Source organism: Aulonocara sp. 'chitande type north' Nkhata Bay, linkage group LG16, assembly GCF_057382095.1.
Source record: "Aulonocara sp. 'chitande type north' Nkhata Bay isolate Kocher_YH1m ecotype deep benthic linkage group LG16, A_spYH_male_GT1.1, whole genome shotgun sequence".
NCBI classification, from domain to species: domain Eukaryota; kingdom Metazoa; phylum Chordata; class Actinopteri; order Cichliformes; family Cichlidae; genus Aulonocara; species Aulonocara sp. 'chitande type north' Nkhata Bay.
The window spans coordinates 9,933,605-10,077,783 of record NC_141359.1 but is presented as its reverse complement, the minus strand read 5'-3'; the positions used below and the strand labels follow the sequence as shown (position 1 = coordinate 10,077,783).

At 40.6% G+C, this 144,179-nt stretch overlaps 4 protein-coding genes and 1 pseudogene across 10 annotated transcripts; 2 read left to right on the top strand and 3 right to left on the bottom strand.

Annotated features, from left to right (window-relative positions):
• Positions 1–13,370: 13,370 nt before the first annotated feature.
• On the bottom strand, positions 13,371–14,637 carry LOC147310992 (uncharacterized). The gene has a single exon (XM_086267372.1). It carries the CDS (start codon positions 14,514–14,516, stop codon positions 13,824–13,826), a length of 693 nt encoding a protein of 230 aa, XP_086123498.1. The 5' UTR covers positions 14,517–14,637; the 3' UTR covers positions 13,371–13,823.
• Positions 14,638–29,205: 14,568 nt separating this feature from the next.
• Positions 29,206–62,504, bottom strand: gdap2 (ganglioside induced differentiation associated protein 2). Of its 4 annotated transcripts, none has more exons than XM_086266783.1 (14): positions 62,278–62,504; positions 60,333–60,557; positions 57,352–57,491; positions 56,448–56,601; positions 54,747–54,835; positions 54,085–54,161; positions 53,782–53,941; positions 52,163–52,313; positions 51,618–51,694; positions 50,680–50,756; positions 50,193–50,332; positions 46,137–46,191; positions 43,790–43,933; positions 29,206–31,582 (listed from the first exon to the last, which is right to left on the bottom strand). In XM_086266783.1, the coding sequence occupies exons 2-14, from the start codon at positions 60,515–60,517 to the stop codon at positions 31,541–31,543; spliced, it is 1,491 nt and encodes a 496-aa protein (XP_086122909.1). In that variant the 5' UTR covers positions 60,518–60,557; positions 62,278–62,504; the 3' UTR covers positions 29,206–31,540. The 4 variants fall into 4 exon arrangements, with proteins under 4 accessions (XP_086122909.1, XP_086122911.1, XP_086122910.1 ...); XM_086266785.1 differs by lacking the exon at positions 62,278–62,504 and adding an exon at positions 62,152–62,206; XM_086266784.1 differs by lacking the exon at positions 62,278–62,504 and adding an exon at positions 62,006–62,108.
• A 971-nt stretch (positions 62,505–63,475) lies between these two features.
• On the top strand, positions 63,476–77,887 carry wdr3 (WD repeat domain 3). 3 transcript variants are annotated; one of them, XM_086267324.1, is made up of 27 exons: positions 63,476–63,712; positions 65,018–65,218; positions 65,326–65,535; positions 65,766–65,884; positions 65,983–66,061; positions 67,245–67,340; positions 67,698–67,799; positions 68,075–68,176; positions 68,719–68,819; positions 69,170–69,274; positions 70,455–70,685; positions 70,812–70,905; positions 71,136–71,237; positions 71,379–71,461; positions 72,605–72,743; positions 72,848–72,904; positions 72,997–73,097; positions 73,496–73,607; positions 74,869–75,003; positions 75,089–75,139; positions 75,220–75,285; positions 75,658–75,750; positions 76,307–76,357; positions 76,466–76,509; positions 76,619–76,747; positions 77,351–77,444; positions 77,543–77,887. In XM_086267324.1, the coding sequence occupies exons 2-27, from the start codon at positions 65,045–65,047 to the stop codon at positions 77,696–77,698; spliced, it is 2,826 nt and encodes a 941-aa protein (XP_086123450.1). In that variant the 5' UTR covers positions 63,476–63,712; positions 65,018–65,044; the 3' UTR covers positions 77,699–77,887. The 3 variants fall into 3 exon arrangements, with proteins under 3 accessions (XP_086123450.1, XP_086123451.1, XP_086123453.1); XM_086267325.1 differs by having other exon boundaries at positions 63,642–63,712; positions 64,975–65,218; XM_086267327.1 differs by lacking the exon at positions 63,476–63,712 and adding an exon at positions 63,866–64,047.
• Positions 77,888–96,614: 18,727 nt separating this feature from the next.
• Positions 96,615–99,365, bottom strand: LOC147310989 (uncharacterized). 2 transcript variants are annotated; one of them, XM_086266467.1, is made up of 5 exons: positions 99,246–99,365; positions 98,296–99,060; positions 97,713–97,887; positions 97,403–97,568; positions 96,616–97,250 (listed from the first exon to the last, which is right to left on the bottom strand). In XM_086266467.1, exons 2-4 carry the CDS (start codon positions 98,348–98,350, stop codon positions 97,403–97,405), a joined length of 396 nt encoding a protein of 131 aa, XP_086122593.1. In that variant the 5' UTR covers positions 98,351–99,060; positions 99,246–99,365; the 3' UTR covers positions 96,616–97,250. The 2 variants fall into 2 exon arrangements, with proteins under 2 accessions (XP_086122594.1, XP_086122593.1); XM_086266468.1 differs by lacking the exon at positions 99,246–99,365 and having other exon boundaries at positions 96,615–97,250; positions 98,296–98,385.
• Positions 99,366–131,729: 32,364 nt separating this feature from the next.
• LOC147310988 (zona pellucida-like domain-containing protein 1 pseudogene) lies at positions 131,730–132,877 on the top strand (annotated as a pseudogene).
• The last annotated feature ends 11,302 nt before the right edge of the window (positions 132,878–144,179 follow it).

Genomic DNA, 144,179 nt, shown 5'->3' with positions numbered 1-144,179 from the left:
CACCTTTCTAATTCAGTTTTCCCAAGTTTGCATCCAGGCATTATGGTGCACATGTGTTTCTCTCTTCTCTTATTTTCTGTCTTCTATTATGACAGCATTGGAGAAGCCTGCAGGGCAAGATAATAAACTTACATTTCCTAAAATGTGCTTTGTTTCTCTTTCTGTCAACTGACATTTTTTATTTCCTCGGCCTTTAGGAATGCAAGAATCCAGGGACGGGAGGGAATAGGTGCGAAGCCTGCTGCAGATACTTGGCCTTAGTTTGCCCTTATTGATTTGGTGTTAGGACAGAGGCCTGCAACTTCAGGGCCAAGTGCAGCAGTGGGTGATCAAGAGGAGGAGAACAAGGAAGAGAAAAGGTAAAAGAGGGACAGAGAGAATAAACTTTTGGAGCTAATCAGAGAAGACATGAGGCTACAGAGAAAGGCAGAGAGAGCACAAGAGAGCAGGAAGAGAATGGAGACAATATGTCATAGTCTTGCTTCATGCTAATAAGCTAACTAGCGTTAGCTGGTCACTTAGCACTGCAGCTACTTGTGTAATGGTCACTAAATTCAATGTAGTTTTATTTATATGGCATCAAATAAAAATCTCAAGACACTTTATATTGTAAGATACAGACACTACAATATTACAGAGAAAACCACAACAACCAGACGATCCCTATGAGCAAACACTTGGAGACTGTGGGAAGGAAAAACTCCCTTTTGATTGGATGAAACCTCTGGCAGAACCAGGCTCAGGGCAGCCATCTGTTATGACCAGCTGTGGGTGAGGAAAGGGAGACAGGGCAAAAACCCCCCACCACACTATATTGAGCTAATTTGACAACTTCTGTTTCAAGAAACCAAGGTGCTGAAACCGAGAACAGGACCTTACAAAATTATGGTTAGCTTCTCGGCGTGTTCTCTTTTTTTGGAAGCGTTCTACTAATTAATGTTTTTTTTCTGTCTTTTAACCCTCAGCCTTGAAAAATAGAAACATGTTTCTTGCTCAGTGCTGCTTTGCATGTTATTCATCCCTGTTTGAGATCTTTGCCTTCAGTTCACTCCCGATCTTTCCATGAGTGTGCCTCCGTACTGTGTAGCCACATAAACTTCCTGAATTTGTAACTTAAACGCTGTCCGAACTTTCATTCATGATTCACAAAGCAGTCCTCCAGAACAGAAAGAGGTAAGAAAGTGACTGACATCACAGAGATGTGATAGAAGAAGAGAGTCTCACATGGTTAATATTATCACAGAAACTCTGTGTTTGGCAGAGTGCGGTAGGTGATGTACTGTGGCATCTTATTCCAAATTCCAGACGTGGTAGATTTGGATGATTATGATGGCAGATGACCTTCATGATTGTTACAAATTACTAGAGGTTCTCAGGTTAATACAAGTCCTGAGCAAATAGGGCTTTTAACTCTGCTTAACTGCTTAAGTAAAGTACATTTTATTAGGTGGCTTTTCAATTTGTGTTTAGTAATCTTGCAATTATTGTTATTTTAGTTTTCTTGGTTTCGTTTATTTATTGTGGAACAAAGCGGCATTCTTACTGTTTCTGTGAAGTCTTTAACTAAAACTGTTTTGTGTTAACTGGTTACTAGAGAAACTTAGCTCTTCGATGGATCAAGTGCATGTACAGACGAAGCTTATCTATTATATTTTTTTAACGGAGATTTATTAAAAGAATAAGATCAACTTTTTTTTATCTCCCAAAGGTCAAAAGTGACATTTAGCTACTCTATGGCAAACAGCATTATTTACAGAAGAGGGTTTTTTTTGTTCTTTCACAACGCCCACCACTGTTTGACTGTGGGCAGAATAAAGTTAGCATGATTAGTCATTACCAGAATCAACAATGTTGCAGGAATCATCAGACTGTGAGACAATTGTAAGATGACAGAAAGGGCGGGGAGTAGTTCAGCAGGGTGCTTTGTTTAGAGTCACTTGAACCGTCTAAATGTTTTACAGCTGCTTCCCGCACATGTGGCACGTTTGTGGCACATCAGAACTCGTTTGGTGGTAATTAATCCTAAAAATGTTTTCGCATCCCCTCTGTGCCTTCCTGTTTTCAGTGCTTGGTCCTTGGGGTCAGCGTGGATTAATTAATGCCTGGCTGACACGCTGTAGATCTCTCATCAGAAACCTCATCAGCATCCATGCAAAAGAGGTGCAAGTAATGAGCTGTGGAAGTGATAGCATCTGTTTTCTGGGATGATGGTTTTGCTGATTACTGTGTGTGTTTTGCTTGTTCGTGATGGATTTGAGTGCAGGAGAGACTTAATGTTGTCAAACCTGACTCCTCATGTCTGCTTCTGCTGGCGTAGGATGAGCTGCTGTAATGTCAGGCGTGCTTTTGGCTTAGCAGGAACGGGCTCGTGCACTCAGATCGGTAAGCACAGCTGTTTCTGCCCACAACATCCATGGTATCCATTTGTGCTTTTGGCAGCTTTGATCTATTCAACGACTAATGACTTCATGATATTTAAATATACATGAAACAACACAAAGCGTCTGGAAGGCTTAGCTTTTCTGGGGCTATGAACAGCTTTTTAACAAAATATATCCCTTTACTGGATGTTTTTCACTTCATATTTTTAATTGGATTGGGTCATAGGATCATATTTCTTCTCAATGAACCATTCAAAAAATCCAATGTTCAGGGTAACTGCATTTGTTCTGCATATTCGCTTGTGTATTTATATATTTGTTGTGTTGTAAGCAATCAAGTCCTTACAGAATCTTTCAAACCCTATAAAGTTTTTTATTGAGTGGATTTATCGAGAGTGTGGTGTTGACCTTGTACAACCACATTTATTTCTACCATTTTCTAGAGGCGACTCTTTTAATCACTTTTTATCAAGATCTTTTTCTTTCAGGTAGACACAGGCCTGGTTATGCAGTCCTATAGAATGTGTGAAGCAAATGAGTAGTAGTAGTGGCAGCTGTGTGTGATATTGTGACTACTTATGACCACATTTATAGTGGTGTTTACATATTGCTCAATATGGGGAGGTGGAGCAGCTTCTCTGCTGATCAGAAAGTTAGTGGTTCAAACCACTTTGGCGTTTGGACTGGCCGCTCTAGTCCAAGATATGTAGGAAAAGGAACCATATGCACCAGAGATCACACCATCTGTTGGTTTGGGAAGTACCACATTAAGGTCTAAATGACCTCACTAACACTGATCTAGAGACCAGACAGTGACCATTTGGCAGCCGCTGGTTGAAAGGGAAAAATGTAAATTCCATAACTGGTTGCAAGTGGTTGCTGACAGTTACTGTGAAATTCACTGATGCAGGTCTAAAGACAAATCACTGACCCCCTGGCAACCAGTGGTTGCTAGGTAAATGTATATATTCCAACAGTTGGCAACTGGTTGTTGGGGATCGCTTGTTGTTGGAAGCAACAAAGAGGTTTAAAGTGCTGCAACGAAAACAACTTTGCAATTGTTTTGGTAGCTACTAGGTTGCCATGGTCACCAGCTGTTTGTGTGGAATATGCTGATTTCTCCCCAAACACTCGTCAGCTGCTCACCAACCAGTAGGGAAACTCGGATAAGTGGGATGCAAACCAGAAATGAAGACCATGTGCTTCCAAAGTAAAAGCTTTGCCTTCGGCATGTGTTGGCTGAACTGGTGAGACTGAACTTTTAGTTTGAAGGAGAGCCGTTTCCTGTGTGTCTCACTTTTTTAGGTTGTACTGCAGCTCAGAGAGGCTGGTGTGCTCAGGTGTCCAATGGGGGAAATGCAGTTTTTGGCACTTTGTTTTTGTTTTTTGCAGTTTTTAGTTCATTCTTGAGCCCCTGAGGCTGCAGCTCAGTGCGCTCTATGATGATGATGATGATGATCAGATGGTTGTTTGGGAGGGATTCAGCTCTCAGTGTTGAAATGTAGATGTTTATTCTTGTTTTAGTTTATTTTATTATCAGGTGGAAGTATTTATGGTGTGAACCTGAACTCTTGACATCCTGTTTTAGCACAGAAAATATCATCATGCTTCAGTTTACCCAGCTGTTGCTGAAAAAGTGACGTTATTGCTAAGGTGCCAGACCATTTTAATCCTTTTTTTAATCTGAAAAACAAAAACTATCTTTGGCTCCACTCCAGTTTTTGGTTTCCCCAGATCACAAACCCCTACAAGATGCGGAAATTGCCCAAGCTCACCTTATAACAATTATCTCATGGTTTTTTGTTTCACTCCCAGTAGAGCAGACACATTAAGTACAGAGTGCACTTGCTCACGCTGATTCTCTCTCAGCCAGATACTCACTGTAATTTTTTTTTATTTAACCTCAACATTTATGGCAATTTAATGATGATCCAGGGTATAATCTGCTAAGATGAATGCAATGACTCTTAATGGAGCAAAGCCTGCAGGCTAGCTCAAGCAGTTAACTCAAATTGCACATTTGCATTCATACATGACATGCCCTCCAGCTCTGGCTCTCCTCTGTCGGTGCTGTCATCACTCTGATCAACCTTAAACTCTTACTCTTACTGCAGGCTGTAAGAAGAAGTTATTCACCATCGGTGCTGCTCGTTTGGCTGGAATGGTGCTGAAAAGAAGCCCATCATGAACATTTAAATCTAATAATACTAGTAATATTATTAGATTTAATTTATGGCAGAATTTTTCACATTTTGTTTGGAACAAACATGCTGATTTAACCTTGTTGCAATTAAATGAAATGATATATGATAAATCTATGATAAATCTGGTGTTACAAGGTTAAGGAAGAAAAGTTTCTGTGGCACATCAAAATACAGCATCACAGAGTTGCATAAACACTGTAACAAAACAGCCCCTCTAAGCACTGCACATCCCAGTGTAACCAAGCATCCATGGCTGTCGTGTTTAATGTTGAAAAGGCTCTATAACATCCTACAGTTTCCTATAGTCTTTGAACAGTGGTGTCCTGCACTCAAAGCTGCAAACCTTGCTCTCTCTCTCTCTCTCTATCTATATATGTATGTATGTATGTATGTATGTATGTATGTATATAAATATATATACATACATACATACATACATACATACATATATATATTGCAAGGTTTGCAGTTTTTGATCTGTGTTGTAAGATCCAGTTCACCTGTGTAATCTCTTGCAGTGGTGTCCAACTAGAAATATTCTTCTTTGATTTCTTCTTTGCAAACTTCAAGGATTTAAAATCCTCCCCCGGCTAATAATTATTTGTCAGCCTGCAGGTCTATTAACGCTGTTAAACTTCCTCTCCATGTATGGTGGCTGTCTGGACTCTGGACCTGTGAAATAAACACATGAACATAAAAAAAACAAGTGTGTGAAGTTTGGCAGCTTGTGTAAACTGTCCATGATTCTTCAGGAATCATGCAAGCTGCACAAACACCATGAACCACTGCCCCATCACGCAGAGCCCCTGAGGAGCGCCATATATAGGAGGACGTCAAGGTCCTGAGAAACAGGTGATAGAGGGGGGGAGCAACCTGTGGCTGAAACAGAAAGAGACAGAGGCTACAGAGCGTTCTCATGTACCTTTCCACGCATTGATGGTTTCTTTCCCAGAAATACAATCAACCCCTTCAGCACACACACCCCACCAGCATGCTATGTAAAATATAGCCCCGCAGATCTCGCATCATGAGGCAGCTCACATATCATATGTGAGCACTGCTTAACCCCCAACTTCCTCCACACCGCCCCCAAATGAATTCAAAAAGATGAGTTTGCAGTGCCAGTTAATCCGTGTTGGAAGATAAATCCAACTAATAAAATCACCAGATGCGCACTTGAATTCTACATATTTTCAGCGTAGCGAGGAGAGTGCAGCATGAGGCCGGCTGTAAATCCTGAAGAACGTCAGGCTGAATGTGCGTCCACGTGTGTGAGGTGATTTGGATCCTTCCTAGGAACCCTAATGCACGCTGACACACTGTTCTTATTAAAGCTTTGTGTTTTCAAGGCGTCTGTTCTTCTTCCAGCTTTAGTCTGTTTAACAGTATATTTCTAACTTTGAGCACAGACTTAAGACAGAAGAGCAGATGTGAACCAAGCCGATGACTGCCTTTAATGAGTGGTCAGAGCTCGTGTTTGAAACAAACGTCTAAAATTTCGTGTCAGTCAACTCCGAGAAGTGGATTTGAAAACCTACTAAATAAGCAGGGGTTAGTAGTGAAGTAGACCGCTGTACCTTCATGGGATGATAACTATTTACTTACCATACAATGTCAACTTTATTTATAAAACACCTAAAAAAAAACTGCCACAGCAGATATAAAGTGCGGTACATTTTTTTTTTTTTTATTAATCCTTTATTTATCCAGGTAAAAAAAATCTCATTGAGATTAAAAATCTCATTTCCAAGAGAGACCTGGCATCATGGCAACAATATGATTGTTCAATCAGTGCCTGATGTTGAAGCAAAGGCCAAGGAGTATAAATGTAATTATACTTTTCATTGTAATTATTCTAAGTAAAATAATATCTGAGTTCTGATTTATGCTAATGAGTATTAAATTGTTCAAAAAGAGAGAAAGAAAGATTCAAAAGTAAAGCGGCGCCTTGTAACAGTAAAATCTTGACATTATTAGATGGTTAATGCACTGATGCACCAACTGAGTGTAACTGTTGTAGCTGGTCATGATTCGTTTTAACTACTGAGTAAACTTTCAAACAGCTGCTGATAACAGAGAAGTTCAGAAGAGACTTTGTAACAGCTAATGTCAAACACAGTGAGGAGAGAACATTTATAAAAATGTGAAATGTAAAACTATGAAGTAACTGTTTGCAATTGTTGTCTGCTGTGAAAGAAAAAAAAATCTTTTTGTAATATAAGTATATATCATAAAAAATAAAAGCTAATACCTTTGTGCAAGTAACTCCAAGCTGCACTTAAGCACAGTACTTGAGTGACTGTATCCTTTCTACACTGGTGATGATAAGCGTCTGGGCAACTGAGCAAAACATTTTCCCAAACTCTTATTTGGTTAAAGATCCAGATGCTTTGTGTCCTCTTGATTTCACAGCTGCATCTGCCGAGCGCAGGTTCAGTACCAGGCACACAGGAAACCTCGCGCGCCAGCTGCTGTTCACAGTTTCTGTCCGTCACTGATTAGTTGCTTGTTGCTAAACTTAAAACTGAACTGCAATGACAGGCATGTTTCTCTGTTTGGGAGTTTCTTTTCATCTTTCCTCTGCTTGTTTGTGGTTGTCGACAGTTACATGTGAAAAACCACTGAAGTAAAACGACTGTCTTAACAAAGCTCAGATGTTTGTTTTTTCTTTCTTTCTTTCTTCTTCTGTTTTTTAAAAAGAAAAGCTAGGGTTGAAATAGAGCCACTGTGTTTTTTGTGGACTGTAAACACACTTTATTCCACCCTCCACAGCACAACATGGTTTATAATTCCTGTCATATGTTAGCAGGAGGAAGCTGAAACCGTTTTTCTCCCTGTGACCTATGTCTCAGTTAAGTCACAGTGACCATTCATGCAAGCATAGGATATGAAGCAATGAAACTTAAGCCAGGGGTGTCAAACATAAGGCCCGGGGACCAGAATCGGCCCGACAAAGACTCCAATCTGGCTCATTGGACAACTTGGAGGGCAAAAACTTTGGACTTAAAAGTAAGAGTTTAAAGCAGCCTGGGATATCATGACTTAAGTGAGCAAAAACCACATGGACCAAAACTTAAGTACAGTTAAAGCATTTGGGAGGAGGGCTGTGAGAAATGTGTGACCAAAGTAGAAGCAAAAACAGAGCAGTCAAGCTCCCGAAACACAAAGTTTCCCACATTCCCCAGGTTAGCCGCTGTTTTCCATCAAACTGCCTGACAAAAACACACCATTACCTTAAACTCCCCACCTCTGGAGACTGTAAATAATAGATTTCGCAATAACTTTTCAACCTAAATTACCCAAAATAAGTACAGCTTTTTGTTTTCAAGGGCTGAAATGAGCAAACTGAGCTCAGTATGTGCAAATATATGGATTATTAGAATGCAATTTTTCTCAGTTTCAAGCCTGAAAGTGAGATGCACAAAGAGCACAGTCTGTAACTGTGTGACATGCCATTTGGCACTTTTTCTGTACTGTAAGAACAGGCTGCATTCATTTAGCAGAGAAATTATCACACCATAAACTGCGATCTTTTTGAACTGCTCGGTCGTTCAGCACGCAGCAGGACTCACTGTCCAACAGCTGGTGCTGTTAATATCTGCTAGATCAGTCACTTATGGGAAGAAGCAGCGCATCACCATTGTCCCTGCTACCAGTCTCAACTGTTTAAGCCCTATAAAACAACAGTTGGGAACAGAGCTTGCTCCAATCAATGTTTTTGCAAACATAAAAATGTAATGTTTTCCATTTCAAACACGAGATACTCTTTCCTGATGTTACTGCAATAAAGACATATGACACAAATAATGAAATGTGGCACCAATGGCAAATTTTCATCATGCTTTGAGTTGTTTTGTGATGGCACTGGAGTTCTGAAAACCTTCTCTTGCTAAAGCCACACTGTTTTAATCCTAGATTTGAGTTCCTGCTTTTTGGTCTTCTGAGGAAGGACGGATTGAAATGAAAACAGGACTTTAGAAGGGCACTTCTATGGCGCTGTCGTCTGCCAAGGTCAATGCTCAAACAACTTGAGCAAGTGATGAGGATCGGCACCAAAATGTCTTTCCCCAGCCGCCCCTGTTTCTCCTGCTCAGCGTCCGCTCGTCAGGGGAACAGCGTCTGTGCGCCTGTGCTCCTATAATTGCAGTTGTCATCTTTCAGATATGCAGATTATAATTTTAGAGGAATGTGTCCTTTAAATCATGTTTATGTTTTTTTTTGTTGGCCATGACTTAAACAACTATTGAGGCTATTTAGAGCATGTCTGTCTGTGGTCTTTTTTAAGATTCTCATGTTACAATCAACAAATGCTGGGTGTCCTGATCTGACATCCACACACAAATGTAGCGATTCATTGCCTTTTATATGAGAACATCTGTAACCCGAGAAACTTTAAAGTCGCTGCTGGAGGCTCACCTCTTTTTATTGGCATTCATTTCGAGTGGTGTTTTAAATGTGTCTTTAAATTTTGAGAGTGCGTTAAAGCTAAAGAACCATCTGTTTCAGGAATGGAACAAGGAACGGACCCACCAAAGACTAGACCCGATCATAGCGTTGAATATAGACACATTTTTAGCCCAAGCTGTTTAATTCTATGCGACAGATTTTATAAATCACACAAATAACTGCAAACATGTAACACGCAAACCGAAGGTCTATAGACTGTATTGAAGTTAACATAACTTTATTTGATCTCACATTAGGTCCCAGAAATTTACCTGTTACATGAGCACAGGGGTCAAAATGAAAACGTGAATCTGTGTATAATTGTACTATATACACTCAAATACATATAAGACACATTACTTTATGTTTTAAAGTTCACTGGGAATGGTAATATCCAGCACAAAAAAGCAGGATGCAAGATGCTAGCAGGCAGGGCATACATGGAGTGTCATAACCAAATGGCTGGCTTGGTATGGCCCCGAAGTCCCAAGGTCAAAGTGGGCTACAACGCCAAGAGTGGTTGAGAACAACCAAGCTGAGATCCTGTTGGATCTTCCAGATACAGACGGATAAACTGGTGATGGCTAACAGTGTTGGGGAGTAACGGAATACATGTACCGCCGTTACGTATTTAAAATACAAAAAAAGAGTAACTGTATTCCATTACAGTTACTGTTTAAAAGGGTGGTATTTAGAATACAGTTACTTTGTTGAAATAAACGGATTACACGGCGGTCTTTTCCTGTTTCACATGTTAGGCTATGCCCTCTCTATTTTTGGTAATTCCACGCCGGTGGAAACCAAAACAAAACACGCACTAAGAGGCTCTAATGTCTGTCTCAATCTCGCGTCTCATAATGACGTGAAGAAATATTTTTAAAAATGATTTAATATGAAGTGTGGAGATACAGAAATTCTTTTATTGCTGCCATATAATCTGCATCATTATAACTGCATTAATAACATTCTTTACAGCATTATTCCATCTAACAATATTTCTCACAGTATTGATATTGCATTAAAGTTGTCTATTGAAGATGTTCATTTGAGGATCCTTCCATTATGTTAACTTTTATTACAGGTACAGCCAGAAGTATTTCATACACATTGCATATTTGTGCTTATTTCAAGTTGATGTTCGGTTCATTAAGGGTCTTAAGCTTCGCTGGCGTGACTGTCCAGGTGATACATGCTGAGGGAAACTAGAACATAGAAGGATAACCGCAATGCATGCTTACAATACATATAACACATATTTATTTTATTTATTTTTATTTATTTATTTATTTATTCATTTTCAGGCACAACAAATACCTATATTGAACATAAAATACACAAAACAAAAAACAAAACTTGCCTGAAAAAGGAGTGGGACGAAGAAAACTTATTAAATCCCACCCCTATACTCACTCATCAACAAAAAAAACCAATAAACTTCCCGCAGCTACGCCCATCATTGCATACAGACCCATCAACAGCCCCGGGCAGATACAAGCATCTAAGCGGCAGCTCGCAACCAACAATTAGAGCCTTCATAACTGAATACAGAATATATAAATTATAAATTGCATTACCACAGGTAACAGGCAGTAATAACTACAAGTAACAGACACACATACATATACATACATATATATCTACACACACAAGTACATATATGTACATACATACGCACACTTTATTTTTTATTTTTTATTTTGGAATCCATACCAGCAATGGTAAGAGGACAGACATTACAGAGCACACTAAAACCCATCATTGAGTATACTGTGACCAGACCAACTGTTTGTAGAGAAATTTAAATCTATGAATATTTTTGCATTGTTTCAATTGTAAACTCAGACTGTTCCAGATTTTCACACCACATACACACACACAAAAGCCTTTACGGGTTGTTCGAGTTCTGGGTAATTTGAATTCTCCAAAGCCTCTCACATTATAAACCTTTTCTCGAATTTCAAATCTAGTTTGTAAATTTGCCGGTAAAAGTTTAGTAAAAGCTTTATACAAAATTATGGATGTATTGTAATTAACCAGATCCTGGAATTTAAGTAACTTTGCCTGAAGAAAGAATTTGTGAGTATGATCTAGATAACCAGCCTTGTGAATAATACGCAGTGCTCGTTTCTGTACTGTGACTAATGGATTAGTTGTATTTTTATATGTATTTCCCCACACTTCCACACAATATGTAAGATATGGAAGAACCAGGGTACAGTACAGAGTACGAAGTGCATCTTTATCAAGGAATTGTTTCACTTTGTTCAAAACTGCGAGGCTTCTGGAAATTTTGGTTTTTATGTGTCTGACGTGGGGTTTCCATGAAATTTTGTTATCAATTATAACTCCCAAAAATTTGTTTTCACTCACATTATCAATTGGTACACCTTCAATGATAATTGGTAATTCTATATTATATTTTAAATTACCAAAAAACATTGCTTTAGTTTTATTTATATTTAATGATAATTTATTTATGTCCATCCATTTTTTTATTAATTTTAGCTCCCTGTTTACGGTCATTACAAGATCAGTATAATCATCGCTACTGAAAAATATGTTGGTGTCATCTGCGAACAGTATGAGTTTAAGTACTTGAGAAACATCAAAAATATCATTTATGTATACATTGAAAAGTTTTGGTCCCAACACTGACCCTTGGGGAACACCACATGTAATACCAAGTTTCTCTGAATGGTAATGCCCTATGCTAACATATTGTTCCCGACCTGTTAGGTAACTTTTTAACCAGTTACCAGCTTTCCCTCGAATACCATATCTTTCCAATTTATCCAGTAAAATTGAGTGATTGATTGTGTCGAAGGCCTTTTTGAGGTCAACAAAAATACCAACTGCATATTTATTTTTATCCAGTGTATCAGTAATTTCTTCTACTGCCTCGATTATCGCCATTGAAGTGGTTCTTTGCGTTCTGAAACCATACTGACCAACATTTATTATTTGATGTTTTTCAAGGAATTTTTCTAATCTTGAATTAAAAAGTTTTTCTAGAATTTTTGAGAATTGAGGCAGTAGAGAAATAGGCCTATAATTGGTAAAACTGTGTTTGTCATTACTTTTATATAGTGGTATTACTTTCGCAATTTTCATTTTTTTTGGAAAACAACCGGACTGAAATGATAAATTACAGATATATGTTAAGGGACTAGCAATATTCAGAATAACCTGTTTAACTACAGACATATTTATGTCATGATAATCCATTGAAGACTTACTTTTACATTTTAATGTGATATTTATTACTTCTTGCTCATTTGTAGCTGAGAGGAACAGTGAAAAGGGATTTGATTTTATATTGCTGATATTTTCATTTTTATGACACGGGATGTCTGCTGCTAGTTCAGGGCCAACATTTATGAAGAATTTATTGAACCCATCGACAATATTACTCATGTTGTGATTTTCACCATTTGCATCAGTAAAATATTCAGGATATGATGTTCCAGAAGATCCTTGTTTAATTAAGTTGTTTAACACATCCCAAGTTCCTTTTATATTGTTTTTATTTTCATATAATCTTCTTCTATAATAAAGTTGTTTGCTCGTTCTTATAATATCAGTCAATTTATTTCTATATGCTTTATATCTTTGTTCCACTTCTTTTGTTTTTACTTTGATAAACTGTTTATACAGATTGTTTTTCTTTTTGCAAGCATTGATAATTCCTTTTGTGAGCCAAGGACTTTTTATCTTTTTTTTCTTTGTCATGTGTTCGTTTACAGGACAATGTTTATTGTACCACATAGTAAAAATATCTAGAAAATTATCATAAGCCTTGTCCACATCTGACTCTTCATACACCGAACTCCAATCTTGTTGTGCTAAATCGAAATTGAAGGCATGAATTGCTTCTTCATTTATTGTTCGCTTTGCTATCATGATCTTGGTATCTATTTTTTTTAAATCACAGTCACACAAAGTAAAAACTGGTAAGTGGTCAGTTATATCACAGACAAGCAGGCCACTATTAATTTGGAAATCCATGACATTAGTAAAAATGTTGTCAATAATAGTGGCGCTATGTGAAGTTATTCTGCTTGGCTTTGTTATTGTTGGATATAGTGATAAGCTGTACATTGTGTCAGTAAAGTCATCAATGGCTTTTAACCTTGTTGGATTTAGCAAATCAATATTAAAGTCACCACAGATAAATAGTAATTTTTGGTTCACCGAAGCAAACGTTTTTTCTATCCATTCATTAAAAGTGTCAATACTTGAACTGGGTGTCCGATATATACAACTTATTATAACATTTCTCTTTTTTTCATTCATAATCTCAATAGTCAAACATTCCAAAATTCCATCAATAGACATAGTTGTTACAACATTATATTTTATAGAGTTATGAACATATATAGCAACCCCGCCGCCCGCCTTATTTAATCTATTCATGTATTTTAAATCATATCCATTCAAACAAAAATCTATTCCTTTATCGACATTGAACCAAGTTTCAGTGATGGCTATAATACTAAAGGGGCGAGAAAATTGTTGCAAATAGTCCTTAATGAAATCAAAATTAGAGTACATACTTCTGCTGTTAAAGTGAATTAATGAGAGCTTCCCGTCTAGGTTAATTTCTTTTTCATATTGTTCCTGAGTGAAATAATTACAATTTTTAACAAAAGAAGAGAGAAAGTTACTTTCAGAATCTATTTCTGGATCTATTATATTATGCTCCTTATATTCACAATCTAGATCAATTACTTTCTGTTGAAGAACTAATTTCAACGTGTCCATGTCATTTCCTGGTGTAATTGATACATTGGTGTCAGTTATACTTGTCCAGATCCTCCATGTTCCTCACTATCAGTACTTTTGCCTCTTCTGGTGTCCCGTTTAGCTTAATGAAAATCTTACAGTTTGTTACCCATGTATGTTGTATTTTACCGTTCTTCTTCAGTTGCCTTGCCTTCCTTGCGATGTCTGCGTTTTTTCGTGTCAGATGCTCATTAATGAAAACGTCCGTGCCTTTCAGTTTGCGTCCTTGTTTCAGCAGTGCGACCTTGTTCTTCCGATTGACAAATCTCATAATGATGGCCGGCAGTCTGTCACTCCTCCTGGGCAGTGAGTGACATGCTTCTATGTGCTCCAGGTCCATCTCTATCCCCTTGCTTTGGAGGAAGGACGCCACCTGTTGCTCCACCGAGCGGGTCTCCTCGTCGCTGGGCTCCCCGACGTTCCCGGCCACCGCGCGCGCGTACGAGCGCGGCTTGATTTTAATACCGCTGATGACCACGTCGTTCGTACGGGTGTACTGCTCCAGCTCATCCACCCGCCGCTCGAGATCCATGATCCGTCTGTCCTTCTCGGCATTTTGGAGGCGTAGCTGTTTTACCTCCTCCAGAAGCCCCAGAAGCAGCTCCTGCTGTGCCCTGACTGCGGCCACGTCTCCGCACAGCGCTCCGAGGGAGGTTTTAATGTCCTCAACCTCCTCTGGTGTTGGGCCTTTCTTGGGTGGCATACTGAAGCGAGAGCACGAGGCGGCCACCACGAGGGACCCGGAAGCGGAATTTCTGATGATGGCGCCTGGCTAGGCCTGCTGGCTGATGGTGGAGCCTGGCTGTGGCCTGCTGGCTGATGGTGGAGCCTGGCTGGGTCTGCTGGATGTGGCCTGCTGGCTGATGGTGGAGCCTGGCTGTGGCCTAGTATAATCTAGGAATGTGTCAGGCCTGAGGCCTTAACTCATTTGGTGTCTTACTATGTTTTACTCTACTTGGCAACAGATGACCAATAATTAGCCCCAGAGACTCTGAGGGCTTGAAGTTTATTACCTTGTATGGAAGGTGTTATAGAAAAGAGAAGTTCTATGTCTGCTTATAGCCATTAAAAATGTACAAGATGTACCATTAACTGTGACTAATGTCTGGAACGTATTTTAATCTGTAATTGACGCCATGGGGGGGCGTGTACCCCACTGCTTTATAAGTGTCCACAACATGTATTTTGGTCAGAGGACATATGCTGATGTTTTCTCCTGTGTGTTAATAAACTCATCGTTTGATTGCACTTTTCTGGGGCCTCCGTGGTTTGTCTCACTGCTCTACATTGATCGATTTCGCAACAGAAGGCAATAGCATATTGTTAGAGGCATAGCCCTAAAGAATGTAGCCTCATGGGCAGTGTAGTCCGTTCTGCAGGGAGAATGGACTGCCATACCCGTTATGTGTCTGTGAGCGCGAGGAGGGAGAAAAAGGAGAGTGGAAAAGTACGAGCTGTCATCGAGTAGAAACGGGAGCTGGAAGCATGTAAATATAATAATAACCACTGCAGCCAAGAAGAGTGCCTGACGAGCCCAGTTGTAAGTAAGATATTAAGACTCGACTGTACACCGTGTTCGTGTTTTCCTCCGAAACAATAAGTTCCGTTGGAGCAGCCTTTCAACGCCTCTCTCTGTCTCTCGCTAGCAAACTTGACCCAGACAACAAAGTAAAGCTATTTTTCAGCTACGAGCCCAACACGAATCCGACGTATTAGCCAGAGGTCCCTTTACTACGGTTCGGAGCCGCGGACATGTTTTATATACGCGCAGAATAGTTTTCTATACGAGATCACTGCAAAAAGTGCAGCCTTGCCTAATGTCCACCTACTGTTACTCATTTTATATTAAGATTTAAAAATGTAGTTGCTATTGATATGGTGAGTAACCTTCAGTAATAGTAATGAATCACACAGCAATAGTACATTCACGTAGTTGTAAACAGCTTGATAATATATTAAGTAATCCAAAGTATTCAGAATACGTTACTGTCATTGAGTAACGTAACGGAATATGTTACAGAATACATTTTGGGGCATGTAATCTGTAATCTGTAGTGGAATACATTTCAAAAATAACCTTCCCAACACTGATAGCTAACCAACCGGACGTAGTTGTGTTGGACAAGCAGAGCAAGATGGCCGTAGTGATCAGTGTGGCGATACCAAGTGACGGCAACATCAGGAAGAAGCGACACAAGTAGCTTGAGAAATACCAATGACTGAGAGAGGCGTTCGAAAACACGTGGAAGCTGAAAGTAACAATGATCCCCCTGGTAGCTGAAGCACTCAAAGTGGGCGAGTGGCTCCAGCAGATACAAGGACAACAGACAAGAGCTCTGTTCAGAAGAGCGCAGTCCTAGGAACAGCAAAGGACCCCAAAAAGACTGGACCTAAGCTTGGTGCGCCTGGGCACACATGGACATTTAAATTTTTTAAGCAGGTATTTAACCTGTGCACAGTCAAGAGTTTGACTGCTCTTGGGATGAAGGACCTGCCATTGCACTTCTCCTGCTGAAGGAGCTCAGGGTCTCCACAGTCTAATGCACGTCGCCAGGCTAACACAGAGAGGCAGACAGCAATTCACACTCACATTCTCACCTATGGGCAAATAAGAATTACCAATTAACCTAACCCTGCAACTGTGTATTTCTGGGAGGAAGCTGGAGTACCCAGGGATAACCCACGTAAACACGGGAAGAACATGCAAACTCCACACAGACTGTACTTCTGGTGAAAAGTACAGAGTATTTCACACAAACATACTAAATCGTAAAGTGAAAAAAGTATGATTGTTATGTAGTAAAACGTACTATACTTCCCATTTAAATGTTGTAAAGCTGAGGTATGAAGAAGCATCAAATGGAAATGACCAAAATCAGTTTGGATAAAAATGCAAAGGAGAGACAGAATAAAATAAAAAATAAAAAATAAATAAATAAATGTAAAAAAGAAAATACATTCAGAAATTAAAAAAAATGTGCATCTTGTTGTATTTGTAATTCTTGTATTTGAAATTGGTTTTAAATGTGTTTTATTTTTTAAATTTTGACATTCTTTGTCTTCCATAATGCGTGGGCTGCAATACGACAACATTAAGAAGACCCGTGACTTTGGGCCACAGACAGACTGTTTACAGTCTGAACCTCTGTTTGTGAAGGTTGTGCCTGTTAGATGGAACAAGCTGTGTTTCCTCCCTGAGAAACATGCAAGCGCTAAACAAATGCATCATTTAAATGTTCCAAATATAACTGCGAGGAGTTACTTTCTTAACACCAGGGTGCATTAACTGGGATAATGTGTTTACATAACTCAGTGTCCCAGCTAGTATCAATACACCCCAGATGTTGGACCGAGTTTCATATAACCAACACAAGAGCTTATCTGCACCACTGATACTGTTACTGTATGTGTGCTGCATCCTGATAGAGCATGCCTGGGTATCCTGACACAACAAATGCTACATAAAAGCAAAGCAAACACAATAAATAGGCTAATAATGACACTTTAAAGTGGTAGGCATAATGCTTAGAAATGACACTAACTTAGTGGAATATACAAAGTTAGACAAGGCAAAATGAAGCAGGGGTTAGTAAACATCCTTTTCCCTGATCTGAAGCTCAAACCAGCCCTTCTCACAGTACCTCAGCCTGACTTGTCCCCCCTAGTGGCCTAATCCCTTCACTGCACTCTGTCCTCCTCTTGCCCCCTCGTCCCAGAGAATTGAGAAAGGCAGACCCAAGGACCCGCGTACAGTTTTAATCAAGTGAGCACATGCTCATTTTGAAACATCGCCACAAGTCTGGGTCGTGGGTCTATGGACTGAAGCGCTGACAAATGCAGCTGAAAAACAGCCATCTGGTTTACTTTATTTTGCCATGATTGATATATGAGATGATATGAGTTGTGCAGTATATTGTGCCTTTGGAGGCTGAACTGAGATGTAAAGGCACGTTGGACGTGCTGTTTCTGCTATGTCACTGTTTTCCTGCCATGGAAGTGCAGCCAGCTTATCAGCTCCTCTGTTTTAGTCTAGACTGAAACGTCTCAACGAGTTGTGGATGAATTATCGCAAAAGCTGGCAAACACATTTATGGTCTGTCTGTGGTTTTGTGGTTTAGGATGAAGTACTGTATCTCACCAGCTTTTTGATGCATCCACATTAAAAATTCTATGCAGATATTCATGTGCTCGAAAGAATCCTTCTGTTTCTGGTTTTCCCCGGACTTTTCTACTCCTCGATGTGCACGATGGGGACGTGTTTGTTTCTGTTGAAAACTCTTCAAAGGTCAATTATCTTTTGCAGCATCAATAACAGGTCTTTCATCCAGTTCTTATTTTGGGGATCAAACATATAAAAATCAAACAAGATCCTTATCTGCCACGTTGTGTTTAGCACTAATTAACAAAGGCTTGCGTGAAAAAAAAAGTGTTATCATGTTGTTATTGAAACAACATGATGCTAATTTTCTGGACTTTAATACTCATTAGAATCAAAAAAGGGATGATATACAGGTTCAGTGCATGCTCTAGTTAGCAGGACGCCACACACACCGAGCCGACAGGCTAGCAGATGACTCCGGCAAGACCAGAGGTGGAGGTTTGTGCATTTATATTAACAATGCTTGGTGCATGAACTCCACTACTACTGAGAGTCACTGCTCACCTAATGCGGAGTTTTTAATGGTCAAATGCAGACCTTATTATCTCCCCAGAGAATTCACTTCGATCATACTCACTGCCGTGTATATACCCCCCGACGCTAATGCTAGGTTGGCCATGAAAGAACTTTCTGCAGCCATTAACAAACACCAGAATAAACACCCCGAGGCTGCTTTTATTGTTGCTGGCGACTTCAACCACACCAGCTTAAAGACAGTCCTCCCCAGATTCCACCAACATGTCTCCTGCCACACCAGAGGAGACAAGACTTTAGACCATGTGTATTCCAACCTGGCTGGAGCCTACAAAGCCACACCCCTCCCCCACATTGGACAATCGGACCATCTCTCCCTGTTCCTCACACCTCGGTATTCACCACTCATCCAACGTGTGAAACCTGCTGTGAGGACAATTAAAGTGTGGCCAGAGGGGACAGACGCAGTGCTCCAGGACAGATTTAAAAACACAGACTGGAATATGTTCACCCACACAGACCTGGACCAGTACGCCTCATCTGTACTGGATTACATCTCCAAAACCACAGACAGTGTCACCACCCAGAAACGGATTACCATGTACCCCAACCAGAAGCCTTGGATGAACCGGGATGTTCGTCTCCTCCTGAAGGCCCGCAACACCGCCTTTAGGTCAGGAGATGCACACGCCTACAGTACAGCCAGGGCTAATCTAAAGAAGGGCATCAAAAAAGCCAAACACCATTACAAAAAGAAGGTAGAAGAACACTTCTCCAACTCCAACCCCCGACGCATGTGGCAAGGACTCCAGACCATTACAGACTACAGGACCACCAAACCCTCCCCCGCATCCTCTGATGTCTCCTTCCTCAACGAGCTCAACAACTTTTATGCTCGTTTTGAGCGAGGGAACCCCACAACCACAACCAAAGCAGACATGACGCCAGACCACCAACCTATGACTCTCTCCCCCACCGATGTAGGAGCGGTGCTGAGCAGGATCAATGTCCACAAGGCTGCAGGCCCTGATGGCATCCCCGGGCGTGTTCTCAGAGCGTGTTCTGGGGAGCTTGCAGGAGTGCTCACAGACATATTCAATCTGTCCTTGGCCCACGCTGTGGTACCGGCCTGCTTCAAATCCACCTCCATCGTCCCGATACCCAAAAACTCCAACCCATCTTGCCTCAATGACTACCGCCCAGTAGCACTCACCCCCATCATCACTAAGTGCTTAGAGCGACTGGTCCTAGCACACTTCAAATCCTGTCTCCCCCCCACCCTGGACCCCCACCAATTCGCATACCGCCGGAACAGGAGCACAGAGGATGCAGTCTCCATCGCAATGCACTCTGTCCTCTCACACCTGGACAACAACAACACCTACGCCAGAATGCTGTTTATAGACTTCAGTTCAGCATTCAATACAATCCACCCCTCACAACTCATCAGGAAACTGACAGACCTGGGTATCAGTTCCCTCATCTGCAAATGGTTACTGGACTTCCTGACCAACCGCCCCCAACATGTCCGGCTGGATAACCGCTGCTCATCTACAATCACAATGAACACCGGTGTACCACAAGGCTGTGTGATGAGCCCTTTCCTCTACTCCCTCTTCACCCACGACTGCAGACCTGCTGATGGTTCCAACACCATCATTAAGTTTGCAGATGACACCACAGTGATTGGCCTCATCAGTGACAACGATGAGGCCGCCTACAGGGAGGAGGTGGATCGTCTGGCTGAGTGGTGCGACAGAAACAACCTGCTGCTTAACACCGAGAAGACCAAGGAGCTCATCGTGGACTACAGGAGGAATGCTGACCCACATCCACCCATCCACATTAAGGGGACGGCTGTGGAGCGTGTGAGCAGCTTCAAGTTCCTGGGAGTCCACATCTCCGAGGATCTCACCTGGACGACCAACTGCTCCAAGCTGGTCAAGAAGGCTCACCAGCGCCTCTTCTTCTTGAGGACTCTGAGGAAGAACCACCTGTCCTCAGACATCCTGGTGAACTTCTATCGCTGCACCATTGAGAGCATCCTGACCAACTGTATAACAGTCTGGTACGGGAACTGCTCTGCCTCGGACCGGAAGGCGTTGCAGAGGGTTGTGAAAACTGCCCAGCGCATCGCCGGAGCACCACTTCCTGCCATAAAAGACATCTACAGGAAGCGGTGTCTGAAAAGGGCTGGGAAAATCATCAAAGACCCCAGTCACCCATCACATGGACTCTTCACCCTCCTGCCCTCTGGGAGGCGCTACAGGAGCCTCCGGACTAAGACCACCAGGTACCGGAACAGCTTCTTCCCCACAGCTGTCAGACTCCTGAACTCTGCCTCCTGACATCTGACCCACGTTAACACATGGACTGAACATACACACACACACAATGGACAACTGTACCCTCAAACACAATAATAACATGGACTGAACCACCACTCACAACCACTAGCACTTTATATAGCCTCTGTAGAAACTATCTACACCCTCACTTATCTTAACTGCACTACTGTATAGCTCTGTGTAAATAATCATTCTGTACATTCGATAATCTTTAATCCTACAACTGTTTACAACTTGCATAGTTCCCATTTCTGTATAGCTGTATATCCCAGATTCTGTAAAGTTATTTATTTCATATTCTGTATAGTTTTTCATATTTATATCCTGTTCATATCCTGTACATAGCTTGTGCTCACTACAGCCTGTACATACTTATAGTTATAGAATATTCACAACATACTTCATACCGTGTACATTATAACATACCATAATAGACCCATTTCTGTAATATACTCACATATCTATATTATTGCTAATATATATTGTAATATATCTATATCACTAAAGCACTTCTGGATGGATGCAAACTGCATTTCGTTGCCCTGTACCTGTGCATGTGCAATGACAATAAAGTTGAATTCTATTCTATTCTATTCTATTCTATCAGCTCAGTGGATCACAAAGAAACTCATTAGCCAGCCGGTGATAACACGGTGGCTACATCCATCTTTATATACAGTCTGTGAGACCTTAAGGACATTAAGGAAAAAGCAAAATTAGATGTGCAGCTATCATCCTCGTTTACTGTCCAATGAAAAAGATGGATCCACGTACCACAACTGAGTTTGATCTCCTGTCCTGATTAGACATACACGCATCATCCCCCAATCGGTCGGGGCAGATGGCCGCCCCTCCCTAGGCTGGACAAAATTTTACTTTACTGGGTTTTTTTATTTTACTTTTTTTTTACCATGCTATGGATGTTTTCAAAGATTTTCGAAGCCCTTGAATGGGATGAGTGAAAATTTTGAAATGTGTAATTTCAGCTGAACGACATGTGTGGTAACTAATCCAGGAACCCTTTTTCACATTTGACTCATTCAGCATCTGTTCTGTTTAGCGCTGCCTCACAGAGCCACTAACATGGCTGCAGACCCGACGGCTTGTTGTTTTGTTTTCGTGCACTCCGGTATCATGTCAGCGTTCCGTGCATCAGATTTTCCTTTGGTTTTCATGCCTCTGTGAACATGTTGTGCTTTTTCTGTTTTTTCTTCTAACTTTGCATTCTTCTTCCCTTTTATTATACTGAGGACCAGACATGTTCCAGCAAGCAGACTCAACTTGGGGTCAGAAATGTTTGCAGTGTGGTTGTAAGTAGTTAAAAGGGACAAACCACACTGGCCTGGGGATAGAAAATAAAATCCACAATCTAAGAAAATGCTCCTTGATCAAATCTTATCATAAAGCAGGGAAATCTATCAGCATGACCGGAGGTAATAACACTGGAAACGAGTTAAAATATTCAGTTTTCTCTATTTAGCATTCCACTGCCTTCACACTCTCTGGTAGTCTGGCTGTGATTCTGATCAAACACATATTTGATAAACACGTTGCACAGCTTCCACATGCACTTAAAGCCTCCATTTGTTCTGTGAAATGCTAACAATTACTAGTATGGACAAGACGGGAAATCGGTCCTGTGTTTTATTGATTGAGGATTCACACAGCACTGCTTCAAAGGAAATGCTGAGGCTTACAGTCTAAACCTCATTTAATTCTGCAGGTTTAGCTCGTCTGTCAATAGTTTGTCTTTTTTGGGTACCTGCATGTATCTTCCAAACCTGAAGACAAGTCCTTCTGATTCACAGCTTTTTATTTTCTGTCATATTCCCCTGGTGTGAGAAGTAACAGTGGATTTTAATAATGGGTTTCACTTGTTGTCATGTAAAACAGATTCACACCAATCTGTGCTACAGTTGGCCTCAAAGCTGAGATGAGTCATCAGGTTGTGTGGTGGCATCTGCATTAAGCGTGCTTGGTGAGATTTTAATAAAATGGGTAGAAAAGTTCAGCATAGCCCCAATCAGAAATAATGGCTGTCACAACTTAACTTGTCATCTTGCTTTGTTAACACAGGCGTTCTGCTTTAAGTGCACTCATACAATGGACTGAGTGCAGAGACATTATCATAAAAACATAAGATCCATCCTCTTCTGCTTGTCAGGGTCGCAGGGTGCTGGAACCTATTTCAGCTACCATGGGGCGAGAGGTAGGGCACACCCTGGACAGGTCGCCAGCCTAACACAGGGCTGACAAAGGAAGACAGACAACCACTCGCACCTATGGGCAATTACATTCTCCAATTAACCCAACCCCACTAACTGCATGTGTTTGGACTGTGGGAGGAAGCCACCGTGCAGTGAAAAACAAATTCCATCACAAATTTTTGTTACAGTTTTTTTGAAATTGTGATTTCATCTATTAAATCTAAAAACTTATCCAAACTACCTGGACCTGTGTGAAAAAGTAATTGTCCCCTAAACTTAGCAAGAACTGCAAATGTGAGTGAAGGTTCTCAGCCATTCAGGTCATCGTAGTCTATGGAGCTTGGAAAGAAAAGCATCTGGACTTCTTTGAGTTACCTCGAGGACGTTTCACCTCCTAACCCTAAGAGAAATTGGTGGAGTCCCAGATTTTAAGCCCTATAGGAGTGCCCCCAAGAGGGTCATGGACCCCTTGTTGATCCTCTACCTAATCACATGAGCCAAGGTGTGAAAACGGGTGTGGGTCACAATCAGCCAGGGTTTTGGGTGAGCTCATTGTGAAGCCTAGCCCCACCCTATCACGAGGTCGAGAGGTGAAACATCAGGTCCAGCTAGGCTTGTATAACTTTTCCCCCTAATAAACGAAATCATTTAAAACATTTTGTATGTACGCTGCTTATACTTGTGCAATATTAAAATTTGTTTGATGACTTGAAATGTGACAAATATGCAAAAGCGATGTTTTTTCATTCTTTGCAATTTCAAACAGACTTGGCAGCAAAATCATGACCAAGCATAAAAATGTGTTCAATTATATATTTTCTGAATTGCCTACTGAATGCAAAAGTCCCCCCACACACACAGCTTGGCTGTGACTTTATAAAAGAGCTTAATTTGTGGGGTTAGCAAGGCTCAACAGGTTGTGAGAATAAAATATTTTCTGTAGAGCAAGTTGTTGTTATTCTATTGTTAGAATTAATAAAAATATGGCAGTTAAAGTCACCTTTAAACCCAAACTGTGTATATACGTTGGAGCAGAAATTACACATAGTTATCTAGCCTGTGAGCAAGAGTACCACCTTCATGACAATCAACACTCTGACTTTAGGCTAAACATATATCACATATTGGACACCCCTCAGGAAGTCTCTTTGTCTTCCCTGGAATGAAACTCAAGTTAAAACCACAGAGGTGCTGGTACACATATGATTACTTGCTGCTGTTAAAGTCTATGTGACAAACTGCTTTCTCATCTCAGTAAAAACTTAGATGAGAAAGCAGTAAGCAAATATTTTCAAATGAAAACGACTATTTTTTTTATAATGAGTAATAACAGCGCTCAAACCTGTTGAGCTTCACTTTTTTCACACACTTTATAAACACTAGACTTTGACAGTGACAGGATGACATGAAACTCAACTAGTGAAATCAAAAGCAGCCTAATGTCTCACAGCAGTTGAGGTGAAATAGCACCTTTAAATAGTGCTTTATTCACTCTGTGTGTCAATGACAGGCTAAATTGCCAGGTAAACTGTGATATCTCTTTGAATTGCAGTTAAAGTAACACGTTTTAGTCGTTGGTGTGCTGTGAGAAGCAACTGATGCTTTCCTGTGTTTTCCTGCTCTTCTCTTTGTCTGTGTTTTGGCCGGCTAATCCCCAGCTTGTCACGGAGAGAGGCCTACAAAAGATAGATTTGGTCCTGTGCTCTCCGCAGCTCTTCATTTACAGAATAGACAGCAACATCCTTCCACCCCCCCCCCCTCCCCCAGCACTTTAATCCAGAACGAATAGAGAGACTTTAAAAAAAACTGAAAAAGAGATGAAAGAGGGTCAACGTGGTCAGCAGGATGTTGGCAGGTGAGGGGATGGGAGGTGCTGAGGGCAACGTGCAGGTTGGATGTGCGGTGGGGGTTGTGTATGTGTGTGTGTGTGTGTGTGTGGGGGGGGGGTAATCAGGAAAGGGGCCACTTCTTCTTCACTTCCTGGAAAATGATGCTGTTTTCTGCAAAGGGAAGATGAGACGGTGGAAAAAGCCACACTGACTGCAACACCTGCTGTTTAGCCATCTTATTCAGCCACTTATGCGTCTCCATCTTTCCTGTTTTCTTAAAGAGAAACACACCAGAGGGCTTTGACATCTCCTGCGGGTCAGTCACTCGCAGCAGTATGTACACATGAGCTACGAAATAATACTAAAATATATTTGACTATACAAACACATGGCTGACATGTTGGTCCAGTTTCCTTCTCCATTCCTCAAAAAAACAGAACTGTGTGCAAGACAGTATCCTGGTTATTACACGACACGGAAAAAAGGAAGGGGGAAAATATCCTCATGATAAGCATCGCCTCGTCCCGTCTGCCTTATGCTGACAGCTCTCTATAAAACGACTTTTGTTTGATGTAATGTTTATTTGTTTATTTGTTTATTTATAAGGAACCCCATTAGCTTCCACAACAGTGCTTGCTCCTCCTGGGGCCCAAACCATCAAATACAATCAAATAGAATATTACACAATAAAGTGGATGCAAAATATCCGCATAATTTGGCTCTTCCATCCACAGTAAGGTTTTACAATATTTTGTGAAAATATAAGCATATAAATATCAATAACACTAAGACAAAATACACAAATTTCCATTACAAATGACATTGCCCTCTTACAATATTTACAATAAATTAAAAGCTGCCTAAATAGGCTTTTAAGTGATTTTTAAAATTATGAATAGAAGCCAGTTCTGTAATTGCACAAGGCAACTTATTCCGCTGAAAAGATGCTCTAAATATAACAGAGTTTTTCAAAAAGTTGCTTTTAACTCGAGGAGTTACTAAATTACGGTTTGCTGAAAACAGTGTAGCATGATTATGTTTTTCATCTGGATGCTGCGACTGAGCAGAAAAAAATATGGTGTGTTTAACAGTATTGCTTTCTTTAAAAATACAAGTAAGCCATAGTATAATCCAGCTTGTACAGAAAGCCAAGAAAGTTTATTGTGCATTTTATCGATATTTGTATAATATGAACACCTTAACACTAATCTGGCCGCTTTGTTCTGGACTAACTGAAGTCTGTCCAGATCTGTCTTATTAGCTGCTGACCAAATGATTGAGCAGTACTCTAGACGAGATAATACTAGTGCATTAATGACACCTTTCATAATTGAAGAAGTAATATAATAGGAGCCTTTCCTAGCCATAGCTATGTCCTGTCCCATTTCCTTAATAACATAGTCGATATGCTGAGACCATGAAAGGTGGTGGTTTATGCTAACACCAAGTAATTTAATCTGGCAGACCTGTTCTAATCCAGCTATCAAATCAAATGCAGCACTAAAGTCCAAGAATACCACCCCGACCAAATTCCCATCATCTAGATGTTTATACCAGTTATCGGTCATATGAATGGCTCTCATTCATATGACCGATAACTGGTAGCTGGTGGAGTGACCCGGTTTGTAAGCATGTTGAAACTGAGTGAGTAGATGATTTTCTGTTAAGCAATGTTGAATTTGTTCATAGACAATCCTCTCCATAATTTTACTCAGAACAGGGAGTAGACTAATAGGTCTGCTATTGACACCATTAAAAATGTCATTCTTGTTTTTAGGAATAGGAATTATTTTCGATTCTTTCCACTGCAATGGAAATAAGCTGGATGCCAGAGATCTATTAAATATGTGACATATAGGAAGGGACACAAACTTGGCTGCAACTTTGAGCAGTTTACTGTCTATGTTATCAGAGCCGGAGCATGTATCATCAGGAAGTGATATTAATAAACGCTCCACCATCTCAACATTTACTGTCTCAAACTTAAACTGGCATTGCTTATTATTCATGATAACATCCTGTATAAGGTGGCGTGACAGGGTGGTGATAGGGTATATCCTTAGCTTAATATCCTTTCTTCTTGCATCTATTCAATTTAGTTACTTGATTTCTTAACTCACGATATGTTGCCCACTCTTGTGGACTGACAGACTTATGTGCTTTTACTTTTGCTATATCCTTTTCTGAGATTGCAGCCTTAAGTTCATTATCTAGCCAAGGTGCGTAGTTCTTTTTAACAGTACATCTTCTTTGATGATGTGACTTCTCTAACTACAAATGCCAGTTAGGCTCCACAGCACTGTGCAGTGAGTACAGGACCCACAAGCCCATGTGGGGCCCTCAGGCCACCATCATGAAATCTGTTTCTGATTGTTTGGTCAGAGACATTCACACCAGTGGCCTGCTGGAGGTCAATTTGTAACTCTGGCAGTGCTTACACTGTTCCTCCTCAGACATAGGAGTAGATACCGGTTCTGCTGATTGCTTAAGGACCTTCTGTGGTCCTCGTCAGCTCTCCTAGAGCAACTGCTGTCTCCTGGAATCTCCTCAATGCTTTTGAGACCGAGCTGAGAGACACAGCAAACCTTTTAATGTGTCGCCCTGGAGGATCTAAGCCATGGACTGGGATTTAATCATGAATCCCTTTATTTTAAGATAATTATTTTACACTATACGATCTTTACACTGTGTTAAAATATAAATGAGCCAAATTACAGTGCCATCTGTGTGGCTGTTACTCCCTTTGTGTCCTGACATTTCTTATGCAGATAGACTCACAAGCCTCTAAAACGCCCCGTTGATCCCAGCAGTCTTTTGTTCTTCTGCTACACCAGAACTTAAGCACAGTATTCCTCTCTGTCATCAAGGCTGTAGTGCTGTCCCAAAAACACAGTCACAGAGTGGGCCTTGTGGACATGTTCCTCCATTATCACAAACATGCCCACAAGAGTTTATTTTCCGGCTGCCACTAGAGTACTAAATCTGTATTAGCGCACATATCTGGAAACAGCCTCTGAAAATGAGACTTCTTTCTTGTTTGTGCAAACAGCCGTTTCAGCTGATTACCTAAAACTCAAAATTCAAGAGTTGTTTACTGGACAATTTGAAATAAATAAACACAAGACAGACATCTCATTTATCTTTTTATTACAAAGAGTACAAGAATATAAGAGCCAAAATCAAATCAAATCTCTGCAACCAGGAAAAGTTGTTGGTTTACTGGTGATAGTTTTTTTTTTTCTGCTGCTGGAGACTGATTGTAAGCGTTTACAGCAACTAGCTTGCCAGCAAGAGGTTGAAGGTGTTGCACATCCATGCAAACGCCCACAGATTGGCTAAGGTTAGCAAACAATTGCCATCTAATTTATACACAGAGACAGACGCCTAACAGTCTGTGCTGATGAGTACAAATCACCTGCGGTGCGTCTCTCTGTAATAGGGGACACGACTCAACTGGTTCTATTTGTGGTTCTATTCCTATATGAAAGCAGGGTTGCTGAGCGCTTACGTCATTTTGTGAAAGAATTTCTATTTTTAAGCAACGCAGCTCTGGCTGGACTCTGAATGTAAGTATAATGGATGGGAATTTCCGTTTGTGGAGATGTCAACAGACTTGCAATTTTCTCCGATTTCTCACAGTTCAATTCAACTTAATTTAAATAGCGTCAAATTAAAACAGCTGCATCAAAGTGCTTTATATTGTAAGGTTAAGACCCGACAATAATACAGAGAAACCTGAGAAAACCCCAACAATCACACGACCCCGTTTAAACAACAGTGGAAGGAAAAACTGTGGCAGAGCCACAAAAAGAATGAATTATCTTACTTTTATTTAGTGTCACGTTCTGCTTTATGTTAAACACAAGCACGAAGAATTTTCAATTTTGTAAAATGTATAAAAATAAATGTATCACAGTGTTGTAACATTAATACTTACTGTATGGACTTTTTCAGTCTGAAAGGTAAGAAGTTAAAAAGCCGTCCTTCGTTCAGCCGTACCTCACTGTTTAGTCAAGCCAAACCACATGTGTTGGAATGTGGGTTTAAACTGCTTGAACTCAAAGCAACATGGAGTTCTCCGAAATGCTAAGAGTTGCATAAATACCCTTCATGTAAACCGTGTGAGGAATTTTCATTTCACAGAACTAAGTTGCTGCAGAGCACACATCACAAGCTTAGCACCAAATCTCTCCTCATCCATTAGCTGCGAGGTAAATGGAATATTATGATGCACCTGAATAATAATAATGATGATTGTAAGAATTCAGAGTTGTGTTAGAAATTAAACTTTACACTTTTTTTCCAAATTGGAGCAAAACCTTGAGGCGCTATTAAGAAAACTGAGACTAAGCAGAAAAGTCACTTTGAAAACATAAACGTTTCTACAGCACCAAAATCAATCTTTATTCTTCATCAGGTATTAAATACTTTCCACAATACAACCAGCTCTTTTCTAAAAGGATAGTCTAAGCCCGTTATTATCAAGAAAAAAAACTTCTTGTGATCAAAGTGTTTAAAAAAAAAAAAAAAGAACAGGAAATTTAAACATGAATGACATCATTTCCTGTAAAGCTCAGAGGATGTCAAACAGCAGGCCCTCCACATATCACTTTAAAATGATAAAAAACTCCCCCAAACAGGACACATCTACACACAGATATTTTGGCTCATTGATGCACATTCTGATATAATCACAGTTCTAACAGCAAGTCTGTGCTGACCGATTCAGCTGAAGGTAAAACAGTGACAGCACATTTCATTTTGTCAAAGGAGGGAACACTAACCTCATTTCACTGGATGGAACTCAAAGCACTGAGGAAAACAACAAAAGACATTAAATAGCTCAATCTGACTGCGCATGCTTTCCTCACGAGGGCATTTATTATTGATTTTAGAAGGAGCCCTACAAACACAGTAAACAGAAGCTCCTGGAGTAAGTGACACGAGATATATACCCCCCACCAGTGTGCACATCACATTATCTGAAACCTCAAAAGTTAGAAGCTGAACTCTGTGTGCTAGTGTTAAATAACATCCCCGCTTTCATTTCAAGGTTAAAGAGTTTCCATGCAGCCAACACAGTTCAAATGCAATCATGCAGAGTTCCTGATGTTTGGCCTGGATGAACGCAGAACTACACACAGGTGAACCCCCCGATTTATGGTGATAGTGTCAGTGTTGGGCTACCACACATGCGGGGGTCCTGCTACATCATGACTGATCGAAGGTTCAGACAATCAGAAATGCTTTCAGAGTTTACTTCACTCCATTTGACCTGGACACCCACACATGTGGCAGTCCAAGATAAATCAAACTACAGACGACAACGTAAAGTGAAGCGAGCTGTGCAAACAAAGGAGTTAGTGACTGAGTAACAGAGCGATTTGACACAAAAGCACAAAAAATAGTTAATCACTTTCCTTCACGGCGCTTGTGAGAGTGAGGACTCCTCATGACTTGACTTGTGTAATTTAGGTTCACTTGTACATCATGTTTCCACTGTTGTGGGTTACAGAGGCACTGCCTTATTAGAACTGTATCACTGTTTAGTGGCCAATTTCTTTTAATGATTCCAGTTACTGCTTCAAGAAACAGTTACAAATGTTCCATCTCCAGAAACAGGAAAATTAACGTGTTTTATAGTATTTAAGTTAGAACTGTCAAAGATTGGAAGCAGTTAATGTTAGGCATATGTTGTTAAATGTGTGAGGTTAAATATGCGTTTCAGTGACACGGTGTTAACAAGTTTGGTAGAGGCACACATGCCCTGCTTCCTTTCAGGCCCACCATAAAGCTACTGGAAAACAAACAGGGCTTTTTACATTGTTAATGCTAAGCAGAAGTACTTCAGCACTGCCTCTAGTAACAGATCTACATATCTGGGAAATGGTGACGATAAGAGGCATCTCCCTGTAATATTTGTGAATTTAACTTAATGTATGATGCTACAGCTGAAGTGACTCTGACACCTTAAGCTGAGCCTTTCTGCTTCCTCTTTCAGTCTCTGTGCCAAGCTAAGCTAACTTCACATGTTCACACAATATGAAGATGACCTTGTGATGTAAATTGAATGTTAGCCAGCTGACGTGTGCTTTTAATCAAAGAAAATCTCCCCGGCATTAATGTTTGTCTGGAATTTTCCGGTTTGGACTGCTGGCGCTCACGGTCTCATATTACGCTGAAACAGGTGGAGAAAAACTTCCGGCTGAGCAAAACCCAATGTTTGTCTTTACTGCAGACTTTCTGCTGCTCCGTGTGGTGTAGAAATCCAAACAGGCACTCCCCGTATCACTCCAGCATTTGAAAAGCCATCTTCTGAGACATGGGCGAGGATGTCTGATACGACCACATCACAGGGAAGCCTTTGAGTTAAGTGCCAGCTATGATGTGATACTTCATATTTTGGGCAGTATGACAAAACTGCTGAGTAAGTCTCTCAGTATAAGGCATAATCCAGGAGCCATGCCAGATCCAAAAATAGTCTGTGGTGAGTAACAATGATTGCTCACCAGACCGCGCCGTGCTATATGTGCACTGCGACTCTTAATTTGGTCTTTTTTGGCAGGAACAGAACAAAAGAAGAGTTTCCTCAACTGAGGTTCAAAGCCTTAAAGAGGAGGTTGGAGGTCAGACCACACAGAAAACTTCATGTCCAGAAAAGACATCCACCACTTCGCCACTTGGGACAGAAAGATTCGATTGGACTCGTGTCACAGACCGGAAGCCTCTGAATGATGGTAGGGTCCGTTCACCTGTTATAGATGAGAATAAAACAAACATCTGGGTTAGCACAGATCGCTTGAGCCAAAGCTGGTAACACTAAAGTGATTATTGCCAACACAAAGAGAATTTGACTTATACTACGGTGGCCCTGAGACGTCAAATGCACTGCAACAAAGAAATAAACAAAGCCTTACAAAACACAACAGAAGTGTTTTGGGGAGACAATAATGTGATGGAGCAGCTGCAGAAAGGACATGCTAACAGGAAGTAAATTATTCATGAATCACAACCCACCCTCGCTTTCATTCAGGTCTATTGTGCTGTTTTCTTGATATAGCAAAGTGTCAGGAAGCTGTATTCCTCGTACCAGGAGGGGCAGGCTGTCCTGTTAGCTGCTGTACGTGTTTTAATAATGCAGAAAAAAATTTGTGGGCAGTAATCTGACTACACCTGTCAGAGCCTTTCACAACTTCAAAGTGTTCTACTGTCAGAAGAGACGGCAGCAGTGTTGGGTGTGGCATGACTGCTTTGTTCTGCTGGTAGAATAATTACACTGATAAGCTAAAGATTATGTCAACACGCTAACATTAAGAAAGATTCAAGTTTTAGTTAAGCAAAAGATCTTCTTACTGAATATACAAGCACAAAAACATGAGTGTGAATCAAGGTGTGAGTGTGCAGCCGAGTTAAGTAAAGGATACTGGTTTTTCAGAATGTGTCTGCTTTGAAATTTTATATTCGGGCTCCATGTATGACAGTGAAATAGCTGATTGGCTACTGTTTTTAAGTTTTCTATTTTTTTACATTTATGTGTTATTATTAAATGCTGAGCTTGTAAACTTTTCACAAAAACTTTAATTAGAAACATCACATAAAAAGGACAGCACGGTTATTGAACGTTAATGATGATTTAAAAAAATAATACATTTATTCAGAGTCTAGAATGTCAGACCAAGATGTTGTGTCTACGTGGGGTGTTGTAACAGGGAGAAACATCTGTTTCATCAATTGACCAGAATATTACGCCATGTAGACGTGTTGGTTCATCCCTCGGCTACATGTCGACAGCATATTGAGAAAGAAAATTAAAAGTGGTTTTGAGGCACATTTTGATCCACTTAAAAAAAAAACAAAAAAAACATGCAGCTTTAGATTTAGGTAGCTCAAGTCCAAGCTCAGAGTAGAGGTCAGCAGATATTCATGTGCAAAAGAAGGTTTTCACAGGACCATGTAGTTCTGTGAAAAACCTTTACTGCTTCCATATGAATTTAGAGGGTAAGCAGCAGCCAGATGGTGCTAATCAGACGCTTGTGATGAGTTGATTTGCAGTAACTGTGAGCACTTTATAAATGAAGACATTCTGGCAGTTTGCTGTTCCGGTGCGTTCAGTTGTGCATCTCAGGAATGAACATCGCAGCATTCGGTCTAAAGTCAAACTGTGCAATGCTCAGAGAAATAACAAAGAGAGCTGCATCTCAGACTCTATAATGTAAAAGTTGGTGATGACGGTACAGTTAGAAAAAGACTAAAAACTACTATAGCTTGTTTGGGGAGATGCTGGGCGACAGCCTCTTCTCTGTAAAAAGACCACGGCAGCACAGCTTAGATTTGCAAAGCTGCATGTAAACAGAGCAAAACACCTGTAGAACAGATGAGACTCAAGTGGAGATGTTTGGCCATAATGGACAGCGAAACATTTGACGAAAACCAAAACCTCTCATACCAACTGTCAAGGATGGTTGTAGACAGGTATCGATTTGGATGATGATTCGGCCCTCAGGACCTGAGCACCTTACAGTCACTGAGTGGATGATGGACTCCTCTGTATATAGAAATATGATAGAGGCCATCTGTCTGACAGCTACAGCGTGGCTGAAAATGGATCATACAACAGGACAATGATCCCAAGTAGAGATGGCACGATACCACTTTTTTATGTCCGATACCGATATCATAAATTTGGATATCTGCCGATACCGATATGAATCCGATATAGTGTTTTTTAATCAACAAAACTGTTTTTTTTTTAAATATCTTGCTGAATTTTGTATAAGTTCATACTCAAGTTTAAAACAACAACTACACTAAAGCTATTCTGTTATACCTGTATGCAAAAAAAAATGTTTCATAGTTCAGCAATACTGATCAATCTAATAAACTTAAACCTACACCATCCTCCCTATTCTGGTATTTTAAAGAGTACTTAGCGTAAATATTAAGCAACCTAACTAATAGGGTTCCAACTCCCAGCAACAACAAAAATAAATAAATAAAAAATAGGGAACCACCCCTCACGCTCCACCTCATGATGCTTAATCGACGTAATCAACCTTAATTTGATGCAGTGTGAAAAAAATGCACAGAAATCAATTATTTTTCAAGAAATATTAAATAGATTCAACATCTTTCTTCAGCAAAATTGCAGACTGCACAGATGGTACCTTCCCAAAGGAAAAAGTACTATAGCTTACTAGGGTATTGTCAAGGTCTGCGGAGGCAGACCGTGCGGAAAGGTGTGTGGTGGACCCAGGTGCGAACACAAACGAGGATGCAGGAGTGGATTCCAACCAAAACGAGCCTTTTATTATGGCTGAAAAACTTATGGAAAAGAACAACAAAGTAACTGAGGGAAAACCTGAACATAGACTGGGAAACTATGACTCTAATGAGATTTAGACTGCAAAATACAAACTATGGCTGGGATACTATGACAAGGGGTAGGGGAGATAACACAGACGACGCGAGACAGACTGTATGAAACACAGAGACTAAATACACATGAGGGATGATTAGGGGAAGTGGCCACACATGGGAACACAGCTGACACACATGAACTTAACGACAGGACAGAAGGAGTGAAACTGAATACACTGACCGTGAATACAGACTTTCAAAGTAAAACAGGAAACATGGAGATTAGACAAGACACATGAACCGGGGAGACGTAGTACAGGGGAGATGACATAACCACATGAAGGGCAAGGGAGACTTAATACACGGGTAGTATGTACAAATGGCTGGACTGCCTTAGTGACCCTAAACAAAGAACAAACATCAAAATAGGCTAAAACACAAAACACTGGGTCGCACGACCCAGGACCATGACAATACCCCCCCCTCAAGGGCTGGCTCCCGACAGCCCAAAACCGAGAAACCAAACAAAAACAGAAAAACCCCACCCAGGGCGGGAGGCGGGGGACCAGGACGGAGGGACCAGAACAGGAAACAAAACGAACAACAGAACACACAGGAGCACAAGACCAAAGTCAAAACAAAGTTCAGGGGGCCGACCCAGAGCCCACAGGCACAAGAGTACACGGGTCACATGGTCGGGGGGCCGACCAGGCGGGCGGCACAGGTGACAGAGCCGGTCCGGAGGCCGGCCGCGCAGAAGGCAGTGGCGGCGACGAAGGCGACGGAGCAGTTCAGGAGGCCGGCCGCGCGGAAGGCAGCGGCGGCGACGAAGGCGACGACGGAGCAGTTCAGGGGGCCGACCGCGCGGAAGGCAGCGGCGGCGACGAAGGAGACGGAGCAGTTCAGGGGGCCGGCCGCGCGGAAGGCAGCGGCGGCTCCCAAGTGTCAGGCGTACCGGCCGAGGCTTGGAGGGCACAGGACCAGGCGACGCTGAAGCGGAGGCTGGCCCAGGCGACGCTGAAGCAGAGGCTGGCCCAGGCGACGCTGAAGCACCGGCTGGACCAGGCGTAGCAGAAGCACCGGCTGGACCAGGCGTAGCAGAAGCACCGGCTGGACCAGGCGTAGCAGAAGCACAGGCGGAGGCTGGACCAGGCGTAGCAGAAGCACAGGCGGAGGCTGGACCAGGCGAGGACGAAGACTCGGATGAAGCTGGACCAGACGAAGCACAGGCTGAAGCAGGACCAGGCGACGACGAGGTGGCCGCAGGTGGCGGCTGGACAGGTTCCTCGGGCCCTCCAGCTGACGAGGCATGAGGCTGAACGGGCCCCTCGGACCCTCCAGCGGAGACAGGAGGCTGAACGGGCCCCTCGGCCCTCCAGCGGAGACAGGAGGCTGAACGGGCCCCTCGGCCCTCCAGCGGAGACAGGAGGCTGAACGGGCCCCTCGGACCCCCCAGCGGAGACGGGAGGCTGAACGGGCCCCTCGGACCCCCCAGCGGAGACGGGTGGCTGAACGGGCCCCTCGGACCCTCCAGCGGAGACAGGAGGCTGAACGGGCCCCTCGGCCCTCCAGCGGAGACAGGAGGCTGGATGGGCTCCTCGGGCCCTCCAGCGGAGACAGGAGGCTGAACGGGCCCCTCGGACCCTCCAGCGGAGACGGGAGGCTGAACGGGCCCCTCGGACCCCCCAGCGGAGACGGGTGGCTGAACGGGCCCCTCGGACCCTCCAGCGGAGACGGGTGGCTGGACGGGCCCCTCGGACCCTCCAGCTAACGTGACGTGAAGCGATGGTGTCGCCGCAGGGTGCCGGATAGGCACACCTGGGAGTCCAACAGCAGATGCAGGACAAACGGTTATGTAGGCCCCTGGCTGGACTAGGAGCTGAGGAAACACAGGCTGCTGAGGCACAAACCCAGAGAGAGAGAAAACAGGTAGAAAACAGTCTATAGGGCTTAACATCTTGGCATGAAAAACCGTGAAGTGAACAGTGGTAGGGACCACCAGTTCAGAGCCAGCAATCATTAGGTTCCCAGAGTCTGCATCAGTCCAAGGTGGCTCGCAGGTTACTGGCCCAGTCTCAGTAATCCTAGGAGAGGCCAACATAAGCTGGTTGGACTTAACCGATGGTAGTGTGCGGCTCAGAGGAGCTGGTTCAACCATACGGAAAACAAGAATTGCCACTCGATCCACAAAAACAAGGCTTAGATCATCAGGAGCTAACTCCTGAAAAAACAGTAAACACACAGGTATGGACCTAACCAATGTCACCGTGGTAGCATGACTGTGGTGTGTTGGATGGATGTGTTTGTTGGAACCTGCACCCGCAGTGATCTGTGGCGTCAGAGTGATGACTATATTGAGTGGAGAGACAGATACAGGCAAAACGGTACGTAAACCATTAACTGAAGCAGGTGACACTTCAGGCTGAGAGTGAGTGGTTACAACATTGTTCGAGGCTAAAATCTTATCCAGTGATGAGTTCACAGAGACAGGAGAAAACGGTGTCACATTAACCCTGATCTCAGCCTCCATCTCCTGAGTGGAGGTACTGGTGCTGGAGCAAAACAGTTCAGAATCACCCTGTGTATGACCTTCAGGAAGACAGAATTCATATTGTGACGTTACACAGTCCAGGTTACCATGATCAGCATTTATGTTTTCATCTTGACAGGTTAGAGTGAGTTCATGATCGGCGTTCACCGTTTTCAGTTCATTAAACACAAGAGTAGCAGGGAAAACAGGATCACTAGTCATGTTACACTTTAATCCATGATTTGCCAACTCTGCAATATCCTTGCTTACTGTGGCTTCAGAGGGCCCCGGAGTTGAGAAAACACAGTTCTTGAGGTCAGGCTCAGAAACAGATAGCTCAGACTTGGATGGAACCTCAGACATGGTAAAAGACACAAAAGGAAACACCTTCACCCCACTACTCACACTATTACCCTGAGAATCAGTGGAAGTCTCTTTCAGTCTATGTGTAGATTTTGTGGTCCCTGCAGGATTGAGTGAAGCAGTCATGATCGGCTGAGAAGGACTGTCCCTAGCCTGTGGCTTGGTGAATAGCTCATTGCCAGCCATATCACCGGCTAAGTCTGTAGTTACTTCACATGCCGCCCGCTCAGAGGAAACTTGGCTTGACAGAACAGGTTCACTCACCTCCGAGCATCGGGTGATGCGGTGACGATGCGAACGCCGTTTTTTCTTGGCCGTGGGCCCCGTTAACATGGAAAGTGGAGCCTCCTGCGGTGACGCAGAGGCTGAGGAGGCGAGTGTTGGCGGAGCGTCAGGCGGGAGCTCCTGGCAACTCCGGGGGCCCCCAAAGGCCAGGCGTGTCCCGCGGAAAATCTCACCGTAGTGAGGAGCGAGCCCTGGCTTCCCCCGTTGCTCCTCCTCCAGTTGCGCGCATGCGGCGCTCTGCCGCTCCTCGAGGTCGAAATCCATTACCTCCACAGCCTCCTCGTGTCGTTCAGTGGAGGGCGAGACATGCCGTAGCGATGAGCGACGGCGACGTGAACGCCGCTTCCGTCTTGAAGTGGACGTGGATGGAACTTGGTTTTCTGTGGTGACTGGCTCCTCGTCCTCCGACCACATCCGCGCCAGAAAGGAAGCGGGAGAAGAGTAGTCCGATCGAGGCAGCGAGGACGGGCGGCCGGTCCGAGGCGGGGCGGCTGGCGGAAGCTCCTCCTCGGAGATAAGCCAGGGCTTCCAGCGTAGCTCATCCTCCCGATACGCTCGCAACACCTGCTGCCGCTCCTCCTCACCGAAGTCAACAGCCTCGGGCATCTCCGTGCAGGCAGGCGGTGGCGAAGATGCGGAAGCTGATGAAGTGTGAGCCAATGGCGTGTCCGTGGTGAGCCTCACCGTTCCGACTCTGACCGCCACTGGCTCATGAGGCGGCGGGGCAACGGCGCGATGGCACGGCTCTGGTGAAGGTGCACGCCCACCGGGCCGCTGCTGCTGCGGACGGAGTCGGAGAGCGGAGACGAGAAGGTCGCTGACGAGGGGGTGCAGCGTCTCCCATAACCAGGGGAACACAGACACGCACACCCCTACCTGGCGGGCGAACTCCTCCCGTTCCTCCTCACTGGAACAGTGCAGCCACTTGTCGCATAGCGACTCCACTGTCCGGACAATCTCCAGTCTTTGTGTCGCTGGGTCCGGCATGGTCGCGTCGTACTGTCAAGGTCTGCGGAGGCAGACCGTGCGGAAAGGTGTGTGGTGGACCCAGGTGCGAACACAAACGAGGATGCAGGAGTGGATTCCAACCAAAACGAGCCTTTTATTATGGCTGAAAAACTCATGGAAAAGAACAACAAAGTAACTGAGGGAAAACCTGAACATAGACTGGGAAACTATGACTCTAATGAGATTTAGACTGCAAAATACAAACTATGGCTGGGATACTATGACAAGGGGTAGGGGAGATAACACAGACGACGCGAGACAGACTGTATGAAACACAGAGACTAAATACACATGAGGGATGATTAGGGGAAGTGGCCACACATGGGAACACAGCTGACACACATGAACTTAACGACAGGACAGAAGGAGTGAAACTGAATACACTGACCGTGAATACAGACTTTCAAAGTAAAACAGGAAACATGGAGATTAGACAAGACACATGAACCGGGGAGACGTAGTACAGGGGAGATGACATAACCACACGAAGGGCAAGGGAGACTTAATACACGGGTAGTATGTACAAATGGCTGGACTGCCTTAGTGACCCTAAACAAAGAATAAACATCAAAATAGGCTAAAACACAAAACACTGGGTCGCACGACCCAGGACCATGACAGGTATATATATTACCGTAGACTTAATAGTTACTATATACAGTAATGGACTTCTATTCCTTTTACATCAAATTAAAACTTTGGGTGTAAGATTCGGATAATTATTTATTAAAAGCTAGACATTTTAAATGAGAATAAAGAAAAGTATGTCTTTGTGCCCCTTTTCCCTGTTCATGCCCTATCGGCCCCCCTGGCTAAACTTTGCTAGATCCGCCCCTGCACAGTTACAGCCGTCAGCTACGTAGAAAAAGATCCTTGAGTAGAAAGTAATATTAAATAAATTCTAACAACAGCTTATCAAGCTTAAACGTGCTGCTGTTGTTCAGCCGCTGGTTTCCTCTTTCTGGTGCAAAGTGGGCCAAAAGCAAACAAGAGAGACGGACTCGCGACAGAAAAGCCGATCAGCTGATCGTTAAGCAGTTTCATGATTGAAGTAGCAGCCGGAGAGCGAGAGGCAGTCGCTCCATATATCGCTTGTTAAGCTTAACGCAGGAATGCTTTACAAACATTCAGAGATGGACTTACACGCTTGCTTTACTTCTCTCGGGGATAACTTTGTCGGAGATGAAATGTCGGGTTGCTAGCGAAGCTCCACATGCTATCCAGACCACCGACAGGTCCCGCATGCCACAGCCGCTCTATCACGTGATGCATACTGCTCCGAGTGCTAACGTTCTGAGGTGAGTTACGGCGTGTTGCAAGTTTTGTGAGGTGCTTTCGTGATATTTAATGGATCGGATTACATTTTTTATTTTTCTCCGATATCCGATCCAGTAATTTAGGTCAGTATCGGACCGATACCGATACGTAATATCGGATCGGTCCATCTCTAATCCCAAGCATATAAAACGAGCACATATCCACATTTGAGCCATTTTTACCAAAGTAGCTGTCTAAGAACTAACAGCACCTCATGACAACAAGAGCCAGAAAACAAATAAGGGCATAAAAAGGCCAAAAATTAATGAAGTTAGATTATGTTTACTCAGAAGGATTTTAGCTGTAGACCAGTGGGGGAAAGACCCCCACCCCACAAATTTCCACACAGATTGTCAAAAAAAGTAATAAAAAATTTTTGAGAGAGAAAAAAAAAAAAAAAACTCCTTTTGGATGTGAAAATACGCCATTTAAACTTGTAATCAAACAAGTTCTGTGCAAGAAGAATATTTACATAATTACATTTACACAACAGCTCATCTATTGTAGGCAGTGTGCCTTGAAAAGGCTTATTAGAGCATTAAAAAGAAATAATAGATTCCACTTTAGTCAAACTCTGACAAGCAAAGCTAAAATAAATGTGGCCAAATGTGAGAAATGTGAAAACAGCCAACAGTACTAAAGACAAGTCGATCCGAGGCCATTTTGAGAGCCAAATGCCAGCAGGTGTTGTGAAATGAAATAAGTCTACCAACAAAGAATGAGGCAAGTTTCACTTTTTTGTTTTCTAATAAAGGAAAATGGACGGCTGGTGAGTGGTTACATGAGCGATACCATCTCAATTTCCCTTTTGAGAAAATCTACAATTATCTAAGCTCAGTGGTAACTGTAGCCAACTTTCTTTCACACGTCATATCATCCTTACCATTCTGGTGTAGGCTCTGGAACACGGCGCACTTTAACCCCCATTAGAAGCTTCAAACCTGCAATACGGGGTTTATTTGACTGCTACGAAAAAAAACTGTGGCATCATCTTATGAGTTTAAGGACACAACCTCTGTAGTTAGTAACAGCGCAAATAGAGTCTTAGTGAAAGCCCTGGTTCCTACTTTTAGGTATAAACGAATGCCAATTCTGTTCTGAGTCTGCTGTGAGAGTTAACGACTGATCAAACTGGCCGAGGATTCCAAAGAGATTCGGTTTAAGAATTTACCTCCTGGTTAGGTTCAATTTCAGCAAACAAACAGAGCAATTACTTCCTGGACTCCATCAGCACTGTAATTAAGCTCAGCAGGACAAGTGTTTCTGGGTAGGTGTCAATATAAACAATGTTCCCCAGGTTGTTGGCTGTGCTGAAAGTGGAAAATACATTGTTGTTCCAAAAAATTGATTCTGTGTCTTGATGCATCAGGACACTGTTGGAGTTACATTCCCTGCAAAATGCTGAATCTGAAACGATGATACTTTATTGTACAGGTAACCTCATGTACAAGTGCATTTTCTCATCTACCAGTAATTATTACAGCTCCGTGACCTCGTGTCTTTATTCATAACTACCCCGAGTAACAAAATATGAAAACAAGCTTGTTACTGCTGCAATCCAACATCAATAAGTGGATATCCACAGTGGTTTACAAACATATCAGCTATTCAAAAAAAACAAAGAAAAAGTGAATTATTCCAAAGAAACGGAGGATGCAAGAACGTTTTTTTAAGTTCGAACTGCATCAAACTAACAAACTAGACGTTGTTTTTGATTCTAACTATGCTTCCTCAGGGTTTGACATTTCCTCAGTACTCAAAATAGGGGCAACGCTGACGTTCTACTCTGACAGTCTGTTTTAGCTGATGCCACTAAAGAACATCCAAATGTTTACGTCGTTTCATGGCAACTCAGTGAATGCCAAAAGGAAACACGCTTAAACATGTGCCATCAATCTGTCATGTTTCCCCATATTTTAGCTCCGAGTATAAACAGACACCCACAGTTAATAATAAAAATATTATTAATAACACTTTTTATTTATTACAAGGTAAACAAATAAAAAAACTATAAAAGCTAATCAAGGTAAACATCGACAAGACCAAGTCAAAATGAAGGGTATGCAGTTCTGAATAGATGGGTTTTAAAACGCGATTTGAAAGTAGAGAGAGAGATTGTAGTCCCGAAGCAGGATCTGAAATTGACACGTAGGTGAACTGGAAGCCAGTGGAGTTAATAACAGGTGATATACGTTCATTAGATCCAATTCTGGATACAATACAAGCAGCTGGATTTTGAGCTAACTGCAGTTTATGAAGAGATTTATGAGGTAGACCACAGAGAACTGCAGTAATCTAAACGAGATGTGACAAGAGCACTGTATGGCAGTGCTGTTTGGAGTAAGTGAAGGACGAAGGCGGGTAACGTTACCAAGATGAAAACAAGAAGAGCGACTGATATTATTTACTGATATTACACTCTTAACCTGAGGGGAAGGTGTGATGGCAGAGTTATCAGTGGATAATCAAAAACTCCTCACCTGCTTTTCTTCAAACATGCCAGTAAAAAAAATACATCAGCTAACTTTTCTTAAAACGATAAAAATCTTGATTAATCAAAGTTATTGATAATTATTTTGTCCATTTAGTAATCACAAAGCATCCTGGGCATTTTAATTGAGGTTATAGTCAACGGTTTAACAGGTGAAATTAAACCTGGAGATGAAAATAAAAGACAAAGAACAACAGAAATCATTTCCACCATCTCTGGTTTACATCAGGAAGAGGAGAATAGAAAAGGGAAAGTCTAGAGATTTGTCTTGTCTGTTGATCCCTCAAATACAACTGATGAAAAAAAGAACGTGAATAGAAACACACAAAGGTTTGTGTGATTTCAGGTTTATTCGAGACATCAACAGGAACATAGCCTACCTAAATATTTCTACTAAAACACCATCAGCCAGAGAGCTGACGTGAGGCTAAACAGGGTTACGGTCCGTCCTTCGGCATCTGAAAATGCAAAACCGATGCTTACAGGGAGGTGGAGACACACAAACTCTAATTTATCAAAGGAAGTCAGTTACTGGCTCCAAACATCAGCGCTCCAAATGTAGTGACATATTTTCCAAGTTAAGATATATTAACTGGGATAATCTGCTGCAACTTCCAGATGTTTCTGACACATCAAATTATTTTGGCAGGTCGCTTGTAACTTTAAACCACATGCTTCAGCACCTGACCTATATTTTAGTCATCTAGAGAAAGTGGGACCAACTTTCTGGTGTCTACATTAGAATTTCTAGCCACTACTTCAAATGAACCCTAACTCTTACAGAGGAAGGCGGAGGGGTTACCACAGCTGCACCCAACTGACATACTTTGCCTGTCACAGTAAAGTCAGAAAGCCAAAAAAAAAGAAAAACTGGCCCAAATTAGATGTTTTACAAAGTACTTTAGTAATGGTCAGACTATAACCACATATGGCTAAACTATAAAATGTTAAAAAGTTTTTAAAGTGGCAAAAGCTGAACCACTTTCCAGTATTAAAACACTCTGTTCTAATATCACATTAGGTAGGCAGGTAGTAAAAATAAGAATAATTAGGGAAAATAATAACTGAATGTCACTTCTGAACCTCTGCAAATCGTTGAGCTCCTACCGCTGAGTGAATCAGCCTACAACATTATCTGATGTGCTTTCATTTCCTGTCTATTTAATGGTTGACCTTCCGTGCAGTTAGCCACAACAAGGTAGCAGGATGAAAAAACAAAAAACCTTCAGCATTACTCAGTGGCTGATTTACACCATTCATTTCTACTAGGTTAATGTAGCTCTATCCATCTGCAATAACATACTGTGTGGCAAAGGCAGAACACCTGCTGCTTTATACTTCAGATGCATTGCTGCTGGTGAAGGAGAGCTAATTAGATGAGCAATAATTGGATGGACGTCAGCTTGATTATGTTAAAATAAATAGTTCCAACCTGTGTGGGGTTTTTGGAACAAACGTTTGGGCTAGTTTTGAGAGCTTTATCAAATCCTTTATGTATTTTAGCAGTTACCTTTCCAAAATGATTCAAATCACTTTGAAAGATATCCGTGGATCATGTGCAAACAACATAGGACTGAGTTATGGATCTCTCTGTTATTGTGTTCTTACTCGTGCATCGTACTCCAAGACAAATGGAGGGATATCGAGCTGCTCAGGCTTGATGCAGGTGAAGAGCTGTTGCAGATTGTCGAGGTAGCGGACCTTTTCCTTCATGCCAGATACACTGAAAGTGGTGAAGAACCATGTTGAAACCTTGATTGAGACAAGTGAAGAAAGAGAATGGATGTGTGTAAAGAACCGTTCATCAGTTTTTAAAAACATTCAAGCTTGATTTTACATTGCCAGGACACCAGTCATGCAATAATCAAAGAATAACTGAACACAACAAAAACAGAAAACTGAGCAAGACTGAACTTTAATGAATAAAGAAAAAGCACCCACACAAACACAAGGAGAACACAGAAAGGTGCAGGCAGGGAGAACTGGCAAAAATGACATTATCTTTGAAAGCTTGAAGGGTAAAAACAAAACCTATGATTTTGTTAAACATTTTTCAAGTATTGGATCTTTGTGCAAAACCCAGTTCAAGGGTGTTCCAGTCTCCTGGAGGTGGCTCTGGCCTCCAGAGACCTGTTTGGTGGCTATGAGGAGGACATTAGATCATCAAGAAGACCTAATAAGATCACTTAACAGAGCAGTTACCTAGCACATGAAAAATACATTCAGGTCGGAAATAAACTGTTTAGAATAAAGAAGTGTTTAAAAATTCAAACCTATAAGACTGAGATGTTATTTTTTTCTATGCAAATACATATGTAACATGCATCCTGTTAATCTATCTAATAAACTGATCTGTAGGAGTCTGTAATGGAGCCACATTTTTACTATGTCAGTGACCTACATAGGTTTTACTTATCTCCGGGTCTTCAGACAGTACAAAATATGCACGTGACTCTGAGTTCAACCTCACCGTTTGCAATACACAACTGTCAGACAGACAGCACTGCTGAGCTCGGCCAGCTGTTTTAACAGCACACATTTCAACCTGGCTTACTGAAACACTTACTGAACTCAGGAATCATTATTACAAATAAGCTTTCCCTGCAATGAAAAGTCAAGATGTTTGTCATGAAGCAGGTCTACGGATTAGAGAGTAGAAAACCAGCTGTCGATTCCCATTCCTAATAACGACCTGGAGTAAAGACGGACCTTACAAACTACCTGCACGGCTGCCACCAGTCTGATTCCAGACACACATATCAGACTGTCTCTGATTTACGGCGCCAAACTCAACAAGAAACCCTCATGTAATAACATTATCACCAGATAAAAGCTGGGCGCTTCATTGAATACACGTATGACAGTAGTCCCTTTGTTCACACATGTAACACCATATAAACCCCAGCTCGAGATAAAACCATGTCATGAGCACGACAAAACTCGTAAGCCTTAAATAAGTTCGGTGTAACGCAGAAAGTTATTTTTAGTAAGCTGGTCGAGCTGTTTTTGTTTGTAATTGGCTGCTTTTCTTGCTGTTAATTTGTGGCAAATTGGATACTTTTACTTCAGTTTTTAAAAACATTCAAGCTTGATTTTACATTGCCAGGACACCAGTCATGCAATAATCAAAGAATAACTGAACACAACAAAAACAGAAAACTGAGCAAGACTGAACTTTAATGAATAAAGAAAAAGTTATCAAGAAACCAGATAAACCAGAAGTTACCTAAAGAGGAAAATATTTTCTGGATCAGTGTGGTAGGAATGTAAGGACTTAGATTAATAAGAAAAGCAAAACGCTCCTGGTTGTCTGCCTTTTACAGATGTGTGGTTCTGAGGCAGTGACCTCGAGCTTGCACTTTAGTGGTTTGCAGCTGGGATGAAAACTAGCACAAATCTCCAAATCTGAGGCCATGTTTTTTTTGACGGCAAAACGGTGGAGTCCCAACTTTGTGTCAGGATGAGTTGCTGATCCAAGTGGAGGAGTTTAAGCATCTCATGGTGTTGTTTGTGAATGAGGGGTGAGGGGAGCAGGAGACTGACAGGCAGACTGGTGCGTATGTGTCGGTGTGCTGTAGTGAGGAAAGAGCTGAGCATGAAAGCAACGCTATCAATCTACAGGTCAGTCTAGATTCTTACTATCACCTGTGGTCACGAGCTCCGGCTAGTGAACAAAAGAATGAGGCAAGCAGTGGAAATAAGTTTCCACTGAAGGGTGTAAGGCACAGCATTTTAATCTTAAATGTATAAATATGGCTTTTTAATGTCTTGTGCTCACTCTTTTTCTTACAAAAAAAGGATAAAAACTTGATCAAAATCATCTGAAATACAATAAACAACACAGACAAGGTTTGTTTTCATACATTTATACATTATCAACTGAAATATAAATGTTTTACACAGGCCTGTATATTAAATAAGCTTTGCAGAAACTGTAAATAAAACCATCCCTTACCTTCGAGCGGAATGTTGGATGTACAAAGTAGAAAGCCATCAAATTTTTTTTATACCTGCAAGAAATAAAGCAGAACATTAGTGGAATAATACTTCTCAGCAACCCTATGACTCATTATTCTGGAAATCAAACATAAAATTAAAAAAACCTGTATTATGAAATGAAAATGATTGATGTTCTGAAAGAGGAGACAATGTTTCTGTGGCCGTTTCCAAAGCCACACATTTACTGTCCCACAAAAACACCACTTTACAATCAGCTCCATCCTGTACATTAGCATGGACACATTTACCACATGGAAGTGCCAAATGTTTTTCCAGTGCTTGGTTATTTATTTGATTGAACAGACAGGTAATTAGACAATTACCGGTAATCGACAGTGTCAGCTACAGCAGCTGTCATACTACAATGCTGCTTTACGCTGCTTTGATCAGACAACTTTAGCCATAAAACTGTGCCAAACTGTCTACAGAAGGAAGCTAATTTTAGACACTTGTCTCCATCTACTCGTATCTGAAGCTCAGTCAAAGCAGCCAAAACCACAGATGGCTCACCAGTCTGTCAGTCTCACGCAACCAACTCTCCCTGATGGAAGAGGGGCCCGAGAGGCATCTACATTTGGGAGGAACTCAATTTCAATCACCATTATTTAACTACAGACCATGCTCCAATGAAGCAACAGAGCCACATCACTGGCAAAAACATGACATGTAAACTTGAGGTTACCAAACCGGTATAAGCCTGTTATGTCTGCCATTCCTAAGTTGCTGGAGTCAACTCCCGCATCTCTGTTTTCAAGACAGAAGCAAACAAACAGACTGTGAGACTAACAAACAAATCAGGGGTATATCCCAGAGTAAGAGAGCGCCAACTAAAACTGTGGGTCAGTTACTAGTTACATGTGTTTAGAGCCAAATTCCTCGTATTTCTGATATTCACTAATTCAGATGATATTTTAAATTAATGTGCTGCATCTGGAAGTTCTTCTTGATATTGTAGGAATCAACCATCACACACAGATGTTGAGTCTTCAGGGTGAGGTTCAGATTCAGGTTCAGATTTATCCAGAGAGAACACGTTTGTCCACACAGTCCATGCACTTTAACTTTACACTCAACATTTCCACTTTACTCTTAAAATAAAACACATAAATTAAATAATAATAGTAAGCTCTTTCCCTTTAACCCCGGCCCCTTTGGATGCTGCCAAAAAGTTCTTGCATTCTGGAAAACTCTGGAAATAGTGCCGACCTGAACTTCCATCCATACTAAATTTGCTTGTGTTAAGAAAAACCAAAACATTTGTCCATCAGAGGAACACACAGGAACTTTTAGTTATCCAAATAATTCAAACGTACAAAACCGTGACTTGTGGCCTTCTGCACTGGTCCAGAGCTGGACCCGAGGATATTTAAAAATAATCACTCTCGAGTCCATCGGTCTCCTGCTAAATGCAGACAACATATATGCTTCCAAAACTGTGGATATGTTCAATCTGGCGAGAGTCTGTTGGTTAGGTAATTTGAAGCTAACATGCATCTGCAGTCAATCAATAGCCAAATAGCCAGACCAGGGTTCAATATCACGATGCCAAACCAAAAAACCCCAAAACAAAGCAACTGCTTGAGAAATGTTCCAGAGAAAGAAAAATACTCCTAAATGAAAACAGCTAGAACAGAAACTGTAACTGTTTAGAAGTAAAGTGATCCCTGAACGTGATGTGCGTGTGTTCCTCGCCCTGCAGAAGAATGAGGACACAAAGTTCCCTGAAAAAAGGCTTTGATTGTCTCTGTGACTGACAGGCAGCACAGTTCTTGTGCTTTAAACACAGAGCTCTGCCAGACCCACGCCCCTGCTAAATGACAAACTTGTTAGCAGTCATCATTTTCTACTGCAGCCAAAGTACAATATCCAAGTCAGAAAGTGTACAAGCAAACAGATAACCTCAGCGTTTTTTGTTTCACATTAAATGAGCCTTTAGTAGAGGGCAGACTGTTGTCTGGGTTTCGTTAGGTCCAGCTAAAAGTTTGCAGAGGTGGTGGAGCCTAAACATCCTTAACATTTTAAGGCTGCACTGATGAATCAGCAGAACACAAACGTTCGCCCTCGTCACTTATGACTGAATGGGGGTTTCCTGTTCCGATGAAAGGGGAAGCTGAATGAAGGCGTCTTCATTCGCATTTAAAGACTCTGTGAAAGCAAGGTTTGCTTTTTTTTAAATTCCCTTTTCCTGCCTCACTGAAATATATCGCGTAACCTGCATCTGACACCCTTAGGGTAAATTTATCACACAACATAAAGGATAAACATCAGGAATGTGCTACAGTTTCAGTTTTCTTTATGAAGGTTAAGAAAGGTGTTGTGAAACCGACAGAATAGACAGTAAGAAAGCAATGAAACCTGAGAAAGACAAGCGTGGAAAGGTACGTCTTGACTGCATGGAGTTTCCCACTGACACAGGAAGCAAGTTTGGTTTCTAGTAACCAAAACTAAAAAGAGATGACAACTATAAACGCTTCTCCTACCCACCGAGTACCTGAGTTTCTCTAGGTTTTTCCTTTGGTGGCTTCCAGTTAACAAAATTTCAACCCCTTCTTTTTTTCCAGTTACGTTTAGATATTGTGTGGGTTTCATGTGTGTGTTGATGTTTATGGACACTAGAAATTTGTTTAATCTAGTTTCAAGTGCTAGTTTTAAATCAGTAGTAGTAGGATGATTAAGACGTACACTTAAACCTAACTCTAATAATATCTACTGTATGACCACTCATGTCTGTCTTTATTAATTTTGGACACATAACATTCACAAACAGGGGAGTCTGCGTGGATAGAGGAGTCACTTCAGAACAGTGAAGCTGTAGGTCTACTCTGATCTCTGAATAGAAGTCTAGATCTTTCTGGTTTCCATTTGGAAGATGTGGCTACGATTAAGCACGACGAAAATATTCATAAATGGTGAACTTTTCAGGAGATCTCAAAGAGATCAAACAGCATCTGCCTCCATGTGTATCGAGTTCCAATGTGATGGTACACAATGGACACGTCATTGCTCAACAGAATGACCGATTCAGGTCCAAATCCATTCTGCAACCTCAGTTATCACAAAGTCATGTCTGACAACAACTTTTCAGAGCGCTGTCTTTGAAAGGTTTATCCGGTCTCAGTTTAGAACTCGTTTGAACTCTTTGAGGCCAAGTCAGAGCCAAGTTGCTTGGCCTCAAGTCACCGCGAGACTTCGCGCCAACGCCAACAATGAAACAAATGTGTTTCACAGCTTGTTTGGCTTTTCCAATCATCTAAACACTGTAACCTTGGTGGTATCGTACTGTGGCACGACCAATGTTTCTCAACTTTAATGCAGCTGCAGAGGCTAAGAGCAAGAGCCAACGAACACCAAATAGGTCAAATGAAAGTCAACTCTAAATGTTTGTATGACCTAATATACAAAATGTTAAACACCTTGATTTAGTTCGAAAAGTGGACCCTTTGTCATGTTGATACAAAATGACCGTTAGATTGATTTAAAATCCAGTAAGCACTATGCTGCATGGAAGAAAATATGAAAGCGGCTACTATAATGACTCAATCATAGTATCGTCATGGCCTTTGAGAGAGAAAAGGAGTGAATGAGAGGGGAATTCCCAAAGACCGTCTTTTTTACACAACCTCTCTCTGTCTGATTCTTTTTTAAGTTTTGGTTAGTTAAGACTGGAGAAGTAGTTGGCCAACAATGTCAGCCAAATCTAATTCTACTTTAAACATATATTGTAAACCCAGATGACAACAGTTCTGGATGGAAAGCTGAAGCAGACTGTTCTTACTCAGTGACTCAATGCCAGAGGAATAAGACAAAAACTGGAACTAAGTTAATGCCTTATCTATTCAATGTTCTCTTCCACTTCATATCTGATTTAATGTTGGTTTTCCAATATACTTGACATGTTTTAATTTAAAAGATGGAAGGCAAATACTTAAAAAAATTGCAGTCATGCCTTCAGCTCAAGGTTTAGATTAGCCACAGGCTCAGTGTAATCAGGTGAGTAAAATGTCAGACTGACTTGACGTCAACGATGTCGTAGAGTTTCTTCAGGAAGTCGGTGTCCAGATGGTTATGCTCTCCGGTCAGCGTGTGAAAGTAAACCATAACATACTCCTTCACTGTGATGTGGTCCATTACATGGATGAAGTACAACAGCGCCTACAGCACACGGGCAGAGGAAACAAAGACACAGGATTACTGTGAGTATTTATTTACTTACAGTTCTGTTAAAAACCAGATCACCCACATCTGATACATTTTCTTTTATAGTTGCAGCTTTTCCTATTTAAAAACAGATATATTGCATTTTGCAACAGGTACTGAGGAGTAAAATCAAACGTGCAGTGAACAAGGTTAAAAGCAGATCAATGTGACCTGTGCTTGCTCACACGTATTGCATTATTACGAGTACACAAAAAAATAAATCTGCACCATCTGTTACGGTGAGGTCCGACATGACTAAGATCACTAAAAGTGCTTCACTTTGACATACTGGCACACGTTACCTTTTCAAGGTCAATGAGGGTCACGGGGATGTTTCGTCCAACCACGACCATCACCGTCCTGCCACATATATCCACGCCTGGACAAATACACAGTAAAGTGTAAAGACACTCAGACCCTGCAATTTTGTATTAATTTAAATATAGTATCACAGTATTGAAACAGAGCTGCAGATGTAGTAAGTGAGAAGTGTGGAGATACAGTCTGTGTTTGGCCCTCTGCCTACAGAGGTCATCTGGCCAACACTGAGTAATAGTTTTCCAGCAGTTCAGCCTCTGTGTCTGTGACTATGATCTGGACTTTTCGCTTGTAATCTGCAGTGATTTGGAAAGCTGACTTTTGGATAAAACACTCCAACTGTAATGTGCATTAGTGGCTGTATGACAGCCTTTGTTTCTTACTTGAATGCATACAGACCTTCTACTTGTGTAGCATCACTACAAAATGTAAAATGTTTCTTTTGCATATTTCCCTAAGACAGTCAACAACATAAAGAACATTTTTTTTGGAAAGACTTTTCTTGTGATACAAGTAAAATACATTAAATATATAGTTTTAAATTAAATATTCTTTAATTTAAAACTATATATTTAATGTTAAAGCTTAAATGTACCCACCTCAAAACACGGCCTGAAAGTTCAAATAGGTTCAACCTTTGCCTCACTTGACATCGGCTGAGCTAATTGGTGCTCAACCTCGTCCTGGACTGTGTGCAACAACACTGCCTCCTACTGGTGATGACAGTCAATTGTGCCTTAGAGAGGATGAATTGCCTTCGCTCTTCATGCAGAGGCGAAACAGAAACTCTCAGGCGAGCACCCTTACAATACACATGTCTGAAAACTGTCTTTTGGTTCCTGGTTTTGTTTCAGATCTACATTCAGACGTTGAAAGACTCCTTCAAAGATCTAATATGCACGTCCCATGCTCAAACACCTACCAGTCTGGTACAACGCTTTCAGCGCGGCGATGTCTGACAGGTCCTCTGCTCTCGCTCGACACAGCCAGCGACCGTAGCTGCAGGATTAAAACAGAAAGAGTATCTTAAATATATGGAACAATTAGCGGTTACACACATGCTATAACTACTGCCTCTGTAAATTACTGCCAAAACATCTACTAAAAACCTATAAAAAAAACCCCCAAAAAAACTAAAAAGAACTTTAAGTGTGATCATGAAAGCAGCCAAAACGTAGCCGTTCAGAAATGTTTCAGTAAAATTTTAAGTGACAAACACTTACAGTGCAAACTGAAACAGCATTAGATAGAAATACTTCATAAATAGAGTAATTCAAATTGTACTTATTTACAGTTTAGTAACTGAAGAAAATACTGCACTTGATTTTGCACGTGAAAACTTTAATACAGGCAACGTCAATGTTAATACAAGTGGAAAACACTTGAAGTATTATGTTATTACATTTATTTAAAGAAAAACATTTGAAAGCATCATCGAGTTATCTCACAGTTTGCTTGGACTCTTACTTTCTCTGGTGTTGCTTCTGCATGGCTGCCTCAGACATCTGTCCCTGTAAAATCAGTTTCCGCTGTTTGTCTACGTCGCCCTCCATCCGGGCGAAGGCGTGAGTCCCAACCTGACCCAGATCCAACTCCAGGCTGTCCTCTTCACATTCATCTAGACAAGCCAACAGATAAGACATCGTAATGAAATGCTGAACTTGTATCCGATACTACTTACAAAAAATAATTAATCCAGTTAACTCTGGCTTTTTTAAACGATCGTTTCCCCTCAAAACACTATCTGTGTACAAGTTTTAGCAAATTATAAATGCAGCAACATTCTCATGGGTTTGCTTGTTTGTCCGTATTTATTTTATTACACAGATTCCAATTCATCTGCAAGGATGCCGTTACACGTGTGTGAAAGCGCTGCTATGAAGTCATAAACTCAGCTGACAGATTCCAGGCTCGGGTTCAAGTCTGTTTCATTCCTTGTTTCTCCAAGACCACATGCACTGCTGCATGCATGTCTGTGCATTTTATCAACATCCAAACGGACATGTGCATCTGTCAGTGTGTATACATCAGCCTGTTGTTATTGGGTTTCACTCGCAGGCAGCCTGCTTGCTTTGGATCAACACCCCAAAGCCACATGTCGATGCTTTGAAGCATCAGGCCAGCAGGCACCACACTTGAGGTCAATGGAGGCAAGAGGCTCAAAATGGAAACCACAAACACTCACTAACACATGGGCTGGTGTTACTTTCACAGGCCTCTTCACCAAAACCTAACATTTAGGGTGCAAGCAAAGGCTTAGCTGAGGTAAACTAAAGAGGTCATACAAAATCCAGTTTATGTGGAGGGTTTAAAAACTCAAAATTTCTGTTTGTCCTTTGTGTTTTTATCATTTTGCTATTTCTAAAGAACTGTTGGGCCTCGATTACTTTCAATAAAGACTACTTGGTCTGCATTTAGCTAGAGGACAAATACAAATGTTGGGAGACTAGAAAAGCTTTGATGTGCTTCAAAACAGTTTCCCTATTTAGAATTCTGAAAGTTTCTCGAATCTTCCTTTGTTTGATAGTCGTGTGCTGATCACATCAAACTCTTTCTTTTAGGAGAACACTTTTGTTCAAGGGCTTTGAGACAATCATTGTGACGAGGCATTATGTTGGTTAAAATCTGTCTGCGATACTTCTCATGTCCTGTCAGTGCTTTACTACAAATAAAACAATCATGTCCTGACACTTCAGGAGCCTGAAGGCAGATGCAGTCTGACTGACTCACAAAAACAACCTGAGCTCTAAGTTAATCATTATCCAGTGTCATCTTCACACTGTATTTAATGATTGAGCTCAGATGTTTTATGGTTCCGTTGGTGAGTGAGTGACAAACAACATGAATGGCTGACAGCCTAAAAAGCCAAACGGCTGACTGCTCGGTCAGACTATTTCAACTTGACAATTAAGTCCTTCAAGTGAAAAGAAAAGCTTTTATTCTACAAATTCAAACTACAGGGAAGAAATGTTTTGTTTCTTTTCGACTGAAATGAAAGTGAAGCATGTTGTGTGTCCCTTTCCGATTTCAGGAAATTGTTCATCACATTATTGAGAAAAAAAAAGAAAAAAAGAAGAAGGCTGCACCTTCAATGCTTCCTGGTTTCTCTGTGATGCGGATCCGTCTTTCTGGAACCACTGGTTCACCCTCAGAATTGCCGATGTCAGCTGGGATGAGAGGTAGGCAAGCCTTTTCTTCTCCCTCAGAGCGTGGGTAGTACAGAGGGAGTAACTTCTTGAACACAGACTGAAAGAGCACAAATATGAATATATATCTATTAGTGATTAATATGCACATGGCTAACTTAATACAGCTGGTTTTAAATAAGAGGAACATGCAGGTTCAGTGTTTCCTGTTGGTCTAAACTAAAGACAAGAAGTCACACAAACCTCCTCTGTGTCTGAAACCGCAAACACCACCGTTTCTATGCTGTTTCCATGATTCTCCAAGAACCGCCGCACTGTCCCTACAAACACATTTGTTTTGGTTTGTTACAAGATAACACAGACAAATAACAGCAAATCTGTAGTTTACAGAGAACTGCAATTTTTCTAAGACTAAGAAGAGGATGAAACCAACTGAGATGCGTCCTTTTCTGTGGTGTGGACCTGTAGTCGTGTATTTAAGTGAACAAACCTGAACAAACATTTTGCAAACAAGCAGAATATTTGCCACATATGGTTCTCTTTGGGTGTTCACTGAACTAATACACTCAACTATGCCCCGTGTATATCCAGTCTTACATTCAGTTTAGGTTTTGTGGTTATTTTACAGCCAGTAGTAGCTTTAACTCCAGAGGTGAGTAAGACTTCTGTTTGAGTGGATCTGAGTGATTTCAGGGTGGCAATCTAACCTCTTAGATTAAATTCCACTGTTTTGAATTTGGGCCGATTACAAGCTTGGGGAGTTCAATTTTCCAAAGGGGTCACATGAGAAATTGGGATTTTGGTGGAGGGCTGCACCAATAAACTTACAAAGAGAGATAAAAAAATAAGAAAATATGACTAAAGTGTCACTCCAATAAAAACCTGTGTGTGTCTGTGTGTCTTACTCAAAGCAATGTGTGTTGCATCCTCCGGAGGATAACCTCTTTTGATTGTGGTCACCACACAGAAGCCAACTGATGCCATTGACTGCTCTCTGTGGTGAAAAATGAAGAAATACAGTCTCACATACTGCACATCACATCTACAGTACACACTGACTATACAATGTCAAATGTGACATACATCATTCCCAATATGTCTACATGTTGTCAATACAAACAATGGTTCAATATAGCACCTTCAGATCCCTCTATTGACCTTGAAGAAAGGTCAGAGGTCAAATGTGACATGATATTTTAAACCTTCATATGGCACTTTCTATATGCTGACAATACACACCAACTTGTAACAATCGTAGTTTTGAAGTTCTCAGGCTTTTCATCAGTTTTTGACTAATAAGTCATTGAGTTGACCTTGAAGATCTTGGTGGAGACAAATTTAAGACAAATTTGAAGGGATTATTATGGACCCCACTCTACACACCTACAAAGTTTTCAGAGTTCATCCAGAACTTACTGAGCTGTTGTGTTTATAAACAGAATGACACTACCAAAAACATAACATCCTTGATGGAGGTAAAAATGTAATTCCATGTAAAGAAAATGCTGGCAGCCGTCAGTGCTTCCCCTCAGTTTTCTAGTAGACAAACCTATTATATCAATTCGAAAGTCCTAGGTGACCTACGCGAGTTATCGCATTTGCAAGATTTTCAGAAAACTTGTCCTCTGACCTTGAGTTTGAGATTCAAATTTCCCCAAGATTCTTAGTACATACATGTATGGTATTCATTTAAAACTCCTGCCATGTTCTGGATTTATCGCATTCACAAACTCAGGTGTCCATGCTGCCTGCCCACCTGAGGGAGGCGTGACAACAATCTCTGACCAGCCTTTTTACAGCTGAGGGGTAAAAACAAAACACTAAATACCTCCAGTACTACGTCTGTGAAGGTTCTCAGTCATCCAGGTCATTGTAGTCAAAGGAGCTTGCAAAGAAAAGCGTCTGGACTTCTTTAAGTTACTTGAAGATGTTTCACCTCTCTTCCGAGAAGCTTCTTCAGTTCTAAGGTCAAATGGTGGAGAGTCCCAGATATAAACCTAGTGGGAGTTTCCCCCCACAGAGGGACAAAAGGACCCCCTGATGATCCTCTAATCGCCTGAGCCAAGGTGTGAAACTGGGTGTGGGTCCCAATCAGCCAGTTTCACACTTTGCAAGCTCCTTTGACCTCCAGTACTACTATTTAAATTTTGCCAGTCTGACTTTTTCCTTTCTTTTTTATGTCTTAGTGGGTTCAGCCTTCTCCCTTAAATCATCATCACTGCTCTCTCCACTTCATCATATACTGCAAACATCTATATCACCAAGTAGATCAGGACAGAAACGGCACAATCTGGTCTGTGAAATATTGATTAGGAAATTGTGGATTTTAATCTGAAACACTGTTTTTTGGGGGGGTTGATTTTAATTTATCCAATGAGTTCATATTTTACAGATGGATTTAATGTTTTTCCATCAACTTTTAAAACAGATCCAACTTTTCTAAAATCAGTGTTTCTGTAATCTGAAAAGCTGGAAAGCTCAGTCACTTTCATTCAGTGACTGTTTGCTGGTGCTTTCTGACAGAGAATGAAACAGATGAAATTTGTGAAAGTCCGATTACTGCCAAGTTTAGCACGTGGGCTGAATTATAAGTTGCTGATTCTTACGCAGCCAGCTGCATGATGTTTCTGTAGCAGCTGTATAGTGAACTCTCTGCTGCCGTCCTGTATTTGGCTTTGTACTTTGGCCCCACGGTGTGGATGATGAACCGCGCTGCTAGGTTGAAGCCCTTGGTCAGCTTTGCCTCCCCGGTGCGACATCCTGGACACAAACACACAAAAAGATTATTATATTTATTATTACATGTTAAAAATAAACTCTCATGACTGTTGATCCAGCAAATACACATGTGAATCAGAGAGCTGACAACTGAGTTCATGAAAGGGAAAACTGTTTTCTTTTGACAATTAAATTTGCTGATTAAATTTTCTGGTATGCTAACCACACAGAGGTTTTTATTTTGAGCACCAGCTTCTTCAAATACTGCATCTTAAAGCATCAATATATATATAATAATGTAGATATTTTTAGGGTGACGTTTTTTGATGAAAAGACACTTCCAGTGTGTCGGGGTAAAAACCAGTAACTAGACCTTTTTTTGTACTTGGGACGTCTGAAAAGCCAATCTCAAAAACACTGTCACACATCCACAGTGATGCAGATGATTGAATAACAAACCCAGACATCTTTGCAGGGTTCAAGAACATCTGTATTTGTTCCTTGAAATTGGAGCTCAAAGTTCAAAGCATATTACTGGAAGCAATTCTGCAGAAAGTAGTTCCAGTGAAAACTGGGCTCCTGCCAGAAAAGAAGCCAGAACATACTTATTTGTGTGTTATCAGTACTTTCAGCAGCTGTAGAGACTTGATAAAAGTTACTCTGTATTAAAGTGCCAGCGGTAGTGCCAGCGTGATATCAGGTGACTGGTTATATTTAACACTCCCAGTGATATCTCTGAGAAGACCAAAGTGAAATCAAGCTCATTTCAGCAGTTTAACCTTCCATGTCTACCTTTGAGTTTAAGCAGCTCGTCTCGGAGCTCGGGTCCTGCCAGCTGATGGATGCTGTCAGACGTGGGGTTCTTGTCGTTTAGCGACTCGTTGCTGGTGTTCACGACGGCGGTGCAATTCAGCAGAGCAATGTCACCAACACTGTGGGGAAAGAAAAACAATCTATTAAAACTATACAGAGTAAATACGAATGATATGGCGTATAAAAAAACCGTTGTGATGTCATTTTGCCAAAGATGTTGTAAAGTTTTTTTTTGCCATAAAACAATGTTTTGTATGAGTTTGTTATTCTGTATTTTCTAGGTGTGGAAATGTTTTGGACAAGGACGCAATTTTTGAATAGTTTGATGCTGTATGCAGCTACAGCAGATTTACAATGAAACAATAAAGATGCAATCTAAATGCAAACTTTGAGCTTCAATTCATGCGGCTGAAGAAAACTTTTATAACGTAACGCATTTTCAGTCAAAGTGTTTAATGTGCCCACATTCACTGAAGGGTTTCTTTTATGAATATCGGATAAAAGCACCGTACAGTATGTATGTCCTACACATACACATTAACTGGAGCAGGTATACTGGACTATAGCATGCATTATATTTTTAATCTCATCTCTCTCTAACAATATTTTGTATGGACAATCATGTTTGAGTCATCATACGTTTCCAACATCACCCCTTTTGGGAACACCGTTGTAGCTACATGGTTAAACAGAAGGCTAGTCTATCGTTGTTTTTGGTCTGAATTAGTATAAGTGAAACAAAGATATCCTGGGTATGTTGAAAGTGTTTCACGCTACAGGCTCCAGAGGTGCCAACATCAAAGGATCAGAAAGAGGAAATCTGCTATTTGGTAATGTCTGTGGGTTTGAAACTTTTTACAAAGAACAAAAAGAAAAAACTAATTCACTGGGTTTTTTAAAAAGTATTATTTGGGTAACTCATCCATTTGAGTACTGTGAGAATGATGTTTTTGCACAGTCACTTGGAAATAGAAGCTAAAAATCTGCACTTTATTGTTGCATTTTAAAAACTATTGTGTTGACACAGAGAGTTAAAATTATGAAAACTGTGCCACTGTCCGAACATTTCAACACCCAATTGAACTTCTACTGATGTTCATTATCCAAGTTGCTTTTTGTGACTTTTATTGACAGTCATCACCAGGCCCCAGTCACAGCACAGTGGTAACCAAAGACTTTTTCTTTACCTCTAACAGTAACAGTGACCGACGGATCAAACATACTGCAAACATTTAGACCTTGAAGACATTTGGCGAAACTTTAATGCTTATTTTAATACCTGAAGTCAACTCTTTGTTCAGAAGCCCTTCAGGTTGTGTTAGGAAAAAACAATGAGGAAATGCATGTGTTGACAGTGTTTGATCACAAGACATATTCAGCAACCAGGACCACGGAGGAAGAGTTGTGTATTTTTTTTGTTCAGCTCATTCCTCCTAGCTCAATTACAGATGAGTCACCAAATCAAGTCAAGCAGGATGCCTGCAAACAACAGTGAAACAGATCTCGTGCAAATCCCCTGTTCCTGTTTTGTCAAATGCTAGCTTCTGTATTAAGTCGTAGAGCAGATATATCCCAAACTAATGAAACGTCCTCTCCCCATTTATGAACAAAGTCATTTAACAACATATAGTACCAGGTGTGCGCTATCAGAGTATCCACGAAAAGCACAAGTTCATTTTAAAACAATAAAAATAGCAACACATTGACAGAGTTATATCATGACTATCACATAAATCAACAAACATTACTTACAGGAAGAGTAACATTGCTACAAGATTCTGTGAAGAACTTCAGTGTGATGATGCTTTGAGGTCCAATGACATTGACTCTGACATTTAAAACAACCGTAAATAAAATAGAATAATTTTTTCTTAATTACTCTATAAATGACTTTCTGTCAAAAGAAATGAGCCAACAGCTCTTTATCTATTTAATGAGACACTATTAAGACTTTCAATACCTTCAGATACCTTGCTTGGACTTTACTTTTTAACCACCATGGGTTTAAAAGTAAGTTTGAAAAAGTAGTGAAAGAATGAAAATCTAAGCTGTAGTCATATGGAACCTCTGATATTAGCTCAAAAATAGACCCCTTTGTAATTCTAGCTGCTGGAAGGTTTAAAAGCACCACTGCTCGAGGGTCAATTGCGCTCAAATCCTGGTCATGCTATTGTGGCAGGAATGTGCGTGCTCTTGATGACTGCTCAGGGGAAGGCTGGCACCACAACAAGGCTCCTAAAGAAAAACTGCTGCCAAGTCGGGCTCCACATAGTCATGCGTTTCTCTACAAAGAAGATTTACGAGGTTATGGACTCTGAACAGGTTTGTATGAGCACATGGACACACAAGCAGCATTTACTACTACTACTATATGATACTGCTAATATCAATACATTAATATTACTGCCCTTTTTTAGGATGTATCTAGGATCACACACTTTGCTTAAATGACAGATGATTGATAGCGATTACCAGAATACACAGATATGCATCCAAAAGTGTGTTTAGATTAAGCAGCCAAGTGCTCAAAGTCAACCACTGTGAGTTGGGTTCTCTTTGGTTAAGGTGGGCGGGAATACACACTCTGACAGGTAAAAAGTGAAACTTTTGTGGGCATTGATCTGATTTACTGATAGTTTCGGTATGATTGGTCACTTTCACAAAAGCAATGACACACACAGCAGCTGTATCTTACTGCAAAGAGCAGATGTTAAAAAAAGAAGAAATTTAGTATGACATAGTTACAAAAAATACATCATATAGACCACCAAAACCAGTTAAAGCTACAAGTTAAATATACTTTCAAACTTTAGTTATTTCATTGTGACATTTTTGCTTGAATGACTATATGATTCTGTGTCTAAATGTGTAGGAAGAAACCGTGGCTGACGTTGTGACCTCTTATGAAAAAGACAGATTTCTACAGAGCAGCAACAATGTGAAGAAACAGCGTGACTCACAAGAGGATGATCTTGCGGTTGATATCTGGTCTGTAGGGGAAGGGTGAGGGGAAACTCTGGCTGAGCATGCTGTGGCTCCGGACCAGCCGTTTCTCCTCGCCATCATTGTCCAGCTGCTGCTGCCATGTGGGAAGAGTCTGGATATCCACAAACTGGGAGCGAGCACCCAGAGGATCCATCCCCATCTGGCACTACAAGCCTCGAGAGGATCACCAACTAGCTGGGCTGCAAGTACAAGATAAAGTCATTTGCCTATTTCCAGTGTCTCCCTGTGGCTTTGACAGACAAAAAAATAAAATAAAAATCTAGATGATTGTGGAAATGAACAGTGCTCGTTTGCTGTGCTTTTGAGAAGATCTGCATTTTGGTTTATTTTCACAGGTAATCAGTCTATCCTAGCTGTGATCGGGCCACAGGTCACCAGTATGTTGCAAGGCTAACACAGAAAACCTGACAACCCATTTATGTTCACATTTATGGCCACGTTAGGATCACTGATTGGCCTTAACCCCATAAATGACTCGGGGAGGAAGCTGGAGCACCCACACAAACACAAGGAGAACACAGAAAGGTGCAGGCAGGGAGAACTGGCAAAAATGACATTATCTTTGAAAGCTTGAAGGGTAAAAACAAAACCTATGATTTTGTTAAACATTTTTCAAGTATTGGATCTTTGTGCAAAACCCAGTTCAAGGGTGTTCCAGTCTCCTGGAGGTGGCTCTGGCCTCCAGAGACCTGTTTGGTGGCTATGAGGAGGACATTAGATCATCAAGAAGACCTAATAAGATCACTTAACAGAGCAGTTACCTAGCACATGAAAAATACATTCAGGTCTGAAATAAACTGTTTAGAATAAAGAAGTGTTTAAAAATTCAAACCTATAAGACTGAGATGTTATTTTTTTCTATGCAAATACATATGTAACATGCATCCTGTTAATCTATCTAATAAACTGATCTGTAGGAGTCTGTAATGGAGCCACATTTTTACTATGTCAGTGACCTACATAGGTTTTACTTATCTCCGGGTCTTCAGACAGTACAAAATATGCACGTGACTCTGAGTTCAACCTCACCGTTTGCAATACACAACTGTCAGACAGACAGCACTGCTGAGCTCGGCCAGCTGTTTTAACAGCACACATTTCAACCTGGCTTACTGAAACACTTACTGAACTCAGGAATCATTATTACAAATAAGCTTTCCCTGCAATGAAAAGTCAAGATGTTTGTCATGAAGCAGGTCTACGGATTAGAGAGTAGAAAACCAGCTGTCGATTCCCATTCCTAATAACGACCTGGAGTAAAGACGGACCTTACAAACTACCTGCACGGCTGCCACCAGTCTGATTCCAGACACACATATCAGACTGTCTCTGATTTACGGCGGCAAACTCAACAAGAAACCCTCATGTAATAACATTATCACCAGATAAAAGCTGGGCGCTTCATTGAATACACGTGTGACAGTAGTCCCTTTGTTCACACATGTAACACCATATAAACCCCAGCTCGAGATAAAACCATGTCATGAGCACGACAAAACTCGTAAGCCTTAAATAAGTTCGGTGTAACGCAGAAAGTTATTTTTAGTAAGCTGGTCGAGCTGTTTTTGTTTGTAATTGGCTGCTTTTCTTGCTGTTAATTTGTGGCAAATTGGATACTTTTACTTACTTTTTGTAAATTAAATAAGCAGTTTGAAGACATGGCATTTGGCATGTTACTACTCCATTAGCTCTGTAACAGCTGCATTTCATTAAAATAATCAAACACATGTGTGATAAGCATCCGTCACAAGAAATTAATCGTCTGTCTCTTACTAGGTAAACTTCTTTCTCTTCCGAAGCATTTCTATGTCAGGCCAGAAAAGCAATAGTCTCTTTATAAATCGATAAATAGTGCACTTTGGTCAGAGTGTTTCAGAAACCAAACAGACAGTTACCCACCTAGCAATGTATTTCCTTTACAGGGGTGATGTCACGCCAAAATTATAAAAGGAACAATTAATAAATCTTGACACGACACCATATAAAATCAAGACGTGATGTTCATCCTCAGGGTCCTCATACTAACAAGCACAAATACTGCAAATGCAGTCAAAAAGTAAGTTTCAAAGTGCCAATTACAAGGATTTGCACATTTAGCAACCATGCTAAGAGCTGATTGTTGCGGCGTAAAGTCTGGAGTATTAAAAGAAATCAACATCCCGTTAGGCATTTCAAAATAAACTTCTAGAAATGTTTTCATTTAACTACATTTCAAAAACTACATTTCATATAAGCATGACAACTACATTTTCCCATTTTCTTTGACCTAATTCATTAATTTCTGAACATAAACGTGTCTGCTTGCATGTTTTTGATCTCACTTATTACATTTATTTCTCAAGTTTCATTAATAAAGTGCTGTGGATGATTAAAAAACGTTTCTGCTAGGTGCTTGGATTAAACAAATCGAGTGACCTCCTGCATTTAAAAAAACCACCCAAAACATATACATATACCTTTCCTTTAATAGTGTACAAATGCACCTTGTTAAAGAATTTCTTCTGTTTTAGTCCCTCCTTTAGAAAAAGCCAGTTAGGACTCCATTAATTATGTGTTTCCTTAATTTTATCATTATCAAGTAGTTAGTGAAAGTCTGTTCTCCCTCTCTCTATAGTGGCGGTCCCATGTATGTGTTACATGTTGGAATTACAAACGAAATACAATGCCATGTGACTATGATTATTCTGACCTTTCAACTATTTTTTAGAGTATGTTTAATGTACTTTTACTCTGTTCTTTATAGTTTTCTGTCATGTCTATACTCTCCTATTAAAATAGCACACGCTTTTGTTTTGTATAGGTTAGACAAACACTTTTCCGGTGCTATTCACGAGATCATTTTATTTTTCCGGTGCTAGTCAGCTGACTTAAAAAACACTTCCGGTATGGTTGCTTAGGGATCACTGTGGAGTCACTTTATTGATGTAAACCGCAAAAATCATTGGCTCTAAGCCAGACGTCTCTGTCCAAAAATTAAACAAACAAAAACGAGTATCTGTAAAGACCTAATATATTATTTTATTTTGGACTGTACATTCAAAAATGTATAAAATGTCTTTTTTTGGTATTGCAGTCAAAAGCAATAGAAAGAGCGCAATCGAGAAAACAGAGAAACAGAAAGGTTTCTTTGACTCGCAGTTCACTGCTAAAATCCTATCTAAATATTTTAAAAATATATATATTTCCAATAGACTGTATCTGTGTGCATAGTTTTATAGGCAAACTAGCACTGCATGGTATTGTTTTAGTAACGATTTGTGATAGATTGGTTGGGTCTGAAACAGCAGCCGAAGTCAGGCACTTCAAGGTAGTTGCTAGTTGTCACACTTCAAAGGTAAGAGGACCAACATAGACGCTTTACATTGACGAAACAAACGCAAATGTTGTATATAACGTTTAGAGATATACATTTATGTTATGGTTACTTTTATTAAGTACAATTATCCAAGAATTGTTTTACCACGTGGGTCTAGTAACTGAGTATCATGCTTAGGCACACTCGATTTGGGTCAAATTTGTCTCCGGGCGGGCGGAGGTTGACGTTGTCGTGTTGAGTCAAATGCCAGAAGCGTAAACCGGCAACTCTGCCTGCAGTTTTGTGTACTAAAACGAACGTACCCGTATCTGCGAGGACTGATGTGCTATACCTTGCTACACGTTTACTAAGTAGTACGTATTTTTGGTGTATTATTTTAAAGCAGGATTTGCAAATTATGAGGAAAGGACATAAAACGAAGGAATAGACCAACAACACTGAATCGACACTGCAGAAATAAAGGCCGTAGTTCGACACATTATAAACAATACGAAAATACTTTACACCTCATTAATACGGAATAGCATACTAAGATCAGACATGTATTAAGTATGTAGTGTCTTATGCTGGTATAAAACAGAAAACCTTATTTTTGAAAACTGTGATATATTTAATACGCATACGTGGTAGAGTATATATTCTAGATAGCAGGGACAAATTACAGCACAAATTAAACCATGCTATATAGATAAAGATTCGTCATTTTATTGCTGTAAATATCTATTAATATGTGGACTCTTTGGTACATTTGATATACAATGTATTTCGTCTTTGTTGTCATGATGGAAAGCATGCATTGTCAACGATGTTTCCATTTTTGTGGCAACATTTGCCAACAGTTGCACAAACAGAAAGCCAGGTCCTTAAAAAAGAGAGGGGTGCCCTGATTGTGCAAATGTGGTTTAGTACCAAAGTTTAAAATGGTTCATGTTTACAGCAGTGTTTATGTGTTTATGCCTCCTGTTGTATCTGGAAACTGGTTTTTCATATAAAAACTATTCACGATCTTCCCCACACTATATTGGAACATTTAGCACAGGAGGCATCAAAGCCACTTTAGGATGACATGATAACTAATAACATGTGGGTGTAATGTTCAACTTTTCAAACAGTGTTATAAAGATAATAAAACAGTTTTCTGTATCATCTTCATGAAAATGTAGACTTCAATATCTAGCAGAACATGCTGAACTCTGAACTTGTCTTAAATTTATTCAGACATTATGTAGAATCAGGTGGAGCCAATCAAGCACTGAGTCTCTGTTTTTCTTCCGTAAAAGGTGTGCACAGTAAATTTTTCTCCTGTGCTCTGGTGTGAAACAGGATTCAGCATCACCTTAGCTGCTGGTCATGGGTTTGACCAAGCAGTACCTGCGCTATGTTGCCAGCGCCGTTTTTGGGGTCATTGGCAGCCAAAAAGCCAACATCACGTATGTGACCCTTCGAGGAGGGGAGAAGGGGCGCTATGTGGCTGTGGCTGCATGTGAACATGTTTTCATCTGGGATGTTCGAAAAGGAGAGAAGGTGAGGTTCAAGTGTGATTATAGCAATGCGACAACTCATATCCAGGTACACTTCCCTTCAGATTTTATCTGTTCTTATCTTTATTCTTGTCATCTCTGTGTGTGTAGGTCCTGATCCTGCAGGGTCAGAAACATGAGGTGACCTTTCTCTGCCCTTCACCTGATGGAGTTCATATTGCCGTGGGTTACGAAGATGGTGCAGTAAGAATCTTCAGCCTGCTGAACGGTGAGAGCAACGTCTCCTTCAACGGCCACAAGTCTGCAGTCAGCGTCATACACTATGATGCACTCGGGGCGAGACTTGTTACTGGCTCAAAGGTGAGTGTGGCAGGTTGTTCCTTGGTTTTGTTAAGTGTTGACGTGTTTCTAAACTCAACATCAAAGTGACAACAGTTACACGAAAATAAAGGTGTTAATATAAATGGAAGATAAATTGGAGGTTTGTTTGTTGAGTGGTTTACTTTGCCTTTAAAAATGCTTTTTTATTTTACAAGACGGACTGTGAGTTGCAAGGAATCACCTCAGTTAACTGTTTACTCCTCTCTTAGGACACAGATGTGATCGTGTGGGACATCATCAATGAGTGTGGGCTGTACAGGCTGAGAGGCCATAAAGATGTCATCACGCAGGCCCTGTTCCTGAGAGACAAGAACCTCCTCGTCACATGGTAGGACACCGTGATGTTTACATTGTGTCTCGTCTACTGGATTGTATATTTGAAATGGAGGTTTGAAAAGCTAATTGTGTGCTCTGCCCACCGTATAGCTCCAAAGACAGTTTTGTCAAGTGGTGGGACTTGGACACACAGCACTGCTTTAAGACTATGGTGGGCCATCGCAGTGAGGTGAGATGCTTCTTTCTCTGCATTTAGTCCAAGTCCGTTTGTGGAATTTCTTCCCTTCTACATATTCCACACATGTATGACTAGGGCTGGGCCAGATATTGTTCACAATAAAACCCCAACAATCAGACAACCTCCTCTGAACTTGCCAAGAATGGAAAGAAAAAAACTCCCTTTTAATAGGAAGAAGGTTGCAGCAGAATCATATTCTAGCCTTCTGCCACGATTAAGATTTTGTAAAAGGGAGCTACTTCAGCAACCTCTAACAAAGTGTGATGCTTTACAAAATGTGCAAGAAAACGCTTCCTGGTGACGATGGAAACAACAAACTTGAGGCAAAAACACACCATCAAGTACAACCAGGCTATGAAGGAGGAGATGCTAACAGCTGATGATGTGCAACCCAACATTAAACAAATGACTCACCTGAGCAACACTGGAGCACTTGCTACTTACACTCCATATAACAAGAAGCACAAACAGTGGATGGAAATTACTGATGCAATCTCCTGGTGCTAAAGGAGGAATTTAAGTAACTGGTTAAAAAGGTCGACCACATAGTACCAGAGAAAACACTAGCTGGCCTGCTTTTGTGCTTACATTTGACTTATGCTGCGTCACTGCATGTAATGCTGTGTCACTGCTATTGGGCTATAATGTGGCTGCTGCTGGCAGTAGATTCACATTTTGAATTGGGTAGTCTATCTCTAATGACAGTAACTCATCACAAGAACAGCATGTTTAATACCTTTTCTTTTGTTTGCACTAATAAACACTGCTGGCTGCAAGCTGCACTCATTGATACAGCATTTATTGAGTATTTTTTGTTCTTTAGTGTCAGAAATATCATTATTGCACATTTCCTTGACATCTTGTGATAGCATTTTGAGGTAATATCACCCACACTGAAGCTGCAGCGCACAGTGTGGTTCCAAACCTGCTCTGGCATTAACCTCAGGACAAAAACTGTGAACTGGGAGCTTGATGGCAGGATTTTCCATGGCCAAGCAGTTCCTGTAGGTGTACTGTGCAGTACTTTGGTCCATATAGTGGAGCTCTTGTGACTAGCTGCTTTCACTGGAAGGAAATGGGGATTATAAGAGACTTTCCACTGGAATTTTAATGTTTTTCCTAGATTATTAAGATGACTCGATGTTTTTGTTTTAAATGTGTGTGTGTATGTTAGGTTTGGGGTATGGTGTTGCTGAGCCAGGAGAGTAGGCTGTTGACGGGCTCTGCAGACAGTGAGCTTCGAGCCTGGGACATCAACTACCTGGAGGAGGTGAGAAAGGACTCAGCTGAGCACTTTTTTCTCTTCCTCCCCCAACTGCCCTTTACTGAAAAAAGACAATCAGAGAGAAAGCAAACAGTTTTTCTTGAGATCCTGGAGTCTCTCCCCTAATGTGCGATGCTTTACTTTCTATGAAGATGTCATGTTTTGCTTTTAGTAGTCTTTCATTTCCCTTTTGTATTATTTTGCCTGTAATTTTACACAACACGGGCACTTTTTTTTTCAATTACATTAAATTTGTTATTGAAGTTAATCAGATCCTTATTAACTGTAGGTTTTGGCTCTAAAAACGATATTAATGGAGTTGTTGTAAGGTTGTAAAACTCTGTCTGGTCGCGTCCTGCGCAGGCAAAAGCTGAGGGTGAGCCTACGGTGAAGAAGGGAAAAACTCTGTTGGTTGATGATGATGAAGAAGACAATAAAGAAGACGTGGATGAAAGCCTTGAAGAGGTAAAGTAGCATTCATTGCAGTGAGGGTAAAATGATTCAAATGCTCTGCATGTATCAACTTTGTAGTGGAACGTCATTCTTTATTAAGCAGTGTAGGTCTCAGAAGGATAAAGTCAGTGCACTGCCACATTTTTGTGCTGTTGATTCTTTTTTTTCTAATGTTTCACAGTTGTTAATAGTTCCAATTATTCAACACCATCTTCAACTAGAGTATTTTTGTAAATTAAACCAAATTCTCTCTTTAACATTTATTCTTTCTTTTTCTTTTTGGGCAGCGCATCCTATCTTGTGAAAAGGCCGGCTCCATCCTGAGAGAAGCTAGAGATCGCGTCGTCTCACTGACAGCAGACCGCCACGCCAGAGTCATCGCCTGCCACGTTAGTACTGAAGCATCTTACAGCTCCTTGTGACTCTGCATGATGTCTGGAATACACAGTATTTATATGTGGGTTGAATGTAATGCTTGCTCGGTGCAGTTTGAGCCCACTGAGACCTGCTGTAGTCATGCTGTAGTATGTGTTTCTTCTTTCACTGGTAGCTTTTAGGCACTCATCAGTAGTAAGGTCGTCTTGTGGCTTTTAGTCAGTGTCGCTAATGTAATGTGAAAGAGATCATTCTGACATCACTAATGTATGTCAGTTCACAACCTGCTGTAATTGTCTGTATATTCATTTGTTTTCTGATCACATGACCTGATGGTTAAATGCGATTAAGAATAGTTTCAATGGTTTTGTTTTGTTGGTCAGACTGATTGCTGAGTTATTTCCTCCTATACAGTCACACTGCCCGTCAGCATTTGCCTGACAATCAGCTGTAATTTAAACATTGCACATACTAGTTTAAATGCCTTTGTGTTTGTAAACTAATTTTCTAGCTAAAAGCGATTGATGACACACATTATGCCGTCTATGTCTTTCAGGGCAACGACTCAGTCCTGGAGCTCTTCACTGTGCTGTCAGAGGAAGAAGTGCAGAAAAAAATGACAAAGAAGCTGAAGAAAGCCAAAAAGAAGGCCACCAAGTAAGCGCACATGTATTCTGTTCTTTGGAATATTTGCACATTGACTGTTACTGTTACCACCGCACAACCAGCGCTAGTTTTATTAGCCAGACATTCAGATACTGAGGTGGACAAATTTACCAAAGACAATTAAACGCGTGTATTTCTGCTCTCTTCTGAGAAAGCTTCATATGAATGTCGCTAATATAACTCCAGTACTGACACCACCTATCTTGACTACTTCTAACACACTGATGTCAGTGGAGGTGGAAGGACAAGTGCTAGTGCTGCTGCCTAAATGATTAGTTTCAGCTTTTTTGTTATTGTTGATCTCCCTTTGAACTGATGATTATTATCCCTGCTCTCTGCAGAGCTCAGGAAGCTTCAGGTGAGGAGACAGAGGAGCCCGTGGTGAAGAGGATGCTGAAGGACGAGATCATCAGACTAACAAACATCAAGGCATCTTCCAAGATCAGGTCAGTGCAGCGAATTATGCTCTCTCTAAGATTTTGAAACTTAGGTCCAGATAGCATCCGAATAAATGTTAAAATGAATTTTCTTGTTTCAAATCTAACTTTTCAAACATTTTGAATTCACTTTGCTGCCGCTGTTTGTCTCTTTATCTGTGTTGATCCAGTGACCCTATTTCTAAACATTAAGCCACAGTTACCTGTAGGAGATCAGGAATTTCCTCTGATCATGGTTGTTGTGTGCATTGCCACCACCTGCTGGACATTGAAGTAAAAGCGGAGCATGCAGGAATGAAGTATTATAAACTGCTCTAATCGGCCTTACATTGCAGTACAATTCCAGACAACTAACAGTCTTTAGTTCCTTGAATAATTTCATAGGATGAAATAAGGCTAATTCATGTAGAAAAATAACAAAATGAAGATTCATGTCATTTAAAAGCACAAGTTCTTACCACCTGACAATAGTGGTGCTGCACAAGATTTACAAATAGAAATAAATATAAAATATAAATTTTGCAAAGTGGAAAAAAAAACATTTAGACTTCTTATTCAAGTAAGTACAGATCAGGACACAATTATTAACCCCCCTATGAAAACAGCAAGTTTTTAAGTTAAACAGGGCAAAGAGTATTTAACATAGCTTTTTCAAACATCAACATAATTTTGTCCTTATATGTAAATAGCTCAAATTGTGTACAAGTTGTTGATCTAAATCAGGGCTGCCCAATCCCAGTCCTCGAGAGCTACTATCCTGCAGCTTTTAGATGCATCCCTACTCCAACACAGCTGAATCAAATGAATGGCTTGTTATCAGGCCTTTGCCAAACACGATGGCATGCTGAAGAGGTAATCAAACCATTTGATTCAGCTGTGTTGGAGTAGGGATGCATCTAAAAGCTGCAGGACGGTAGCTCTCGAGGACCGGGATTGGGCACCCCTGATCTAAATATATCTGAAGTACCTGAATTATGTAGGATGGCACTTTCCAGAATTAGAAAGGTTGTGTCTGGCTCCTCTCTTATTTACACAAGGGGGCGCCACAATAAATGGAACCACATATTTGACCTGATGCATCCCTCCCAGGTACTTGTGTCACAAGTCAGGGATCTTCGCTAGCCACGCTCTTCGGAATCAGGGGTCTGTTCACATGTACACACCATCCATGTCCTCTGTCCCCTCTCAGGTGGGTGGACTGCCTGTCATGTGCAGGTGGTGAGCTGAAGGTGGCTCTGCTGCTCCAGAATAACACAGTTGAGACCTACAGCCTGAAGACCTCACACAAGACCCCCGTAGCCGATAAAACGGCTCGCCTCACACTCGGGGGACACCGCACAGATGTGCGCACACTGGCCTTCAGCTCAGACAACCTGGCTGTCCTCTCCGCCTCCGGAGACACCGTCAAAGTTTGGAACAGGTAACACCAGTTTAGATGCAGCACGTCCTGAAAGGGTCTTATAATTAGATTCATTTTGCTGCATTCAGTGAAAAAGCTCTTGCTTCATTGGTCATTGTCTTCTAACTGTCCTGCCCACTGTGACAGATCCACTCTGCAGGTGATTCGCACCATGGCCTGCGAATACGCCCTCTGCTCCCTCTTTGTGCCTGGAGACCGACAGATAATCCTGGGAACGAAGGTATGTGGACACACTGAGTCATTCAGACACTCTGTCCAAGGCTTACAGTCAGTTTCAACCACTGTTCTCTATAAGTTATTGATGTGTCGGTGATTTAGTGGATTTGAGCGTGTAGAGTGTATTTCTTTCTGAATCCTGTAATCTAATGGCAACCATTTGGAAGAGAGAATATTGCTCCTTACAAAGTTGTAGACTTTCTTGTAGTCAAGATTGTGTTTTGTTCTTATTAGAGTGGGAAGCTGCAGATCTTTGAGCTGGGTTCAGGAAGCCTTCTGGAAACTGTAGATGCCCATGATGGAGCTGTGTGGTCAATTTGCCTGGCCCCAGATCAGGTAAACCTCACTGTACTCAGCTTGTGTGTCTGAGTGTTTTTCACACCCAACTTATCCTTTCCATAAACTGATTTTTTTTTTAAAAAATCGAAGTCTGAAGACTGATTTGATTTGTTTTTTATTTGTGTGTGTTTCCTTTAGAGGGGGATTATCTCAGGAAGTGCAGATAAGACTGTGAAGTTCTGGGAGTTTGAGCTGGTAAAGGACAAGGAGACGAGCCAGAAGTGAGTTTATTTTGTTCAATGTTCAGGATCGATGTGGTAGATTTTCAATGATCTCATAGGACCCTTAACACCTGGAATAAAGTGGTCAGGTTCAGCATAAGCTTGAAACTACTGAGGAGCTACATGTGTATATATAGGATCAATTAACATAATAAATAAAATGCTTATTTTTAATATTTTTTAAGCGTTTGCAGACAGTGACTGCCTGATGGCCAAAACTCACCAAACAAATCCTCTCTAAATACTTTGTCAGCGCTATTAACACAACTGCCTGTGGTTGTGGTTCCAGTCATCTTTGTAGAAATAGACCAAGTCTGAGCAGACCTGATCGGGACATTCCCATACATTACATGGCCTCTGTTTCAATCAACTCTCCATATTGTCAATCTGGTTGATCTTAATATTTAAATAGACTTTGCAGTGAATCTGCTGTGTGTGCGTTTTTTTTTTTGTTGTTGGTTTTTTCCATGAAGTCTTCTCTTTAACATAATCTCACAGCAGTTTGTAGCCACAGCCTTCATGCTACTGCTTAATGTTACTGGACACAAGTTTTACATTTTTTTCTTGTCTCTGAACACGACTTCTCGTCATGTCCACTCTTATCAGTTCTGATTTGTGTTCATGTACATTAAATTAATATTTTCAGCCTTTAAAAGGGGGGGAAAGGTCCACATTTCGATGCTGAAGAGGAGATGGATGAGTGAATGTGTAGTTTTGCAGACTCAGGAGGTCCCTGAGACTGTGTCAGAAAAGGCGTCCTGTCTAAATCAGTCCCAATTAGAGTACGCAGATCCATCTGCTGCGTTGAGCCCTTGGAAAGTAAGGGAAGAGCCCAAAGTATTGTGTGTCATTATTGTGTGTCAACATAGCTGACACACAGTTAATGCAATAGTTTTCTTCAACTCAAGACTCCTGCTATAACCTGGAGATGCTGGAGATGCTCTTTTGGACGGTGTGCATGTAAAACAATAAGAATGTGTCCAGTAATATCTGGCCCTAACTGCCTAATTTACTATTCCTGTTATTTGCAGTAGGTGCAATATGAAACATTGCTATATATGGTGAAAGCAGTGATGTTGAAAACTGTGTTATTGCATCACGACTTACCTGCAGAGTTGTTGTGTGTGTGTGTTTGTGACTCAGACGGCTGACAGTGAAGCACAAACGCACTCTGCAGTTGGAGGAAGACGTTCTCTGTGTGAAGTTTTCTCCTGACCACAGACTGCTGGCTGTCTCTTTGTTAGACTGCACAGTCAAGATCTTCTACACAGACACACTTAAGGTAGGCTCGACATACAAGATTCGACTTAAATTTATATTTACCGCACACTGGCTTCATGTCACTGTTTACATCATATCTACACATTCTTCCTTTTGCTGCTCCAGTTCTTCTTGTCTCTGTATGGACATAAGCTGCCTGTACTTTGTCTGGACATCTCACACGTGAGTACTGTTGAGATATTAAAATTATTAGCTGCAAGACTCACTTCAGCCCAGAGTCTTCCTGACTCTGACCTTGTGTGTCTCTTAACCAGGATAGCACAATTATTGCCACTGGCTCCGCCGACAGAAACGTGAAGATCTGGGGTTTGGATTTTGGCGACTGTCACCGCTCCATGTTTGCTCATGACGACAGGTACTGGCCAGCACAGACCCAAACCAAACAGTCAGAGGTTCAACTGGAAATAAAAGAGATTTTTACTCAGTGATGAAGTCATCTACGGGGCAGTTTAGCTTCCAACCGTGACTTCATCTCTGTGGTTAGAGACTCTGATCTGTGTCCTGTTAACTTCACACCAGCTGCTCTTTCATCTGCACGCTCCTCTGGTTTCTCATGGACCATCTCAGTTTCTGTGCTTGATGATTTCTTTTCGTTTGTTAATTAATTTTTGATTAAATGTGATTTTTCTTTCACTTTTTTTCTAATTTCCTTTGAAATGTGTTGTTGTGTAATATTCTTTCCTGTCTCCTTGTTTGAAATTGATCTAAGTCTGCTTTGTCTCATAATTTCTTTCCTCTGTTTTCTCTTTGCAGTGTCATGTTCCTTCAGTTTGTTCCCAAGACTCATTTGTTCTTCACAGCAGGGAAGGACAAGAAGATCAAACAGTGGGACGCAGACAAGTTTGAGAACATCCAGACACTTGAGGTAACAGCTTTCCCCACGCCCACCGCTCGAAAAATGAAAAGAACATTTTTTTATTCAGAGTGAAGTCAGTTAAACTTCTACGATATTAATCTGGTCGGTTAATTTAATTGTTAATTAGTTTCAGCTCCTTTGGTGTTAATGAAATTGACAGAAGATGCACTAGAGGGGTAACAATGAGACAATCCCCAAAACAGGAATGGTTTGGCAGGTGGAGGCCGCTCACATCTTTCCCTTTTCATCTTTTCTGACTGTTTCTTTTCACTAGTTTTGCATTTGGCTGGTTGTCAGTGTCACTGCCGGTAGCATGAGGTGATACCTGGACCCTATCAGATCCTCCAGGATGCCACATCAATACGTTTGTGATGCGCAAATGAAGCAGTGTTTAACCATGTCATCAGCTGTTTTAAAAATAGGTTAATTCATTCAAAGCTTTGTTTCAGTGACATCTGGTGGTGAAATAGGAGACAGCAAAACAATGTCTCAGTCGTGCAGCTGAGTAACGAGGGTTTGTATGAATGATAGAAATACAATTTGGGGAAGATGGATTGATTGGGAAGATGATTCTGTAAACTGATGTAGGAGTTGGAAGTAGGTGTGCCTGTGTAACTAGGGTAACTAATCCAAACTACACCTCATTCATGAGCTACGCAGAGAATGGCATTGGATTTATTCCTCACAGAAACACACAGATCAATTCTGGGTGATCAATTTTCTACTTAGATTAAGTTCACACTTCTTATTTATTTATTTTTTACTTTTCAAATACCAGACTGTCATAGAACACATAGGTACACAGAAATGATAATCTTTTCTTTTTTCTGTTTTATAGCATACAAAAACATAGATGGCATGAATACATGAATACCCCCCACTCCCTCCCAATAATGTTACAGAAAAATGAATTAACCCATCCAAAAAATAAATAAATAAATTAAAATAAATAAATAAATTTATATAGACTTCAGCTGGAAATCTAATTTGTAACCTACGATGTAACCGGAAACGGGTTATAACCCTACGCCATAACCAGACAACGAGTGTTATGCCGTAGGGTTCAAAGGGGTTTTATCTTAAATCAGGAATTAATTCATAATCTAATTTTTATAGCACTCCACCCAGTAGCTGTTGATACTTGGTCTTTCCTATTTGATTTTGTTTTTGTAGCTGCCCCACATTTCTTACTGCTCAGCTTCATCATTTTACATTTTGAACGTTGCCACTACGCTACGTTGTAACACTGAACGTCCTCTTTGAATCACAGGGCCACCATCGGGAGGTTTGGTGTCTGGCCATCAGCCCAAACGGAGACCACCTCGTGTCGTCATCTCACGACAAGTCCCTGCGTCTCTGGGAGAGGACGAGGGAGCCCATCATCCTGGAGGAAGAAAGGGAGATGGTGAGGTGGAGGACAGGGCCCACAAAGATGATGTTACAGTGGTTGACATAAACACCTAAACACCGCCTCCTTTTTGTGTCGATAGGAGCGAGAGGCAGAGTTTGAGGAGAGCTTGGCTAAAGGAGATGCACCTGTGGTGAGTGCTTAGTTTTCAGCTTCTACACTTAGTTGCTGTTATGTTGGATGAGTGATGCATTTATACGTTCTGCTTCTCAGGTACCGGGAGAAACGCAAGGAGAGGCAGCACCTGCTGGCAAGAAGACTGTGGAGACAGTCAAAGCTGTGAGTTCTCTTCAGTAATTAGCTGAGTTATTATCTGCACTCAAAAAGTATTTATGGCCAAAATGAAAACTTTAAGTAATCTGATTACATGTAAATTTTCTGTGTAATTGTATTCCATAAGTAGGATTGTAAAGTGTTCAATTTAACGGACTTTGGTCAAATGAAATTTACTTGATTGGTACACATTCAGTTTTTATCAAGCATATTTTCTTTAATAATTAATTAATTGAATAAATCCTTGATGATTTTCTATATTTCAGTTGCCTTTTACTAAGAATTATTCTTCATATTTATGAGGGTCAAAAATCAGAAGCCTTCTTTGTTGATCTTTTCCCTGTTTGTGCGATTTTTTTTTTTCGATTTTTTTTGCAGGCTGAGCGAATCATGGAGGCTCTGGAGCTTTATAAAGGGGAAACAAGGAAGATGGAAGAGCACAGATATGCCTGTGAGAGCGCAGGCAAAGAGGTTGAGTCATGATTTCAGTTATTCTACTTTTGCTGTGGGGTAGTGCAGTAAAAAGGCATTTTTTTGTTTTATCAATGCTCAGCTGATTCTGAGCAGAAATCATTTTTCCAGCAGCTGCAAATGCAGTGATGTGAGGAAGAGGTCAAACACCATTACCTTAGTTTTTAAGTTCCTCCCTTCAAGGTCATCTTCCTGTGCACTTCTGGACCACCCTGAGTGGTGATGCTGTTTTTGGAAGGCTCCACTGGAAGTCCTGCTCTGTCCACTTACAATAGGGCATTTGAAAAATCACCATGGAAACTACCCTACTTGCTAAATTTAGCTCTGTGCGCTTACCAGAGTGTAGTTTAAATTGATGAGTCACATAGTTGTGACCGGGCACCTGTGGCAGATCCACAATGACTTTCAGGGAGTCATGTAAATACTGGCAGAAGCACAGACTTGGGTCCAGATGTGCAGGAGAAGATCAAAGGGCACATCAGAGAAGTTTAAATCAGGTTTTTTGTTTTTTAAAAAGCATCACAGGTCACATTAAACAGTTCATCCTCTTTTGCAGCTTCCTCCACCGCAACCCAACCCTATCCTCGTGGCCTTTGGAAATGTTTCGGTAAGAGAAACAGAGTTATGAACAATAAATGTCTTCATACTGAGATCACAAATAAACCTTGTTTTCAGCTCAAGCTATAAACTCAATCTGTCTCTGCCCCTCTTTAAGCCCTCCCGCTACGTTTTAGATGTGATAAAGAAGGTCAGATCGAGGTAAGATTCAAGCGAATGATGTGAAGCTGATTACCATCTGCCTACACTGTCCTGTGCATTTAAATACACTCAGATTTTTTTCTTTTTTACGTTTTTTTGTGATCATCAGTGAGCTGGAGGTTTCTCTGCTGGTGCTGCCTTTTCCTTATGTCCCCGAGCTCCTGAAACTCTTCAACAGTTACATCCAGCAGGGCCTGGAGGTGGAGCTGGTCTGCCGCTGCCTGTTTTTCCTTCTCAAGTGAGACGTGCTTTATTATGGTTGTCTGTTTTATAGTCAGATTTAATCTTTGGGCAGTTGAGTGGTGACTCAGGAGTCTGGGATCTGCATGAAAATTTTAAACAACAAAAGATTTAAAACATAAATTTAAAAAACGAATTAACATAAGAATGGTGGGTTTTTTAGGTGTTATGAAGCTCATTTCAATGATCAAACGTTTTAACGAAACTAAAATGTTGAGAAAATGCAGATTATTCAAAGGCGCTATAAGAACAGGAAGCCGAGGCTACAAATTTGAATGGGCTCAACAAAAATGAATAATTAAAGATTGGAAAACATCGCCCGATGAGATGAGGATCAGGTTCTTCTGTGACACATGGATGAAACGGACATGAAAACGTGGATCCATATGTCCTTCTTTCAACAGTTCAGGTTGCAGGTAGTGGATGGAGGATATTTTCATGGCACACTTAAAAGCACAGCCTACCTGAGTATTGTTGCTCACCGTTAACATCACTTTATAACTGCAAGTGATGATCTTCTGATGGCTGCTTCCAGCAGGATAGCACACCATGAATAACACTCGCAAGGTGCACCTAATAAAAGTGTTTTGTTTATTTCTAGGATCCATTTTGGTCAGATCTCCAGTAACCAGATGCTGCTGTCTGTCATCGATGAACTACGGACCAATACACTCTCAAAAGTGCGGGAAATCAGAGTAAGTGACATCTGAGTGGAAGGGAGCGGGACCGAGCAAAGCTTTTTGGCGTTTAACCGATTGTTGCTTCTATTCTCTCTCCACTTTCCTTCTTTCAGGATGTGATGGGTTTTAACAGTGCAGCCCTGCAGTTCCTCCAGCGGGAGATCGAGAGCAAAGAGGACGTCATGTTCTTTGCCGACGCTACAGGTCGCCTGGAGGAGAAGAAGAAAAAGAGGAGGAAGAGGGAGAGGGCCGTCTTGACCATTGCTTGAATTATAATGAACATTTTGGATTGTTTTCGTATAAACGTCCACTCTCCACCCCATTCTGCTTTATTCCAGGAGTGGACTAGATGCCTCACACTGTTGCTTTTTATATGTTATTAAATCCTGAACTAATGTAACAAAGTGTTATTCAGTGGCAAGCTTCTTTTCCCAAATAAACTACGAGGTTTTCTCACAGTACTTGGAAGTTTTATGGGCGGGGGGGCTTTCAAAACAAATAAATCCTTGGTGGCAAAGAGAAACGTAGCGTGGATTCTCAGCATTTCCTTGTGTTTCCTCAGGTTTCTATAAAATTCATTCAAATATAGTTAAACTTTAAATAGATTCAGGTTTAAAGTAGCACTAGTACTCCATTCATGCTCGCCACAAACACAAAAGGACATGTATGATTTAAGCTGGTTTCTGATCTACAAGCCCAAGGGGAGCAATTCAGGCCCGGAGCCAAAACAAGGCCAAAGATTGTCTGGACGTGGCAGTCGTTTTGAAAGATGTCAGAGACTACCTGAGCTCCAGACCACCTGGGTGTTACCACCCTGCCCCACAGAGCAAGTCCCCTGATTCCAGTTGGCCTCAGTGCAGCCAGCCACTACTGAAATTAGGGAGATGTGGCTTGACTTTATAGCCCCAGTAACCTATCCTTGATTTATTACCCCAAGGCCTGGTAGATGGGGTAAGTATAATTCATAGCATGGGAGAAAAATCTTGGTTTCCAGTTCTGTGAGCTGCACAAATGTGAACAGCGTAGGTTTGTTGAATGCTTTCTAATCTTCTGGCCTTTAGAAAAGTTTCACACCCACATCAGACACTTCATTTTCCACAAGTGTGTTTATTTCCTGACGGTAGGGTGCTTTTTGGAATAATGAAATGAACCCTTTAAAACACCTCACACTCACTGTTCATGTACTAATGTCACAGAGGACAAAAAAAGCAAATTAACTCTGTATTTAGAGGCATGTAAAAAAAAAAAGTGTGTGTGTTTTTATGGGTCTGGATTTGGTCTCAAAGCTGTAAATATCTCACCTACCAAAATTAAAAATTCTTCAGGAAAATCCCAGGCTGCACTCTCACACACACTCAAACGACACCGGCAGCGCATTAGCACCCAACTGTGGTTTAGATTAATCATCGCAGACTGATTAAAATGGGAAAAATTCAAAGGCCTTAAATCTACAAGCATCTTTCGCCTCAAACTGAGCCAAAGTGTGTGACATTTCACTGAACCTACAGTGAGGTAACAGCATAAAATAGAGTTTTAATGGTCTGTGCAGAATATGAAACCCCAAAGCACCATTTTTCAGGGTATTTTCCTTTTTTTCTTCCTCAGTAACAGAATGTTCTGCTGACTTTCTCCCTCTTTCTTCACTCATCCTCACTGTTCCTGCAAGCAAGCCTGGCTTTATTGTTTATTAGAGCCTTTATTACAGCACCTTGCATCCCCGTGTACCTGCAAGCCGATTATTCCAAAGCTCATGTTCAGTGTTTGCAGGAGGATCCAAAAAATTAATCCAAAGATTTATTTGGGTCCTGCCCTCACGATAATCTGTAAGTTTATTGTCATTAGCGTGGAACAAGAAGGTACATCAATCTTTTTTGCCACTATGATGTCACTTTTGTATTCTTTTTGCCTTACGACCTTGAATATTCCTTAAAAAGGCAGCAGTGACTCCTTTTTTAATGGATGAAAGCCCAGGGAACAGAATGACATGTTTCATTCACTAGATGGCAGTCTTGGCTTTGCTTAAACCGGCTTTAGCGCGCCCGTTTTGGTGTCTGATCTAATGCATTAGTCCATGTTAGGATATCTCACAACTCCTGTTGCAGCTCAGGCCATAATAGTAGATAGCGGAATAAAACTAAAGCAGTGGCCCCAGATCTGAGATATTCAGGCTAAGCAGCTTCATTGGTGCTCGTACACATTTGCGACACCCATCTGTTAGTGAAAGAAGCACAAAAAACTCTGGATTAGTGTTGGATGATGCTGAGCTTTAGTTGTCGCAGGTGATCCACTTCTCTACTTAGTTCTTCTGTAATCTAAAGTGATGTCTAAACAACGTTTCTTCTCTGTAACTTATTATTTTTCCTTTCTTCCAGGCAGTGAGTATTAGCTCTCTAACACTATGTGTTCTTTAACAGTCTGTATTTACATTAGAAATTGATGGACAGGAGATTGTGTTACTTTATGCGGTCTACATTGCTATAGTCTGTTATTGTATACTCTGCATGAAATTATGTACAGCAGGATACGATCTACTCACAAATGCTGACTTGATCTGCTGCTGTCTATAGCCAGTGAATGTGATATGAGCTATAAATGTGTATGACCCATAGTTGAGATAGGTGCTGTCGGCAGTGACAGGCCTCCTGTTACAGCAGCGCTGCTCCTCTGTTGAACAGTTCACACAGCAACTCTTGAGCAGTGTGACTGAAGAAGAGCATAACAAGCTTGAGATGTTGGCACTTGAATATCTTTGTGTCCATTCTTTGTTAATGTATTTAATTTGATCAGTTAATGCTTTTAAAGTGAAACATATCCAGCAAAGGAAATGACATTTTTGTCTGGTGTAATTACATGCTGTGCTACAGTAAAGTGTAAATGAGTGTGACTCTGTAAAATTTAAATGAACAAAAAAGCAGAACAAATAATTTACAAAGGATTTTCTCCCTGAATTTAATTAAAATAAATTGTTAAAATATAGATAAAAATAAAGTGTGCCTACATTTTAAAAAAAATGTATGATTTTTGCAAATCTTAAGCCACAAATGCACTGAAAACAAAACCCTGGTGCAACGTCACTGACAGCTAAACAGGTAAATTAGTAACACAACATCCAGAACACACAGTCACAATCTAACATTCTTATTAGAAAACCTGACAATGATACACTGGTGAATGTGGTGTGGATGGCATGACGTATGAAGGACACTCAGATGACATCTTTTTCAGGGAAGACCTTTTTCAGCAAGATGTTGCTAAAATATATTTTGCATGTATTACAAAGTCTTCTATAGATATTAAAGGAGAAGTGTATTTTTCATTCTAAGTACTCACAAGGTACCAAGTACATAATGATCCACTGCTGAAAGTAATCCAAACTACAAGCTAGAATTCAAAGACTGCAGTAGCTGGCTCAATAGGAAATTCCTGAGATTTCAATTTATTTATTTTTTTACATTTGTAATCTGTTTGCAAATATTTTTTAGAGTAATTTTTGTTATTTTTTGGCATAAACGATTTCCACAGATATAGCAGATATCCACCTCCAGGTTCTGCTCGAGGTTTCTTCCTGTTAAAAGGAAGTTTTTCCTCCCCACTGTCTCCAAGTCCTTGCTCATAGAGGATTGTCTAATTGTAGGATTTTGAGCACTTTGAGGGGACTGTTGTTGTGATATGGTGCTATATAAATAAAACTGAATAGTTGTTTCACTGGCCTTTTTATCCTTTAGATGATTATTATTGAGCATGTTTATAGCAGATTTTTGAGTCTCTAACTAATGTACTTCTGGAGATATGAGACCTGACAAGAGTAGATAACATTAAAAAAAATAACATAGGTTGGAAAAAGTTTATTGTTTTATTAAAAATATTTACAGTCTGAAGCCTCTTTAAAGGTTAATCACATTGCATTGCCCTCTGCTGTGTTAGGTGTGTGTGTGAAGCACTCCAGGCATTTTGTGGAACCACTGAGGTATAGAGCAGTTACTGACCTGCAGACCATGTAACGTTTACACAAACTTTGCAACTCCAAATGTGATTTCATTTTGTTTTGTTTCTAATTAAACAAGCCAGCCAGCTCATTATTATAATATCTGATGTCTAAAACGATTCACCCGCAGCCTGTTTTGGTTCATCCGTCTGCAATGACCTCAGCACAGTCATCGTGGCGTCCAGTCAGACAGCAGCACAACTTCAACCATACAGACAGGCCATCCATCAGCCTGCCAGGCCACCAGTCATCCCAGCGACTGGCCTCGTGTTAAATCTGTGTCCAGCACTCATGAATGAGCCCATACCTGCACTGAGATATGAGGTGACGGCTCATTCTGCTGGGACGCAGTTGTAATGTGGCTGCTTCAGCAGCAGCAGCAGGAGGGGAGGACTGGGCGGCGGCCGCTGAGCGTCCAGGCAGGTTGCTGAGTGATGAGGTGATGGTGCACGCAGAGGCGGCCAACGGGGCCGACTGGCCACTAACTGCATAGCTGTGCACATACAGCCATGAATGTTTCCTTTCTTTGCATCCTCTCGGCTCTCCCCCTCATCCCTCAGCTGTCCTCAGACTCTCTACACTTCTTTCCTTGATGCTTGCATGTCTGGGTGTCTCTTCTCTTGCAGCAGATCTTTTAATATGTGCAGCACAACTGTAATATGTAGCAAAAAATGCATTAAGTAATTGATATATTGTTAATAATTATTATTAATAACAAGAAAGTTAAAAATAGAAAAAATGCAACTGTAGGATTTAAAAAACTACTTCTAATCAAACCCACGAAGTGGGATCAATAATAAATCCATCAAGTTATCAAAAAAATGGCTTTATCCATTCCTGTTTCAGCGTGCTCTCGTTACTGCCTCCAGGTTTTAATGGTGCTGCACATGTTGATGGGGTCGGCAGCTCACCTTCCTTCATTTCAGCGGAAGGGGGAAACATGTTTTAATAACCAGAGTCTGCAGAGATCAGGGGAAAGGAAACCGTTTTTTCCCTCCCGCCCTGCATCGAGGTCAGCCCCCCGAATGCCCTTACCAAACCACACACAAACGCACAACCTTCTGTAGAACACACGTAACAAGCTCGTAATACTGGAGCGCACACACAGGCACAGAGCCGAAACTCAACAAACGGATCTATGTCTTTTAGAAAAGGCCAGAGTTTTCACTAAAGGCACGAGGCCGCCATCGGCCCACAAAACTCATTGGACTTAATTTTAAAAGCCTCCTCCACACACACACACACACACACACACACACACACACACACACACACACACACACACACACACACACACACACACACATGTGCATAGCCGCTCTTTAAGAACTCTCCCCAGAAATCCACATAGCTGATGTAATTAGTGATTTTAGAGCTCTGCACTTCATATTACAAGTCATAAACAGACATTCAATACTGGGCTTTGAGAGTGCTGTTTATTCTGGAGTTTTATAGTCCACACAGGACCCCTCTGTGTTTATTCTCAGAGAACAATAATGCTACTATGCTCTTAGGCTGGAATGCTATTCATTTGTCCAATTAAACACAGAAAATAAATAATAAGAAAAATAAAAGGTCCAGCCAACTCGTTCTACCCCGATTCCGCTCCAAAAGTAGTTTAACAATACTTTCACTCTGCTGGGGGATTTACGGGGTGGTGCTGGCTGATCGATGGAATGACACGGAGCAGAGTGTTTGCAGAAGGCTTAATCTGCGTTATTATCTTAGTATACGGTGGCATGAATGTGGATAAAGCAAAGCACAACACAGATTGTCTGCTGAATCGGAAAGGCCTAGAGGAATTTTGTTGTTCAATTTCACACGAAAAGCCTAAATCCAGTGAAAATCTAACATGTCCTATTCCTATAAACAGCAGGTAAGCTAAGCTAAGCAGCTCGGGCTAACCGTGAATGTTGCTGGAAATAAGTTCAGAGAGTTTTTAAATCAAATATGGCACCATTTACCGAAAATGAGAGTTTAGGTACAAATTGAGGGCAGCAGAGTGATTTTGTGTAACATGAAGTTAGTATGTGGTCACTGTTAGAGAGATGATTTATGAAGAGGACGCTGACCCACAATCCTCCCGACAGACATGCAATTTCCTGTGTGAGAAAACACTAACTTAATCCATAAGGTAAAAAGAAAAAAAAGCCACGGACAGAAACTATTTGTACATGAAAAACAGTCAAACCGCTAGCAGGGAATGCTAGACGAGACAGTGTGGGACTGTCGCTGGGCACTTAAGAGCTTCAGCTCATATTTTCCTATGAAAACTCTGACTATATTCTTTTACTGTATTTCCTGAGAAAAATCCATAAACACCAACAGCACAATTAGCCCACAAACTTCACTCAATTTATGTAATTCCACAAATCTGGTGGCACACATCATAAATACTCTTCCAGAGCTCTTCCAGAAAGTCATTTTACAAAATACTTTATGAGTTTTGAAGCAGTACGGTTTAAATCGCATGAGCCAAGATGCGAGCGGCTGCTCTGAGCCATTAGCATCTCAGAAAACCACAATGGTGTTTTGAGTGCAAACAAACACGGGCAACATTTTCTTTCTTATTCTTCCCGAGGGAAAACTGGCAATAAATCTTTTTTTAGCTTCCTGTATAACACAAGCAAGAGTCATCTGCCGTTTGAACAACTCACTGAAGTGCATCCATTTCAAACAACCAGTTTGAGCGTGTGCATACACACAACCGCAGGCTAAAAATACAAAATGAAAAACGATTTAATGGCGGGGAGGATAAACGGCCTGTCGGCGCTGTTGCCGTTGTGTGCAAGCATTCTTTCAGCGCTTGGTACACCTGTTTTAAAAATCCCACCTGTCCACAAAAATCACTCTTTGTTTCACTGAGCGGACCACATGTTGTATTCTTTGGTAATTCAGCAGAAACCCAAACACACAGCCAATTATAAAGTCCGTTCACATGACTGACCCAAACATCCACTGAGGTATTAAGACAGACGCGATCAGTGGTCCATACTTGCTGCCGTGTCTTAAGCTCTGTTTGGTCTAGCATTGGATCAAGGTGTCAAAACTTTGGCAGACTCGGGGGAAACGAGGAATAATCGGCCAAAATGAGAAGAAATCTGAAGAATGCCTGTGAAGTGTGGTCGGTGGTAAAGCCCTTACATCTGGATAAGGTATGACACTCAAAGGGCAAAGGGCAAATGGCTGCTTGGAGCCTGTAGTGAGGATATGATAATTAGCCCAGAGCAGGAAGCAAGCTTGTTAAAAATCAACAATGGAGTCATAAAATATGAAGAGAAAGCATCATATCCTCCTCTTTGAACAGCTGCAGATGAGGTGAATGTGCACAAGTGTAAAGTTTCAGTGACAATGAAAAAAGTGAAGATGCTCCTTACATGGCTGATGATCTGCAGGTACTTCCTGTGAATATAAACACTGTATTTTAGTGTAAATGAGAAAAGTTTAAAAAAAAAAGCTTTTTTAATGAGGATTTCATTTCGATATGACAATGTCAAGCACCTTGAGGCAGCTGTTGTTGTGATTTGGCGCAATATAAATAAAACTGAATTGAAAACATTGAAATCAAGTGGAAAAAGTTATTCAAACCTACCTGTTTTTGTGTAAATTCATTTTCTAAGACTTTCTAAGAGTGCGTTCACGCTTTAAAAATCATCCAAAGTGTTTGAATTTAACACATTCTGCAAAGAAAGTGGAGCAAATCTCCTCCACAGTGATGTGAAAGATACATTTCCATTTACCGCAGACACTCGACTGCACAACCACATATTAGGTTTAGGGGCATTTACCTTCTTTACACAGAGTCAGGGAGGTTTGGATAACTTTTACCCCTTAGTAATGTTATCTTTGTCTAATATTAAAATTAGTTTGATGATCTGAAACATGCAAGTATGACAAATATGCAGAAAACTAAGAAGTCAGAAAGGGTTCCAATACTTTTTCACAGCACTGTAGGTATGCAAAAAAAAAGTCCAGTAGTTCAGCGGTCCCCAACCTTTTTTGTGCCTTTTATGCCCGACAATATTTTCATGGACCGGCCTTTAAGGTGTCGCGGATAAATACAACAAAATAAAACTAGTACCAGTACCGAAAACAAGAAAATTTATTCATAACACACCTGAAAAGACCCAGGGACACCGAGTAAACGATAAAAACGATAACAAAATAACGCTGAAAACCAATAAAAACCCTGAAAACTACACATTTCACACCTGAGCCTCAACTCTCGTGTCCCGGTACCAAACGACTCACGGACCGGTACCGGTCCGAGGCCCGGGGGTTGGGGACCGCTGCAGTAGTTGATCAGTTCAAATGGGTGTGGTAGCTCAGTAAAGAGAACAAAAGACAAATGAAGACAAATGCCCATAAACATGAGGCAGAAACAGCTCTGGAGGATGTGGTAGATCAAATATGTGGGGCTGGCTGGGAGGTGGAAAAGCTGAGGAATTAGAAAAACCAGAGAAAAAGGTTGGAAGAGGTGAAAGGGTCTAAACAGGAGGCTCTGTAAACAATTAAAGAATTGAGGGTAATGGAATGGACAAAGAACAAAATGAAGTTATTTGAAAATTATGTGGCAACAATGTGTGTGCTATTAAATGAATCTATAGCTAATTTGAGCTAATCATTCATTAGGAACATGGGTTTGGCAGTCGCTGGACTGTATCAGATATCTGCAGCTGAGTCCACTGGCACTTGGAATTTGTGGGTTTAAGCTTTGTGTGTTTTATTCTATTCTGCATGCCTGTTTCAGTTTTGGAGTCACAAACACATATTTAAAAAGTAATTGATTGTTGGGGGACTGTTTTTTTTCTGTTGGATGACAGAATCAAACTTTTTTAAAGCCACATTCTTATACTATCCCGCATAACCTGCAAAAGCGGCTTCCAAGCCAGATGAAAATAATGTTAAACTACATTAGAGTGATTTTAGCGACCCAAGCAGTCTCTGTTTGTTTGAAATGATTCTGGCCTCTCATCTCATTTGAGAAGTGACATAAGGTTTTCTGTGACTCCAGAGTGAACTGTTTTAAAAGCTGTGTTAATATCCCAAGCGGGGGAAAGAGTCTTGAAATCCTTAAAGAGGACAGAGTGTCTCTTAAAGGGAGGTGCTATGGATCTGTGAATAAGATGTCAGAATTGCCTTTGGGACTAAGAAACAGACACGTGACGAGGGTTATGTGGTTACTTCCATTAAAGATTTATGTGGGGAAAAAGTAGGAATGAAAAATAGCTGAGAGGGTCAAAAACCCCTCCGCTACCATCACTGCGAGCGACCTCCAAAGACCACCCAGAAAGAATAGTGAGCTGTCAGTCATTTCATTTAGGGGGTAAACCCTGCAGTATAAGGTTTCTTGGCGAGATATCGCTCCATATTTCTCTTTAATTGATTTAATGGTTGCTGATGTATTCTGCTGCCATGTCTGTGACTGCACACTTCTGGTTGTTCCTGATTTTGTTTCATCTGATTCCATTTCCTTGCCCACACAGCGGCCTTTGGACTGTGCTGCAGGCAAATGTCAATATTAAACTCAAAGACGTGCGAATCATCCATAAATGTCGTTTCATCAAAGCAGACAGGTTTCCTTAAAATAAAGGAAAACTTATGTCGATAGAGACCGTAGTGAAACACTCACTAATCCTTCCCCCAATGAACCCACACACATGCACACACACATCGGGGTCAGGCGCGGGTGCAGGTGGAGTGTGTCTCCAGAGTGTGTGTTGACTCTCGGGGGCAAGATGTCTGTCAGCGCAGAGGCTTGAACTCCGAGCTTGCCGTAATCCCTCTGTCAGTGAATGGACCTCCTGCCAGCAACATACACACCAACCACTGACCAACCAATAAACCAACCGAGTCTTCTAACATCAGTCCAAACATAACCTGCAGCCTCAGTCCAGACCACCATACAGCCTCCTGGCATCTGGCTAATCTAGGGAGATTTAAGAGAAGTCGATGGAAACACTGCTCCTTTCATGTAATGACTGACAGAATGATATGAGATTACATATCATTCTGTCACAACAAAACACCCAGGACCACTCGAGATTGAGCTGTTAGACAGGCACTGTGTAAACCTGACATGAGACATTGTCTGTCTAATAGCGGCTGGGTGATCCATCTGCATTAAAGGGCTCGGTTGAGCAAAGATAAAGCAACCTCCAGTCCAGTTTAAAGGACCCATCTGTTGAATAAAGACTTCACACATTCTGCTTTTTACTGCTGTTTGTCGAATGTGATATGCACAAAAGCTGGAAGATAAGAAAAGCACATACCGCTCCGCAAATGTTCAGTTATTAGATTTGCAAGACTGAAAACATCCAATAAGTATGACTGAGACTTACAAGCATATACTGCTTACAGTTATATGTCACCTTATTACTCAGCTTCTAATGGGTCAGTTGTTTATAACTTTAAATTCCTGCTGAAGTTCTGCAATTTAACTCTACTAAAAGCAAGAAATGAAAAATGGGGTTAAAACATGCTAAAAGTGTAAAAAAACACTAGACTGCATGACAAGCAAGCAGTATGTGCATGAACGTGAAAAAAACATACTCCAAATTGATTAAATGTGTGTATAATAATTCTATATGATCGTCTGTTCTCTTGGTTTTATACTTTCCAACAGATTTTTTTTAAGTTGCTGCAGGCATTTGCTCTCATTCAGCCACAAGAGGATTAGTGAATTTTATACTGATTTTGGCTGCAAAGCCTGGCCCGTTGCTGGCATTCCTGTTCATCCCAAAGGTGTTGGAACTGGAGTTAGAATCGGGGTTCTGTGCATGCCAGTTAAGTTCTTCCCTAATAAACCAGAGAAGCTGTTCTTTTCACGGATCTGACTTTGTGCATGAGGTTGTGTTTATATTGAAACAGAGAATACTGCTACAGAACTGGAGGCACGCTTTTGTCTAAAAGTGTTTTGTGTAGTATTAATGTGAAAAAGCATTTATAAAATCTGCTGAATGCGGCAATAGACAGAGCTGACCTAGGGGAGCCATATTGGTCAATCCCATATGTACAGAAATGGTCTATAATTCAGGTGGGGGTCGAACACAGAACATGCACAAAATAGTCCTCGGTTAATTCATTTGTATTCAAGTGCAGTCTTTTGAGAGGGGCTCATAGTAGAGCTGATACCCTTCCACACTGAAAAGAGCCAGTTGAGGTGGTTCTACCATCTGATGAGGATGCCTCCTGAGTGAGATGTCCTAGGCCTTGGGGGAGGCCCAGGACACCGTGGAGAGATTACATCTTTCAGCCCGACGACTGGGATAAGCTGGAGGAGATAGTTGGGGAATGAGAGGTCTGGGTTTCCTGGTTCAGGGGGCCCCCTGCAACCAAGGCCCGGATAAGTGGAACAAAATTGACTGATGAATGAAAATGTTAAAAATCACATTTTACTTTAGTTTTTGGAAATACTGCAAATACAATATGTACAAAAATGCCAACATTTCATGGGAAAAATTGTCCTCTGTGGATGCCAGTTGTGCCTATGAAATACTGCTAATGCAGGCTGGTTTTAGAAGCACACACTTGCAAGATGGTACCTGTTTCAAGGTGGTTAAACCACAACAGAAACATATCTGGTTGTGGTAGCTGAAGGTGGCTGCTGTCAGATGGCCACTATAGAAATTCTCTTTTGTTGTCTTCATATAGGGGTATAATTCAAGCTTGGACTGTGAGCGGTCCTGGGTTTCAATCCTGGAAGAGCCCCCAAATAAAGCTCAAAGGAACCTGACATAAAAGATGCCACAATGCTGCTGCTATTAAACAAACTTTTATAATCAAAATATTTACGTACAATTGAAAAACTGAAACAAAAAGGGAAGCGCCCCGGCTAAAACAATCAAAAGAGGAAGACGACCTCGAACCAGTCACATAATGGCCTGTCGGATTCATGCTTCTCCACTGAAATTGTTCTTGTAAACTCAGCTAACGGATAATAAACTGAAGCCAGAATTGCTGGTGACTCCTAACTCAGCCTGTACCTAATAAATAAAGTTGTAAAAGCAACAGAAACTTATGGGTGCTGATGAAGGTGAAGGAGGAGGAGGAGGAGAGAGAGACCGAGAAGCTAGCTCTGTGGGTTCATATTCATGTGGCAAGCCCTCAGCAACTAATCAGCACTAATCAGTTGGTCCAACTGATTGGACCACCGCTCTGAGGTCATGTGTAACAATACATAAAATCAAAATGGCAGAATAAATTGGCTCGTTTAGCTTTCTGTAATGAACGTTAGTTTGTTTGATCTTTACCAAAATCAAAACCACTGAACAAACTGAACTATAAGCTAAACTGGAACTTTATTTAATGAAATGCATCCACTTTATTTTGATTCATCTTCTGTCCTTCCATTTGTCTCACAGTATTCAATACTGAATTATTAGCATTAAGAGTCTGCTTCTGAGGTCAGGTTTTTTTTAAAATCACCAGCGGATGGTTTGTTATCTTGCTTCAGTTGTTGTTTGCATTTTCCAAAGGGCTGAGGATTGTTTTTCCTTTTAGAGAGTGAAAAGGTTGTTTGGACTAGGTCTGATACCTACAGTCGATTTAATTTTTAAAAACCCCTGTAACCCCCACAAAACAAGCAAACCACTCAGCTACACACACACACACACACACACACACACACACACACACACACACACACACACACACACACACACACACACGTGCTTGTCCAACATTACCTCTATGGCCTCTGACTAATCCTATAATACTAATGCTGTCAAAACATACAATCTCACACACTGCCACATGCATTCACACACAAAAATGCACATGCTAATCTGCCTAACCTAACCTAATAACACCACTGGCTTGTGCAGTATAGGGGACTGCGGGGGGGAGGGGGTCCAAGCTCACAAACTTCTGTCAAAGCCTTCATTTCAAGCCAGACGCACACACACATGAAAGCTTGCTTTAAAAAGGAGGACAGGCACCGACTGCTTCATATTAGTGTTTAATGAAGTTAAAAGACCTCTCCCCACCTCTCTCACTCCGCAATCCAATAACTCAATTGAAGTCGTCTTTCCTTTCATGGCTCAGAGATGGTGTTCCTGCGGCCTGGGACCACAGGCCATAAAAACAGATTGTGCCATCACCGTCACAGCCCTGATAGCTGCCTCTGGCCATCACTGATGCCTCACTCACATGAGATTGACTCAATGAAATTATTAAGCAGACCTCCATCTATAAGCACACATTTCTCTAGCTTTGTTTTCTATGCCCCAACTTATTGTTTTCTTTTCATACTACCTGCCCTCTCTCATCTCAGCCCTCTCCTCTCGGGCAGTCCAGGCTTCGCTTTCTGTGGTTCGGATTTTACCCTCCGGCCAAGGGTTCAGCCGCACCGATGCCAAGACAAGCACGTCGGGTGCTTTTATCTTCACGGCGTACCAAAATGTTGGTGGGAGCAGGGAGCTGATTCCAAATCTGATCTTAAAGGCTGACTGTCAAAATAGTACCACACAGACTAATGTGCAGGGGAACGTTTGGAGATTATTTTATTTTCTGTAACCCTCTTCGGCTTTTTAGACGCTAGAAAAAAATCGAGAGGTCGTTTTTCTTTGAAGATTTTCAAGATAAAATGCAATGCAAGTAATTCAAACAATTACCAGTGTAGGACTGTTTTAATGGACCTGCATTGACTCACATAAGCATTATGCTGAGTTTGTCCAACCCAGACTGCACTCTTTATGACAGCAAGGCTCTGCGACTATGTCCCTGTAAGCTGGATCTGGATAAGTGGCAGAAAATGGATGGAGAAATAAATAAGAGAAGGTGGACATGCATCTTTACCTCAGCTGCTTTGTTTAAGGTATTTCATCCAAAGTGAAATATTCATCAGCCACAGAGACCAGATTTGAGGTTGTAAAGTTGCTTTTTCCTACCTTCAAATGGGTGAAATGTCTAAATAACAGAAAAAGTCTTCTGTAAAGTCAAAGGTTTGCTCTGTATTTTCTGTTAATGTTAAACAGAAGTTAAATTCTTCATGACTTCAGAAACTCTCTGATGGTTTAATAACCCCACAGTGTATACGACCAAAAACCTTTATATAGTTTATTATAGTATTGGCTGCCTACATCACATGTAGGACCCTTATTTTACATGTTGGAGATTCAATCACAATCTCAGTCACACTACCTTTTTGAGTGAAACATTTTAGCTTGACTTCTTTCCTTACTCCCGTGTTTTTCCACCTTGTCTTCCTGCCTTGTTCAACACTTCTCCATTTTCTGCACCATTACTCCCTCCCACTCTCTCTTTCCTCCTCCACAGTGACAGATCTCTGCTTAGCACCTTCACAAGTGCTTCCGATCAGATGACAGGGAGGGATAGAAAAACAGATGAAATCTCCTCTTCTTTCAACACTTGTTTTTGTGCAGCGCTGAATAGAGGGAAAGCCATATGAGATACGCTGCAGGGAATTTTAGTATTAATAATTCATAATAATTATTACTAAACAGGCTAGTACCTATTTGGACCCCTGTTTGGAAACTGGCTTAATTCTTTATGGCATAGATTCAACAAGGAGCTGGAAACATTCCTCAGAGATTTTAAACCATGTTGACATATCTCAGCTGTCATAGGGCAAGAGGTGGGGTACACGCTGGCCGCGAAAGGTTTAGCGTCTGTAGCTGGGCTAAAAGAGAGACAGACAATCATTCTCATCAAAAACCAATTCAGAATCACCAGTTAGCTTAACATGCCTCTCTTTGGTCTGTAGAGAAGCCAGTCAGCCAAGGAGAGGACATGCAAACTCCCCACACAAAGGCCCCAGCCAGCCAATGGATTCAAACTCATAGCCATCTTATTGTACGGTGACAGTGCTGCAACTACAACTATTGCACAATGCTACCCAAGTATGACACTACATCTGATGTATAAATATTTCTATAATGTCTAAATAAACACATGCACAGATCTCTCAATGACACTGTTTATTCCCCAACTTTATGAATAATTTAATATATAGTCCAGTTCAACCTGGTGTTATCCCAGTGTCAAATACTGCTGCTCTGGCAGATGCTACTTGTTTCTGAGAGATGTGTCCTCTGAAACAAGTAGCATGGTGATTTGACTTAAAACAGAAGTATTAACAACACTTCAGGCTGGAAATAATCCTTACTCAGTGAATTAAAATGAGATGCTACCAAGTGTCTGCATGTGAATCTCACTATTGTCCTGACCTACAGCGTGCAAAACCACAAACGCCAATCGACGCCTCATTCATATCTGTGAAACAGCTGTGACAAAGCATTTGAAACACTAATCTATAATGATGAGCTGTCTAACTGGATTCAACAAAGAAAGCTGGTATTTTAGTTTGGTTCCTTTAGGTTTATTCACTATGGTCGATGTTTAATTTTCCAAGACATTAATGTGATGGGTCCACAGGACTACTGTCATGGTCCTGGGTTTTGGACCCTGGGTTTTGGGTTTGTGGACTGAATTCTTATTCATTATTTATTGTTCCAATTGGTTCTTCATTTGATTGTGTCTGTTATAACAGTATGTTATTTATTTGTTTCCGTTCTATAGGTTTTTTGGGAAGGTATAAAGTTGTGGAGCCACTTCCTGCTTTATTTTGATAGTATTTTGTCTATTGTGCTTTGTATTTAATTTTACTTCCCTTGTTTTATGATTAGTTTCAGCTGTGTTCTCCACCTGTTTCCACTTCTCTCATTACCTTTTGTATTTCTCAGTTTCCCCTTATCCATTGGGGAGTTGTCTCTCTAACTGTGGATCATCTAGTGCCAGGTTCTCTTGTAGTTGTAAGTTTATGCATTTATAATTTTTAGCATTTGCTGATCTATGGACTCCTTGTTTTCTGTAAACTACATCGCGGATTCTGCACTTTATAACCTGGGAAATCAACATTAAAGATCGCTTTAGCTTCACTTCCTACCTCCGGCATCCTGTGTTTGGGTCCGTAAATATCTCGCCAATCCACAGCAAATTATGGCAAACCTTACAGACCTCACTTGATCAGACTTTCAAAAGAATGAAAAGAATCAATCTGTGGAGGAAGGTGATAGAAGACTTAAGTACGGCTCTGGGTTTCTTATGATGGTGCTTTTCTGTCTTTATTCCCTTCCTTGCTTTATCTGTCTACATTTGATATTTTAACTATCGCACACCAGCCACTCAGAGTCAGTGTCTTTTATTATTAAACACCTGCAGCAGGGGTTTTAAATTCTCTCAAGTAACATTTTATCTGGCTAACATGCTGCTTTGAGGGTGATAAATCTTCCTTTATGCTCACAGCGACTCCCACGGTTCGATTACACCACCTTGGCAGTACATTTTATTTCATATCCCCAAATTACTGTCTTAAAAAATATCTACGAGGCTGCATAAATCCTTCAATCATCACGCCGTTGTTAAAGTCCAGTGAAAGTCCATGTTGATTCAAGCCCCCTGCATTTCATCCTTCACCTTAGCTAAAAAAGCAGCAGCAGCCAATGATGTAACTCCTGTGTTGAGACTTGCTTTACGCTCAGATAAATCAAAGCGATTTCAGATCAGACTGCTGCTGAATTCCGGTTCTATGGGGTGTTGAGAAGGATAAGGAGCTCTATCCACTGATGATAGAGGTGGTAGAGGTCTCCCAGGCAGAATGCCACTGACTGGTAGGGGGCCTCATATTAAAGCGGTCTCATTCTCTGCTTGAATTGAATATAAATTTACACTGGAGGAGATTAAGCGCCCGTATCACATGAGAGCATTGTGTGTCCAAACTGTAAAAATAAAGTGCGTGTGACGCCACCGCTGCTTTCACTTCCTCTTACTGCACACTTGTGGCACATTTTTGCTAGGTTGGGTAAGAGTATCTTGTTCAGCGCCTGCGGAGATACCGGCAATGGATAAATCTACCGACTGCACAAATAGAACAGAGGAGGAGAGAGACAGAAGGTGGGAGACAGGGATGTCCAGTCCTAACGAGAGGCCGTAACTCATGTCAGAGGGGAGAGCTGTGAGTTATGACCTTTTAAGCCACAGTGGGGTTAAATGTTTTCATTTCCAAACCAGCTGACACTCAACCTAAAGAGTGCGTGGACAGCTTGATGTGTCGGCGGCATAATTTACGACCGTGATCACTGTCTTTGTTATTTTTGCCCTCTGAACTCCTCCCTGCTGTGTGCCTGCCTCCCACCTCATCTCCAAACTGTGCATTTCTCGCTCGCTAGCCTGTAGCTCGATAGTCTCTGACTTTCTTCGACCAAATCTGGTCTCAGGCTAGAAGTGTAGGTGCAAATGAGAGGAGAAGGATGCTTGAACTGGAGTCACTCGGACTCTTGGCTGACATTTGGGATTTTATTTAACTTGAGAGAAACTGTTTGAAACATGAACCCTCATCTGCAGGAGTGGGTTTCACTTTGACGTAAGGAACCGAGGAACTTGTTTTTGATCAGACTGATAAGATGCTCATGTAATCCTTGTGAATGTCTTGCCTCTAAGTAAGAAGATTCTTACTTAGAAGCAGGACCTTTCTGTACACATACATGTTTTCCCAACGGTTGCGGGAGTTTCCAAAAAACTTCCAAATTTGCCTTTGGCTGAGGCACTGATTTACAAATAGATGTGGTAGCTGGGAAGCCCTGGCTGCCCTCTTTTCTTAGTCCCTAGGATGGTTTAAAAGGAGAGTGCAAATTTCCTTATGGGAATCATGAGCTTTTCTTTTTTTCATTCCCCCTCATCCATCTCCAGCACAACAGTGGGTCATACACCCTGGCTGAGCTTAATTTGCTTGGGTGACTCTTTTTCCATAAGCGTTCACTGTGGCTTCACACCGAGTCAGGACATCCAAATTTCCACCAGCCTCTCCTATAAAATATTGATCTCATCACCGTGTAAATAAACACGATGATGGATGGCAGAGGTCATTTTTTCTGTTGCCCAGAGTCCCTGCTTTGTGTGAATCCATCTCCCTTTGAAGGCAGCATGTGGTAGCTGTCTGACAGAATTGGGCAAAACACAACTTTGAGTCTTTGAAATATGTGAGGAAAAACATGAGGTTCAAATGAGTCGCAGCTCTGTGGCAAGTGGTGTTTCCATTAAATGGTGTGTGGGTGGTTCAGGGATGTACTAGAGGGTAACTCGCTTTATTGACCATTTGTGGAATTGAAATAGTTATAAATCTTACTCTGAACAGGGCATAAACGTTTATAAAGTATATGAAAATGAGTGAAAAAATTAGAGCAAATACAAAAGTAATTTCTTCATATTATGTCTTTGAAAGATATTTGCTGAGCAGTATGCAGTATTTTCCACTGAAGCGCATCCTGATGCTGGCTCGTGCTCTGGAATGTATACTTTATATACACCCTCCCTCATCTTGGTGAATAATATCGTGTTTCCAACATGCAAATGTTGAATCTCTTTGAACCAGGTCCTGCTGGACTGTCCTGCTCTGATACCCAACTTCACTCATTTTTTTTCAAAGCAAGTTTAAAGTAAGTAAATCCTTTAAAGTATTTTTTAAAATAATCATTTAATATGATACTTTTTCACTGCATGTTTCTTCTAATGTGGGGATCTTAAGTTTAAGAAGTATTCCCGAAGAGCTTCTTAACCTTTGCATTGAAATCATAAGGTAACACAAGAGTAGTGTTGGGTATACTGTATTGTAATTGCATTCCATTTTTCAGTAACACAGTGATGTAATGCATTACTCTACTTTACATTGCAGCTATGATTATGCCATTACTTGCCTTACAAAGGTTCAGGATAGAGAGACAACAAAAGCATCAAATTAACAGCTTTTTTTCTCCCTGCGTGCTTGTTGTACAACCAGCTGATTTCAGTTGTCTGGAAAGGAGGAAAATGGTGGGGCAGTCTGCAGCTTTGGCAGTCGAGATATGAAATGACTTTTTACTGTTACTGTTTGAAAGGACAAGACCGCTATGGTACACAGGAAACAGAAATAGTGCATCCAAGACAGAAATATCTGCTTTATGTATGAGATCTTTGCGAGCATCTGCACAGACAGCAACACAATGCTAGAAAAGAGCCCTGGTTCTCTTCCATAGTGTGTTTTGTGTCCCGCCTCACTGCCCTCACCCCCAACCAGTCACAGCAGATGGTTGCCCCTCCCTGAGCCTGAGTCTTCTGTACACTGTTAGACATTTTATTGTATTTTTACAGCAACTTACTGGCAACACTATTGCCAGTAAGTTACTGTAATTACTAATCTACAGTATCTTTACTGTTGTGATGTTTTACAGTTCAACCACTTTACTGTAAACATATATTACAGTATAACAGCTTTACTGTAAACGTGGTTTACAGTTAGAAAGACTTACCGTGATTAAGTTTTATAGTATCACTGTACTGCAAATGTGGTTTATGGTATAACACTGTAATTGTGTACAGTATAATTTGTTTAGACTGTAATTGTGTTTTACAGCATATAAAAATAATGTTAACATTCATATTCAATATAAGAACATTTACAAAAAACAATATAATTCAATAAAGTAGTCTCAGAATAGTGAATTAAACCAACATTTATTGTTGATATTTTTTTTAACAAGAAAAACATTTTTCAACTGAATAAAAACAATGTCAATAACCAAAATAAATAGAAGCGTACATGAAAACTACACAGTCCTTCACCTTTCTGTGTCTGATTTTTTTAAGGAAAACAGTTTTTCATTCCACTAAAAACAGGACAAACCCACCAGCATGAACATTAAATAAACTATTACAATTGTAAAACAAAAATCATTTACAAAATGTGATAATTATCAGTGGGTCCCAGGAAATAGAATGTGACATGGGATTTAGATTTCCGTTACCAGGATGGTCGGGTTCAGTGTAGTCTTTATCACCACCTGTCAAAGACACATCATCAATATTCATGTTTGCTCAGGTTATTCACTTGTTCACATCTGTCTGAGATCATTCATACTGTTGTATGGATGTGTGTACAGTATGTATATAATTATCAGCTATGTAAAAGATATTATCATCTCTGTATTCTTACCTAGTTGGAAGTCCTCCATTCAAACTCAGAGAGCCGCTGGAGGAAGGTGGTGATCCGAGGGCTGATGCTTGTAACCTTCCTCTTTACGACACGACCTGTCTTGCAGCTTGTACCAAGTTTTGCAGGGCATTTTGTTCCCATGTCTGGATTGATCCTCACAAAGAACCTTTTAACGGAAAAAAGGCTGCTTTAATTTCAAAATTAAAACATACATTACAGCAATCACCTATATGTTTCTGCAACTGTAGTCAAGCTATCACATATATTTCATTCTTAAATGGTGTAAGCTTTAATGGTGTAAAGTATTTACCTCTGTATCATCTCCAGTGTGATGGACGCTGACTCCTGATACTCAAGGTTGAAAACGTAGTATGACGCAAAGAAGACAGCAAGGGTGCTGGCAAAGTCATGCATCTGCTCAGGCTCATAAAATACCTTGCCCTCCAAACTGATCATCCAGCGGCTTGCAGACATGAAATTATTCCCTAAAAACAGACAAGAGTCCAATAAGACAATGTGCTCACCGTTACAAATAAGGTTTCCACAAGAATGCTGGATAGAAGGCCTCACACTGTACAAAAATAGAATCCATACGGTTTGCTGCTATTTCTCTTATTATTTATTATGTAATGAAAATTATGATCAATTACAGGAAAAAACTGCCTAATGTTTTGGCATTTTGGCCTGTGCTGAAATGTTAGGCTGTTTTTTCCTGTTGGTCATTGTGTATAATAAATAATAAGAGAAACAGCAGCAAACTGTGTGTATTCTATTTTTATACAATATAAAACAGACAAACCCCTGTTAAGTAAGTTGTTGTGGGTACAAATACCACAATAATTACATAGATTTTTTACAAAAATATTACAAGAGGATTGAAAGTATTTACTTACCAAGCGCTATTACCCTTGGTGTGATGGGTAAGGTCATCTCTCTCTCAACAGACATCTTGGTGGAAAAAGCCTTTAAACACAAACACTGAGGCTACATCACACTGTCAGCGCAGCCAGCAAGGGCAGGAGGACAGCAATGCACCACACTGGGCGAGAAAAGACAGAGAGACAATTGTTAATTTAATGTTGCATTTATTTAACCCTTGAAAAATATATTTACATAAGTAAATAAAAGAAAAAAAACACACAACCCATCTTTTCCAGAATAATTCAACTAATTGCTCTTTTGACCAACCTAACACAGACGTTACACGGTTTTCCTATGAAAAAGACCCTGGAAGACGTTGTATTAAAGGGAAAAAAACATGCTCCCCTTCCCACTTAAAAAAATAATAAATATTAAACTTAGGTTGGAGTTCCTCACGCCACCAACCTAATGTTATATTAACTTTTTAATGTTGTGTACTGCAGCTCACACAAAATTAAATAAAGCAGGCTAACCTACATGAGCAAGCTCAAAACTGGATAAGATTGTTTTAGCAGTCTCTAAATTTCCAAAAAAAAGTTGTCTTTCTTTATTCTCATTAAATGTGTATTTTTACCTGCTGCTTTAGCTGAAGCTAAATGTCCCACTGTTAGCATGGCCAGCTTCTCAATAGTCATAGAACAGAAGCGCAGGAGGACAATGCACCACACTCGGCGGGAAAAAGACAAAGACTGTCGTTGCGCCTGTGTTCTTCGCCCCTCCCCGTGGAAAATATATATCTAAATATATATTTAAATAAGAAAAGAAAAAAACACACACAACCTATTTTTTCCAGAATAATTCAGCTAATGTGCTATTTCGACCAAGCTAACACCGATTTTAAGCCCCCCCCCCACACAAAAAATATATATGCTCTTAAGAATTAATAAACGAGTATGTTAGGTAGGAGAGTCCTTTGCATTACCTTATGACGTCCCGTTTGCAGTTTCCACACAGAGGTCCAACAATAACGAGGTGCAAAATCTTTTGTCCTCTCGAGCATATCGTAATGAAGAGTTAACAAAGTTGGACTGTCTTTCCTCTCCTGTCAATCACTGGATCACAGGTCATGTCAGTCATGATATGGAGTGGTGGTTGGTAGAGGTAGGTGGGTGGGCGGGGCCAATTCAATTCAATTCAATTCAATTTTATTTATATAGCGCCAAATCACAACAAAAGTCGCCTCAAGGCGCTTCATAGATACAGAGAAAAACCCAACAATCACATGACCCCCTATGAGCAAGCACTTTGGCGACAGTGGGAAGGAAAAACTCCCTTTTAACAGGAAGAAACCTCCGGCAGAACCAGGCTCAGGGAGGGGCGGCCATCTGCTGCGACCGGTTGGGGTGAGAGAAGGAAGACAGGATAAAGACATGCTGTGGAAGAGAGACAGAGGTTAATAACAGATATGATTCAATGCAGAGAGGTCTATTAATACATAGTGAGTGAGAAAGGTGACTGGAAAGGAAAAACTCAATGCATCATGGGAATCCCCCGGCAGCCTACATCTATTGCAGCATAACAAAGGGAGGATTCAGGGTCACCTGGTCCAGCCCTAACTATATGCTTTAGAAAAAAGGAAAGTTTTAAGCCTAATCTTGAAAGTAGAGATAGTGTCTGTCTCCTGAATCCAAACTGGAAGCTGGTTCCACAGAAGAGGGGCCTGAAAACTGAAGGCTCTGCCTCCCATTCTACTTTTAAATACTCTAGGAACAACAAGTAGGCCTGCAGAGCGAGAGCGAAGTTCTCTAATAGGGTGATATGGTACTACAAGGTCATTAAGATAAGATGGGGCCTGATTATTTAAGACCTTGTATGTGAGGAGCAGGATTTTGAATTCAATTCTGGATTTAACAGGAAGCCAATGAAGGGAAGCCAAAACAGGAGAAATATGCTCTCTCTTTCTAGTCCCTGTCAGGACTCTTGCTGCAGCATTTTGGATTAGCTGAAGGCTTTTCAGTGAGTTTTTTGGACATCCTGATAATAATGAATTACAGTAGTCCAGCCTGGAAGTAATAAATGCATGAACTAGTTTTTCAGCGTCACTCTGAGACAGGATATTTCTAATTTTAGAGATGTTGCGCAAATGGAAGAAAGCAGTCTTACATGCATTCAGTGTGTGTTTCACTAAGTTGGGTTGACTAGTTCCCAGAAGAGTTCTGTACATGTTGCACGTTCAGTAAATGAGCAATTCAGTTACTGCTCGACTGAGAAGCCTCCGCCAAATTATTACAATATTCTCCACTGACTGAAGTTCGCCTTTGGCAATGCAGTGGCAAGCACACATTTGCAGCAGCTGTGCATGTGCATACAACTGCATGCAGCAGATTAGATGATCAGAATTCTTGAACCTTACACACAGGCAAGTCCCCTAAAAAGTCAAAACCATAATACTTTCACTGGTATCATACTGACAAATGGCATAGGTTGGAGGAAAATCTGGAAATGGTTGGCAGTGAAAGAGTTAAAATGTAATGCACTATTGCAACCAACCACTGAAAGAGTAAAAATACACAAACAGTATGATGAACCATTCAAATCACATAATACAGTAGCACTACTGCTAATGTGTTAACGGTAGGTATAACTACTACCGCAATTTTAAAAAATACAGTAAGTAAATGTAAATAACCTTAATATACCCATAATGCAAAGCAAATTACAGTAATTAACTGTAGAAATGTTTTCAGGTAAGTTACTGGGCATTTTGTGGTATTTTACTGTGAAAAATACAGCAAAGGTTAACAGTGTAGGTTTCTTCCTGTTAAAGGGAGTTTTTCCTTCCCACAGTTGCCAAAGTTCTTGCTGATAGGGAGTCATTTCATTGTTGGGGTTTTCTCTCTATTATTGGAGGGTTTCCCTTTACAATATAAAACACCTTGAGGCGACTGTGTTTTGATTTGAAAGCTGAATGTATCCCAACCCCAGACAGCAGGGTGGCTGTAGCTCAGGAGGTTGAGCAGGTCACCTACTAATCGGGAGGTTGGTGGTTCGAACTCCTCCAGTCTGCTTGCCAAGTATCCTTGGGCAAGGTACTAACCTCAAGTATCGGAGTATGAATGTGTGTGAATTTAGACACCACTAAGTTTAGAGAAAGCGCTTTGAGTACTCTAGAAGAGCAGAAAATCACTATAATTGAATCAGTCCGTTTACCAACCGGAGCCTGATCTTCAGCAGGTAACAAAGGCTGTGATGAGCAGCATTATAGCTCTATTTTGACCTGTTCATGTTTCTACAGTGAAATCATTGAGATGATCATCACAGTGGTTGTCATCTTTGCTTTGTGTTGTCAGTCTGTTTGTACATGTTGTTGTCATATTGTTGATAATGCATTTCAAGTCATTTTATTGAGTAACATGATAATAATGTCACAAGCAGAGGTGTGGACTCGAGTCACATGACTTGGACTCGAGTCAGACTCGAGTCATTAATTTTATGACTTTAGACTTGACTTGAAAAAATGTTCTAAGACTTGTGACTTGACTTGGACTTTTACACCAATGACTTGGGACTTGAATTGGACTTGAACCGGTTTACTTGAAAAGACTTGATATTTCACCCCAAATATAAAATTTAACATGCATATTATATAGAGATTGAAAATGTGACGTCATTCAGGGGTAAACCGCAAAGGATTCTGGGAACTCGTGGCAAGAGGTACTAGCGCACGCAGGCTTTCAATTGAAATCAGTCACACAGCGATAAAAAGAAACACAAAAATGTCAAGAAGCCGTTGTATTATTAACTGCAATAGCCGGTCACATGACAGCCACGGGAAGCCGACGGGTAAAGAGATCGGTTGTTATCGGATTACGTCGTTGAAGAGAAATTGTTCAAGCCATGTTTCCGAAGTAACAAAGAGGCGATGGATGGCCTGGATTGCAGCCATTCAAAGACCAAATATAACGTCCCAGAACACTCCAGCTCACAGGTTAGTCTGCTCCAAGCATTTACACGAAGGTCAGTGTTTTTTAGTAGTTAATACGTCATTTTCATAACATAATTGGTGATATAGGTTACAAGCAAGTCTGGCGCTGAACAGAAATTGTGGCGCTATGCTCCTTTGTTTATTGTGCATAAATAGTGAATTGTCCTGACACAATATTGCGTTTCGCTTCTGTTATTATGGTACATTGACAGAAACATGTACTTTTATTCACAGGATAAAACTGTTGTTTTGTATCACTAATTGCCCAGTACGATTACAGCATACAATATTATTGTCACTGCTACATTTCTGTGATGCTACCAGAAATTATTTCCACTACTAATTAATTACCGTTGAGCTCAAAGGTCCTATTAATAAACGGTTAAGGAATGTGTATTTATGACGACGATTTGTGAGACTGGTAAACTTATGATACGTACGATGGTCTTTCGTTCTACACGGTGCATTTCAAGGTCCTGCACCCATCCGTCGGTAAACTGTACCTGGGCTTGTTGCAGTGACCTGAAGTTACTAAACTTCATGAGTGTATGCACTCACTCCAAGAACCGTATAATTATAAATATGCATATAAATATGCTACGATGAGATAGCTGACTTCATCTAACTAGCAAATGTTGTCCAGGCTACGTTGGTGATACAGTTTTTTTTAATGTGTATGATATTTTTGTCATGCGATTTTAAAGCTGGTCCTACAACCGCATCCAAGAATAACATGCAGCTTATCTCAGAACTGTCGGTGAAAATTATTCTTGGAGCTAGGTTTAATTGAGCTGCATTTTAAAGAGGTGCAATTTCACAATTTGTGTATATTTTCTAAGTTCACTATTTTGTATGTGTTGAGAAAAACACAGATTTTAAAATTACATGGTCTAATATTTACATTTAGCATAACTGCAACATTATTTTTTCGTTGTTTTTTTTTTAAAGACTCGAAAGGACTTGAAATTCAAAGTTTCAGACTTGTGACTTGACTCGGACTTTTACACCAGTGACTTGAGACTCGACTCTGACTTGCCTGACATTACTTGAGACTTGACTTGAGACTTGAGGATAAAGACTTGAGACTTGCAAAACAATGACTTGGTCCCACCTCTGGTCACAAGTAATATAACAAATGTTTACCACATTACTTTTTTTTGAGTAACAGCCGCAACACGGCTGCAGAGTGCTTATGTTATATTTCCCTACATATTATAGTGTCTCGTCTGGTGTGGAGGTTTTTTGTAATTAACAGCTGTCTGACGATTAGTAATGGAAGATTTTAATTTAAGCTTTTCATGGACCAAGTCACATTTATGATTGGTCCAGACCAGTTAAGTGTTTGACCTTTAATCTTCAAACATAAAAAAGGTTGAATTACCCCTGTGACTCACCGATGAGTGCAAATTCATATGTGACATATTTAAGTAGCCTTGTCTTGATTTCCATACTAAAAGCTTGTCATTTTTAGTTTTGTGTCACATCTCGCAGCAGCGTTAGTTATTTCTTTCCCCTTGTCATCACTTTTTTCCATCTCGCTAACAACAATTCCTGCTTCTTCTACGTCTACATTTCAGTTCTCCTTCCTCTCCTACATGGCGTTCTCTGAATCTCGCTGCGTCTCAACATGAGAGCAGAGATGCTGAGTGGCAAGCTCATAAATTTTGCCTGGTGTGAAACAGAAGATGACCTCCCTGGAAGGCTGAGAGGTTTTTCATCACTGGAACCTTTTTAGTGCCCTCCACCGCCACTACCACATGTCACCAAATCCATGCTCCACTACGTGTTTATGTGTTTGCATTTGGGATGTCAGAGTGCAGAAGAGGAGTGCTTGAGTTAAAAGTGCCAGAAGACAAGGGGTGGGTGAAGAAGAAAACAATAAAGAGGAGTAATTCGTATTTGGATCCAAAGTAAAGAATAAAAAGACTTTACTTGACAAGATTAACATGCAGTTTAAGCTGAGGTTTTTTACGACAGGGTGCCAACGAATAAACGCAATTCAGAGATGACACCGCCTCTGCGGGCATTTGCATGGCAAGGGGACAGCGCCGTTCTCTAAATTCCACCAGGCTGATCTGGTGTCAGATAGTTCAAGCATTTTAGCCTTGCCCCCCCTCCCCCCTCCCTCAAGGGGAGGAAAGAATATCCTATTCTGCAAGAAACACGAACATGGCAGGACGATAAGGTTCTCCGGGACAGCTGTGGCCTAATCTCAAATCCATAGCAGCCGTTACCCAACGCTAGCCGTCAGAGTCAGTTATCTGATAGCTCTGTGGAAATGACAGAATATGTTTTAACATACATAAAAATCAATTTTCTTGTGCTAGTGGTATCTAATTACTTCTATGAAGCTTGACAGTTTGGTTGAACATAACAAATACATTTTGTATCAAACATCCATTATTTGTTTTTACTGATGTCTTTAATTCACTTTTATGAATTCAAATGATTCATGATTATGTTGAGAACTTCAATAATCCATTATGCTTGTGCTCTCTTAAAACGTTATCCAGGAGTCAATGGAAAATCTTAGGTCCTGTATTTCCTCATATTACAAGCTCATTTTATAAATGGTGGATGACAGCATCAAACAAGCAAACAGGGTGTTGTGCACGCTGAAGTTGGCTGAGTGTAAAAGTAAAGCTGTTGATCTACCAGCCACTATATATTCTTAGCCTCACCTATGATCGCGAGTTCTAGGTAGGGACCAAAAGAATGAGATCACAGATACAACTGGGCTTCCTCTGAAGGGTGAGGAGGAGGAGGTTGGTCATCCAGAAGTATAGCCACTGCTTTTCCACAAAGAAAGGACCCAGTAAGGGTGTATTGGGAATGCCTTAATCGACTTAGATTCCTGCCTCTGCAACCTGGACTGGCAAAAGAGGTAGAAAATGCCATTGCAATGTGCCCATCCATGGATGGATCGATGGCTGGATGGATGGCCACTCTTCAATCAAGCACCTAGAGGTATTTTTTAAAGTTAAAAGTACTGGCACTGTACAGAATGACTGTGCAAAAGCGCTGTAACAGATCACTAATGAAATAAAAAGAAAAACAAAACAAACAAACACCAAAACAGGCAGCCAGCAGCAGGAAATAAAAGTGAGGATTTAGGGTGGAGTTAAAGATACAGTTTCTAAAATCTCACCACTAGATGTCAGTAGAATGCAGATTGCAGTTAACTGATTTCTGTTTTCTTACCACTCCCAATTCTACCAATCTTAGCTACGGTTGTCTGTCCTACAGACAACCCCAGCTGACGTTTTTCTGTAGTGAATATAGGGTGTGAATCTGCTGCTTACCTTAGCTGGTTTCCACATCCGTTTTCCACTGTACAATTTGAGAAAGAAGTCCAGTACAAGTGGTTGAGTCAGTGAAGCTGACTTCTGCCCAGTAACAGCAATAGTTAGGTTAGTTAGTACTTTTCTTTTGGTAAGTTCTGCTATTGTTATTGCTGCTGTTAGCCTCCGTTAGCTGCTGTTAACTGTTTTTAGTTAACTTTCTTTGAAGTGGATGTAACATTATTGGATTCGGCAGTTAATAAACTCTCATATGATGTAAGGATTTAATCAAACTGAATATCAGAGGGAAAGTGTGATATTCAACACACTCAAGCCTAACTTGAGCTGCCATTATGCTAGCTTATAACCAGCTGCTGTTGTTTAGATGGCTTGCTGTCCAGAGACAGGAGCTTTGCATATCTAATCTGCTATCAGTATCAGAAATAAATAAACATGTTTATGCACGTTTAAACCAGTACTCATGATTATGTGTTTTTAATGGCTTCATGAGAACGCATCATTTGGTTGGATAATGTAATTACACACTGATCAATATATTTTTGAGTACACTGAGTAGGCTGACGTTACCTTTAAGATAACAACCTGGGTGGACACGCAGACTTCATTTAGGGATGGATAATTGGGCACAGGTTAATCAAGAGAATAACAAGGGTGGGAAAGGAGGAAAGATGGAATGTAAATACACAAAAAGCAGTGATCATAACATGAGACTGTGACAAACATTCATTCAGGCATGTAGTACTGAGACGGACTGCAACAAACCAGCTAAATATCGAACTTAATCCATCTGTGAAATTTAAAAGCTCTGTAAATGTCTTGTCTGAAAGCTCTTTCTGAAGTCAGAAACAAACATGCACTATAGAAATGAGACCTTTTATGGCTATCATCACAATAACATTTACCAAATGTAAAAACCATTTCAGAATGCTTATTTCAAAAATACTTTGTACTGCTTTTTCACATATGGTGCGACAGATATTTAAAGCACAACCTCCAAGAGCAACTGGAGGCACTAATTTGAGAAACAAGAGGAAGCAGAACACGATGCAAGCGAAGCTATGATCCCTCCCCAGAGGTATGAAGTGTCTCACTTCATCAGCTTGTCCCGTCCTGTGCCAAGTTAAACCTTTACCCCCTCATCTCTGTCTGTTACCGTCTCAGCACACTGTGGGCTCACAAAAAGACTGCGATCGAAATAACGCGAAAGAACAGATGGTGTTAGCACTGCGCGCATGCTAAAAATATAAGAAATACTTAAGATCCAACAAAGCAAATGTTATATTTTGCTCTTTTTTTCTCATCTTGAATGAACTTTAGGAGTGGCAGGCAGGTGTGCAATTCAGTCATTAGTCTCACAAGTCCTCAAGAGAGGCTCAGCACTCATCCAAATTCATAGAGTCACTCAAACACCCACTTAGGATTTGTGTACATGTGAGGAGAATGCTGGCAAGACACAGATGGAGGAATGCAAACAGACAAGCATGGAGAACAGACAGAAGGGTTGATAGATAGAAAGCGATGCCAGCCAGCTACCCCAGGGTGTCGGTGCGTCTGAATACACTGTATGATTTATGTGCTGCTTGAGATGTGGACAGTAGAGGGGGACAGAAAGTCAAGATCATTACCGATCCAGTGTGGGATCTCTGGAATACTCAAGACCTTCCCCCCTATTCCTGCCTTAGCTGTGTTTTCTCATCAAACTGGTTGCACGATTACTTTTATCTTGGAGGCAACAGCTGGAAAATGGAATAAAGCATCATTTGCATAACAGGCTTGCAAAAACAACAATTTGAAGCACTCGATACATTTAGTGAAATTCAATGAGTTGTTATGATGACAGGTAAAATGACCTTTGGCAGCTTGATGTGCACAAGTCTGGAGTTATCTCAGGTTTGAGGTGAGCCAGTGAAGTGTCTACCCGTGGGTTGTTCAAGGCTAACAATAGGGAGGACAGCTTCTTTCCTTATTAGGTGACCTGATGAAACATAACCTACAATTCATGGTCAGGTGCATCATGTTCATATACTGTGGTCACAGTCTTTTAGACACGGGTTTAAAAAAAAAGGTGTCACAGTGTTCTTGTTAATGTTCATGTTCGTAAACCCACAGGCCCTAATAGAGAAAGGATGAACATGCGGACAGATGCACAAGAATGCGAGTTATCTCAGTGACAGGTCTGGAAGGCACATCCAATCCTCAGCTTTAAATTTATCCCAGCATTTGAAAGACTGGACGTAGTGTCAGAGCTGTCACCGTCCTCCTGCCCTTGTCTCTGTCTCTTCTTCTTTCGCCTCCTCATCCCTTTCACTTGTCCAGTCCTTCATCACCATCTGAGCACCTTCTCCATCTCCACTTCATCTTCTCACATAGCAGTTTCTTCTCACATGTCCTGTTTGGTGGATACATTTAACCCAAGATCCTTGCGCACACCATGGCTGTGTACGCTTTTAGCATGTTTTTTTTTTTTACATTTCCAAAGAAACAGATGAGTGGGAAAATGAAGGCAATACACACGTCCTCCTCTGAATGGTTACTTTACCTTGCCGAAATCTGAAGTAGCAGAGAAATTATATCTTGCCTGGTTCTGTCAGAGCTTTCTTCCTGTCAAAAGCGAGTTTTTTCTTCCCACTGTTGCCAAAGTACTTGCTGATAGGGGGTCTGATTGTTGAGGCTTTCTCTACTTTACAATATAGCATACTTTAAGGTGACTGTTGCTATGGTTTGGTACTATATAAATAAAATTTACAGTATTGATTCCTCATTGAGGATGGGGCTTCGTTAAATAATTATTAAATAACTGAGAGGTTATTTGTCAGCTGCCTCAAAAATAAATATTTTTCCTTTCATGGTAAATGCAGTAATTAGCTTTTCCGGATTATAAACATCTGGATTATTTGATTTTGTTCACGTCTTTTATCTTGGGATTTTTTTCTGCTAACCAGTCCATTGCAGTTGTGGGTGTTCTGCATGGGATTGGCAGATGCGGACTGTTCATCTTCCTCAGGGATTTTTCCTGTGAGTGTTGGCAACAGTGGCACATCCTGTGACAGTAACTCACTGTGCATGCTGAGAGATGCAAAAGATATGCCGCTCAACCTGTCCACTCTGTGACCTGCGCCAAATAACCCTCAGAAGGCCACCTCTGACCCTTAACCTCAACAATTGCTCATATGCATGCGAAAAGGAACCCTTTCTATGCAGTGCAAAACACGAGCTAACTCAGACTCACACAGTTGAACACAATGGCAGGAGAATCGGTATATTCTAGCATGCCTGTGAGACTACAGCAGATACAAAATATCTCTCTCTCACCCTCTCTCTCTGTCACACACACACACACACACCTGCTAGTGCGGCTAACCCCTAGAAGCCAAGGATCACAGAGTCCCTTTGTCAAACAGGGAAATTAGCGCTGGCTCTCACTCGTTAGAGACCCATTGTAGCATTAGCACATTGTCATGGTCACTGAGCCTTTTCACTTTAGCGCTGTGGCACTTCAGCTCAAACGTTTCCCTTAAGGGAAAGCACTTTTAAATATTTTTAGCAAAAGTAAGGAAGCAGTTTTACTTGACTTCAGTGTAAAGGCTACAATATAGCCTTGCAGAAATTCCAGTCTAATTTTTCTCAACAAAAACCTTTGCTCTTAGGCAGTGACTAAAGACTTGGGAAAGAAGTGTCACCAATACAAAAGAGGACATCCAAACGCCACATGACACTGTAGGCATACTTGTTTGGCTTCTTTGAGAAATGCCGTGCATGTGAGAGCTGAAGTCTCTTTCTTATCTGGTCCATGCTGTAAGCAACTGGTGTGTTGTGTTCATTAGCAACATGTAAAGCTACAGTTTCTAAAGCTGTTGGTAAAAGAATCACAGTTTATCTCTAAAGAAAAGTCAATAAATAAAATCACAATTAAAAGACTCACATCCGACCATTCTGCACTATTCTACTGTAGCACAGGTTGTGAGGTCAGAAGAGCAGTTTTATGAATACAGAACAAATATAAACATATAAAGAGCGCAGTCTTACTTATAGTTTGGTCATTAGCCAAACCCTTCTCCTCAATCTGATCACCATGTACACTTAATAACCAATCTGAACAAGCTGTAACTGAGAAAAAGATCATTTTAACAACCTTAAAGGGGAAATACTGGGGTCTTAAGTGTTCATTTATGTACACTGCTATGCAAAGATTTGAACATGTGTTTGTAATGTAAAACCTGCAAAAAGGTCAATAGCCTTTGGCTGAGAATATGACTTAGCTAACATGTGCATGCATATATGTGCATGTGGGAAGGTGTTGAGTATAATGTTCAGTGTTAGTTTCAAGGTCACAGGCCTGGGTAGCTTTCACCCACCCGGTAACACACACATACACGCAGAAACACACAGAGGATGGTAATAGCAGTGTTGACAGACATGCGCGACCAGCTGAGCTGGAAGCCTCGGTTGCAGTTGAAAGCTTCGAAAAGGCCGTGCGGACACTTTTAAACATCAGCAAACTTAAAGCAGTAAAGAGAAAGACATCTGTAAACAAGAGCCGGAATAGACGGGGGATTACTAGAAATGTTGAGGACTTGCAGTCTATCTGTCTGTCTGCGTGACAAATGACCTGTTTATTAACGTCAGTACAATTATTAAATAGTAATTCCTTCTTCATTTTTCACTTGGTAAAACTCAAAACATGAATAAAACTTTGCAGCATTGCTAAGTATATTTAAAAAGCAACATATATTTAACCTGTGAAACAGACATGAATATTGAATATAATGTTAAACAGCTCAATTCATAATAGTGATAAATTAAGCTGAGGCACTTGCACTGATAATGCACTACACACTTTAAAGGTGAGGTAAAAATCAGTCTTTACCTTTAAATATGTCATTTTTAAATAATGCAGAGTATCACTGTTGAATAAATAGAACAGTAAATACAAATCTATAGCAACTAAATTTGAACATTCAAACATAAACAGTTTTGCACCTTTTATAATTGTGACGGAAAGTTTCTAACCTCTTCATTTGCATATATGTCATTTAAAAACAGTTACATTTTTGCATTTAGTGCTAATATAAAGGTGTTTAATGTGGCAACAATGAATATCAATACTCAATGCTGCTTCATATCATTTAGTTGACTCATATCAACAGTAAATAATAATGCATTTATTTGATCTTTTATTTTATATCAACATTTTTGAAACATAGCTAACATTCATACACAAACTCATGGCTTCACATTTGTCTCTCTGACCCTCAGGAGACATCGCGACTTTTTCTCAGTACAAACTGATGTGCTCGTGGAATCTTACAGCTCGCCGTCTTCTACCTTGTAAGACCAGCGTCTGGGTTTGTCACGCTCATGCGCCAAATTCTACCAAACATGCAGCACCAGTGTCTGTGAGTGTTTGTGTTAAGTGTGTCTATGTGTGAAGGTGTTTCTCAGTCTGCGAGTGCTAAGTTGTGCTTGTGTTTGTGTGACAGTGTGAGTGTGAAGCCGACAGGTTTCACCGCCTCGCTCATCCGCGGTCTCGGCTTGAGTCTCTCCTCTAGAGAATCCAGCTTGTGGTCTTCAGTTCCTGAGACTCTGTCACCTCGTGGACGATGGTAAACGCATTTAGGCCGTTCATCCCACTCGAGCGTTATTTGCCTATACAAAATTACACTGGAGCTTTTAAGACTTAACACAACCGTTGCCCATTAAATTTGTGAAATATATCAATTTGGACAGAAGTGGTTAAACTTATTTGGCTCGGTGTATTTTATCATATAAATAAGGAAATGTTGTCTAAAACTCAAATTCTGATAAAGTTTGATTTACACAGTTTGAATGTTTGTAAAAAATAAATCAGTGACTGGTCTCTTGTCTAAAAGTTTAATTGTAGCCTTGTCAATAACCAACATTTACAGACAACTATACTTCGAATCTTGTCTCATTTTAGTAATAATGGATTGCGTTTATATAGCGCTTTTCGAGACCCTCAAAGCGCTTTACAGTTCCACTATTCATTCACTCTCACATTCACACACTGGTGGAGGCAGCTACAGTTGTAGCCACAGCTGCCCTGGGGCAGACTGACAGGCTGTCGTATCGCGCCATCCGCAAGTGTTTTGCACAAGGACACAACGACCGAGACTGTCCGAGCCGGGGCTCAAACCAGCAACCTTCTGATTACAAGACAAACTGCCAACTCTTGAGCCACGATCGCCCCAAGTAGAATCACTGGATCATATCAGTCACACTGTGGATTGAAAAAGATGCAAAGCTTAAATTCTTCTATATTGGAAATGGGACTATGGACAAAAATCGTTAAATCTTTAAACTATATTTAAAGGGAAGTCTTTAATACTCTTCTGTAGTTACAGAAACAAGCAATAGCTGTATTGGCAATACTGCATAGTAAAGTTTTTTTTTTTAATTTATCATGTAATTGCGTACTATATTTTTTTACAAAAATAATCCAGTAATTTGGCTTTACCTTCAGTGCATAATGGTGAAAAACATCATCGTTGATCCCAGTAATAACGCTTCAGTAGGATACATTTCTATGCAACTTTAATCAGATTGTATTTTTTTCTATATGACTATTTTAGCGCTGTAGGCAGTGTTGGGGAGTAACGGAATACATGTACCGCCGTTACGTATTCAAAATACAAAATATGAGTAACTGTATTCCGTTACAGTTACCGTTTAAAAAGGTGGTATTCAGAATACAGTTACTTTGTTGAAATAAATGGATTACACTGCGGTACTTCCCTGTTTCATATTGTCGCGGGTCAGGACTGTTTGGTTTTGTTTGACAGCTACGTTCTGTTGTTCCAGGCGGCAGCGTTACGGTTGCCATGGTTACAGGGCGACGCTCTCTCTCTCTGCGACTGTGTGTTTCCTGGGTGAGAGAGCGCCTTTTCGTTGTTGTTGTTGTGCTAAGCTAACAGGCAGAATGCTACAAGCATAGCTCTAAAGAATGTAGCATCACGGGCAGTGTAGTCCGTGCTGCAGGGAGAATGGACTGCCATACACGTTATGGGTCTGTGAGCGCGAGGAGGGAGAAAAAGGAGAGTGGAAAGGTCCGAGCTGTCATCGAGGAAAAACGGGAGCTGGAAGCATGTAAATATAATAATAACCACTGCAGCCAAGAAGAGTGCCTGACGAGCCCAGTTGTAAGTAAGCTATTAAGACTCGACTGTACGCTGTGTTCGTGTTTTCCTCCGAAACAATAAGTTCCGTTGCAGCAGCCTTTCAACGCCTCTCTCTGTCTCTCGCAAGGAAAGTTGACCCACACAACAAAGTAAAGCTATTTTTCGGCTACCAGCCGACAGGGACCCCGCCGTATTAGTCAGAGGTCCTTTACTACAGTTCGGAGTCGCGAACCTTCAGTAATAGTAATAAATCACACAGCAATAGTACATTCACGTTGTTGTAAAAAACATGGTAATATATTAAGTAATCCAAAGTATTCAGAATACGTTACTGTCATTGAGTAACGTAACGGAATACGTTACAGAATACATTTTGGGGCATGCATTCTGTATTCTGTAATGGAATACATTTTAAAAGTAACCTTCCCAACACTGGCTGTAGGGCAGCAATTATCTAATACAAAGATAAATTTTATCCCTCTTACCACAGATTTTATTATTTTCTAGAAAGAATTAACGTTTTCTATGGATTCCCCTACTACTGTTACCAACAATAATAATCCTGAAAAAGAAAACCAGAAAAAGCAGGGTAAAAAGGGTTTGGGCCCATCCTGTGTGTCTCCTGGCAGAGAGGGCTGGTTGTGCTGATCCAAGAGCAGCTGGAGAAACACAAGGTCACATGGGATCAGGCTTTCCCTCCAAACAGCTGGTCAAACAAACCCAGCTTGGCCAGACACATACACACACATGGGGACTCAAGCATACGCAATATACATAAACACCCATGCTTAAAGTGTGCAAAATGTAAAATGTGTGAATGTAATATATATGCATATGCTCACCGGTCACCGCACAGAAACTATGTTAGTATAACACACACTGTGTGAAAGGTTTCCGGGAGGCTGTAGAAAGTGATAAATGGGCATTCGTCACTCTTGCATCTCACAAATGTTAATGCTTCAGGTGCAGAAAGAAAAGCAACCACCATGCATTAGTTCAGGATTAGGTTCAAACATTTCAAAATGACAGTATGGACGTTCCATATGAAACATGGAAATTACAAGAATCAGAGCTAGGTGGGTGAGTCACACGTCAGCAGTGACTTTTTTAGGATTTAGACATTTCGGGGTTTTCTAGTGCATTGGCACAAAAAAGCAAACTGCTGCGCTCATGGCACATTTATTATCTGTTTATAGTGGATGAACAGCTGTTGTTCTTTGAAAATGAGAGTGAAAATGAGCTTCAGAAAAGGCCAGTGCACAAACAAGAAAGAAAACACAATTCTATAGAAGCACAACATGAACAGAGAATTTAAATTAAAATCGAAAAAAATCAAAAATAGAAATACAGTAAAAAAGTTAATAAATACTTCAGAGAAAAATAAGCACCCTCTTGCTAATGGCAGGTTAGTCTTCTTCTAAATATGTAAAGAAAAAAATAAAACAAGCACTTGGTGGTAAAAGCCACATCATCAAACTAAGAATATGTCTGTGGAATATCTTCAATATTTCGTGAGTATTTCATTATTTCAGCATTAGTTCCACAACAGAAACGAGTGCACACATGTATCCTCATTTTGGTTTGTCTGTTTGACGTCGTGTTTCCAGGCGGGATCATTAACGTGCAACAACATTGTTCACAGCTTATCGGAACATTTACGTCTCACCATGAGATGTCTGCGCTCAGAGAGATCACCGGGCCCTCCCTGACAAAGACAAATTGAGCCAAAATGCCAGTGGAGAGGCAGTCAGGCCTGTTTGAATGGGTACGAGCGGCTGCCCCAAATACTCCATCTAAATATAGGGTGGGGGCACAGCACCCACCTGACAAAGGGAGGGGGTGAAGAGGTCAGTGGATGATTTTTCATGTTTTTAAGCTACTAGAACCTATAGGCCTTATTCCTCTCAACAATTCTCTCCACCCAATCTCTTTCTGGCAGCAACAACAAAGAAAACAGCTTTTGCAGATGAATGCCGTCTATGTGTGATGTGAAACTCGTCTGCTTTCACAGATTACAACAGATAAACTGATGTTTATTTATACAAATATCTTCCAGAGGCAAAATAAACAATTGACAGACCTGAAGCTGGAAATTTAGTTTCATTTATATGAAGCAAGCAGCAACAGAATGTCTCTTTTAAACTTACTACTAAGGTCAAACTCAAAGTATTCCTTCTTTACAGCAGCTTGACGGCTGGATCTGAGGAAAACTTTAGTGAGATTTACATTAAGGCAAAACGATGTGCACTCAGCTAATTGGACAACAACTTCCCCAGTTTCTCCATCCACAGAACTGGATGTAACTAGCACTGTGCCTGGGGAGAGATTAAACCGCGATTCGCTCCATCAGCAGTGAACAGTCTGTGCTGACTGATAGAGCGTTTATGCTGTAAAAAGGAGACCTCAAAGTGAGCAGCGTGTCAGCATGGAGAGTCAATTTATAGCAGTCCCCCCACCAACCCTGCAGACACACTGTGTAAGCTTATCTGTTCACTCTAGACCCCTAACACACACACACTAATGCACAAAATAGAGAATTTGACACAACAGTCACATTATAAGGGAATCACTTGACATGAATAAAAAGGTAAAGTCATATATGGTATAATGGAAGTATTTTGTATGTAATTATCTAATAAATAAGTGCAAAAATATATTTTAAATACATATAAATTGTTTTGCAGTTATTAAAGGATCCTTACATACAGCATACTTAACCAAAACATTTAAGAATATATGGTCTACATTTATTTCACAGTATAGTCACTGTAGTGGACAGCAGGACAATTTTAGTGTGGAAATAAAAGTATATTTAGAAAATAAGGAATGAGGAGATTATGGCTATAAGTGCATTTAATTTGATTAAAAAATCTTCATCATTCTTGACATTCCTTTCTTTTTTTTCATTTTCTTTTTTGCTTCTTGCTTGCAAGCAGAATAATAGCCCAAACTATAATTGTATACAACATGCTTCCATATTTAGGTTAGATTAAAAACAATAATAGGACAATATTAAAGAGAAGTTTAGTCTTTGCCTAAAGCTCATTAATAACACAGTGAGAGGAAATCAGGAAGTGACAGTTTATGGGGTTTTGTTGAAAATGGTCATGAATGGCAGCTTTCTCCACGCTGTTATTGCAGCGTATCCCCATATTTCCCAGGGGCACCGACAGCTTTCACCAAGTTTAAATGATTTACATTTTCATTGGCACTGACGTTTGTTTTCTGTCAGTCTATCAGTTTAAATGTCCAGCGACACCCCAACATGCTTCCTGGGGCAAAGGTCAAGAATTGGAGGCCCATTACAAGGCGAAGCTGTGGGCCTCATTTTCCCATAGAGCCAGGATAAAGAGCATGATGATGGGAAACTACATCAGCCAGTTCCAAACACTGAGCGAAAGTAATGGAAGTGGAAGGCAAATGTTACAGATTTGACTATGTGCTTAATACGGACAATACAGCAGACAAAAAATAAATAAAAAATGATTTCCATTTCGCTTGTTTGAACCTCAAACACTATAACTGTGGAAGTCCTAAAAGGCACTTTGATTCAAGTCAGTTCAAAACAAACTCAGAACAGATACATGAAAAGGGGTTACTAAAGATTTTTTTAAAAACAAGATGTTTATATGGTAATATAAACATTGGAGACAATCCTGACGTACAATTCTGCGAGTGAGACTCACCAATACACCTGCAACTTCAACACCCAGCGCTTGACTACACTGATGTGAAGGTTAGATTATGTGAGATGAGAAGAAGCAGAGCGTGAGCGGTACAAAAGAGATGGACTGCTGGCGTCCAGATGTGCTGCCCAGGGAGAGTTTCAACTCTGGAGCGTCCATCTGAGGAATGACGCAGACGCTGACAGGAACCTGACTCGCCCTGCAAACGCATATATGTAAGCGATTGAAAAAGTAACATGTAGTCACACTGTTAGGGTCCCTGGGTCGTTGACCCAGTGTTTTGTGTTTTTGGTTCTTTGATTTTGTTATTTCATTATATTCTAGCTTTGCTTTATGGGTTTTAGGATCATTCTTAGTTTTGGTTCTCTGGGTGGGGTTGGTTAGAGTTTTAGTGTTCTGGTTTTCTGTCTGTGTTCCATAGTTGCTGTCTTCCCTGTCTGCTGTATCCCCACATCCAGTCAGTGTTTGTGTCTGCCCTGGTCCCACGTCTCTGTTCCCTCTGTAGTGCCTGCATGTGAGTCTGTGTTATGTGTTTCCTGTTTTACTTTGAAGGTCTCTGTCTTATCTCAGTGTGTTCAGGTTACGCTTCTTTGGTCTCGTCAGTTCTGATTTGTCCCAGCTGTGTTTCCCTCCTGTTACTCATTCCCTGATTGCTCCCTCTGTGTATTTAAGCCCTGTGTTTCTCTGTGTCTGTGTCGCGATCTACCGTTTATTTTGCTGTGTGTTTTGCCAGTCCACCGGTGTTAGTTTATTTTCAGTTTTTCCCAGTTATGTTATGTTTGCGTTCAGCATTAAAGCTGTTTTGGTTTAAGTTTGTCTCCGGAGTCTGCATCTTGGGTCCTATTCCTGTTTGCACACAGCCGTCACCTAACACACACAGTCACAGCTTCTTTGCACATGGCACAAATATTGTCAATTCTTCACACTTAGCTGGCTTCATTTACTATGCAAAAGACTTTTTTTATTGGCACTGTCACCGCACAGTGACGACATTACTTCAGTCATCAGTGGAAACTGGTATTTTTCAAAAAGGAACGTGTCATTATCTGTCTGCAAGTCCATCAATCTCCAAAATGTCATCGCTGTGGGAAAATCGGCCTTTTTTAAGGGTCGGTGAAAATGCATTTGGGATTTTAAATCAGTCTAGCAATCATGTGAGGCAAGTTCGGTAAATTACAACAAGATGTGACAGGAGCGGGAAAAGCAGTGTGTTGATGCAAAAGAGAAAAAGACCACAAAAGCTATTTAATAAAAACAACAGAACAGTATGGGTTTACTGTTTGAATTTTCAATTTGAGAATTGTTTTTAAGAATAATGTAGCATGTTTACGCAAATGTTAGAAAGATCATTACTGCTTCTTCTAAATGTTAACGTTTCTACAATTTGAATGCATGACTGAATGAACACTCAGTAGAAGGTTGTTAAAAACTGCTCACACTGAAGTTAAAGAAGAAATCCTTGTATTCAAATTTAAATCGATTTATGATGTGAACACCAGAAATAAACTTCCATTTACCTTCACTGTAGTCGGCTGGAGGTGTGGAGCAGGGAAATTATTTTACTGCTATTGTTAAATAATCTGCGTACAGAGTGGTCTTCCCACGCGTGTATTCATTAAAATCAATTGTTTGACCAAGATCTTCTGGACCTGGTTGTTTGTACTCTCCTTCCTCAATTTTTGAACCTTAACAGAGGCAAAAATGCCAAAGCTTGGGCTAACGTTAGCCTAAAACTAAGAAAATCCAGCTTCATTTTATCATTGTGTGACTTTTCACTAGTTGCATTTGCCAAAGTGAAGCGCAACAAGCTGTCAGCAATACGTTTTCTGTAAGCACCGACGTGACGATAGCCATTGCCAGAACTTAATTCTGGAAAATATTGTGAATTTCACTAAATATGGAAGGGACACTGCAACCCTGCTGTGTGATCCATGCTAGACTTTCCATCCCTGTCTCTCACGCTCTCCTCTCCCTGTTTCTCCCTCTGGAAGTCAGCACTCACGTCTCATCCAGAAAAACCAGGGGGTTATATTTACTGCATGTAGACACGTGAAGGTCAGATGCGTAAAGTCCTCCTGATGGTTTTCCCAAATGTCAGCTCTCGCCTCTCGCCGTCCCTGCCGGACTTCTGCGAGGAACAAATGTTCTTTCCACCATTCGGGGCTCGTATGCACCTCTGCAGAAACAGCCACGCTGAGAGTACAGAGAAACTTTGGGAGGTGACAAAGAGCAGTCTGTGCTGACATCTCAAGAGTGATAATAAAACAAGCGAGACGACAGGCTCGGACAGGCTTGCACCAGCAAACTGTTCCTGTGTCACAGGAAAGAAAAAAGCAGGGAGGGAGACTCACTCTGAAGCTAGGAGCCAGGCTGTAAAGGGACAGCTGAGGCCCTCGAGTCGTGTACAGTGTATAATTCACGTTGAAAAGTTTTTTCCTCCTTAATTTTCAGTCTGGCAGCCTTTTCCTCCATCAGATAATTTAGAGCTTGTTCCTTGGGAGCAATGGGCATTGGGTATTAATCACCCGCCATCCACTGAAGACTTGCTGCAGAGCATAAATGTCTAACTATCAGCGACTTCTTGCTGCGTGTGTAAATAGCACCTTCATAACCACTATTTTCTCATGGAAACACAGTAAACTTGATTGCTCTTTAGAATTCATTTCCACATGGCCTTGAAATGCACTGAAAGTTCCAGAGAAACTAAAAACTTTCTGTTGTGGGACAGTTTTCACTTTAGAGCCTGATATATATATGTATATATATTTTTAAGTATTAATAGTAATATCTATTAAATATTAGATTGTGAATGGCAAGTGGTGCACATAGTGACAGACATAGCAGGGTGTTGGTGGTTGGTCTCTTTAGTGCCCCCTGCTTCCAGACTTGGAAAAGTCTTGAGATTCCAAAGTTTATACTCATTTGCTGCTAGAGGAGTGTGGGCTATGTGATCTCAAAGAGTGAGGGGTCAAAGGTGAATGATGTAAAACATGGATATGAGAGAGGCCATACCTGACTTTAACCTTGGGACTAATAGACAAACTCACCTGACCTGTAGCATTTAGAGAGATCGAGGAAGTTTTGTTCCTTATTGTGGCAAAAACATAAAGATCTCGTCTTGTGATGTATTATTTTTCCTCTTCGTGGTGCAGTCTGTTGTTTCCTTACCTCTATAAGACAAACTTTACACCAACCCTATTCTATGTAGGCACTGACGGCTTTTTGGAAGATGCAAACGGGCACCAGTGCAGGACCCATAAATCCAGCATGACATACTGAGACTACGGCATGTTGTAGTCAAGTTTTGGATTCTTTTTTTCTCTCATAATGAAACAGTGGCATCTTTTCTTCATGGGTCTGGGAAATATCCACAACTGTTAGAGTCTAATCTGACTATAATGTAGATTTGCAGCTTTAGGCTTTTTCCAGACCAATGACCGCTTATAAGAGCTACGAAAGGGATTTATTTCATAGGCAGTATGAGTATTACTTGTATTGAGATGTTTCCAATAATAATTCATAGTTGTATTAATTTTCTGTGTTTCTACATTAAAAAGGCTTTCTACAGAACAGGTTACAGAAGGTAATCTAAGAAAACATCAGCAAAAAGCAAAATGCTCCAAAAGCACACAAAACACAACAGAAGTCAAATAAAACACACTGGAAACAGAAAAAAATTGCTTTTTGTTTATTCAACTGTTTGTTTTTCTTTTTTCAATTTTTGCTTTTGCAATGTTTTTGTATCTGCTGGTGTTTTAGTGCATTTGACCTCTCAGAGCCACCACATAAACTCCAGGTAAAGCATTCCAATAGTTCGAGCTACATCTTAGTATTTAGTTGGTGAAATTCATTTACAGCATTGTGTAGGTCAGTGCTACATTACATCAGCTATTTCCTTCAGAGCCTTTGTTTCAGGAGACACAAATTGTTCTGCTATGCTCAGCAGATCATCTCCTCCTGCTTCTGAAAATCAGTGTACAGTTGTAATGCTGTACACAAAAATGGGGGTGGTGACATAAATCCCAGTTACAAACATATAAAAATCTCCATAGTATCACACAAAGGAGTATTAGGGCCACATTAAGAAAAAATATTAACAGTTGAATTGAGAATTGAATTTGAAATTTAAGATTAAAGCTGTAATTTTGTTTCAAGAAAAAAGTTAAAAAGCTACTTTTTGAGAAAAAAGTGGAAATGTGGCGATTACAGTTGCTGTTTTAAGACAAACTGCCACTGTTGCTATACCCTCTGAGTTAGTGAAAGTGTACATCAGAGTCAGTTTTAGTAACATGGAAGAAAATTATTTTACTTTTAGCCCATAAACAGTGTGGTGGTCAGTGCAAGAATGTTGAAAAGATGGTTATTGATTTGTACAAAATGAAATGTCTTGTGATGGACTGATCCAAGGTTTTCAATGGTTAAAGTCTCGTGCAATAAATCTATATGGTGTATCTCAAGGCGACTGATCAGTTTGTTTCACTAACAACAACTGGGTACAACAACTGTGGCAGTTGATCTTGAAAGAGCACCTGTAATCTCCATATTTCAGCTTTTTTCTTATAAACATTTTTTCGACTTTAATCTTGAAGTTTTGACTTTATTCTCAAGATGATCAACAATATTTTTTCTTCTTAATATGGTCCTAATACTCCATCGTAGTATCATGATACTAAAAACAAACAAACAAAGAAGCGCGTGGACACTGAAGGTTGGGATGTCTTGCTTCATATAAGGAAAGACAACCTTGAGATCGCTGCAGTTCCTGCTGGTCTTGCATAGATCCCAGGTGCCCCAGTACGTCTGTAAGGATAGAAGAATGTGTGTATGTTTTATTGGAAGAGAGCACATCCTTGTGAAGGTCGGACCACAACGAGCAGAGAGGTTCATCACATCTTTTTCCATCTCCCACACTGTCTCTGACGTCAGCCAGGGATTTTATCACACATGAATGAAGATGATGGAAAGGTGACTCTCTATGGTTTAGCTACGGACTGAAAGTACCTCAGGCATCTGTTACAAACAGGCATAGAAGATCATTCATTGTATGTACACAAGCACACACACACAGAGCTTATAGCTTTAACATCTGAAGTCCAGCTTTGGGTTTTATAGTCTTGGCTTGGCTTTCAGGATTCCTGAAATAGATATCGCAGAGCACAGAAGTGGGTGAGACTACAATGTCAAAGGCAATCTTTCTACTTTTCTGTTTTGCTTCCATTATTGAATCCGATTTCATTACTGGCTGCTACAAAAGTCACTTAGGCCATAAGCTGCTGAGAAATAACTGTAAATATTTCCTTTGTAACCCACAGAGCCTTGATGTAACTGACCACGGTCCTGCTGGGTTGTGATTCTCCGGTTATCTTTCCTCTGATTTGTGAGTGCTGTGACCTGTAAATCTATTATTGGGGTGTATTTACTGGAGAATGTAAAACCTGCACATCAACAACAAGCTGACAGGCTCAGCTTGTTGCACAATACAGGTGTTTTGCTTTCATCTGTTTCACAGCGTGATACTAAGTGGTGTCACTCAACAACACTCCGTCCATTTAACAATGTCATAGTTTTGGCCATGGCATCACACTTTAGATATTTAATATAGCTGTTGTGGTGACTCAGTGTCAATTCTCACACTGTGGCAGTGATAACCACACAGCACCCTGCTTGCTCAGTCAACTCTCCTCCCGGCTCTTCTGATAGTGTCACCACACAGACTGAAGCAGCTGCCACATGTCTGATGTTTCTTTTAAAACATGACTAAAGTGAGGGAGCTTGCCTGTAACTGTTGAAATATTGCATAGTTATTTCTCATGGACCTGGCTAAAATATGCTGCATGGCTTGTAGCTTGTACTTTATCATAGATATCTTATGAGACATGGTTGAAGCCAGGGGCACAACCCACTGATAAGTGACAATATTTGGACCAGAGGGTGGAGTGCAACAGGAGTGTAGACCTTGGATGCCAAATGAACTTTAATAGCACACCACGATACTTGTCAGAGAACTGAAACAGAAGAAGTCCAAAATGCACACATACTCTAAACACTGCGTAAATATCTAGTTCAGAGACTGAATTTAGCTGAAGTGATGCCTAGCTTACAGCTGGTGGACTATTTGAACGCTCACTTGCCCCTCAAAGCCTTAATAAAACAACACGTTAACCAAGTGAATTTAGTGATAGAGACCCCAAAAACCTATTTTTGTAGGAGATTTATAAACATGTTTGTGTCATATGGTCATATGCCTCCGCTTTATTATATATACTAGATATTGTGCCTACAGAAATATGCCCAAGGGATCCTTATCAGCTATGAAACATGCTGCCCCTGTTGGGACACTAGTCATACTTGTAAGACTTTTTCATTTACATTTTGTGTTTAATCTATGTGGAGCCTACAACTAGCCTATACAAGTGGCTAGGTCAGTGCAGCAGGCATACTTAGTTCTATTTCCAGAAACGTGCACATCAGAATATGTTTTATACTGTAGGTTTGCGCTTCCGTTATGATGCGCAGACAGCATATATATTTAATAGAGGTGGGAATCACCATATATCCCACGATACGATATTATCACAATACTTAATGCACGATACGATATTATTGCAATTTTTTAAAATATTTTGCGATATTCAGATTCTGTACATAAAGGTAAACTTTATCAATATTCATTTTATCTAATGTCAAAGTCTCGCACTCAGTCTTTCTCTCGTTTCAGTCAGTTTTATTGTTGACAAACTGAACGGTTTGTATTACAGTCTAGTCCAACTTAACTGAATGCAACCATCTGGTACAATTATAGCTATTCTGAACTATGCAATTTATGAAAACTATGCAGCCCATTCAGCAACTGAAGAATTTGACAGTAAATGAAAACAAAATATAATTTTACATTAAATAAAAAAGTTTTAAACTTAATTAACATAAAACATGTCTTAAATTAAAATAAGTAAACTGTCATGTTTATTGCTGCCAAAAAAAAGCTAAACACATTTGGACAGTGAAGGAATGTCAGGATTCTTGCTCAGAAAAAGGATCAACAGGCTCTGAAGTCAGAGCACAAAAACATTTTTGTAACAAAATATCGATTTCTGCTGTCCCTGTATCGATACATTATTAGAAAACAAAATATCACAATACTACACAGAATCGATTTTTTCCCCACCCCTAATATTTAACACAGACGTATAAATCCCCTGTCACAGTGTGTAAAATACCACTACATATCACAAGATAGCAGATTGCAGTCAACAAAATACATTGGCCACAGAAATAAAACACAGTTACATGGAACAGTGACATCCATTTCAGCCACTGTATTCAAAACTCCCACCCTTACTATAAGGTAAATAATATTAACTCCTAATCAAATCTAATTTTTTGACAGCTACTAAGATCTAATTACTATTTGTCAATAACAGCATTAGGTCCCACAAACCAACACAAATCTCTGTCTGAATGAGGACTTAGATAAGATCTTTCTTTTAGTCTGGCTATCATCACTCTGTGTTCTTGGTTAACTTTACGTTAGCAGGCAAAGCTAAAGTTGTATTAGCACTATAATCTGGATGTTTTTGTACTGGATGCAGTTTCTACTTTTTATTTATATGTTATGTTCTTATCCTTTTGTGTCATAAAAATAAAGGTAATTGTCCATATTGCCACCCATTAAAAACTGTACCGCTCCACCATTTTCCTCTTCGTACACATTAACTGAAATTAAGCTACCTGTAGGCTAGTTGCACTAGAAGAAAAACATTTTTTCTGTCTTTCTGTCCACTTGGAATGCAGATAACTGAAGACACTTTTTAATGCAAGTAACAACATAATTGTAACTGTAATGTAATTACTGAATTTAGTACATTACGTTACTGAAAAAATGTAATGTGTTTACAATAACTCATTACAGTGTGTTGCTATTATAATATATATATTATATTATTAACACTGGTTAACAACATTGGTTAATAATAGGTATTATAAAGTGTTAACCAGTGCAGTCAACTTGAATTTTTGGAGACAAGTTGCCTCAAGTGACCAGTTTTGCTGGCATTTGCTTTTTCATCACTGTAGTTTTCTCCTTATCTTTTACATACAGTATGTAGTTTATATGTATTTTCCATTTGAACTCCATTCTCCAGCACTTAGATTGACCTAGCAGCTGACTTGAGGCTCAAGGCCATAATACGTGTGTTTGGAATTTGTGAAGTTTCTACATCGGCTTCTTTTAGCCTGTACAAATAACTTCCTTCTCTGCATAGAAATATGCAGAGAACCCTAATTCCAGATGACACTTCAGGGTCGGTGCATCTGCTACATCCAAAAAAAAAAAAAAGAAATCATATCTGGTTGTGGTATGTGTCTTAAACAAAGTGCAAAGGCTTAGCAAATCTGTTCCTCTGTATCCACTGGCTCAGCAGGCATGATAAAAGCGTTACAAAAGACTGACAATAGTGTTTGTCTATCATCTGCAAGCACAGAGACTCACAGCACAGCTGCAGCCACTGCATTATATGGAACAGTCTTAACAGGGGCTGACTCATACAAAATACTCCAACCAACCCCCTACTCCCAAATTTTCTCTTGCAAACACTCTCTCTTTGTCTCACACACACACACACACACACACACACACACACACACACACACACACACACACACACACTGTCTCTCTCTCTCATGTCCAAACCTCATTCGGCCAGCTGCAGCGTTTAGCACTGAGCAAACACTTATTTCACCTGGACAGAGATGTGAAAAGTATTGATCGCATTAACGTCTAGGTGTAAAGACAAACATGCCTGAAACGAATGCACACATACACACAAGTCTGAGCAAACATCAAACAGCTCACACAGAAAAACGCAGAGAACTATATTTTCACCCCACACAAGCACTGTTTTCATTTATGCAAGTGAACGCACATGCAAACTCACATACACCATGCAACATTGATTACTCTCGCTGCATTAAAGCCAGACATTAAGCCTTAAGCTCCACAGCATCCAGAAGCGACACCTTAGCCCGGGATTTAATTTTGTGTGGCGGCGGGCGTTAGAAAAACACATGATGTAGCCAGTTGTTTTGGAGGGCAAATGGAGCCGCCATCATAAAGAGCGGTTTTATTAGCTGTTGCTTGATTTGTTCCTGCAGCCTGGAGAGTGAACTTCTAAATCAATGCGTCCAGCTGTTCTCCAAGCTAGCTGGGGCTCTCTGAGCCGCGCAGCAGGTGTATGGCCCACTCAGCCCAGTCACACACACCCGCTCACATAACAAATAATAACAGCCTCCACACACGGCCCATCCATCACTGTTATGGCCCAGCCCTGGAGACTGACGCTCACGCACACATGCACGCACTCAGGGACTGCGAGTGTGTGTGTGTGCGCAAGTCTGGAACACAAAGCACACACACTTCCTCGTCCACAGTTGTGGAAACACACAGTGACACGAATTCCTGCACATATTATTTGCACGCACGTGTTGGTGTTTCAATACTTGTGAGAACCCTTGTTAAATCTTCTTGTTCCTAACTCATACCTTAACCACCAGAATTACATGCTCGACACTCAACACTCAATGCTTTACACTTACCCCGGCCTTAAACTGATGTAACCTTAACCTGTAATCTCTATAAATAGATATCTGCATATAAATGTGCCAAATCTGTAGGTAAGGGCTGAGAATTTTTGGTACAGAGAGATTTCTGGTTTCCATTCGTAGTGGGATTAGACCTATTGCCCAGTCGAGTTTGAGTAGGCTTTGGGTGCGTTCCAATAAATAGTTCACATGGGGAGCAAAAAAGGGAAGGATATGATATAAAACGTAATATTGAAACTAATGACAACAATTTTAAAGCTTTTAAGAGTTTTTTAATCATTAAACCACAGCTAGTGAATCAAACAGGAAGTCTTGAATCAGATGCCCCTTATTTGCAAGGATAAGCACACCAGTAACACACATATACTGTATGCATACATATCAACACAAGTGCATCGGAGTGGGTATAGAATGGGCACCCTGCACACACATATTCACCCCCATTATAGTTACATACAAAACCCATTTTATAACCAATCAAGGAGCTGAAGTTGATTCATAAATCTGTTTATCCCCTGCTGCTGTTGCTGCTGCCCATGCATGTTACCCAGTATGTTTCAAGGAATCACCCAGTATCAACACCACTATATATCTCATTAGTGGTGTGTATAGAGATTAGCCCTTCATTCATTTTCACTGTGTTAGTTGGTGGTAAAAATCTCAGAGACCTGATCTGCACGGTTAAATACAACAGAGCTAAGTAAGAAAACCTAAATTGCCAGCAGCTCACAAATGCAACAGCTGGACAGCGGTGAGGCTGAAAATCAATCAGCCGTCCAAACAGCGAGGTTCCACATCTGGTGTAACTCAAAACTAGAGGGGGAGGTGAGGTGATTCAGCAGGTGATGGCAGCAAACTTCACCAAAGAATGAAAGTGAGATGAGAAGAAAGGCTGCAAGGAAGGAGCAAAGGAAAATAAAATAAAAATGAAGATGAGTGAAAGGAAAGAAAAAGGGCATGGCTGAAAAGGAAGGGATATGAGCGGAGGAAGGACAGAAGAGAAGAGGAAAGAAAAGATGAGAAATAAAAGCAGGGATAAAGTGACAGTGAGGAGGATGAGGAGCAGAAAAAAATGGGAGAGGGAAGAGGAAATATAACTGAAGCCCATAAACAGCTTGGTCTTCATGAAACCTGTGAACATGCTCAACCTGCTTCCCACCAAGCCAGAAGCTCCCCAGTGTAACTGGCAGTCAACACTATGTCAAATTCAATGACACTTTATAACTGTACGGGAATGCATGCATGCATGCATGCATGTATGTATGGGTATGCATATTTTTATGCGTCTGTGTGTGAGACCAAGTATCAGAAAAGCAACTGCTCAGGCTAAAAGGACATATCTGCTTCAGTTCTTAACAGCTGCCCCCTGCAGTTGCCCTTTTCCACACATGAAAGAGCAACAGTCACACTGTGTGTACACGCGTTTGTGTGTGTACAGTGTGTAAGACATGAAAGAGTGAGGCAGCAGCAGGCATCAAGGAAATATTCAGTGTCTTGTAAATCAGCGCTATACGATGTGTGCCTTGAACAAAACACTTTGCGTGTGTGGGAAAGTGTAATTTATACATGTAGGTTTGTTACCTGCTGTTACTGATTAGATGTATAACACTGGCTCAAACATGATCTCTCTATCAATCTATTGATCTATCGTAATCTCTGAGTTTCTGCCTCTAGTTTATTTTTGCTTTACGACGTTAGAAAAGTTCAGGAAACCTTACATGTTTCTCTTGCTTGAAAAACCACAGATGGGAGTCTGTATATAAATACTGGCAAAGTGCTCTGCATGTCCTTCATTTACCCGAACCATATCTCGCCAAGCATGTAGTTCTTCAATGGCACTGTAGTCATTCAGAAAATGCAAACTGCTCAACAAGTATATTTAATTTTCCTAGAAGACAGCATTGGTACCATACAAAGAAGACTTTTGCATGACATAAGTGACAAATCCCATTAGTGATTTGTCATCCCAGTAGAGATTTGTCACTAAACCTATTCAAACAGACCTTAAAGGACACACAAATGGTAAACAGTAAATATTAATCACACAGATCATACAATTGTCCCTCAGAGTTTTTAGATTTGCTCTTCTGTGATGTCCCCGTTTTCATGCACTAACACTACTAGCACTGCAGAGCAATCATTTCTTTTTGAAAAGACTTCGGAGTAAAAAGAGTTCTGGTTTCACGGGTCAAGTCTCAAATTAGCACTAAGGTGTGTATTGTCACTGTTATCTTTTTTTTCCTCCTTCAAGTTATACAAAGCTCAGTTGTAGTGCTTAGGAGGTTGTGGTCTCCATTGCTGGACAGCATCTCCAACACTGACACACCCAAGTTTAGGGGGAAAAAAAACAACCTTGATTTTTAGCACAAAAGGTTTTTTGCTCACATTTGTGTTCGTGCCACCTTTTCCTCCACTGGGGATTTCTTAATGAGCCCATCATGACCATGTCTCCTTTAGCCTTTTATGTAATTCTTATAATTTTCCGGTGTCGTGCTCTTTAACATACAGTTTGTTGTCCCTCTGAGCACTGACAGCATTTCATATGTGACATTTAATTTCCTTAACATAACAATTGGGTGTTGGGTCAGCTTCTACGGCGGCTCGCTTTACAGGGTGATATATCATCTGGTGTGAACCAGGTCAGTGCCTACAATTGCTGAGCAGCCGTCAGCCAACAGAGGAGGAAAATGGCCAAGGAAAGTATAAAACAGATGAGCTTTCAATTAGTACACAGCTTTACATTTGAAGAGCCACAGCCTGTGTGTGTGCGTGAGTGAATAAAGTAAAGCTTCCTGTGAGGAAGTTAGTGCTGCTCACCAAACCTCTCCTAGAAATTCCCCTTTTTAGTAAATGTAAACTTTCATTAGGTAGCTCATGTATCCTGAAATATCAAACTGTTTATTTTTTACTTTCTCCAAGTTTCCACGTCTTGTATTTTTCTTTTTTCTAATGTGGGAAAAAATATAAAGCTTTTGTTAGACCGAAGCCACAGAGATACAAACTTGGAAGTTGTGTTGACTTTCTTTAAGGACTAACCTGCGTGAGTTTCAGATACGAAGTCAAATCAAACTAAAAACTCTCACATTGTCAGTTAAGACCTGACCCTTGATCACAGCTTGCCTTTTTCATTTTCCAGATTATAGTTTTTTATTTAAAAGTTAAAATATCTTTTCAATCCATTCAAAATATAAAATTAAAAATAAAAAGCTAACAGAAAAATCACAAAAATTCTTTCATATTTAGCAGGAGTAATAAATAATGAGCAAAAGAACATATGAAAACAAATGCAAACTACAGTTAAAGAACTTGCACACTCTTGCTGATCTCACTTCACTTCCTCTGTTTCAAAAACTATCGTCACCTTGCTTCTGCTAGCCGCTAGACAAAATAATCCGTAAGGTCCAATCAAAACACAGGGTCGTTTGGTCACGACCTGCGTAGTAAAAGAGAGACAGGGGTTGTATTTTTCCTCCAAAGAGAATTCCCACCTCGTTTCTCCGTCTTTCTCCATGTTTCCGCCTCTGCGACTCTTCAATGCCACAGACCCTCTGGCTGATTTGGCGGCTCAGGCTATTAATCACATGGTTTTAACGGTGCTGCTAAGGCAGAGGTGAGCGAGCAGCAGAGCAGGTGACCCCCCCTAACCGCGCTCCCGACCCCCATCAACCCCCAAACACCATGTCTGTGCCCCGATAAATTCACAGCAGGACTTTGACTGAGTCTGTTTTTCATCCTTCCTCTCACTTCCTGCCTGATGTCATCACTATATACTTAATAATGGACAACAAGGAGATCTAATGAGACTGACAGAAGGTGTGTGTGTTTGTGTGAGTGAGTGTGCAAAACAGAAATAACTAATAATGTAGAGCACTCACATTTATATAGTGCTTTTCTATTTGACATTCATGGCTGATTTAGAATCACCTGGAAATTCACACACATACAGAGAGAAAATGCGAACTCCACACAGGAAAACCCGGGTGGGGTTTGAGCTAGGAGCTTTCATGGCGAACCTTCTTGCACCGCATACATGGTTAAATTTCTTTATTAAATCATTTTTTAAACGTTTTTGGAATATATGTTTAAAAAAAAAAGAATAAATAAACTTCTCAAATTGGACATTTTTATTATTTTCTTTGTTTTATTTTCAGTGTAATATGAAGTTTAAATGATTGTCTGAATAGGCTACTGCATTTTATTTTTATTGGTTTAACTTGTGTCTGCCAGGAGGAAAGAAGAATGTAAGGATTTGGGCAGAAATACAGTGCAATGTAAACTACCTTGGTTTTATATACAGTGGTCTCTCGCTATAATGCGGTTCACCTTCCTTGCTGTTTCGCGGATTTTTTTGTGCAATTTTGCATGCTTCTTTTTTTTTTCTCTACAGCGCATTGTGTTCTGTGTCCTGATCGGCTGTAGAGCATTGTCAATCAATCTCGTGCCGTACAGTACAGAATGCGTTCAGATTCAAATTTACATAAATCTGCGATCGCTAGCTTGATGAAGACTAGTGTCTTAGTGTGACTTTGAAGTGCTGTACTGTAGGTTTGTAAGTTTTCTCCCCAACAAACACAACGTCGATGAAACATTTTGCACCGTCAAAGGCACCTGCGGCAGCACCCAAAATGCAGAGGAAGATGCTAACCATCGCACAAAACGTTGGACTTCTGGACATGCTAAAGGAAGGTAGAAGTTACCATATTGTTCAGACCATCAGGCACACCAGATTATAAGGTGCACTAAGCAAAACAAAACAGTCAGATAAGTCAAACTTTACTCAACTCATTCTTCTTGCTTCCTCTACCTCCATACCATTGATTCATTAATGCTGAATTCTCTGACAGCTTCTCTGTTCCCATGTTCTGGACCTGAAAACAAGGTTTGATCTTTGGTTTCATTTTATAATACTGGACTTATTTTTCTACGAAGGTTTGATCGTTGAGAGTGTTTGAACAAGAGAGAAAAGTGTATAAATGTTCATGCCTGTATAGTGTGTAGTGAGGGGTTTTACAGCTGGCTACTTCGCAGATTTCGCTTATCGCGGGTTATTTTTAGTAACTCTCGCGATAAACGAGGGACCACTGTATTTGCATATTCTGGTATAGTATGCTGTGTATATGTAAATTTAATTTATCTGACTACTTTTTAGATTGCAGTTGTTCTACTGTTCTTCTTGCCTTTTTACCGACTATTAATATAACAACATAACAGGCTGATTCCCTTCCCACATATGATGGTCATTGATATTGCCTTCTAATTTACATTTAAAATGGCTTCTAAAGTGAGTTTTTCTGTCAATACGTTGTCAAGAAACCCACACAGGATTTCAACCAGGTCATTACTATTGTTTGTGGCACTCAAATGAGGTAGGAGAACTGTCACAGCATTGTAATTGCTGGTCAGTGACTCAGCTCATGTTTACCTACTGAAATGGGGTTTTGTAAAAGAGGACATGGAATTTTATATTTAAAAACATAATCAACAAAAGAACAAGCCCATTGCCTCTGCATTAAAGAAGGTAAGGTGCTTCAGTTACTGCCCTTAGGATACAGTCCAGATTGGAGTTCTTCTGCTACATACAATGCAGTTGTTACAAAGAAAATGAATGCTTGACCTTGTTTTGGGCCAATCCCAAAGCACATACTTGTGTATAAAGAGCTTTGAAAACATAACTTTGACTTCATGCAAACTATGAAGGCTTTCCAGCTCATGTACAAGTCGAGATTTTTAGCATGTTGAAGACAAGGCTGCAAAAGAATGATGAAGATTATTTTACCTTTTCTTTCTCTGATAGTTACAAGTAGTCAGAGTGTGGAAAAGAGGCACGATGGCCACGGATCAATGACATCGCAGTGCAATGCGGCACTTCAGCCATTGAGCTTGCAATTGAAATCTGCCCGGTTATCTACGCTGGCTACAATGAGACCCTCCTGATCCTTAAACACATGTTGGACCCACTTTGTCGAGCCACCCTAGATCAATCTGTGACTCCACCAGTTGCTCGTTTTCACTTTCCACTAAATATGACCCACGGCTGTGGAAGCATATTCAGGACCACCAGCGCTCCTGGGACAGGTATATTCTCTGACTTTTCCAGCATTGAGACAATGAACATCAGTGGTGTGGTCCAGTCTTTTGAGCCCACAACAGGAAAAATTTCCTACAAAACTGAGTTGATGTACTACTATTCCTGTTCCTACCCCTTAGAATATATGATCAACTACACCCAGCTTAATGTGTCAGCCACCTCTATCATAGTCAAGGACAACAATGGCAGTTTCATCAGCACCTTGAGCATGAAGCTGTTTAGTGATGCCAACTACACCCAACCACTGGTAATCCCACAGTGGGGAATTGAACTGAGGACCGATGTGTATGTTGAGATCAAGGCCACCAACCTCACACGCCAGTATAATGTCCTGCTGGACCGATGCTATGCCACCATTTCCCCTCTGCCATCCAACTCTAGCATCTTCAACTTGTTTGTCTCCTGCTCTAAGGATCAGTTCACAAACATGATTGAGAATGGAGACAGCCAAAGAGCTCGCTTTAAGTTCCCAGCCTTCCGCTTCATCGAACACGAGAAGGAGCCTGTGTCCACCTACTACATCCACTGTGTCATTCGTCTATGTGAAAGGAGCACCTGCAGCACATTCAAGCACTGTGCACAAAGAATGAAGAGGAGCACCCTTGATACTTCTGAAGTGGGCATAACCAAGGCTTACACCATCATCTCTCCAAAGATCATTACCAAAGCTGAAAATGTTGAGTCCAAAGAGCAGCCAATTGTTGTAGAAAAATATAATTCTGATGTCGGGCTCGGTGTGGGTGTTGGTGTCCTTGCCTTTGCTTTCTTAATTGCTCTCATTATTGCAGCTGTGTTTTATAAAAGGTTCAGGAAACATTAAAAAATAGTAGGGAAAACAGCAATCAAATGTCAAATTCAAATATTTGTAAGATTTGTGAATGTGTGTGAAGTCTTTTAAAGCAGTCAGAGTATCCTAAAAAAAAGCTTTTTGTCTTTCGCAAAGCAACTTGTCAACTTTCTGTCTAAGACTAACCATTACAGCATTGATGATACTGATTTTTGAAAATGACTCTAAAATCCAGCATTGACTTTGTAATCTCTATACTCTATTTATTTATATTTACATTGATGTGTCAAAGCATAGGTCAAAGGCTCATGCTTTTTAGGACTTATTGTTCCTCGTGCATATCTGTAGATAAAGTTATCAGTGTGCCTGTAGGACAGGGTTACGAGTCCAAGATGCATAAATACAAAAAAGGTAACATGACAATATATCCTGTAAAATCCATGAACTTGTATATTAGCTTGAAAGAAATGTAGTTTGCACAATATCTAAAGGATGGAAGAGATAATATATGTAAAACATAATTAAAAAAATAAAAGCAAGAATACCAAATTAACTATATTGTTAATAAAGCTAATTGAGATAAAGATATCCTGATGTAAGAGAGGCTTGAGAACAAATTACACTAAACCCAAAATTACAACAAAGAAATGTATTCATCAAACTAGAATCTTAGTATGTCAAACTCTAAGGTTTCTCTCCATATCTTTTCCTTTGTGAAAGTACTCACTGGTTTTTCAAACTGACGTCATGCCCCATAAGGCCAGTGTATATGTCAGAGGAGGAAGCTGCCTACCTATGTGCAGTATATCTCTGACCCCACTGGGCTACAACTGCCCCATTGCTGTGTGATGTCGTCTGGAGACAGGCTGATAAATGGAAAGAAGAGCCAGAGCTCCCTCGTGAGAGATTCTTGACATGTGACATCTTTAGTAACAACTCCCTGTTTCTCTTTTAGTGCTTTTGTGATGCTAGACGGATTGTTTCCTGCTTCAAATAAAAACAAAGAAAGATATGCCAAAAGTCATCACCATCAAATGATCATTTAAGAATTAAATGCAAAATGCTTTAGATTAGATGGAGGACCTGTAGTTAGGAGTAATTACATAACTTGAAGAAGGTTAAAATTGTAAATTCATTTCAAAGTACCTCAGTTATCTAATTATGATAAAACTTATTAAAGTTGGCTATAGGTAGTTTTGGTCACTTACTAAAATCCTGGTTAATCGCAAATGAAACAACCACATCACATCCTGGAAATATAAGACAGGCAAACAGAGAACATTAAATCTTCTTTGACTGGAAACACTGTTACTGTTTCAGCTGCTGTTGTGATACACTGACTGAGATGGCCATGAAGTATGAAAGTTCACAATACAAATGAAATACATAAATCACAACTACAAAACAAAGCCAGAAGTGAAAATAAGAATGAGAATAGGTAAATCTAAAATTTAATATCCATTTGGCAGGTTTTGGATCCATCCAGTTCTCAAGTAAGTTAAGTTTACTTCAAAAAATTTCACTTCAGCATTTGGGTCCATAGCGACGCCATACCAGTTGTAAATGATGGGCTAGTCAGCACTATCTGTCAGTGAAATATAGACTGGATAAAAGTGAGGTGGAAAATTCAGAGTTTCAACAGAAACATTTGGCATTGTTGTACAGCCTTTACTGTAAACCTACCCACATATGCGGGTCACTTTCACACACAGCACATGGAGCAAGTTATTCACGGGCTTCATACTAAACCCCGAACCTGATCAGATCATTATTTTTGCTGTAGCAACGGGCAAATCTGGAATTGAACCACTTCCCAGAGTCATGCAGGATTTGATCTATGGCAGTTTAGCACCAACAAGGTTTGGCAGGGAAATGATAAGAGCCAAAGACCAAGAGGAAGGAGGCCCATTTTTTGATTGGTCTCCTGTGTATAGGTATTATATATTTTGAGATATATTCTCTAAGGCTTTATTCAAGGGAGTTTAGTTTACTGGGAAGTCAATTTATCTGCTCGACTGTCCCTGACTCCAGCTGGCATGTGCATGTATGTACATAGCAGATTGAATTTCATTTATGCACAGAATGGAACTTAAGTTCAATCTCAGAGACAGAGATCCTCTGGAGGCAGAAAAGCTCACTGGCTGAGTTAAATTTCAAAGATATTTTTCTTGTTGGCTTGCAATATACTACAAAAGAAGAGAAAGGGACAAAAACAAAGTTGTTTGCTCATTCTGAAGATACAAAAATAGATACAAAATGAGGTGAACAGGTCTGCTAACTAAGAGTGATCTTTTTAGGGTTAAGAAAAACAAGTCCTTAGATTTAGATTAGGTAAATAGTGTAAAAGTATTAAAACATTGTCCCAAAACTTGCAATGAGTTGGGTAGAAGGACAAATATGAATTGTGCTAACATGTTAGCTTGCCAGAGGAGTCCCTAACAGCCATGAAGTACTCTATTAATTCTCAGATGATATATACTTAATAAGCTCCTCCAGAATACTATATTTTTATCTTCTCTCTCAGTGGTTACCACCTTGGCTGCATAACACAAATGGAGAGACCACAGAACAATTTTCATCTAGTAGATGAGCACTTATTGTCAGCAGCACCAGTGATGGTAGAAATCTAGCTAGCTAGCTAACAACAGATTGATTTTTAGGTACATAAAGTGACACTTTAGATGCTTTATCGCATTAGTTCATGCATCATTGTGCTGTTCAGTATTTGCAAATTGTCATTTCAGGCAAGTGCACAACCTGTTCTTTTCTGTGAGATACCACTCTGTTAAAATTCAAATGCTACATATGGATTTATGTAAGCTATGTCTTTACTATGTGAAAGGATATCGAATAAAAAAAGAAATATTGAAATTGACTACCTACTGTTAGTGTTGCTCATGTCATTAGCAATAGCTCATTGTGCTGTTAAGCATGAATGACACCATATCTGAAGAAGAACTACAGTTCCTCTTAGCTAGCTGGCTAGCCAAAAGGCTATTTAGAGGCTTTTGTCCAGATGCAGGGCTGAAAGGTCTAAAAAGGGGGCTAAGGTCTGAAAATGTAACAGACTCAACATTAATCATACTGTATTTTTTATTGAAATCAATATGATACTTTCTGGTTCACACTCAGTAGCTAAATATTTATGTATAAATGGTAGGTAGTTTGAATCGCAGAATCTGAGAAGAAATAAACAACATACATAAAACAAAACAGCTGCAATATAAGCCTGAAAAGGAAAAAGAAACTATCTGACTTCTTTGATATTTCATTACAGATACTTAATATTAGTGTTCCATATCCTTGTGACGGCCTATTACGACCCGGCTGTGCTGATATGGTTACACCCAGTGGCCTTCAGAAGCGGTAGTGAGATGACGGCTGAGCTACAATATGCTAAACATATTATGTGAGTTTATGACTGAACAGCAGGAGGCAGGCAGGCGGGAATCAGGAAACAGGAGGAGGAAGGCCTGCTGTCCATAAACATTGCCGTGTATGCATGTGTGGGAAAGTTTGTGAATGTATAAGAATGTTCCTGAGAGAAAAAGAGAAAAAAATAAACATTTTGAACCCCATAATTTTAATCATTTATTCTTTGGTAGGTTTATGCATTAAGGCCTGATTCTCACAGTAATAATAATAAGAGAAACAAGATCAAATAAATTTAGTTTTTATATCATATACGAAGAAAATTTTGTAATCCATGTTGACTGAGGTCTGTCTCCTTATCTTTTTGTTACCCTTCCTCACTGTGTGCAGATAGTGAAGATGGAAGGGGAAAATAAAAGCATGCAGTTTCAGATCCATAAATCTGGACTTCCCTGCAGAGAGAGATGAAACTGCCTCCTAAGGAGCTGGCATGGGCAGACAGTGGGAGCCTCATATCTCATATCAGCAGCACATGGACATCCTGCAGTTTGAGTTAGAGATGGACAACCTTACTGCTCTCTCAGTCACTGTCTATGTTTATGTTTAACTTCCAGTCTCCAAATTTACTCCCTTTTTCTCTGGCCTTTAGTCCAATAAAATGCCATACGAATGACAAATGATTTTATAAACATATTTTGTTTGTAAAACTGGTTTATCTTGCTCTGGGTCATATCAAACCCGGTCCAATGGGCACTGTAGCTCCTTAAATTCAGGACTGAGCTTGGGAAAACTCCTTTTCAGTTTTTATGCTCAGATCATCTGGAACTCTTATTCAATCTAAATTCATGACTACAAGCCATATTTTACAATATTAAACTATTTATGGGAATTACAATACAAACAAACATTGAAAATGGTCAGGGGAGATAGGATTAGAAATGAGTACATCAGAGGGAAAGCTTACGTTGAGTAGTTTGGAGGTAAAACTATACAAGCGTGGCTGAGATGGTTTGGACATGTGCAGAGGAGAGATAATGGATATATTGGGCAAAGTATGTTGAATATGAAGCTGCTCGTCAAAGTCAATTAAAAACTTAACATCACTGAAAATGAAGGCTAGTCTCCTGTGATTTTTTTTAAAAAGTTGATTACATTGAATTAAAATTTGTTAATGTCTGTTAAAAATATCAAAGTCTATTTTTGCAAGGTCTGATTGCTAAACACTAGACAGCTTCACCAGGCTAAAGGTCCTTGGTCATATGTGATTCAATGGAAATAATAATGTTATGAATATTGTAAATGCTGAGACCCTAAATGAGGCTGAATTATGACATTGTGTGGGCCAAACATCAGGACATTAGCAATGTAAACACATTGGCTGTTGCAGCACAATACCATTAACAGTTTTGTTACCACTTGTGATATCTGAAGAGTCCAGTATCCCATCAGAACAGCTTGTCATATGGTCAAATAATCAAACAGCAACCTCCTGGCTAGTGCTGAAAGCTACAGTTGCTGGAATGACTGTCCACTTAGACTATGCTTAAGGGGAGGGCCCTTAGACACCCATGTTAAAATGTCCAATTTGATACAAATAAAAGCATCTCTATATCCTGGTCATTCAGGCCTGTTTACACTGTAGTCAGTTTAACCTCCTCCAACTGTCTAACATTACCGTTTCTCATTTATCCATTCAGTCTCTGTAGTATATTCACTGAGCACTTTATTAAGATCACCTTTTATCTTCTGAACTGCCTTAATTTTTAGTGGCATAGATTCAACAAAGAGCTGGAAACATTCTTCAGAGATTTTGGTCTATAGCAGTGGTAGGCAACCTTTCTGATGGCGAGGGCCATTTAAAATTTCCTCAGAAGTCAGTGTGCCGTATGATTGCATTAGCAATAAATTTAATAACGCTCTATGAACAGTTACACAATATATAGAACCACTTTATAGAATTATATTTGTTTGCAGATGTTGGCAGCTATCAGCGAATAGTTATCAGCTATTTTGAAACAAAAAAGACACTTTTTATCCATAACAAGAACTCCATAACAGCAAATGAACTGTACAACGGAAAATACAAATGCTATTTATGGTCTCCTCACAACAATGATAAGAAAAATAAACTAAGCCAATATGGCATGTTTGTTAATACAGAGACACATATGTTAATGTGATCTCTGGCTACCTGAGGACACAACCTGAGATATGTAGAGCCAAGTACTGTCAATAAGGCCTGTGCAATGTTCTGAAGACAGTTAAACTTGTCAGGTAGTGATGTCCAGCAGGTGAAAATGAAAGCTCCATGCATTAACTCAGCCAGTTAATGCGAGACAAATCTAGCTGCTCATTAAAGCTTTCTGGTTTGATCAGAAAATAAAACATTGGTCCATACACCTGAAAGTCCCAAAAATGCATTGTGTCTCGAGTCTACGGATGTATCCGTGTATTTCCGTGGTGCTGATGCTGCGCTGAGCGGAAACCTCCTGAAGCTTTTGAAGTGTCGGAATGTGGAAAGCTAACAACGTCCCTCTTACCAGTAGGCCAAGTTATTTTTAGCCAATTACAAGTTGAATCTGGTAGCTGGGGTTGTTAGCTAAGATACCGTCATTAAGAAGAGGAACAACTAATGTGTCTATGCGAGCTGATTTGCGATGTGTACCTCTGGTGCGGCCATTTATTTTTTGATGCACATTCTCAGATTAATTCACTGCGTGTCGTGCCCAGGGCTGGACTGGGACAAAAAAAAAACAGCCCGGGCATTTTGACTAAAGACCGGCCCACCAGGTATTAAAGCCATAAAGCCTTTGAATGAAAACAAACGCTGTTGTGACAGTGATGTACAATCTTGTTGGTATATGTATGATTTCTATACATTTTATGTCAGATAAAAACTTTGGTTGTAAGCTTCAGATAATTATTTGATAACAGCCAGACATTTTAAATGAGAATAAGAAAGTATTTCTTTGTGCCCCTCTTTCCCTGCCCCACCTGGCCCCCCTGGCAGAACTTTGCTAGACCCACCCCTACACAGTTACCAGCCGTCAGCTACATAGAAAAGTATCCTGATGTTATTTGTCTCTCAGAAACAGTTCATAACTTCCCTTCAACTCATTCATGTCACCTAAAAGGTAAACCTGTTTCTCCATCATCTGTTCAGCTCTGATGATTCAGTAAGGACATCTCCTGGTTTCATCTTCATGTTTCCCTCTCACCAGCAGTGTTGGGAAGGTTACTTTTAAAATGTATTCCATTACAGATTACAGAATACATGCCCCAAAATGTACTCTGTAACGTATTCCGTTACGTTACTCAATGAGAGTAACGTATTCTGAATACTTTGGATTACTTAATATATTATCATGCTTTTTACAACTACATGAATGTACTATTGCTGTGATTTATTACTATTACTGAAGGTCCGCGGCTCCGAACCGTAGTAAAGGGACCTCTGGCTAATATGTCGGGTTCTATGTCAGGCTCATAGCTGAAAACTAGCTTTACTTTGTTGTCTGGGTCAAGTTTGCTAGCGAGAGACAGAGAGAGGCGTTGAAAGGCTGCTGCAACGGAACTTATTGTTTCGGAGGAAAACACGAACACAGCGTACAGTCGAGTCTTAACAGCTTACTTACAACTGGGCTCGTCAGGTACTCTTCTTGGCTGAAGTGGTTATTATTATATTTACATGCTTCCAGCTCCCGTTTCTACTCGATGACAGCTCGTACTTTTCCACTCTCATTTTTCTCCCTCCTTGCGTTCACAGACACATAACGGGTATGGCAGTCCATTCTCCCTGCAGCACGGACTACACTGCCCATGATGCTACATTCTTTAGGGCTATGCCTGTAGCATTCTGCCTATTAGCTTAGCACAACAACAACAACAACAAAAAAAGGCGCTCTCTCTCACCCGGGAAACACGCAGTCGCAGAGAGTGCGTGTCACCATGGCAACCGTAACGCTGCCGCCTGGAACAACAGAACTTGGCTGTCAAACAAAACCCAAACAGTCCTGACAGTACCGCCGTGTAATCCATTTATTTCAACAAAGTGACTGTATTCTAAATACCACCTTTTTAAACGGCAACTGTAACGGAATACAGTTACTCATATTTTGTATTTTAAATACGTAACTGCGGCACATGTATTCCATTACTCCCCAACACTGCTCACCAGATATACAAACTGACATCATGGCCAGCAGCTTTACAGCTGTGACTCCAGCAAACATCAGCTGATACTAGAAATTAATATTAAATAAATTCTAACAACAGCTGATCAAGCTTAAACATGCTGCTGTTATTTAGCGTGACATCTAGCGCAAAGTGGGCAATAAACAAACAAGAGAGAAAAGCCGATCAGCTGATCATTGATCAGTTTCATGATTAAAGTAGCAACAGGAGAGGGAGGGGAGAGAATGAGAGAAGAAGAGGCAGCCGTGCAGCAAGACAGAATAACTCCAGCTTTGTGTCTTTTCCCATTCTAGCTGAAGTACGGGACAAACTGCTCCCTTCTCAGCTCAACACGAAACACGTAATAATTTCTCTGAATGCGGGAGGATTCCGTCTTTTTACAGGACGATTGGCAACTCTACTAACTAACCTTATGAATAAAATAAAGTTCACTATCAGTAACATCAAAGCACCCACCCAGCTGTATAGAAACTCTGTCATGCTAGCTAGTACGCAGTACGAGTTATTGTAACTGACTGTAAAAAGTTAGCACAACGAAAATAAACTGCACCTAAACTTGGTTTATATCTGACCCAGATAGACTGCAGGTCATAACTTCTTACCTGAAGTTCAGTTCACCTGACAGTCGGAGCGGCGCTGCCTCGGGTCTCTGCTCCTCCTGCCTCCCCTGCTGGCCTCCACCACTCGCTAATGTTACTGAATCTGTGGAAGCTCCGCCACAGCCACCACCAAACAACTGAGTTATTTTTACACACCGGCCAGCATCTGGCCAATCCACCACCTTTCGTTGTTTATATACTGTTACAAAAAAATAAAATAAAAATAATCGGCCCACCGAGCATGCCCGATGGCCAGTCCAGCTATGGTCGTGCCATCAGTTAACCCTTCAGGTGCCAACTGTGGCACGCGTGCCTGGTCTATAGTGATATGACAACAGATTTGTGAGCTGTAAATCCATGATGCATATTTCTTGTTCCCAAACACCTATAACAGCAGCTTGCACAAACTGCAGCCTCAGTTTTCTGTTCTTAGCTAACAGGTGTGGCACCAGGTGTGGTCTCCTGCTGCTGCAGCCCATCTGCTTCAAGGTTGTGCATTCAGAGATGCTCTTCTGCATACCTTGGTTGTGGTTATTTGAGTTACTGTTGCCTTCCTATTAGCTCAAAGCAGTTTGGCCATTCTCCTCTGACCTCTGGGATCAACAAGGCATTTTCACTAATACAACTGGTGCTCACTGGATATTTTCTCTTTTTCGGATCATAAACATGGCTGTGTGGGAAAATCCCAGTAGACCTGGAAACACTCAGACCAGCCCATCTGGCACCAACAACCATGAAGCTTTCAAAGTCACGTAAATCACCTTTCTTCTCTATTCTAACACTTGATTTTAACATCTGCACGTTCTCTTGTCCATGTTTGCATGATTAAATGCACTGCCATGTGCGAGTTGCTGCCATGTGATTGGATAATAGATATTTGTGTTAACGGGCAGTTAAACAGGTGTACCTAACAAAGTAGCTGCTGAGGCTAAACCTCCTGTATAGCACTCCCCAGCTGACAAATTTTGTTTGCATAACCTTGTTTCCTATGTTCTTCTAGTTTTTCCTCGTGTTCCTGTCATGTTTATTATTGATCGCCTCCAGTATAAGCATGTTTTTCTGTTTTATGGACTTTTACTGATATACCAGTGTATATGACTCCTGCCTGGAAATAAGTCTCAGTTGTCCTCTTCTACTGATTGCTACAACAAAAATGTTAACCTCAACGTTTGAGAAAGTTTAGAAAAAATAAGGATTACCACTTTCATGGAGTTGAGGTTTAAACTAATCTATTGATATAACTAATGAAACTCTATGCTTTCTGTTTCTATTGAGACTTTGTGCTGGTTCTTTTAACATGACATTCACAGTCCTCAGTTTCAAAAGAAAAGGATTTGAGAGTGTAGTGGTCATGTGGTGCAGAAAAGGACCCAAATGTAGAGTCTTTGAGGCAGAAGTTACTAACCAAAAAAAGAAACAAAATAAACAAAACCAACCTTTATATTTGTGGGTCATGAAGTTCATTAAAATTAAAATCAGCTGCAGAATATAAAGGTCTGAAGCAAATGCATATAAGGCATAGGAGAGTAAAATAGGCCTGGAGCATAGACCATCTGACATAGGATAAAGAAAGACAGTGACTATACATAGCAAAGTGCAGACACCTAGGGAGACTAGATACAGGTGGACAGAATCAGGTAATAAGACATCGGGAAGTAAAACTAAAGCGTGGCACAAGAAACAAATTAATATCGACATAAAACAAAGTAACAAGACACAGAGGTAAAGACTTGGCAGCAAGACATAAGAAGACACTGGGGAACTAGACCAAAATGATGAAACTAGTATGAGTAACTATATTAGCAGAGACCAGAACAAACATCAAGTAATAATAGCTAGAGACATGACACAGCAACAATGAGCCTGATACAAAATGAAAGTACAGAATACAATGGAATGAAAAACCCTGGGAATAAGAAGAAACAGGAAATAACAAGAATAAACACTAGAACTGGTAAACAGAGGCCAAGACAAAGAACAACACAAACCTATTCAATTCAATTTTATTTAAATAGCGCCAAATCACAACAACAGTCGCATCAGGGTGCTTTATATTGTAAGGAAGGCCCTGCAATAATACATACAGAGAAAAACCCAGCAATCAGATCACCCCCTATGAGCAAGCACTTTAGTGACTGTGGGAAGGAAAAACTCCCTTTTAACAGGAAGAAACCTCCAGTAGAACCAGGCTCAGGGACGATCGGGGCCATCTGCCACGATTGGTTGGGGTAAGAGAAGGAAGACAGGATAAAAGACATGCTGTGGAAGAGAGCCAGAGATTAATAACAAGCAATTTCAATGCAGAGAGGTCTATTAACACATAGTGAGTGAGAAATGTGACTGAAAAAGAAATACTCAATGCATCATGCATCAAACCTAAAAACCAGACTGACGGTTACAGAAGTAAAGAAAAACTGGACTATAAGCATTCTAAACAATGAGATTCTAAAACCATAAACAGAATATTTAATAATAATCCAGAATTCAAAATAAAAAAACAACTCAAGCTTACAGTTCAAAACCCCAGAACCATGACAATATTCTGGATCATAGCTTCATTAAAAATGTACTTACGTGGACTTGGATGAAGCCCGCTAAACCAGTTGAAGTGGAATTTCACACACATGTCGTTTGAGTGCAGCATGTAATAAGTACCACACACAAGAAAATATAGCATTTATAAGGGCATCAAACCCCTGATTGAGCCAAGCTTTCCGTTGGTCTCACTGCTTGTTGAGATGCCAAGTCTTCAAGTGTCCCAGTTAGACTCCACAAACGTGACCCTACAAACTGAAGGGAGATTTATGGTTTGGTTAACAGCATCATGATCTGGGATCATGTGTTTTGGATTTCAGTCTAAAAAAGGTTTTCATTATTTTGATCATTAAAACAAAGCGGGAAACATTTCAGCATTAAATTCTCCTAACCTCAACCAAACACAGTTGTGTTTTCTTTTTAAAGCAATCCAGCCTGGAGTCTGAGTTTGAAATTTCACCCACTTGTGTTCTCCAGTGGGGTGTGTGGCTTTTAGTATATAAGAAACTAACTGAAAAGGACATCTAGTTCCTTCTATTAAGAAAATTAGATGATCTGCTACTGATCCCTCATAAATAACTGAAATGTAAGTGCCACTAGACAAGTGCTTGAACTTGGCTGTGGTAAAGTAGTTT

Coding starts and splice junctions, on each gene's coding strand:
- LOC147310992 (XM_086267372.1), bottom strand. CDS start 14,516: ATGCCACCCAAGAAAGGCCCAACACCAGAGGAGGTTGAGGACATTAAA.
- gdap2 (XM_086266783.1), bottom strand. CDS start 60,517: ATGGGGATGGATCCTCTGGGTGCTCGCTCCCAGTTTGTGGATATCCAG. Junction 52,314..53,781: donor GAAACCAGGAAGCATTGAAG/GTGCAGCCTTCT, acceptor TGGCTTGTCTAG/ATGAATGTGAAGAGGACAGC. Junction 46,192..50,192: donor TACGACATCGTTGACGTCAA/GTCAGTCTGACA, acceptor TATTTCTTGCAG/GTATAAAAAAAATTTGATGG.
- wdr3 (XM_086267324.1), top strand. CDS start 65,045: ATGGGTTTGACCAAGCAGTACCTGCGCTATGTTGCCAGCGCCGTTTTT. Junction 71,238..71,378: donor TTTGCCTGGCCCCAGATCAG/GTAAACCTCACT, acceptor TGTTTCCTTTAG/AGGGGGATTATCTCAGGAAG. Junction 75,751..76,306: donor GTGAGAGCGCAGGCAAAGAG/GTTGAGTCATGA, acceptor CCTCTTTTGCAG/CTTCCTCCACCGCAACCCAA.
- LOC147310989 (XM_086266467.1), bottom strand. CDS start 98,350: ATGTCTGTTGAGAGAGAGATGACCTTACCCATCACACCAAGGGTAATA. Junction 97,888..98,295: donor ACCAAGGGTAATAGCGCTTG/GTAAGTAAATAC, acceptor GTCTGTTTTTAG/GGAATAATTTCATGTCTGCA. Junction 97,569..97,712: donor ACACTGGAGATGATACAGAG/GTAAATACTTTA, acceptor TTCCGTTAAAAG/GTTCTTTGTGAGGATCAATC.